Raw genomic sequence first — 144,179 nt, 5'->3', positions numbered from 1 at the left:
AATTACCCTGGGCATTAGAAAGAGTACCAGAAGGAGGCGTGGCAATATCAGCATGGACCAGCCTATCTCTAAGGTTTGAGCTTCTAGAAAAGACACAAAGAGGCAAATTTTGAAAAAGTCCATTCAGTTGATAATCACTTTTAATTATATGCCAATGAGAATTAACAATGTTTCTAATTTCTCTGCTCAAAGGACTATGGGTCAGTTTTAGAATGCAGTGGTTCTCATTTTGTTTGGAGACCAAATTAGACGAATGTGTACCAGAGGCACGTACTTTGTTTAGTGCTGTATCAAGCCAACTGTTGGGATATCCCCTAGAGTTAAAATCTCTGTATAGAAGTCTGAATTAAAGATTTAAATGCAAAAGGCATGAGAGTCGACTGTTTCTGTTACTGGTGAGTTTTAATTTTGAATGTTTGTGATAGCCTAACAAGAAAAGTAGGCTAAATGCTGTGTTTAAATGTGTTGCAGCTTGTTTCAGCAACTTTAAAAACCTAAAATTTAAATTAAAAAAAAATTTAAAAACCTAGCAGTCAAATGCATGAGTAATACGTTGTATTGAATTTAAATATGTCTATGAAAGATTGTTACTGTACTGTGATGAAAGAGTATCACAATGCTGAAAATAGTTTTTTTATACATGATTTGATATCAAAATAATGGACAAATGTTGTGTTTTGTGGCTTAAACAGCCGCGGATCAGTAGCGGACTGCAAACGCGTCCTGTGTGAAAGCACAATGAGTCTGTGCTGCTTCAGCACCACATACGTAACGTGCACGGAGTGTATACGCACTGCAGATGGATTATATGTGAAACAGGCGTTAGTGCTGCATTCGACACTATAGATCATGACATGCTCATAGATCGGTTACAAACCTATACAGGTATTCAAGGGCAGGCTCTAAGATGGTTTAGATACCTTTCCGATCGCTACCATTTTGTTTATTTAAATGGGGAGTCATCTCATTTATCACCAGTAAAATATGGAGTGACACAAGGATCTGTCCTAGGTCCTCTTCTGTTTTCAATATACATGTTGCCCCTTGGTAATATTATTAGAACTGTTATGTACTGTTACTTCCTTTACAGTCAAAAATCTAGGTGTTATATTAGACAGTAACTTGTCTTTTGAAAACCATATTTCCCATGTTACAAAAAACAGATTTTTTCTATCTTAGAAACATTGCCAAGCTATGAAATATGTTACCTGTTTCTGATGCAGAAAAGCTAGTTCATGCATTTATGACCTCTAGACTAGACTATTGTAACGCACTTCCAGGCGGTTTTCCAGCATCTTCAATAAACAAGCTACAGGTACTCCAAAATGCAGCAGCTAGAGTCCTTACCAGGTCAAGAAAATTGTATCATATAACCCCAATTTTACAGTCTCTGCACTGGCTACCTATTAAGTTCCGTATTAGTTACAAATTATTATTACTTACCTATAAGGTCCTTAAAGTGTAACTAAACCCCTGGTCAGAGCCTGACTCCACCCACTGACAATATTTGAAAAATGCTGAAAAGTGGGCAGATCACAGCGGAGATAGAGGGGACGAACCGAGGGCGGGGATGAGCGAGAGCGGCGTGAACATGAGACCCGCAGTGGCGGATTGATTGACAGCTGCTGTCAGAGAGGCTAAAATGGAGAGTGACTGTAATGACGCAAGTAGCTTTGCAACAGAGCGATCATTTGAAGTAGAGGACTTTTCTCACCTACCTTCACCTGAAGTGGAGGATGTCGAGGTGTCTGTTCATATCAATTCGAGCAACTGATTAAAACTGCGGTCTTAACTCCCGCACCGCGTCGCTTTTCAGCGCGAGCTGTGTGGAGAAGCCCATCTCCACCTCCATTGCGTTTGAGAAGCAATCCTGAGTAAAATGCAGTTTGCACACTCCAGCTCTAGGCGGGAACTCACTGTCTTCCAGGCCAAGTGCATGCAACCACTGGCGCCTAATTTTAAAGTCTGCTGGAAAACTATGCAGTCCAGCAGTGCTGTCACAACCAGCAACACACCTACGTACCATCCTGACCACTGTACTAAATACAGATAAATCTACGCTAACTTGAAGATCTAAATAACTATATAATTGATATGCTAAATAGATGCTATAATAGTCTATCCTGATCGTTTCAATACTCGCAATTCCAACTCCTGACTCACTACAGTGATTTTGACGGAACAAGATGGTTTTATACTGCCAAGGGCGTGGTAGCTCGTACCAAGGGGCGTGGTGAGCTGGAAACTGCTTACGTCACCTGCCACCGCTTACGTCACTTGCCACCGCAACATCCAATAGGAAAAATCAACTGCAGTAGCCACCGTTCAACCTGAAGAGGGCAGCACTCAGACATTTTACACCATATATTATAGAATTAAAACACTTTATACTCAAATGTCAAAAAAGTTACCTGAAACAATGAACAGCACTAATAAAGCCCCATTCTTATAGATCATTAACTAAAAAAAGTTGGTTTAGGGTTTAGTTACTCTTTAATGGTTTAGCTCCTGTGTACCTAAGTAGCCTTATACCACACTACAATCCATCACGCTCCCTAAGGTCACAAAACGCTGGACTTTTGGTTGTTCCTAGGATAGCAAAGTCCACTAAAGGAGGTAGAGCTTTTTCACATTTGGCTCCTAAACTCTGGAGTAGCCTTCCTGATAATGTTCGGGGTTCAGACACACTCTCACTGTTTAAATCTAGATTAAAAACACATCTCTTTCGCCAAGCATTCGAATAATGCATCTCATAATTTTTGACTGCAGTTGTATCTGATCAAATGCGCATTCTTATTCTTAAGCTTGGGTTAAACTAATTCATTTTACTTTGTTGGAACAGCAGCTACGCTAGTGATGTCTCAATTTGTTTCTCTGTTTTGTTTGATTTACACAAACTCCAGTCTGGATCCAGAACACCTGAGAAGAGATGATGCCAACCCCTCAGAGGACCTCAGATGATGCTAAACCTGAAACAACATACAGAACTAACAAATATTGCTACTTACTATGCAATCACATTATAATTGCTGTTAATAGTGTTCATCATCTGGTTGACTATGTCTTGTATTAATTTTTCATAAACTAATCACCACTTATAAGCTACTACTAAATATTGTAGAAACTTAATTTTCTGTGAAGTTGCTTTGCAATGATTTGTATCGTAAAAAGCGAATCGAATCTTTAAGATGAATCCAGTCAGAGTTATATAAAAAATTGTCTTTGATTTTTCAAGCTCTATCATTGCAGTTAGTGGGTTGCATTGCTTCAGTCCAAAAGAAATGAAATAAAGAGTGCCCATCCATAAAAAAAAGTATTTTATGGATGGATGCTTTTTATTTTACTTCTTTTTATAAACCTAGGATGCCTCGGGGGTGAGTAAAACAGCATAATTAAAATTATTGAGTGAACTAACCCTTTAAGCAGCAAAACTATTTTCAACATTAATTATATTATATATATAATATTATAATAATATATATAATAATAATTATATATATATTACATCAAATCAGCATATTAGAAAGATTTATGAAGGATCCGTGAAGACTGGAGTAATGCCTGCTGAAAATTTTGCTTTGACATCACAGGAATGAATTAAATTTTAAAATATATTTAAATATAATTATAATAATATGATTATTTTAAATGGTAATATCATTGTATTTTTGATTTTGAAAAACATTTAATAAATCTTACAGACCTCAAACTGTTGAATGGAAGTGTGTTTGTGTGTGTGTGTTTATAAATATATCTATCCAATTTCCAGTGTGTTTGAAATTTTATTTTGTGTTTTGGCAGGCCTGAGCACAGTGCAGATGTTGAGATCTCCTCTGGTACTCTAAAAGAGACGTATATGAGATAACTGTATATTATCAGAAGAAGAATCTAAGCAAGATATTTAAACAAAAGTCTCCATTTGGTCTTTGTTTAATCTCATTGATATCTGGGAGAAACAAACTGACCCATTCCAGACATCTAACTTGTGCTGCTTCTATCCCATGAGAAGATATCAGTCAGTCTAAATGCATACTGACTAAATCAAGCTGACTAGAAGAGGAGTGACTTGCTGCACTTGATTGGCTGAGCGACTCTGACAGACACTACAGAACCCAGGAAAGGCCCCACCCCCTTCAAACACTTTGTCCTATGTCTGATCTCTCCACTGCCCTCTTGTTTTGTCTGTTTGAAGTCACAGAAGGGAGAGAGACTCTTAACGCTGCGAAACTATAAGTGAGTCTTTCATTGTTGTGGGAGTCAAACAGCTGATTTATCATGTGGGAATCATGTCTACTGAGGCAGGTCAGTAAAACTTTTTACAGTTTGTTGTTTCTTGCTCTTCTCCAAACTTTTCCCATCTTGCAGAGTTAAAAGGAGTGAAGACATGGAAATTTCTAGCAACAGGTCTGGATGTGTGTGTGTGTGTGTGTGTGTGTCTGTGTTAATTGTGAAATGTGAAAGTCTTTCTGGTGCCAATATGTCTTGGCTCCTGTCTTATCCCAGTGTGAGAGGCTTTTGTATCCGTGGTGGAATGTGTGACCAGTGCACAAGAGAGGAAAGTCAACTTGGTGTTGCTGCTCCAAAATACCTCTTTTTTTCTTTTCTTTTTTATTTCAGCTGTACTCAATGGCAGGAATACAGTACACTACAATTGAATAAATAATATTTTAGTTTAATTTACTATAAACAAAAATGTAGTACACCCTTTATTCTGGCAATCTCTCAGTTTTCGTGTTTTAAATGGCCCTCTGTGTTGAATGTTTATCCCTTATACTGTAATTGTGTTATTCATTAATCACAACGCAAGAGACTTCTGACCCTGAGCTATTGAAAAATTCATGCTATCACTAACACGCCTCACAGACAGACAGACGTGTAAAAAGGTACATGATAGAACAACTGTATTGCCGTTTTGTTTGGTGAACAACATCCTGTCATAAATTCCCTTCAGGTACAAAGTGCAGTCGCTCTGAAAACGGATCATAATGATAATCAGGCTTTTTCAACAGAAATAACTCTTTCTAAACTTCACAACAGCTTGGCAAAGACTTTTTAAACTTACATGGAGACTTTTTCTTTCTTTTCTAGAAAGACCTACAACACCCGTCTTAATATTAAAGATGAATGAATTAATTTTGTTTGTAGCTGCCTCACTAAGTCATCTGTTTATAATGTTAACATGAACCTATGATGATATCTGCTTTTAGAGTGAGCTCCATGTCTTACAATGACAATGTAAAAAATTCCCACAGTTCTTTAGTTGCATGCGTGCCCCAGCACACACAAGTGCCTATAGCATAGTGTTTTGTAAAGCTGTAACCTACATGGTGGCATAATTTTTTGTGTCTCATCCCAAAAGCACTGAGCCTTGTCTCAATGACGAATTACAATGGGCAGGAACTTGTTGGCAGGAAGCAGCAACTGATATCCCATCCACAGCGTGCAAAAGAAAAGAACATTCACCCCCCCCCCCCCCCTTATTTTCTGTGTATTTCTGTAGTTTAGTACGCAAAATAGAACTGCTGTTGAACAGGTCATTTCAGAAGTAAGGAAACTAGTACATTGCAAATAGGTTGATAAATTACCAAAATCTTATATCACAATTTGAGTAATTTTACTTCACTGTAATGATATATATCACAATATAGTTATTTTTGCTTTAAATAAGGTCTTTATTTATTTTCACGAGTGTCAATAAAACAAAAAACTAATAGCTTAAATTAAAAAAGAATAAAAGTCAAAGAAACTACAGCTCACTGAAGGGCAAGTCACCAGTCAATGATTAAATAAGAATATGAAACCAATGACAAGCTATAGGACAACAACAAAAACTACAGTAGAACTAATAAAAAAAGAATGCTACATATTGTATAAAGTAATGAAATGTATGAAACACTGCAAATTCTTCACTGTGTAAATTAAATATATTTAGTTTACATTTATTCAAGACCAGTGAGAGTTTGTTGTTTGATTAACATGAACAACAGACAGTGGGATTAGACTGCTGTCACTTTCAGAGCTGCCTGGATCCAATGTACTGTTACTGTGCATGTGTTTTCTTTCTCAGCTGTCTGCTTTCATTTAACACCTTAAATTAATGTGTGTTTACAAGGATACTTGCAAAGAAGGACATTTTGACTCATACAAGTGTTTATTCAATCGTTCAAGGCTTATAAAGCAGCAGAAAAAATAAATCTATACACTAATAGTTCAATATGAACACCGTCTTCATGTCATCATATAGCCAAAAAGTTCTCTTTCACTGCTGAATGTGTTTCAATGGCTTATGTCTACTGGTATATCGCCCACCCCTAAATGCAAATCGTTATTTTTGTCTTGTTTTCAAATTAAAAAAGTCTTATCGTAAATGGACAATGTTACCTCTCAAGTACATTTTGTATTTATTTTTTGTCTTATTTAAAATAAAAAAATCCTGGCAATCAGCACAAAAATACTGAAAATGACAAAAGTGTTTATTAGTTAATTGGCTTGTCTAACCGACAGAGCTCTTAAAGGTCTCACTGTACTGCAGTTATTTTCTACAGTGCACACTGACTGTCCTGCTTTGGATCATTTACATCAAGATTTGTTTATTAAGAGGCGCAGAGAGCCAATAAGCCTAAAAATTAAGACCTCAGTTCAAACAAATCTCTGAGACTGTTTTTTTTATTTTTATTTTTATTTTATTTTTTTTTTTTATTGGGTTCATCTTGGGTCTGACAGAGAGTAACAGTAACATGTTATATAGCATAAATAACAGGTACATGTACACTCGTAATGTAACATACATCAAGTAAGATTATAAAATTACAAAGATAAATATAATTGTATGCATACAAATACACACACACACACACACACACACAAAAAAAAATAAAAAAAAATAATAATAATAAATAAAAAAAAATAAAAAAATAAAAAAAATAAAAAATTAAGTTGTTGTTGACTCCTTAAAATACTCTAGGAAAGGGCCCCAGACTTTCAGAAAGAATTATGGTTTTTTTTTCAATGTGAACCGAATCTTTTCCATCCTGAGAGCATACAGAAGATCAACTGAGACTATGGTTTTACAAACATATTGCATATCGATGGACAAACTGAAATCAAGTCACTTTTATTTCTATAGTGCTTTATACAATACAGTATACTATAGTGACTTTTAGAGCTTTTATCCTGTTTTTCTGCAAAGGCAGATACACCTGTGTCATCTTCATAACAATGAAAATATACTTCATGCTTATGAAATATAGAACCTAAGGGTAACATATAAAATGAAAACAAGACTGGGTCGGGTCATTTTAGAGTAATGTTGACCAAAATGGACAGAAAACACCCAATTAAAAAGAAAAGATTTGAACCACTCAAGTGCGATACCCCAGATTCCCACTATCTTTTCTAGATGAGAGACAAATATTGTGATCAATGGTATCAATTCTGCAGTGACATCTAGTTAAACTAAAACCACTGAGCTGCCTGAATCAATCTGTACAATGGCATGCTTAAAATTCATTGGAACTACTGCTGTTTTGAAGCCGCTATTAGTATACTGGGACCAATAATATCAAAAATGTTCTTAACTGATCTTGATGGAATAATATCACAACCACAACCATATGTGTAATTAGACTAATCTTTGACAACAGAGCTTTGTCTGTAAACTCACACGTATGTATCAGTAAACATGCACCCTTACACAGGAATGCTCCATTCTGAGATTGTATTGGTTGGGCATGATGATATCTAAAAATCATAAACATTCAATATTGTGCCAATGGTGTGATAACTGACTTGTTTGATTCCCTGTCTCTCTTTGATGTGTGGACCTTTTTAAAAGCTGGGTTTAAAGGTCATTGCACATGTGGGAGACAGTCATAAATGTTCAGTCACCCACACGGACAGAATGAATGAGTCCCTCCATTAGGAACCTCTCCCTGTTGTTTAAACTTACTAGCTAGACTGTCCTGTATATTTATTGTAAATATGGCCACCATAAACATTGAATTAAAGTCAAACCATTTCATTACCATTTGGTGATGTATTTTTGAGTGAAATGCAGGGCTGCATTCGATTAAATTGAAGAAAATTAGAGCTCAATGCAAGAATGGAGAGAGATTGTAATAGTTTTTGTAAATTTGCTAGAAAAAGATTATTTTAAAATAATGCTTATGGGTCAAAGATTACATTTTGGTGTCTGCATCAAATAAAATTTACAAAAGATTTCACATAAGAAATGTTCATTTTTTGGGGGAAAATAAAATGTGAAAATATGGGTGAAATAATGTTCCACCGTCATGTAGTGTAACATATATATTTATGTAAAAATGGATCTACATACTTTTCTGACCTGTAAATTTTTAAATTAGAGATTAGTTTTTGACGGCTGTACTTTGATTCTTATATAGTAATCTAATGTCATCTAATTATTCTTGCTGTAATTATGCCTGACAAGATTCGTTTTTTTGGTATATGAACTATTGTTACACTAGATCAAAAAAAAAATAATTAAACTGGATACATCCTAATGTATGGTGTGGGGGACTTTTGGGGGGCTTTTTTTAATTTGACAACTAAGTTTAATGCCGTTTTAAACTTTTATTGTTTTCATGCTCAAAAACACCTTTTTTCTCTTTTATTTAAACTGAGTGGCCAAGTGATATCACTGGAAAAGGGAGGTCATTCCAGAGCATTAGTTATTATATTTAGATTTGATATTACAAACTTTTCTCTTTAGAACACTATGCAGCGATCAGTCATTCACAGAAAGATCAGGAACATTGAGCAAAGTAAACAGAATTCCAATGTCATGTTGGCTTTGAGAAAAAAAAGAGAGATCGATATCACTGGTAAACAATGAAAAGAATTTACAATATAAATATTGTGAGATTATTTGAAACATGCCAGTCTCTTTGTACAGTATGTGAAAAGATTTAAGATTTTCAGTCTCCTATGATTAAGGATTGAATGACTAAGTTTGTTTCTCTGAAGCTTCCAAATGTAGCTGGACTGGAAAAGTTGATGTCATTTCGAGTTTAGATTATAGAGTTGCCAAAGAGCCACACCTCACCGTTAGACTTGTCTTACGTAATATGGGGAATTCAAATGTTTTAGCTTCTCTCTAGCACACATTATTCCTCTTTCACAGATTTTAAATGGTCATTAAGCGATCAAACTGAATAGAGCAGCTAGTATCTACATGCTGCTGCCCACCGCAACCAGCTAATGGGAGCAGAAAATGTTCCATTATGTTTAATAGAAGGTTTTGTGGGGTAGATACAGAGCGAACATGCACTTGGCAGCAAAATTACTACAGTCTAAAGGAAAGCAACTTGAGTCTTTGTGAGCAGCCAAGTGTTTCCTCTTATTTGCTCTAATAGCATCGACAAATATTGACTTTATGTTGCGTGAAAGGCTTGAAAATAGAGTTAATGATTATATTTAGATTTACTGAACTTACGTCAATGTGAGTTGTGTTGTTGTAGTAACAATTGGTGACTGAACATTTTTCTATAATTTCTTCCATTGTCATTCTTTCTTTTTCCTTTGTACTTTATGCTCTATATTGTTTCCTCCCCATACTGTGCAAAACATTCTACTTTATACCTAAAGCCCACATCTGTGATTATCAAACTATTAAAGCACTCCTCTATTCTGCTGCACATCCATTATTAACTGTGTAGCTGATGATTTTGCAATATGTTTAATGGCCTCAGTGGCTTATGATCACTTTGTTGTTGCATCATCTCCCATCCCACTTTATGTTTTACCTGTATTTATAGCTTCAGATGGGTCACCGTTCCTGTCATTTACCCTTCACAGATCTGAACCTTTATTCAACATTTCAATCATGTCACCAACTGACAAATTAATATTAGAGGAATATGAAGGCATGAACAGTGAACAGCTTCTTGGATTTTGTATTTCTATGAAAATAAAGAGATCAGTCTGATTCCTGTACTATTTTGGGGTTTGGGGAATTTTCTTGGATTTGCTCCCAGAGATTGAAGAAAACTGGATGGATGTCCTTTTTTGGGGGGGAGAGAATGACAAAGATGTGATCTTATGTGTAGTATTAGATTAATGTTCACAGATGGATTCCATGCTCCCCTGGAGAAGACATTTGACCTCTGACTTTTGGCCTGACAAAAAGAGGAAATGTTTTAAATAGAAATGAGCAAACTAAGGGGTCAAGGTTTGGTCTAATAAGTCCCTGTTGAAAAATGCCATGACTACACTGCAAAATGCATTACCCGTTTAACTTTTTTTTTTTTTTTTTCATATTCTGACTAAATCTTTTTAAGACATGACATGATATTAAATATACGTGTTTACTTTTTTGTCTGGACTCCTTGATAAATAGAAGGAGCAGCATTTTTTGTAACCAACTGGTACTTGTCGATCATTATAATATATTCGCTGAATAAAATAATAATAAAAAAAAAAAATATATATATATATATATATATATATATATATATTAGTATTGTAATATAATTACAAAGCTTTTTAAGATGAAAATATTTGATTTATGATGCTACACAAATGTAGCACAATGCAAACAAGGAACATATGTTAATTTCTGGATGAAAAAGAACACCGAAAAGACATATTTGTGGCTTAACCAGCTAATCAAGGTTAATTATATAAGAGCTGGTTTTGCTTTAGGACTCAGAATTTAAATTGGACATCAAGTGGTGACACAACACAGTACTAAAGTTGTTTATCATAAAACATTGGATTTCAATATTTTATGATCTTGGCTGCCAATTGTACTTGGCACTATCAATATATAATATTCACGATTTTCAAGGATGAGTGCATATCACACAACCTGTCTTTATTTATATAGCACTTTTAACATAGATATTGTGTCAAAGCAACTAAACAGCACTAAATAGGAAAATAGTGTGTCAATAATGAAAAAGGCAGATCATCATTGAATTCAGTGATGTCATCATCCAGCTCAGTTCAGTTTAAATTGTATCTGTGCAATCAAGTTGATGATTTCGCTGTAAATTAAGTGTCCCCAACTAAGCAATCCAGAGGCGACAGCGACAAGGATCCAAAGCTCCATCGGTGACAGAATGGAGAAAATCTTTTGGGAGAAACCAGGCCCAGTCGGGGGGCCAGTTCCCCTCTGGTCAGACGAAACCAGCAGTTCAATTCCAGGCTGCAGCAAAGTCAGATTGTGCAGTAGAATCCTCTGTTTCCTGTGGTCTTGTCCCGAAGGCGGTCTAGGAAACAAGGCCTTGACTGTGGATCTGTATCTGGGACTCATCTAGTTGTCCTGGTCTCTGCTGTCTTTCAGGGCTTTAATCTAGATTTAATTTGAGAGAGTGTGTCTGCCTCCCCAAAATTTTTTAGGTAGGTTATTCCAGCATTTGGGCGCTAAATAGGAAAAGGATCTGCCACCCGCAGTTGATTTTGATATTCTAGATATTATCAAATTGCCAGAGTTTTGAGAACACAGCTGACGTGGAGGACTATAGTGCAATAAGAGCTCATTCAAATACTGAGGTGCTAAACATTTAGGGCTTTATAAATAATAAGCAAGATTTTGAAAATCTATACATTGTTTAATAGTGAGCCAATACAGTGTTGAGAGAAACAAGCTTATATGCTCATACTTCCTGGTTCTAGTAAGAACTCTAGCTGCTGCATTTTGGACTAGATAGAGGTTGTTTATTAAGCGTGCAATAGAACCACCCAATAAAGCATTACAATAATCTAACCTTGCTGTCATTTCTCCATTTGGCATTGAGAGCATAGTTAATTAATTAATGCAATTAAGAAATATAATTTAGATATATTTTAAATGGAAAAATTTAGTTTTACAAATGCTAGAAATGTTGCTTTCAAAGGATAGATTGCTATCAAGTAACACACCTAGGTTCCTAACTGATGACGAAGAATTTACAAAGCAGCTATCTAGTCTTCTAGCGTTCTAGGTTATTACATGCAGAGTTTTTAGGTCCTATAATTAACACCTGTGTTTTTTTTTTCAAAATTTAGCAGAAAGAAATTACTCCTCATCCAGGATTTTATATTGACTAAGCATTCTGTAAATTTTTCAAATTGGTATGTTTCTTCTGAATAACTATAGAGTTGAGTTTCATCAGCATAATAGTAAAATCTAACACTGTGTTTCCTGATGATATCTCTGAAGGGTAACATGTAAAGCATGAAAAGTAACGGCCCTAGTACTGAGCCTTGAGGTACTCCATACTGCACTTGTGATCGATATGATACCTCTTCATTCACTGCAGCGAATTGATGGTGGTCAGATAAGTACGATTTGAACCATGCTAATGCACTCCATTAATGCCAGCAAAGTTTTCTAGTCTATAAAAAAGAAAATTTTGTGGTCAGTAGTGTCGAACGCAGCACTAAGATCCAAGAGCGTTAATAGAGATATACAACCACGATCAGATGATAAGATCAGGTCATATGTAACTCTAAGATTCAAGATCGGTCTGTTATTAACTAGTTCTTTGTGGTCTAGTTGTGGTTTTTTACTCTAGTTGTGGCTTTAGGATTTTGACTCGATGTGTGTTTGTGTGTTCAAATAGGCAATGCTGCAAACTTCAGACTGAATTGTGTGGGGGAGCTTCAATGAGAAGTAATAAGAAGTAATTCAATCTGATAAAAGCAGACATGAGTGACACAGTGGAGAACCTGGACACCAGGGATCTGGGGTTCTCAGATGCTGAGGATGAACCTGAAGAGGTGGACTGCGAGTTAAACCCCTCAGGTAAGTGATCATTAATAATACCAGATGCAAATCATCCATTTGTTTTAGTAGTATTCAGTATTCAGATTTTACTTGATCAGATAATAATTTTTTTTTTATATTAATAATAATTACATTTTGCCAAATCTACGCAGTTATTGAAATGATCTGACTCGAGCTGAATAACAAGACTGTTGTCTTCTGTAGAGCTGCTTGTAGTTGAAATTAACCAGTTTCATAATTGATGAACCGAGTGGAACCAACACTGAAATGACTTAAGATGAATAATGACAATGATGTCTTTTTAGAGCTCCTTTAAAGTAAAATACAAATTTGTCTTATTTTTGATGGTTTGCGTCATTCTGTTATTTTCTGTTTTGAAACAGTCTTTATCGTATAAAGCACTATTTAAATGAAGGCGACTTGACTAGTTTCAGAATGACTGATACAAGTTAGTCTTGAGGAACAGGATTTATTTTGCCAGTAATTTTTTAGAGAGGAGGCGATAAGAGCATGATGCAGCATGTCACAAACTAGAACACACATTCCCCGAAGACATTCCTCAGTCCTCCCTGTCTTTTCTTACAGGGGTATCCCGTATCCCATTCTCTGCTGTGTATAGGACAGTTGGCTATAAAGAGACAGCGGCACAGGTCTATCTGGACTCTGCCCCCATAATTGCCAAGATGCTAGAGGTGGAACGCTTCACCAGGGCCCCGGACCGCTTCAACATGTCCAAACACAGGAGCGTGTCCAAGGTGTGTAGAGCACATGTTATTTCAAAGCAAAGACTGAAAGATATCACAGATCTCACATCACGTCTGTGTCCACAGGCAATGCCAGCCGTGTTTAAGATAGAGCTCAAACATGGGAACTTCACCTGGATAGTCAAGAGAAAAGAGAAGCACTTCATGGAGCTACACAGAGAGCTTCTGCGATACAAGACCCTCATTAGGATCCCGCTGCCCACCCGAAGGTCAGACCTCTGCCCTACAGATAAACTTACTCATTTTCACAGAACATTATTAGTGTACAGAAACGCTTTATCCTTCAGATCAAAGTGCCTTGATGAGTTAAATTAAATGAATGTTAGAATAAAACGAATGTATTTGCTTTTTTTATTGTTTTTGTTTCATCATCATACAGTTACACAATGTAAAATGATAAATTATATTTATATATTTTTTAAAGGAACAAAAACTTTTTACTGCAAGGGCGTATTAAATTGATCAAATATGGGAGTAAAGACTTATTACAAAAAAAGTTATTTTTCAAATAAATGCTGCTATTCTGAACTTTATATTCATCAAAGATTCCTGAAAAAATGTATCAGGTTTTCCAAAAATATTAAGCACCACAACTGTATTCCTCATTGACAATAATAAGAAATGTTTCCTGAACAGCAAATCAATATATCAGAATGATTTCTGAAGGGTCATTTGACACTGAAGACTGGAGCAGTGGCTGCTGGAAATTCAGCTTTTCATGTATTCAGTATTACAATAAATTAATGATTTAAAATAAATTAAAATAGAAAAGTATGAATGTTTAATTGTTTTATTTGATTTTGCATCAAATATAGTCTATTTGTGTACAGATTGTTAAAGATAATTTTTGACTGTACCAAAGCATGAAATACCATAATGTTGTCCCGACCGGGATACAGGAAGACACGGAGAGAGATCCAAGTGCGGGTATGTCATTTATTGGGGTAATCCAGAGAGTAAACAGTCCATGCAGGGGTCATAACCAAAGATCAATCCAGACATAAACAGACAAGGACACAAGGCAAAAACAAGACTTGAACGGACGTGAAATATCAAACAAGGACTCCGTGCCACATACTAAGACAGACCAGAAGTAAATACACAGGGAGAGACAAACGCTAATGGGGAAATGACTGAGTGCAATGATTAATGACCAGTGACAGCTGAGTGCAATGATTAGACAGAGAACATGGGGAATGTGGTTCATTAAGTGACAGACACCGTGGGGAAGGACGACATCTAGTGGATACCCAGGGAACACAAACCAGACACTGTGACAATACCCCCTCACTACGGAGCGGCTACCAGACATGACTAACAAAACAAGACCAGGAGGGAGGTGGACAGGTGGAGGTTCAGGGGGAGGGAGGGCCAGGTAAAAAAAGAATGGGGAAACCAGAGACAAGAGGAACATGTAAAGCGGGGAACAGAGAACAGAAGTGTAACACAAAACAGGGAGACCAGGAGGGAGGTGGATCGGCGGAGGATCAGGGGGAGGGACGGAGGGCCAGGCTCACAGAGGGGAACAGGGACAGGAAGTGAACACAAAAAAAAACAAAAAACAAAAAACAACCACAACAACAACAACAACACAGGAGATCAGGGTCCCCCAGGGCGGAGCAGAAGACCACCACGTCCGTGTGGTCGAGACCGGAGCCCCCCAGGGCGGAGCCGAAGACCACCACAGTGGGATCGGAGTGGCAGGAAAGCAAGTCTGGTTGGGCAAGTCTGAAACAAAGAACATGAACAAGTTAAGGGTAGCCTCCGTGGCCACGACGGAAATAGTCGGGCGCTCAGAGAGTTCGACTGAGACGTGATGAGGCTCTGGAAGTTCCGCAGAGGCGAGGAAAGACCCTGGTAGATCAGCCGAGACGTGACGAGGCTCTGGAAGTTCCTCAGAGGCGTGGAGAGACTCTGGTAATCCAGCCAAGACGAGGAGAGGCTCCAGTCGTTCAGCAGAGACATGGAGAGGCCCTGGTAATCCCATGGTGTTTAGACTGGATTCCAGAAGATCAATGCTGACTTGACTCTGCTCCTGAAGATCATTGGTGGCCTGACTCTGCTCATTAAGGTCATTTGGGACTTGCATTTGTTCATGAAGATCAATGGTGACTTGAATTCTCCCATGAAGAACCCCGGTGACTTGACTCTGTCCTTGAAGATCACCAGTGACTTGACTCTGTCCTTGAAGATCACCAGTGACTTGACTCTGTCCTTGAAGATCACCAGTGACTTGACTCTGTCCTTGAAGATCACCAGTGACTTGACTCTGTCCTTGAAGATCACCAGTGACTTGACTCTGTCCTTGAAGATCACCAGTGACTTGACTCTGTCCTTGAAGATCACCAGTGACTTGACTTGACTTCGGAGGTCTAACTGTGGTAGTGCTTAACTCATGAGTATCAACGGTGACTTGACCTGACTCTGGAGTGTCAACGGTGACTTGACCTGACTCTGGCGTGTGAAACGGTGACTCGACCTGACTCTGGCGTGTCAACGGTGACCTGACCTGACTCCGGCGTGTCAACGGTGACTTGACCTGACTCTGGCGTGTCAACGGTGACTCGACCTGACTCTGGCGTGTCAACGGTGACCTGACCTGACTCCGGCGTGTCAACGGTGATCTGACCTGACTCCGGTGTGTCAACGGTGACCTGACCTGACTCTGGAGGGTCAACGGTGACCTGACCTGACTCTGGAGGGTCAACGGTGACCTGACCTGACTCTGGCGTGTCAACGGTGACTTGACCTGACTCTGGAGGGTCAACGGTGACTTGACCTGACTCTGGAGGGTCAACGGGAACCTGACTCGACTCTGGAGGGTCAACGGGAACCTGACTCGACTCTGGAGGGTCAACGGGAACCTGACTCGACTCTGGAGGGTCAACCGGGAACCTGACTCAACTCTGGAGGGTCAACCGGGAACCTGACTCAACTCTGGAGGGTCAATGGGAACCTGACTCAACTCTGGAGGGTCAATGGGAACCTGACTCAACTCTGGAGGGTCAATGGGAACCTGACTCAACTCTGGAGGGTCAATGGGAACCTGACTCAACTCTGGAGGGTTCCCGGGAACCTGACTCAACTCTGGAAGGTCAGCTGTGGCTGTCATCCTGTGCAGAGGCGCTGGGCAAGCAGCCATCTTGGGCCATGACTCTGGACGGGCGGCCATCTTGGGCCGTGGCTCTGGACCGGTGGCCATCTTGTGCTGTTGCGCTGGGCTATCGGCCATCCTATGCTGCGGTGCTGGGCTGGCGTCCATCTTGCGTCGTGACGCTGAGCTGGCGGCCATCTTGTGCTGTGGTGCTGAGCTGGCGACCACCTTGTGCTGTGGCGCTGGGCTGGCGGCCATCTTGGGCCATGACTATGGACGGGCGGCCATCTTGGGCCGTGGCTCTGGACCGGGGGCCATCTTGGGCATTGGCGCTGGGTTAGCGGCCATCTTGTGCTGTGATGCTGGGCTGGCGACCACCTTGTGCTGTGGCGCTGGGCTGGCGGCCATCTTGGGCTGTGGCGCTGGCTCAGCAGCCATGACGTGAACACTCCTGGGAATCTCTAGGATCTTGTTCAGCATGGAGAAGTAATCCAAAAATGTCTCAGTGGCCATCTTGGGCAGTGGCGCTGGGCTGGCGGCCGTCTTGCCTCGTGGCGTAGGGCTGGCGACCACCTTGTGCTGTGGTGCTGGGCTGGCGTCCATCTTGCCTCGTGGCGCTGGCTCTGCGGCCATCATGGGCAGTGGCGCCGGGCTGGCGGCCGTCTTGCCTCGTGGCGTGGGGCTGGCGACCACCTTGTGCTGTGGCGCTGGGTTGGCGTCCATCTTGCCTCGTGGCGCTGGCCTTGCGGCCATCATGGGCAGTGGCGCTACCATGGCGGACGTGCGCTTCTTCTCCCCTCTCCGTCCGCCATGGTGAGACGGTGGCTCTGATCCGTCCCACACGAGCCCCGGGTCGAAGGGGGGCCATGGTTGAGAGCGATGTTGAGCCTCCTCTCGACCACTTCCTCCTCGGCGACCTCCCCTGGTCCCCGGGAAAACCACCAGGCGGGTTCCCTCAAAACTATTCCTATCCCGCTCGGTGGCTGGGGAGGAAACATGAACAGACATACCGCTGGGTCTCAGAGATGACGGAGTCCTTCTGTCACGGCCGGGATACAGGAAGACACGGAGAGAGATCCAAGTGCGGGTATGTCATTTATTGGGGGTAATCCAGAGAGTAAACAGTCCATGCAGGGGTCATAACCAAAGATCAATCCAGACATAAACAGACAAGGACACAAGGCAAAAACAAGACTTGAACGGACGTGAAATATTAAACAAGGACTCCGTACCACATACTAAGAAAGACCGGGTATAAATACACAGGGAGAGACAAACGCTAATGGGTAATTGAATGAGTGCAATGATTAATGACCAGTGACAGCTGAGTGCAATGATTAGACAGAGAACATTGGGAATGTGGTTCATGAAGTGACAGACACCGTGGGGAAGGAGGACATCTAGTGGATACCCAGGGAACACAAACCAGACACTGTGACAAATGTTTATTCTACTTTGAAATTTGCTGTCAATTTGATTTAGTCTTTGTGATTCTGCCCACTGCCAATTTAATCAAATGTATTTAAAAAACCTGTGTGTTGCTTGCAGAACTTTCATTTGGAACATCCCTTTGAGTAGCATTCTCTTCTCACTGTGCCTTTCAAGTGGTGTTTGAAATCCACTCCTGTTCACAAGTGGTCACAGGAGATCCGTTAGAGATGATGTCACTGCTTAGTGTAAGCGGTAATGTGTCTCAACTGACCACTTGTGATTCAGTGGCCCTAAACGGATCTAAATACCAGATGTAAAGGAACACTTACTACTCTTTTCATTCTTAAAGAAGCTATAATAATTCTAACTTCCTCTACACGGCTTTTCCTTGTTTTTGTCCTCCAAATTTTTATATATTTAAATTTTTCTCTATTCTATCTCTTCTTTTCCCCTTTCTTTTTTGTTCCCTTTTCCCTCCATGAACTGTTTGCCTTTTTTATTTCTCTCTTTTTCTGTCACAGACTCTGATATCTTTGTGTTTCTTTCAGCCATACAGAGAGAAGAAAGAGCATAAAGAGGAGCGAGGTGAGGCAGATGCCTGCACTGCCTCGGGGAGGTAGAGATGAGATGGCACGAGAGGAGCAAGTGTCTAGTCGGAAAGTGAGTCACTCGAACATGCTTACTAGAGTACTAGCCCTCGATCACATGACAGGAAGTGATCACAAACACTTTTGAGCATGACCTGATCTTGATTGTCCTAAGGCGTGTGAATCTGTGGGATGGTCTTTCCTATACAACATCACTGACATGCTTTAGTGATCTCTGAGTGTGTAGTAATAGGCACTCTGCTTCTCATATCATTATGAGAACATGACATCATCACTAGGTTCTCATAATTTCGAAGATTCGAGCTGATGAATAGAGCTTAATATTGATTGATGACTTTTTCAATGGTTTGACATTTTGAGAGTATATTTCCTGGTCATTTTCTATGTGGATAATTAAGGAAACTCTTTAGAAAAAATAATGGATAAATGACTTATCAAGGGATTAGCATACAGCTCTTCCTAATCAATACATTAGGACCAATAGGCAAACATCACTTTTCATAATTAATGCTTTAGAGTTTATAAATATTTTGAAAAATTATGCACTGCTATATTTCTGTTTTGCTATATTGATCAGATATTTAAAGTACATTTACATAGGTAACATAATATAAATTTATATTGATATTTTTTATGGAATGAAGTATATATCCATTATATGATAAATATAATCAAACATTACAACATAACTAACATTGGTAGCTAGATAGCAAATAAACTTGAATGACATTTTCACTTTTTTTTTTTTTTGCTGTTTTAATCAAAAACTGTCTTCATTTTGGTGCATTTCACAGAAAACAAGACTTAATATATTATGTAATTTTGCAAGTCTGGTAAATGTATATTTATTTAAGAATATTTCGATATTTTTACTTGAAAACAACACAAAAGTACTGAAGAACATATTTTTGTTACCAAAGACAACTTTGCATTGTTACTGCAACTTTTCAGCAATTTAAACAATTTAAAACAATTGTTAAAAAATGAAGTTGAAATGGTGATATATTGAAAGGTTTAAATATCATCAGCGAAAATATATTTTGGAATATTTTGAGTGACATTTTTACTTTCTGAGCTTTACTGGTATCTGTCATGGAACAGAACCAGTGCCACCAGATGAAACTTTTGAAATCAATTAACAGGCATATTTTCCTTTTGCAGAAACAACTGGAAGACTACCTAAACAAGCTGCTGAGGATGGCAATGTACCGAAACTACTATGCAACCGTAAGCACACTCTAGATTTTGGATGTTTAGGCCCTGATAGAGCTCACATTGAGTTATCTTTAATGAAGCTGCAGCCTGAGGATCGATATTGCAGCTGAAGACTGTGTGTCTTGAGTGTGTTAATGTGCAGCTCTCTCTCTCATCTCAGTGCTATCCAAGCAGCTTTAATCAAGGACATCTGTAATTCTCTCTCTTTCTCCTTCACATTCCTTTTTTCCTTCTCTCTCTTCAGCTTTAATACCCTGCAGGGGTCAATATAGCAGAGGATTTAGTGTAACTTCTTTTAATTGAAGCTGTGTTTCTGTCTTGCTGGTTTTAAGCAGAATTGTTTCTCTTTTATAGATGGAGTTTATTGATGTGAGCCAGTTGTCCTTCATTCAGGACTTGGGCCCCAAAGGCTTGTAAGAATACACTCTATTTGCTTTACTTATCTATCAATCTATCGATCGTATCTTCAAACAAGCAACACATTTTTCGTGCATAAATTCTCATTATTTCAATAATGTGTCCGGATGTTTTCATAATTCTGAAATATTTGTGCAGTTTTGTTTAAAATCTAAATTATAGCAGTTTTCTTTGGACTAGTTATATATATATATCATTAAACTGTGATGCAATTTTTTTTCAGTTCAGTGTAATGGCAGTATGACAAATATTTCCAGAATGTGTAAATACCTTAAAGGTCATTGGAATTTTGGAGGGGATGTGTTTGTCTTGAAACTGTCATGATGGAAAAAAATGTCATGATCCTAAAATATACTTAATTTTCAGCAACATATTGTATAATCTATGATCTCATTTCTTATCAGACATATAACACAGAAATGATTTTAATGGGTTTCATGAGATTCACCCTTTTGCTCATACAAACCTGTATCTTTCAGAGAAGGCATTGTTTATAAAAGGTCAGGAGGTCAACGTATCCCAGGCATGAACTGCTGTGGCCACAATGAAGTCTGCTACCGCTGGTCCAAGAGGTAATTTGCCATAAAACACAAAATGTATTGCCGAAATTCTCTAGTAAACCATAAGATCTGATTAAATGCATTCATGCAGTGAGGCTGTGCTCTTCATTTTGAGCTTTAACATATGTGAGACACTCTTGAAAGCAGTATTATCTGAGAAAATACACAGTTCAGATAGAGCAGGCCCTCGCACACATACCGTACAGTCTCTTTGAGTCTAGTGAGCTGTTTATCTCTGCTCCACTGATACCATGCTACTTTCATTCTCTGATTAAACCGAGACTGTATTACTGCCTTTCACTACTCTCTGTATAATAAAGCACATGTTGACCTCATGGTTGTGATGGAGTCTAATGATGAAGTCTTTTGTGCTCTTTGTTTAGGTGGCTTGTTGTGAAGGACTCTTTTCTGCTGTACATGAAGCCAGACACGGGTGCCATTTCATGTGTTCTGCTGGTGGACAATGAGTTCACTATCAATATGGACTCCAAATACACAGAGACCAAGCATGGAGTGAGCATAGAGAACTTGTCTAGGTGTGTTATCCACAAAATGAAAGTTTCTGAAAATGTACTCACCCTCAGGTCATCCTAGAGAAATAACATCACTTGCTCAATGCACACCGATGGATCCTCTGCAGTGAATGGGTGCCATCAGAATGAGACTCCAAACAGCTGATAAAAACATCACAGTTATCCACAAGTAATCCACATGACTCCAGTCCATTAATTAACGTCTTGTGAAGTGAAAAGCTTGTTTGTAAGAAACATATTCATCATAAGGCATTTCAAACCTTATGTCTTCCTAATATATGAGTCCTCTCTCCATTATATTGCTTTCTACAGTGAAACAGTTTTCTTGTCTAAATCAGGGGAGAAAGTGAAAACAGTCCAGAACAGCTTTAAACATGTTGGTGGATTTTTAAGAACAGGGATGGACTTTTTCACTGGAGGAAGACATATTATGGATTATGGACTCTTATTTTGGCCAGAAGGAACAGTCTAAAGTTAAAAAACCTTAATGATGATTGGTTTCTTACAAGCTTTGTGCTTCACAAGACTTTAATGGATGGACTGGAGTAATGTGGATTACTTGTTGGTTATATACAGTAGATGCTTTTATTAGATATTTGAACTCTCTTTCTGATGGCACCCATTCACAGCAGAAGATGCATTGGTGACCAAATGATGTAATGCTAAATTTCTCAAAATCTCTTTTCATTTTGGGTAAACTATACCTTTAATCTCAACCGCAATGTCACTAATGAATGTCTCCCTCAGTTTGTAGACAATTTGTGTTTATTTGTGTTTATGTCTTTTGAAGGAAACTAGTGCTGAAATTCATTAGTTATAGACATGCACGGTGGTGGGGTCAGTCCATTGAAAACTTTGTCCGGAAACATGGCAAGGCCTTTTTAAGGGCCCACCGCTTTGGATCTTTCGCCAGGGAGGAGGAGAACATACCCTCTAAATGGTATATTTAATCTAAGAGGTCTCCTTATTTAATCTTCGATCTAAGTAATCTTCTACTCTGTGATTTCTGACAATTAAAAGAAATGAATGTTCAGGTATGTTAATGGAAAAACCTACATGGAGGATGTTGCAAATGTACTGGAGGAGGCCAAAGAGGAGATCTTCATCACAGACTGGTGGTATGTACTGTTTCCCCTCCAACAAGAAAACATGTTCAGACAGAGAGAGAGTCTCGGCCCAGCTCACACTATTCCACACTGTTCCAGTGTTGCTATCACAGGGCAGATTGCTTATAGCAATGTTTTGATAGCTCCACAGTGTAAAATTTTTATGTGAAATCAACCTATAAATACAATTTATATAGTGGGCATTATAGCTGTGTAAAGAAAAGTAAAAAAATTTAAAGTCTTGTTTAATTAAAGACAAAACATGGCAAGAGAAAAAAAATAATTTTAACCATAATTTTTACTAGTTTTAAGTACTTTGAACTAATTCTTTGTTGAATGTGGACAGTGTAGTGAACCAATGTAGTGGTTCCCTTTTTGTTTAGGGGATGCACAACAAAACCTACTGGTAGTACAACAAAGAGCTAATAATCTGTCAAACATCGACGGAAAGACTTTTGGATTGATTCAGGTCTTCCTTAAATAGAAAATGTAATCTTTAGCCTGATAGCAGAATGTTTGGCAGTGGATCATCGGCTCTGAGTCAGAGGTGTTTACAGCAAGAGCAGTATCTCTCACTTCACAGGTGTAGAGTTTCAGCCCTCCCTATTTCAGAAATATCTCTCCTGTAATAGAATCAATGGTCTGATCCTCTGTGTTTAAGGGAAGTGATTATACGAGAAATCACTGCGTATCTTAATGTGTATATTGGACTTAGTTGTACATGTAGAATATGAAATATCTTCTTTTTTTTATGTAAACCCACGTGAAATCCTTTTTATTTGCGTTTAGTATCAAAATAGAGCCAGATCTGAATTTATGTTTGCAATTAGTTATGGGGAAATATTCCTTTCCTACACTTAATAACCTCTGGGTAAAATGTATAATTATATTATATTATATTATAATGTGTTTTATTAAAATGTGATTAATTATATTAAATATATATATATATATATATTTATATATCATGTCCATTTTAATCTAATTTCGACTGTACTGGTGGTGTGCTTGTGGCATGCTGTATCTGCTGCATGATTGTGTTTGTAATGTGCAGGCTGAGCCCTGAGATCTTTCTGAAGAGGCCTGTAGTGGAAGGCAATCACTGGAGGCTCGACTGCACTTTGAAACGCAAGGCTGTAAGTCCCCTTAAGTGCCTTTGTTCCTGGTGCCATGCTTATCGTTTCAAAGGAATGTTAAGTTGAAAACCCAGACACATATTCAGTTTCAAAGTAAAATTATGTATTTATTTAATTGACTTTTTTATTTAATTGACAACCTTTTTATTTATATATTTGTTTTTAAATTATTTACTATTTATTTATTTATATTTTAGCAACAAGGAGTGCGAATCTTTGTTATGCTGTATAAGGAAGTGGAGTTGGCGCTCGGCATCAACAGTGAATACAGCAAAAGAACACTAATGCGCCTTCACCCAAATATTAAGGTAAGCTGTGATGTGATATTCTTTTGCATATGTGAAGTGACATCAAATGCGATTGTACCTGTTCCTCTCTCTTAACAGGTGATGAGGCACCCTGATCATGTGTCCTCCTCTGTCTACTTATGGGCTCACCACGAGAAGATTGTAGTCATCGACCAATCAGTTGCTTTCGTTGGGGGAATTGACCTTGCGTATGGCCGCTGGGATGACCATGAGCACCGACTGACAGACGTGGGAAGTGTAACACGCTCTGTTGCTCAGGCCATGGAGCAGGTTCGAGACATCATCATGTCCATAAAAACATTCTACATTTGGCTACATTAATTGTACCACACCCATGGGATGATTTTCTGCCAGTTAGAATGAAGTGGAATTATGTCTGTTTTTGGACTCAGGGACTGGATTCATCCAAGCCCAGGAAAAAAGCGTCTACCAGTGGAAACAGCAGCCGGTCGATGGTCGGTGACTCAGTGGACCTGCCCAAACTAAAAGGCATTGGTCGCACTCGCAAAACACATTTCAGTCTGTACCATCACATCCAACGTGGCCTTCACCATGCTGACAGCGTCAGTAGCATCGACAGCACAAACAGTAAGTGACTCTTTCGTGACCAAAGTTAAATTTATTCCACAATACAATCTGTGTTTTTCTCTGCTGATGACTAATTCCTCTGTGACCTTAACTAAAAAAATGATTCTTAAAGGGATAGTTCACTGCTAAAGGAAAAGTGCCATAGCTTACACTACCTCATGTCGACTAATGTTCTGCTTGTACTAGTCACATTTTTTTCCATTTACAGTAGTTGTAATACATAGGAATAGACTGGACTCTCATTTTGCTTATACAGTCGGTGTTAAGATCCACACCACATTTTTTTGGCAGCCACCTTATTTAACCTGTAAATTACATGAATGTTTTTGGAACCAAAGGAAGATGATAGCATAGCAGCATATATTTGCTGGCCTCATAAGAATGCATATGTATATATGTAACATGAATATGAATACAAAATATATACTGTATACTGTATATGTTTACATGTATGTATATATTTACATACAAATATATATTATTGTAATTATATTTTTCACTATTCTTATGTTTTTTTTTTCAGTGGAGCTTACATGGAGGATGCAATTTTTTTTTGCAAATAATGTAATCCAGTTATCACAAAATACTGAAACCCTGTTATAACTATGACTATCTGGAACAGTTAATGGGGCAAAAGGTCAAAAAAATTCTGTTACTTGTCAGTGTCAGTCTCTGTATTTTTCTTCTCTGTTGGATGTGCAGTGATGCTTATCCTTTCAGGCTGATATTAGGTGTAGCTTTAGACACCCTTCCTTGCCCCGAGTGATTGCCCCATCCTTTTCTTTCTTTAGCTCTTTATGTTTGTTTTCCCTGCCATATAAGGCAGACATATAGATCGGTTTGCAGTCTGTCTGAGAGAGGACTAAGTGTATTTAAGACTCGCTTAAAGACTAATAAGGAGATATATGCTTTAATGAAATTACTTTGACCTTAGAGTAGACTTCATTTGTCGCTGATTCTTACACTAAAGTCACATTAATTTACTATTAAGATAACCAATCCTTTGTTTCCAACTAATTCTTCAGTTTTATATTCTGGTATGATGCTGTGGATAAATCTAAAATATTACTAAACATGCAGTAGCTATCAATGTCATGGAAAATGATGGTCCAAATGTATCAGTAATGTGATATTTGTTTGTTTGGTCTGATATCAATAAATGTGTAATAAATAAAATAAATAAATTAATTTATGCATTTAGCAGACGCTTTTACCCAAAGCGACTTAAAGTGCATTCAGGCTAACATTTTTTACCTAACAGTTAAATTAATAGATCTGAAAGTAACTCATTAGTTGTTTTCTTTGAAAGGATCCTTTAAGTTTTATAGCTGTTTTGTATGTGTTGTGTGTTCAGAGAGTACAGAAGTGGGAGAGCTGAGTGGAAACACTCGCTTTTGGCACGGCAAAGACTACTGCAACTTTGTGTACAAAGACTGGGTTCAGCTGGACAAGCCTTTTGATGGTGAGCTACACATTTTACTGCCTGGCCGCCTTTTGCTTTCTTCATTTCAATGATCATTAATCTGGGTAGTCCAAGGCTAACTGTGTTATTAAACGCACTCTTTTCAGTGCATTTCAGATGTTTACAATCCTGCTTTTTAACACTATGCTCGACTATAGATTTTATTGACAGGTACACAACCCCCAGAATGCCCTGGCATGATATCTCCTCAGTGGTGCATGGGAAAGCGGCCAGAGATGTGGCCAGGCACTTTATACAACGTTGGAACTTCACCAAAGTGAGATATTTACCACCACTTTGCCTGGGCCATGACCCGCACACTTTAAATTTATTTATGTTTAGACAAGCTTCTGAATTTTCTTCTGTTTTTTTTTGTTTATTTTACTTTAAGCTGTAACATTTTGAGGAAGCATTATTTGGTTCTGTTATAGTAAACTGACTTTTCTCTCCTTTAGATAATGAAGCCCAAGTACAGGTCGCTCTCCTACCCATTTCTCCTTCCCAAATCTCACAGCACAGCCAATGATCTAAAGTACCAAGTGCCAGACTGTGTCCAGACCAAAGTCCAGGTGAGATCGCATTAATGGTTGTAGCTGTAACTGTTAGAGTGTGATACTAGGAACATCATATTTCTACTGATAAAAAAAATTATACCTTGCATTCACAATAAGTAACTTTGCCATAAATTCCCATAAAAATGGCCATAAATGTAAATGGTCTCTCAGGTTCTGCGGTCAGCTGCAGACTGGTCGGTGGGAATCAAGCACCATGAGGAGTCCATTCATAATGCCTATATTCAGGTCATTGCCAAGAGCAAACACTTCATCTACATTGAGGTACACAATCCCTCACTTTCACTTTGTCTGTCAGCATTCAGTGATATGATATAAATGTGTTCACACTTCAGTAGTTTAGATGCAAAATGTGTAATAAGCTGTAAAACAACGTTGACATTTCATTTGCTTCATATTTTTAACAAATGCCATGCAACAGTAGTTATCAGAGCATATCGGGGGGAGATGGCAAGAATTATTCAGTTGAAATTCTACAAGAAACATGACTTGGATATTCACCAAGTTAAAACAAACTAATAAAATCTATATAATTGGAAATCTACGAGAACTTATACCAGATAATAAGAGAACTTAATCATATTTTACTGTGGCCCAGTAACTTGCCTGATGAGTTGAAATTGATTGTTCCTGTTTGATTGTTTTGTTTCAGAACCAGTTCTTCATCAGCTGTGCCGATAACAAACATGTTTACAACAAGATTGGTGACGCCATTATTGAGCGAATCATCAGAGCTCACAAGTAAGTGTGAGAGTCCTGATGCATTAACACTGATTGTCGATCATTACCATTAATTGGACCAGAGGAGCTTAGTAGGGACGTAATTGTAATTTGCCCCCAACATGTTTAACAGAAAAATGTACAACCAGATTATCATGTTGGGTTGTATAAAATGTAAAAAAATGTATGAAACCCCGTGCATGTATCATATCAACAAACCCATCCTAAAGTACCACCTTCTCCAATACTAATGGAGTCCTTCCAAGTGCAGATCCCTGTGAAGTATGTGATTTGCAGGAGACAGGAGTCTCTCTGCTGCTGTCATACACATAGGCTCAGCTGGAGAGACACACACTGACGACTAATGAGAAGCCAGCTTCTGCCACAGCACTGATGTGAGCCAGACACGGGCTGTGGATGTGCCACTCTTCATTTAGTCATTCTAGGCATCACCCTCAACACTGAAATACTGCACTGTTGTTTGTGCTTTAACAATGCTGACATGTGCTCAAAGAGCTCCCTGGGGAGAAAAGCCATTCGTAATGACGTAATGATCATGGAGGCTGCACGCAGATAAAACAAGAAATGCTGCTAAAGTGAAATGGGTTGGAAAGGATGTTTTACCATTTAATGGCAAAGGACATGAGGGTATTTGGTTTAAGAATAAGCATAAGTATATATTTACATGGATGTATATCGGATTGATGTTTGCTATAATGTTTCACAGGGAGAAGAAGTTGTTCCGTGTGTATGTGGTGACTCCCCTGGTGCCTGGATTCGAGGGAGACATTTCCACAGGAGGAGGAAGTGCACTCCAGGCTGTTATGCATTTTAACTACAGGTAAGAATGAAATAATTGCTATGCACATGTCTTTGAGCAAAAAAAGGGGCAGCTCAGGTCAGATAGTAAAAATCAGACCACCTGAGTCTCAATCAGAGTTTGGCACCTCACAAAAGAGAAATGGGATTGCGATCCCAGATGAATGTTTTTATTATTATTTTGCTGATAGAGAGTATAAAAACAGTTAATTTTAGGCAAGATGATGCATGAGGGAAATTAATACTTTTATTCAGTGATATCAACAGTTACAGTAAAGACTATAGTGTCACAAATATCTGTTTGAAATAAATGCTGTACTTTGTAGCTTTCTATTCATTAAAGAATCCTGAAAAAAATGATATCAGGTTTAACACTGATAATAATAAGCACTGTTGCTTGAGTATCAACTCATCATATTAGAATGATTTCTGAAGGATTATGTGACACTGAAGACTGGAGTAATGATGCAGAAAATTCAGCTTTGCAATCACAGGAATTTATTACATTTTAAAATATATTAAAATTGAAAACAGCTATCTGAAATATAATGCAAATATATTTCATGTTTAAATGTTACAGTATGTATCTTTATTATAACTTGTAATGTAACTTATGACTTTTTCCCCCACTTCAGTTTATCGTTTAAGAGAAAATGAAACAGAATTTGTATTTGTATTTTTCATACTGTTGCATTTCATAGTTAGAAAGGTAATCTTTGGAAAATTATTGTTTTCATCATTATTTCATTGGAGCATAAACTGTAGAACTGAAATGTTATACTATAATTCTTTTGCCTAACATTATTTTCCCATTAGCATAAAAATAGTTTCAGAGACTGTAAATGATACATTACATTGACATTTTACCTTTTCAGTGTCATTTATTGACAAATTATTCCCATTTATTATTTATTAGAGCAGTGAATGTGGTTGGTGTTATTTTCAAGTTGTCTTGAAACCCAAAACGTGTCATGTGCACTGAGCAAACTTGACTGCCTGTTTCTACATGGTCATTCATGAGTTAACAGTAGTAGCTGGTTTCCCAGTGCGCAGTTAGTGCTTCCTCCTTCCCTGATTAAGCTTTAATGAGTCCAGCAACACGCTAAACAGCTTCTTTCAACTCTATCAGAGAGGAAGCGCTAGCAGCCGTGATCTACCAGACAAGCCTGATTTCATCCTGCAGTCAGGCATATACGTACATCCTCATCTTCACAATAACCTTCCGAGCGTACTCTCTGTATATCATTTGGATGAAAGCAGGAATTTGTCTAAGAAAATTGTAAATGCCGCTCATGTGAGGATAATGACCCATGTTAGACAGAGTGCCTTTGTTTTCCAATGCCAGCTTACCAATTCATTCCATTACACATGTAAGAGGCACAGCCAAGTGTTAAATGCTTGTTCCACTCGTCTGGAAAACGAATGGAAATCGGCAGTGCTTTAGTGTCACATTAAACATGGAAAACTGCCGCAAAGCTTACTTATTTATTTATTTATTGAGGGATTTATTTTTGGGGGGGGGGGGGGGGGGTTATTGAGGGAACACTGTGATAACTTTGTGATAACATTTAAAAAAAAAACATGTAGTCATGGCCTGAATGTCTATTTCTGTAGGACCATGAATAGAGGAGAGTACTCCATAATTGCTCAACTTAAGAAAGAAAGTAAGTCTGATTATTCCCATCCCTCTTCTCTCTCTTTCTCTGAGCATGTTGTTTATTGTGGAAGGAACGATAAGCTGACATGATTGTGACATAATTTAATGTGAACCTGACTCTGTGGTGAGTGAATTCTCTTCTGTGGTCTACCACAGCAGTGCAACATATATGACTAATAAGCATCATTTGCAAAATGTAAATACGTTTCAAAATGTGCTAAACATTACATACAGTGGATGGTTGTCTGCTTGCAGCATTAATGAGTTGAGGTGAAATTTATGAAGCTGTCGCACTAAACTCTATCCTCTGAACAGCTTGAGGATTCATAATGGAAAAACAACCAGCCTGTTTTGTGTTGGCCTTCATCTTTCTTTCTTTCTTTCTTTCTTAACCCGTCGGTTCTGATTTTCCATGCACTTCTGCAAGTTCAGCATTTCAGTGATCAAGTCTCTCAACCTTCTCCACACACAAGTTTTCTTAAATCAAAAGTTTGGGCAAGCGTGTGGGATTCTTTTGGTTCTGAACCAGATGTTGCTCCAAATAGAGTCTGCTGTGTTATTCTCCCCACCTAAACATTCTTTTCCACATCGCCTGCTAAGATTAAGAGAAGGCCAACAGCTGCTGCCAGCCACAGTTCGCCTGCAATAACACCGCTATGAAGGTTAATTGTGGTCAGTTTAAAGTTCAAACACTGCTTTAAACGCTTGGCTGGGAATATCGTCCCATACTCTGCTTTCATTGTTCATCGGTGATCCGTATGATACCGGAAGTCAACTATAATTTAAGATAGAAATTATAAATTAAGTCATTTCAACTTCAATTATACAACTTGGTTGAAATTACTTATACAGCCAATTTGATTATACTTAATTTTAAGGCCGCAAGTTTTAAGTTGTAGTACGTGCAAGTAAAAATGTTTTTACAGTGCATGTTATTTGACCGTTTATTGACATCGGAGAACAGTGAACATGCAAATGTGTTGTTAAATTATTGAACTATTTACTTAAATACTCAGAGTTAAATATTGTTAAATGGGTTCGATTAAGAAAAAGGGTTTGCCGATCCCTGACCCAGGTGATATTGTCTTTCTAGGAAGTGCTAAATGGTGAGAGACATCTTTTTTTTCTTCTTTTTTTTTTATTGGCAGTGGTATTTTGTCTGTGTTTCACCCGATTCTCGCTTTACACCCCCACAGTGGATGACCAATGGATGAACTACATCTCTATTTGTGGACTGAGGACTCATGCGGATCTGGAAGGCAGACTTGTGACTGAACTCATCTATGTTCATAGCAAGTTGCTCATTGCTGATGACAACACTGTCATTATTGGTGAGTTAACAATGTTACGATTGGCCAAAACAAATAATTAAGGTGTTACTGAGACATTTTCATGCCTGCGTTCCTCTGTAATTATTGAGCAACTCACTGAGCAAGTGCATCATTTCTTTATGGTTGGAGTTTTACACTCCCCCTTGTGGAAGACTGTGGTACACCATTTGATTTTTGAAGGATAGACAGTGAGACAACACATAATCATTGACCTGGCATATCAATAGATAGTTTCACATTTGTCAACTCATTTTCCTAAAATCGTGTATTTTTTTTGCCCAAAATGTGTGATTTTTAATGAAGAAAATATTAGTCTGTGTAGTTTACACATGACTGCTGTGCCAGATGTGCAGTAGAGGCATTTGTTCTGCAATTTGTTCTACAAGCCTTGTCACCATGCCTCTGTTTTCTTATCATGACTGAAAAGACATCTGAGAAAAATCACATCTGTAAAAAAAAAAAAAGACAAGTTCACAATACTTTGTACAAAGATCAGAAGAAACTCATAAAAAATAAGCAAGTGTCATTTCAGATAAAGCTTTAGGTTTCTGCAGAAGATACAAGATACAGACGGAGGCAGAGGGGAACATTTAGCCGCATACTGAAATTGAGTTTTCTCTGATTCTGTAGGTGGAAGATTCGTGTGCTATTGAATTAAATGCCTCAAGATCCAATCACTTCTAAAACAATGAATAAAACTGAATCATAGATTATTAAAAAAATCTTGTTTTGTTGTCTGTGATTATTATTTGCCTTGAAATTTTTGATTAAGCGATTGTAATTTATGAAACAGCTCAGACTTGTTTTGCTTTAAATGCCACTAGACATTTTTAATATTTTATATATATATATATATATATATGCATGTGAATAAACTTAACTCTTTTTAATTGATTTGTTTATTGTACAGGATCTGCCAACATCAACGACCGCAGCATGTTGGGGAAGAGGGACAGCGAAGTAGCTGTGATTTTTGAAGATTCAGAAACAACGCCATCGGTGATGGATGGTCAAGAGTACCAGGCTGGCAAATTTGCTCTGCAGCTCAGACTGGAGTGCTTCAAGTAAGATCTGGTGGAAAGCCAACCATCCTAGTGTTAGCAAAACACTGAATCACAGCTGAAACTCTTTATTTTTTCATAAACCAGAACCATTCTTGGTGCCTTTGACGATCCAAGCATTGATGTTAGTGACCCCATCAGCAACGGATTCTACAAAGACATCTGGATGAGTATTTCGGGTAGGAACGCCACCATCTATGAGAAGGTGAGTGTGATTCCTTGTGTGTTTCCCCACTCGCTCCTGGGTAAGTGGTGGAATTTATGATGGCTACTTTCCATCTTCCTATTACGTGGAGCATTTGAATGATGATTTAAAGGTGTTGCTTGGTCGTTTGTCAGATAGGTATTGCTCTCAATCACCACTGAAGCTCTCAGACTCGGTTGGCAGCCTCATGACAGGCCAATAATAATGAGGATTAATAGAATGACAGATTCTTATTCTGAGCCACCATTGTAGGCTGGCAATTTCAGTAAAAACCTCACACACATCGGCCACACAACCAAATGTTTCACACATACACAGATACAATTAGGAAGCATTAGTTCCCACCTAAAAGGTGCAATGCTTCTATCATATACCATTAGATAAAATAAAATAATTAAAGAAAAATGTTTTATTATTTAGAAAATTATTTTATTAAATGTAAAAAAAAAACAAAAAAAAAAACAATGTTTTTTTTATTTTAAGTAAAAAAAAAACACATTTGTGCACATATTTGCAGATTTTTTAAAGTCATGGTGATAAATACACCTGCATTTTTCCTGTTTAGCTTTAATTAAACTTTTATTTTAGTTCATAAGAGCCTAAAAAATGAATTTCTCCTCTGTTCTGAGTGGCAGAAAACTGAGGACTGTTGATGCGGTTGCATTTCAGGTTTTCCGCTGTCTGCCCTCAAGTCTGGTGAGGAACAAACAGGAGCTCATGAACTTCCAGTCCAAACCAGGTCTTGATAAAGAGAACCCTGGTAAAGCTCAGGAGCTTCTGAAGAAGATTAGGGGCTTCCTGGTCCAGTTCCCACTGGAGTTCCTCTGTGAGGAGAACCTCATGCCCTCGGTAGGCACCAAAGAAGCCATGGTGCCCACTGAGATCTGGACCTGATGGCACCAAATGAGAAGCACAGAAAAGACAATCCACTTCCAATATGAGGAGAGACACAAAGACTCCACTGTGGTGGACAAAACTTTAGTTGTGAAAGATAGGAAGGAGCAAAGGATATTTAAACAAGCTTCCTATTATTCTGTATCTTTTATCAATGTTAAATGTACATAATCATATTTTATAAGTGATTATCAGCACATATTGTGCTTTTACTATAATACATGAAATGAAAGTCAAAGAAGCCAAGCAGAAGCGCTTTTTAAATAAATAATATAATTCTAATGTACATATAAAGAGGATTTAATTATTATTGCTATAGCTGGTTTATTTGTAGAGGCAGCACTCAAAGTGAAGGGCAAGATGGAGGGTGGAAGGCCTGTCAGATATTATTTGTCACTAAGGCCCATTCTTTAGCACGGCGTCCTCAGTGGAAGTACATCAGTGACTGGCCTAGTACAGTGAGATGTGTTTTCTATCTGGTTAACCTGCTCTCAGACTGAGTCTGCAGAGGCTTTTACTGTCCAGCCTTAATGTGTGTCTAAGTGTCAGTGCTCTGGAGAGACCTGACAGTCTGTCTGTGAATTAAAGTGCTGAGTAACTGAAGGAAATTGATGCCTGTCAACACCAAACAGTGACGTGTGACGTCCAACCTTGTATTTTCCTCTTCACAAATGTGGCACAGGTCGGTTTTCACAATGTCCCTTGGTTTATGAATATCAGCATGTCAACCATTTTCTCCAGTTTCCCACGTTGCTTATTTTTGCGGGTATTTTTTAAGTTTTTAGTTCTTGTGATTTTATCTGTTCTTTTTCACCCCAAATAAAAAGTACTGTATGGGAATGCACTACTATTTAAAGTTTGGGGTCAGTAAGTTTTTTTTTTTTTTTTAAGAAGTCTCTTATGTTCACCAAGGCTTCATTCATTTAATTATAATTTCAGTAAAACATTAATATTGTGAAATCTTTCTTGTGATGGCAAAGCTGAAATTTCACGCAGTTATTACTCCATTCTCCAGTGTTTTTACTTTTGTAATACAGTAAATGTCTTATAAATGTCACTTTTGATAAATGTAATGCATCCCTGCTGTATAAATGTATACATTTTCAAAATATTTATTATTGACCCCAAACTTTTCAACATTACTGTTTGAATATTTACAACTGATTTTTGTGCCATAATGCAACTCATTTATTACAGGATATTCAATGAGAATTTTATCCATCTATAATTGATTTGTTAGTGAAAATGTGCCTTATAAAACAAAATGGAGCCAAATGAAATGGCACATAAAAAAAAGTCTAAATAGTTTTTTGGATGCACAAATCAAATATTCACAATAAGCATTGAGAAAGAAAATTATTTTATTTTTACAAAATTAACTAAATTATCCATCATAGCATCTGAATTTGTTTTAAATGAAAGAGATAAAAATTCTTTAAATGTCTTTCTTTTTTTTCAACATGTATGACTGTCTTTGAAGATTCAAACTTGCTGCATCTTCCCTCAATTAGCGACAGCAAAGCCAAACCCAACTGAGTAACATGGAGCTCACAGGGAGATACAACTCCTGTGCCACCTTTTCTAGCACATTTCATAAGCAGCATGTTGTCTGTAGTTACATTACCTGTGAATTTGAAAGTCAAAGTCTATTTTAGCCCTGACTCGATTTTTTTATCTGTGTTAATGCATTTGTCCTGAAATTTGCACTAAATAGGTTTCAAATAAATCAATTTTTTTGGGGGAATGGTATCCTTGGGGTGTTTTACAGCAATAGCTGATCTTAAATCATATTCTAATGTTGTCTTACTTTCCATTTACCACCAAAATCCAATCAAAACATGGCTTTTAGGCACTAGCGGCTTGGACAGAGATTTTAAAAATATGAGTTGTATCCTCGTGAACATTAGTTTTAACACTGTCGTTTCACAGGGGAACCGGCTCTGATTGGTGCTCAAACCTGGGAGTCTTGAAACAGTCATTATGAAGCAATTTAAATGCAAATCTGGCCAATGGCTCGTCCCCAGACGTGCCTCATTGGACGAGATACCTGATAGAGAGTGGCCAACGTTAATGACATCCTCTGAGTGGAATTATGTTCGGAGATATTGAAATCAAGATTGAAAAGAGTTGATAGATTATCGCTGTGACCTTAATGGCTCCTTATCGTTGATGGACTAAAAGCCTCTAACCTACTCGAAACCATCCAAACCTTGAGCATTTGGTTTCTTCAAGAGCTATCTGATCAACTGCTGAGTTGTCATGACTCACTACATGTGTCATTTGAAAACAGGATCACTGTCTCAATTCCTGTGTTCTGTAGTTCTCGGGTATTGTACAATGGGTCATTAAACAGGTTGTCCTCTTCTGAAATGAGAAAAGCAGTCTCTGGGAAATTTGCATTGATGTTCACAAGTATGCAGTATAATAATAATAATTATGCATTTTTGCACTGCTCATTATTCCCGTAATATAAACAGATACAGTATTGCTGCTGAAACATGCAATGCGATACAGTGCTTTGTCTAGTTTAGAAGCTTGCTAATTAAGCAAAATCATACAAGCAAGAGTACTGATATTCAGACCAACAGCATGACTGTGAATATGATGTTGCTTTTATAAAAAAACAACAAAAAAAACAACAACTCTGAAATATTTTATATGAAGCAACTTGATGTTCTCTTTCAAACATTTGTTTTGGTGTCTCAGTATACAACCCGAATTCCGGAAAAGTTGGGACGTTTTTTAAATTTTAATAAAATGAAAACTAAAAGACTTTCAAATCACATGAGCCAATATTTTATTCACAATAGAACATAGATAACATAGCAAATGTTTAAACTGAGAAAGTTTACAATTTTATGCACAAAATGAGCTCATTTCAATTTTGATTTCTGCTACAGGTCTCAAAATAGTTGGGACGGGGCATGTTTACCATGGTGTAGCATCTCCTTTTCTTTTCAAAACAGTTTGAAGACGTCTGGGCATTGAGGCTATGAGTTGCTGGAGTTTTGCTGTTGGAATTTGGTCCCATTCTTGCCTTATATAGATTTCCAGCTGCTGAAGAGTTCGTGGTCGTCTTTGACGTATTTTTCGTTTAATGATGCGCCAAATGTTCTCTATAGGTGAAAGATCTGGACTGCAGGCAGGCCAGGTTAGCACCCGGACTCTTCTACGACGAAGCCATGCTGTTGTTATAGCTGCAGTATGTGGTTTTGCATTGTCCTGCTGAAATAAACAAGGCCTTCCCTGAAATAGACGTTGTTTGGAGGGAAGCATATGTTGCTCTAAAACCTTTATATACCTTTCAGCATTCACAGAGCCTTCCAAAACATGCAAGCTGCCCATACCGTATGCACTTATGCACCCCCATACCATCAGAGATGCTGGCTTTTGAACTGAACGCTGATAACATGCTGGAAGGTCTCCCTCCTGTTTAGCCCGGAGGACACGGCGTCCGTGATTTCCAACAAGAATGTCAAATTTGGACTCGTCTGACCATAAAACACTATTCCACTTTGAAATAGTCCATTTTAAATGAGCCTTGGCCCACAGGACACGACGGCGCTTCTGGACCATGTTCACATATGGCTTCCTTTTTGCATGATAGAGCTTTAGTTGGCATCTGCTGATGGCACGGCGGATTGTGTTTACCGACAGTGGTTTCTGAAAGTATTCCTGGGCCCATTTAGTAATGTCATTGACACAATCATGCCGATGAGTGATGCAGTGTCGTCTGAGAGCCCGAAGACCACGGGCATCCAATAAAGGTCTCCGGCCTTGTCCCTTACGCACAGAGATTTCTCCAGTTTCTCTGAATCTTTTGATGATGTTATGCACTGTAGATGATGAGATTTGCAAAGCCTTTGCAATTTGACGTTGAGGAACATTGTTTTTGAAGTTTTCCACAATTTTTTTACGCAGTCTTTCACAGATTGGAGAGCCTCTGCCCATCTTTACTTCTGAGAGACTCTGCTTCTCTAAGACAAAGCTTTTATAGCTAATCATGTTACAGACCTGATATCAATTAACTTAATTAATCACTAGATGTTCTCCCAGCTGAATCTTTACAAAACTGCTTGCTTTTTTAGCCATTTGTTGCCCCCGTGCCAACTTTTTTGAGACCTGTAGCAGGCATTAAATTTTAAATGAGCTAATTAAGTGGATAAAAGTGTAAAATTTCTCAGTTTAAACATTTGCTATGTTATCTATGTTCTATTGTGAATAAAATATTGGCTCATGTGATTTGAAATTCCTTTAGTTTTCATTTTATTAAAATTTAAAAAACGTCCCAACTTTTCCGGAATTCGGGTTGTACACCCCTTCCACGTATTCCCCAGAAGCCTAGTTACACTACGCAGACATGACGTTGTGTCTGGGAGTGGCTTCTTCCTCTTGGTATAAAATGAGCAACGAAATATCATTACAACATTCAAAAACCTCTTCTCACTTCACACCAGAATTCTATTAGTTGAATTGTTGGCAACCACACCGCTTTTGCCTGACTCCTACAATCAGCTCCCCAGCTTATTGTAGGATTACTCAGAATGGCTGTAACAATGCAGACTACCTTGGCGAGTGAGGGTGACTCCTAACAGCGCTGCTTTTTTTTTTTTTTTTGTGAGATACCTAACAGCGCTGCTCCTGCAGGAATAAGATCCAGCCTGATCTCACAGCAATTCATACATATTTTACGAGGTGGCTAATTCGTGGGAATTTGTACCACCTCATTCGTACAAATTCATATGATTTGTGCTAAATCTTACGTATTATGCGAGTTGCATAATATGTAATAATATGAAGACCTACACATAACCTCACCCCTAAACCTGTGTTAAAGTGTTCCTGTAGCTCAAGTGCTAGAGCATTGCGTTAGCAGCATAAGGTTGTGGGTTTAATTCCCAGGGAGGACATGTTAGGTAAAAACTGTTAGCCTGAATGCACTGTGAGTTGCTTTGGATAAAAGTGTCTGCTAAATGCATACATTTATTTAAATTTAAATTTAATTTAAACCTACCTGTCACTGGGGTTTAGACAAATCGTACGAGTGAGGTCATACGAATTTGTACGAATTAGCTACCTCGTAAAATACGTACAAATACGACATGAGATAGCATTGTAAGATCTCATGCAAAGACACACACCAGGTCTACTCTGTATGTCTTGGGTTAAAACATGTCCATCTGGCAATTGAAAGTCTCAGCAAATCGAACACAGTGTTAGTTCAGTCAGGCCATGGAGGCAAGGCAAGACTGTGAACAGCTGATGCGGTCATTGTTATGTATTTCTAAATTCATGGTTCCAGGGGGTTAATGTTAAAGCTCTTGTATGTTCAATTATTCTGGGAGCAAGAACCCCCATAAGGAACCATACCGCCAAAGATAAATTGTGTTCAATAAACTCAAGTAAACTTGCCAAAGTGGTTCCTGTCTGAACTGTGAGCATTGCAAATGTTTCACCATAAAGAGACTTTGTCTAAGCCAAACATGTCAAGCTAGTCTATCGGGCCAGGATCCCCTCATATCTGTTAACCCCGCTCCTCCTCCTGGCCCCACTGCCCAAAGTGCTCAGCAGGGATGAGGAAGAGGAGGATATGTTGATTTTGAGGAAGAGGGACAATTGAACTTCCTTCTCTCTGAGTAAGAGGAAGATTTTGAGGATTCCCCTTTCCTCCCCCCTGCTCAATCGGCTCAACTCCTCACTGTGGAAGGTTCCACGGAAGAAGAGAGAAGGTTCTCACTGCCTCTTTGGACACTTACTTTTGCAGGCAGCGTTTGAGGAAGGCACGTCACGAAACTGATTTACACTCGGGAAAAGGTCCACAAAATGTATATATATATATATATATATATATATATATATATATATATATATATATATAATTTATGTTTTCTGTTACACTAGACCTGGTCTTTTCATTTATTATAGTTAGTTTTTTTTATTATTGTTCATTATTATTTCTGTAAAGCATCTTTATTATAAAAACATTTTAAAAGGTGCCAATTTTATTTAAACTGAGTGAAACAGGCCAAGGATGCTTTTAGTTAATCTTCCCTATCAGCTAAATAAGTAATCATCCACGGTTTTCTCTCATATTTTCTGAAATTAAAAGCTCCTTATCTTCAGCTGAGATAAATGAAAAAATTTTAAGTCCCATAAACTCAAGCCAGAGTTACAACTTGAATCTGCAAATCAAAAACTAGAAATCATTCTTTATTTGTTGGTTTCTCAATTTAACTTTACACAGTTTGCAATGTTTCTCTTCTGTGATGTGTGGTAATTCACTGTAACATTACTATGCTGTATCTCAGTTCATGGTAATGGCCAGGGGACAGAATTTGTTCTTTTCGCAACTTGTTTTTACAAGGAAGTAACATACTACCAGCTAATCCTCAGGTAGATTACCACCTGACTTGATGAAAAATATTAAAAGCCATTAAACAGGAAGTATTTCTGAATTTGATGATACATGTCATTCGTGATTATCTGCATGTACGTGGATGTACTGTACCATGGAATGTGTCACTCTGACCTAAATCAGTTGAAACGCAATTATGGGTGTTAAACAAAAAGCAACCATATAACCTATAATTACAGTGACATTAGTTAAAATTGCTTAAAATAGTCAAGCTTATTTGAATGACTGTCTTATGTTGGTTTATTATGAAACTGTCCCAGACACTTCTTCTATTCCTATAGATTTATTTTTTTTATTTTTTAGCATGACTTTTTACTTAGATTTTGAATTATTATTAAAATATGCCTATTTTAAAAATAAAAAAACCCTCTTCTATTTAATCTTGGCTTGGTTTGTTAAAGGAATAGTTCACTCAAAATGTACATTTTGTCATGATATACTCACCTTAATGTTGCTCTAAAGCCTTTGGTTTCTTTTCAACCTAGAACATAAAAATTTACATTTTCAGAATAAAAAGAAAAGAGGCAATCGAGCTAAAAAGACAAAATGAATGTATGAATGTTTAATGGAAATAATTTCAAAAGCAACAATTCATGAATTCTTGGGAAAAAGAAAAAGTCCAGAGTCACTTAGTGTATAATAAGTGGGCTTGGCAACACTGCACTGAATACAGCTTTGAATTGAATGTTCATGAAGCATGCAAATATGTCATGCCACACTTACATGGAAACTCTTTCTTCACAGACCAGCACAAATCCTTCTTTTGTCTCTTCAGAGCACTCATTGTATGTTGGTTATATTATTGGAGGCTGAGGGATTATGCACATTTGGTTGTAAAAAGCTCTTTCAGCCCATCCCGTTGAGCTGAAATTGTTGTCCGCAGACTGACCAAATACTCTTTCTTTTCACACTCATTTCCTCTATATCAGACTCCTGATTTCTTTTTGTTCAATGACAGCCTTTGAATGATAGCAGTCTGCTGATTCAGCTATAAAGGAAGGAAAGTTTTTACTGAAGAGGTACTTATGGGGCACCACATTTTGTGACATGCTTTAATGTTGACACAAACTATGCCAATAAAATAAATTAAACTGAATAGAAAATCTGACTTAAAACCCACACATCATGCAACTGTGCATTAAAAATTGCATTGGTTTTTCTATTTATTTTTTATAAAGAACAAATCAACGAATAAAGAGTGAGTGTCTATAAGAGAAACGTAACAGATAGACACATGTAACTTAATCATAAGAATTTATTACAGATGTGTCAAAGAGCAGTTCCACAGTAATCCAAATGACGATGCATTGCAGTTGCAGTCCTCTCTGGCCGAATATAATAGTTTAGTGTGAATAGCAGTGCATAATTTAAGTTGTTAAATGCTGAAAATACAATCCCGATCCACTCCGTCAAGGCACGCGTTTCTCATTCAAAACACCATAGACAGTAAAAGAAATGGACACAGCGACCCCATTGGATTCAACAGAGAAAAATGAAGTCAATTAGAAGCACGCACTTCCTGGGGGTCGGGCGTACTGCGCAGACTCAAACTGAGCTTGATGAGGTAGATGTCACGTGATCAACCTGTAAGTCTTCTAATCGCTGTGCCAAGAGTAATCTGAATCACCCACCGAATCTTGCAGAGAAGGCGAGCGTGAACGAGCAGATTTTGGTAAGTATTCTGATTAATTATCTCCCTTGACTTTATGCGTCCGCGTCCACCCGATTGTCTCATAGACAGTAAAAGATTGCCTGCGAGCTTCTCCTTCTGTTTATACGGTAATTTCTCTACTGTGCAACAGAGAGTCGCTGGTTATGACGCAATAGTTAGCCTATTTTTTTCCAAAAAAAGCTTCTACGGGGCAATAACGTAAGATACAAGGTAATGGAGCTTTTATAAATTTTTGTGTTTCTTTAGAAATAATTAATGGACAAACGAAGTCTTTAAACGCCTCAGATGTAAAGTTATTCGCTGTCAAAGTGACGCCAAAATGAATGGGAGTCAATGGAATGCTAACAGCAGGTGGAGGTCCGCTAGCCAATGGCGGCGCCCAGGGGTGCTTCAAAAAAATATGAAACCCTGCCCCCCTGCAAAACACACATCACCGCAAACACGGCATGTCGCAATCTCTGACGAAACTGGTGAGAGCCAATGAGCGTTTGATATCGCTGCCGTGTGGCACATTTTTCAATATTTACTATAGTTACAGAGGAAGGAGATACATATCACTGATGAATGTGGTTTGAATTTGGATCTGTTCCTCACACCAAGCATCACATGGATACAGGATTTAAATAAAAATAAAATACTTTCATTTTATTTGATGCTTTTGCATGACAGCATACTAATATAAATGATGTGCCCCCACTATCTATTATAGATCAGTGTGTGTCCCATAGTAAACCAAATAAATATTACATGATAACGGTTAAATACTTTCTCTCTTTCTCTTTCTTTTCATGTAAGGATTCTAAGTTTTTTTGTACCAGTCAAGTGCAGTTTAATGCACTTGACTGATTTTGTTTCATTCGCGTACAAAAAATTATTCTCATCGCTTCATAACTATGGACTATTCTGACGATGCTTTTCATACTTTTCTGGACCTTGACAGTGTAACTTACTTGGCAGTATATGGGCCAGTCACAAACCTCCCGGTTTTCATCCAAATTATCTTAAATTGTGTTCTGAAGACGAACAAAGCTTTTACAGGTTTGGAACGACATGGGTAAGTGAATAATGACAAACTTTTCATTTTGGGGTGGAGTATCCCTTTAATGAACGCGAATGCCTTTTTACAATATATCAGTGGTGTTTAGGCACTCTTACAATCAACATGCAAGTTTAAACACATTTTGTTCTTCACCATTTGAGAAATATGTTTTGACATGATTTATGTTTTGACAGACCCTCTCCTCTAACATCAGCCGGGAATGAATGTGACTTGTCCCTTGATAGGTGTGTTACCCTACTGCAACACGAAAAGGAAAGCAAATGCAAAAAAGAAAATGTATAAAGTTGAAGTGGAAGTTGAAGAAAGTGGGAAATGAAAGGAAACTGAGTTCCTAAGAAGTGGATAAAACAAATATTTAAGTAATGTTTCCAAGGAAGCGTAAATGTTAACCTGAATTACAAGGTAGACTGCAGTAGCTTGGATGAAGATGAATAGGATGAGCTTATAGCGCATTCCTTTAAATAGAAACAAAAACAGATTAAAATGAGAAAGATCGACCTGTATTAGGAGTGTAATTTCTAATATTACTTGCACACACACACACACACACACACACACACACACACACACACACACACACACACACATATATATATATATATATATATATATATATATATATATATATATATATATATATATATACAGTACAGACCAAAAGTTTGGAAACATTACTATTTTTTATGTTTTTGAAAGAAGTTCCTTCTGTTCATCAAGCCTGCATTTATTTGATCAAAAATACAGAAAAACAGTAATATTGTGAAATATTATTACAACTTAAAATAATAGTTTTCTATTTGAATATACTTTAAAAAAAACTATTTATTCCTGTGATCCAAAGCTCAATTTTCAGCATCATTACTCCAGCCTTCAGTGTCACATGTAACATCCAGTCTATCACATGATCATTTAGAAATCATTCTAATATTCTGGTTTATTATGAGTGTTGAAAACAGTTCTGCTGTCTAATACATTTGATGAATAAAAGGTTAAAAAGAACTGCATTTATTCAAAAAAAAATTCTAATAATATATATTCTAATAATATATTTTCTTTACTATAACTTTTTATCAATTTAACACATCCTTGATGAATAAAAGTATTGATTTTATTTTAAAAAAAGAAAGAAAAAAAATTACTGACCCCAAATTACTGACCAGTAGTGTATATTGTTATTACAAAATATTTCTATTTTAAAAACATAGCTTCTTTTTTTTTTTTTACTTTTTATTCATCAAAGTATCCTAAAAAAGTGAAGTCACATGTTCTGAAAAAATATTAAGCAGCAGAACTGTTTCCAACTTTGATAATGAATCATCATATTAGAATGATTTCTAAAGGATCATGTGATAATGAACCTAAAAATTCAGCTTTGCATCACAGAAATGAATTACAATTTACAGTATAATACATTTAAAAACAATTATTTTAAATTGTAATAATATATCACAACATTAATTTTTTATTTTTGATCAAACAAATGCAGGCTTGATAAGCAGAAGAAACTTCTTTCAAAAACATTAAAATAGTAATGTTTCCAAACTTTTGGTCTGTACTGTATATATATATATATATATATATATATATATATATATATATATATATATATATATTATATGTTTATTGTTACACTTCTAAAACATCAAAAATAACTAAATCTGCTTTTTTTTGCTGGAAAACACAGAGTTGTATCACAGTTCTTTGGAAGCATCAAATGCAGAGGTGTTTTTTCTTTTTTCCTCTTTATTGTTAAGACTGCTGATTATATCTCATACATTCCATATATGCACGTCACGGAAACTGTAATCTGCCATTGTGTACCTAAAGGAATGTCAATTTGATTTGGCGCACAGCCAAGCAGATGTGCAAGGTAAACATGTTTTTAAATCCTTTTATGGGTACCTAAGAACCACGTCAGATTGCTCCCTACAGTTGGGAAGTCTAAAACAGAATACATAGCTATAAAAATGTATTCCCTGGGAATCATAAAAGCGAACCATAAAGTTAAGAATGAGGAAAGGCAAAAGAAGTGAAGGTGTAGCTTGTAAAATAATTTGCCGTTTTTTTCTAACACCAATGAACTACAGTGGAACCAAATAAGTGGGCGGTACTATTGGCGATGGCCCCGCCCCGTCATGTAGCCACTCCCACAGATCTTATTGATGCTACTCTCAAGAAAAGCAGCATTGAGATTTCAGCGAACAGTGTTAAGAGACCAAAAGATGTGTAGCTCCTATTGGAAAACATGCTGTCCCCGCACGATGTTTCTGGTTGCTGGGGTGAAATCTGAGTTCTAGCAAAAGCATCGGTGGAATCCACAGCTAAAATACGGATAGTAGCCTACAATAAGCACGAGCGTTCAGCGAGACGAGATTTGAACGCGCTGCTGCAGAAGATCAGCGGACGGCCGTCTGAGATCTATTTAACAACATTTCTTTGTTTCTCCGGGTAATTCCGGTTTGCTTTCGTCTTAAATATGGCGAGCGATTCTCCGGCTCGGAGTCTGCACGAAATAGACCTCTCCGCGTTAAGGGTAAGTTATTTGTCCTTTATTGGATGCTCAATGATGTTGCGGTTGCGCCGTAATGGCAGGTGCAACAATCACTACAATAGTAGAAATGGCGTGAAATGTAAAATAACAGCTGAACGAACAGAGATGAGCCGATTGTTTCTTGTTTATCTTTCTTGTTCGGTCGAGATGGAGCTGGACGTTTGTATTTATCACATCAAATAACTGGTTTTTGAAACACATTACAGGTTATTGCAGAAAATGTCAATGAACCGACCCAGCGGATAAAATAACATTGCGATTAACCTGATAGTTTATTAAGTATATATTTGGCATTGTTGTAGGCTAGTGGTCTATCCTGTTAAAGTAGCCATACGCTGCCTGCTTCTCTCTTAACCATTCGTTTTATCAATACTTTTATGAATCACTGACAAATAAGGAAAACAGAAGGAGAAGGAGAAATCTTTGCTAGAAGTCTAGTTTAAAACGCCAGGTTTTTAAATGAAATGTTTGGGCTCATACTGACATTCTTGAAACACATTGGCAAAAATTGATCAATAAAAAGGGCTGTAATATTTTATATGCCCGCAAATACATACAGCATGAAGACACACACACACACACACACACACACACACACACACAACACACACATTTTAATAATTATTTTCCAAAAAGTTTGGAACAGTAACAGATTTTAATTAGTTTTTTGCTTTATGAATAATTTAGTTAGTTACACTATCTAGAACAGGTGTCAAACTCGATTCCTGGAGGGCCAGAGCCCTGTGAACTTTAGATTGAACCCTAATTAAACAAACCCAATCCAACTAATCAAGTCTTTCAGGGTTATTTGAAAACTACATGGTATGTGTATTGGAGCAGGGTTGGAATAAAACTTTGTAGGTCTCCGGCCCTCCAGGAATTGAGTTTGACACCCCTGCGTCTAGAATGTTTTGAACAAATATACACCAAAAAAAAAAAGATAAAAAATTTGAAAACATTCATCACAGCAGGCGAATTGCATGTGGAATTGAATTGTGTTTTTATTGAATTAATAAAGGAACTAATAGATCTGGACCCATATAAAAATGAGCGTTGCATAATTTACTCCTATCAATTCTTTTATTCCACTGTTCGTTTAATAGAAACAAATTTGAACTAGCTGTGTGCTGCTGCTGGATCTATCCGTGTCCAACCGGGAAACAGTGTGCCATATGCATGGCTTGATAAATCCTTCTAAAGCCACCGAATCACTGGTAGCATGTTTTCAAGTGACTTCTGAGTGGATAAACTGGGTTACTTCCTAACAAGGCTCTGTTTTTCTCCTCGGATTATAAAAACTGTGTCAGTCTGTCTAATTAGTGCGAGCGCATATGTGCATTGTCCTGTAGCTCAACTGGCAGCGCAAGACACTGGCACGGCTTAGGTTATTGGTTTGGTTCCCAGGGAACATAAACTGGATAAATGCATACATTTAAGTGTGAAAATATCTATACGTTTCATGATGAATGTGTGTTATAAGTAAATTAGACACAATATAACTGGATGGGCAGTTTAAGGATGCCCATATGGTGAGTCACAGTTTCACAGCAGCCGTAAACCAATTACCCTGTGTGCTGTAGGATCTAATGGGCTAAAGGGATGCATGTGAAGTGCTCTCCTTTCTCTGCTCGCGAGGCTAAATAGCGCGTGGGATGGAAAGATTACTGCAAATATCCCTTTGAGTGCTTTTGATTTGGCCATCCATTGTGTCTGGTGCATTCGCTTCACCTTCTCTCACATGGATCTGTTTGCACATACATGCTTTAACACTACAGATCACATGGCGCCCCAGATGTCGCTCATATTTTGAATGGGATTGGTTAAGTGTTAATCTCTGTTTCATAGAAGCCATGCTCTCTGCCCTTCACTGAAGCAAGGTGATGTGTAGCTACTGGCTGTTCTCTGAGTGGCCTTTAAAAAGTGAGTTTTAAAGGCCACTCAAATTACTTCCTGAATGTTGCTTATAGTCGGCTGGGAAAATGCAGATTGTATGAAAAAAACAAAGCTGATGCTTTGTCTGAATAAGTGTGTCGGTTTGTACTTGAGTCAAAACAGTCATTTAGGTGTTGCTGACATTACCTTATTTTTGCTGTTTGTCCAGAACCCTGGACAATGTGCACCTGGGAATAAATCCTTTGCTTTTATCTTACCGTTCATTTAAATGTAGTCTGCTGATTAGTCTGCACCTTGCTCATGTTGTGTTTGAGCGAGAACGGAAATAGGTTACCCAGACGCAGAGCGCTGACATGTGCAGCAGTGGGGAAACATTTCAGTGCAGCACATGCTCAGATGGGCCATTCATAAACTCCCTCTCTGTCACAGAAGCCGGGGTCTGTGTCCCACATACATGGAGCCATATTTTGGCATCACATGGTCAGTCTCACCTAGTTCTGAGGGACGACATCTGAAAATGAGTTTCTGTGCTCTGACCACAAAACTTAAAATGAGATCCATGCCATGGGCCAATGATGTAATGTTATTTTAAAATTTATTTAAAAAAAACATTTTAAATACCATTCATACTGTACATGCAATGACTTTGTTTTGGGCTGAGGAAGTAAAAAGTGAAAAAATAAGGGTGATACAACTGTGATGTCATAATTAAGAAGAAATTCAGCATTTTAAAGAATGAAAATAAATATATGCTGTATGTAAAGAGCTCCGATTCAAAAGCGTCTGTGAAGTCATACATTGTAATAAAAAATAAGCATCTTTATCAGGCTCTTATATTTATATTCAGTTTTTTCACTATAGTGGCATAGAAAAGGACCTGTACATTGTCGTTAAAGTAAAATCACTGAATCTAAACATAGGAGCCTGATAAAAAGATTAATTTTATAAGAAAATTTCAGATGGCACTTTTTTTCAAAAAAATTTTTTTAAACCTTATTAACACTTTCAACTTGTTGATTACACCACAACACATTTTAAAAGTAATTAAATTGAAATTCAAAACCATTAAACCAACGTAACACACAAAATACATTTTTAGAAACTTGCCATCTGTGTTGAGCTAGATTGTTTTCATTTTCCTTATATTGTGGACACTCTTCAGACCCTTTCATGATGAAACCGCATGAATGGAGCTGTGACGCTGAGTTTTTCCTTTTTTTTTTTTTTGAGTAAGTCCTTAAGATCCTGCTTTCATTCACACATCCTCTCAGTTTGAGTGTCTATGTGCTTTCTTTTCATTCAGCAGCTTGGTGGGTTAAAGGAATAGTGCTGGGCCAGGCGCTGTGAGGGCCAGGTGGTGCACCGTCTGCTTCTCTCTTACCTGACTTCAGTTTGCTCTGCTCTGCATGTGCAAAAGTGTAGGAGAGATGACAAGATCTTGACTGCGCTCTTTAAAGAGCAGCAGTGTCAAGACTCTGCGGGTGACAGCGTGGGGTCTGGTGTCCACCCTGGGTGTGTGCATGTGTGCTGTTTTGTGCGCCTCTTGTTTTGTGGGGGAATTATATTATTAGTCACTTGCTGTCACACCCAGAAGATCCAGATGCATTCCATTCAATGTCATTCTGCCAGAGGATGTCTTGTATAACATTATTTTTATATACACACTTCACCAAGAAAAAAAAAAGCATAGTTGCTGATTATGAGCTGAACTGCCAGTTCTAGCAAAGGCACATCGAGATGCTTAACTTGAAGGGTGCAGAGAGTCATCTCAACCCTTTGCCTGTGATGCTTGTCTTGGTGTGGTTTATAGTGCTCGTGGATTTTTGTGTTTTCAGTTAGCCCGTGCCCTGTAGCATTAGCTGTCCTGAATCTCCCCTCCCAGCCTCCGTCTCTCCATCATTCTTCCCTCCAGCAGACCCATTTCCTGTCTGTATGCTGAAGCACAAAGGTGGATTTTCATTTAGCTAGATGTATATTCTCTTTAACAATGTTTAATAAACTGCCACCTCTGTTTAAAATGGCCTGTTTAGACCTGGAATTGGGATCCATCTCAGTTGACCTGATCGCAAGAGACCGTTTACATCTCAAATGCATCTCCTGTGACTGATTGTATTCTTGTTTCTTTCTATAACATTCTTTAAAACTTTTGAATTCTAATTTCAGCACAAATTTGATGTGTCCTTTTAACTCAATTTGACAAGTTTTACATGATCTGTGTGCCACTGCGTGTTGATACTGTATCAGAAATATTGAGGAAGTACACTTTACTAGTTGACTTTTAAGGGGTCTTTATCTGTTATTACACACTTCCTTACATGGTTTAATATTTTAAGTAAATGGCAGCTGAAACTGTCACTGGAAAAAATCACTAGTAATTAGCAGGTGTTTGTATATTTGTAACATTCACAGATTATTAATGAGTCATAAATTTGAATACAAAATTATGAAAATCAGACAAATTTGTGTTATGCACAGTGTCAAAACAAAATCCACTGAAACAAAACGTTACATTGAAAGTTGAATAATTCATTTAACACTCAGTTGTTTAAAATTTATTTCATAAAATGTATTTTCCACTATATTCTTGCTTTCCACTCCCTGAACTTATATTATAGGTATAAAATTAGATACTAAAATAATAAAATAGATTTACCAAATAGATCTCTGTTTATTTTATGGATCAGTGAACTCACTCTTAAATACGACTTGGCTCTGTAATTTATGTGCTTTTAACTTGTTCAATTATGACTCCAATTTCAGACTCTACTTGACGGGCACAAGATTAGCAAGGTCATGTAGTTGGGAAAAACAACATTATCCAAATATATAATAATTTCTGTTAGACAGAACACTTTGCCCTACACTTATTTCCCACTGAATATGCTGTCCTCACTAAATGTAAATGTTTTAAGTACACTTCACTAGTTGTGATCTCTGTGATCTTACATGGATTTTATGTGAATAGTAACTGACACTGTCACTGTGAAGTGTGACCTCTTGTGAGTAGGGTTGCAAAAGGTGGAAAATTTCCAGTAAATTTCAGCAATATTCTAGAAATATTGGAAACTTTCCAGGATTCTTTGGAATATTGCAGGGATTTTTGGAAATGTTCCACCCCTTTGCAACCCTACTTATGAGTCACTTTTGAATGAGAGTGTGACTGTCTCTTGAGTCTCTTAATGTGTTGTCATTAGCAAATTAGCAAACTTTTGTGAAGTGTTTGCATTGATAATTTCATTGTTGCCTACGTTAGAAAGAAATCCTTAATTCACAAGAGAGTGTAAGAGTGTTGATCTAGTCTGTTGGCTTGAGGCAGCACTCCAGACTTCCTCTGCTTGTGTTCATTTTGATCGGCAGGGCAGTATAGGATGTTAGCACAAATAGATGCCTGCCTCCTTTTGACTGGGAACGAGCTTAGGTGACCGAGATTGGATGTCAGGGCCAAAGGCTTTTGTTATCACTATGTTATTGATCAGCGGTTAAGTGGACTTTGTTCTATCTGGGTGCCGTGTATTGATGTCAGAATCATCTTCTTCATTTGCCTTTTACATGACTCATTGTCTTGTGAGATGACTGAAAGGTGGCTTAAACCTCCTACCCCTCCAAAGAAACAAAATAGGTTGAGAAAGCCCTAAGGGCAAGTGATGCATTCATCAGGTGCTCTGCACAGGAATCGTTAGTTACTTGCATATTTGTGTGCAAACACGGATGTTTTCATGATGACTTGCATCTTTCTCGGGTATCACAATCATGTGTGTGTGTTGACAGTTTGGGATTTATTACCTAGCTGCAGTAGAAAATATTTTGAGTGTTCATCGTAATTAAGTATGACCAAAATGTTATACAACAGCATGCATAAGCTTGCATTAGCTTGCGTAATAAGTTTATTATTAAAATGTTAATAAAAAAAGTAAAAAGTTTATTCATCCAAAACAAAAATTGCCATAATTTACTCACCCTAATGGGATCTCCAAATAGATAAATGTTAATATTTGAAACAAAACCTATTATTATTATTTTTTTTTACATAGATTGTGCACCAAAACTTCAGAAGTTCATGAATGGATTGTAAAATGAATGCATATGATTTGAGTGGTTTAATCCAAGTCTTTAGAAGAGACACAATCACTTTAAATTACAAACAGATTTAGTTTAGCCTTTTATTCACAAATAAACAACTTTCTGGAGGAATAGAAAGCTCTCAATTTTCATTTTTTGAAGATGAACAGAAGTCTTATGGATTTGGAACAACCTGAGGGTGAGGAAATTATGACAATTTTAAGTTTTGGGTGGACTTACCCTTTAATTGGTTTGCTCCACAAAATTTCAAACAAAAGAAATCTGCTGTGGTATCCAATACCATAACATGGTAATTATTGCAGTCCTTTACCATTGCCAAATCAATAAAAGAATATGGTTTCTGTTTTGTCATGACTAGGTTTGAAAATGGACAGAAATGTCATGTTGTGAGAGTCTTTTGAGCACTCCTGTGTATTTTTATGAAAACAAGAATTTAAGAAAACCAGTGTGACCTTCCAATATAGCCTGATCCTGTGTCATTATATTTAGCACATGAATGTAAGTGTTTTGCTCTCACATTGTGCCAAAGCCTCAGTTTTTTCCTGTGGCATATCAAATATGGATGTATGCAGATAGATTTGTGTGTGTGTGGCAGAGGAAGTCAGCCATTATGAAATGTTTGGCGCCAACAGCATATATTGTAATCTGGAGCCAGAGTCAAGCAGACTGATCATCCAGAAAATGAAGGGAAAAAGAGAGAGACTGTGGACACCCCAACACCTGCTCTGAATGTTTCAAATCAGCTACCCCTTCCCTACAAGCTCGACTTATGTATGATGGTTCAAAGTAATAATTCACAAAATAATGAATGATTTACTCATCCTCATGTTGTTCCAAGTAGGGATGTCCCAATCAGGTTTTTTTGTCCTCGAGTCCGAGTTCGAGTCATTTGATTTTGAGTATCTGCCGATACCGAGTCCCGATCCGATACTTCTATAATACATAAAAAAGAATAAAGAAGAGCGAAAAAACAGATCCAGGATGTTCAATAAATTACATTTTGAAATATATTCAAATATAAAACAGCTATTTTAAATAGGCTAGTAAAAATATTTTAAAATCTTACTGTTTTGCTGTACTTTGGATCAAATAAATGTAGGCTTGGTGAAAAGAAGGGACTTCTTTAAAAAAAAAAAAAAACCTTAACAAGCTTACTGTTCAAAAACTAAGGCAACTTAAATTTTTCTCTAATTTCTAGCTTTTAATTGGCTTAGAAATCTATAAATGCTGGACAATAACAAATAATAATGATTTGATAATATACTACAAATACTGTTTATCACATAATAATGCAGAATAGTTTCTATACTGTAATAAATACTGTCAATCAGCACTGCATTGTTCATACTTTATTTATCACCTGCTGGAGATGACTTGAAGAACAATTTATTGTCGTGATCGTATATTAATGTCTTCGTGTTTGCATAAGTTTCTGTTTTCCTGTGCGCACCACAGCATAGCTGGAAGCTTTTGTCCATATTAGGAATTTCCTGATATCAGCGGGAGAGCGCGCTCCGGCTTCGAGTATGAATGAAACACACACTGCATGAGAGTTTAGTGCTCTGTGATGTTCATCTCGCTGTATTCTGGGTCCGAATGAAATATCAGGTCATGCGCAAACTATCATGTCTCTTTGAGTTTGAATCTATATTTATTCACACCAGCTCTTGAAAACAAAGTGATGTCATGCCGCACGCGTTGCTGTTTCTGTGTGGAGTCAAAAGGGTCTAACTCTGTGCCACCGCATAACAATGATGTGTTAAAAATGAATGAGAATATATATATATATATCCGAGTCCTGATCGGGAGGTAACGTCCGATTCCGATCGAGTCTGAAACCACGCGATCGGGCCCGATTTCCGATCACGTGATCGGATCTGGACATCCCTAGTTCCAAGCATTTATGACTTACTTTCTTTTGTGGAATTGAAAATCTTAAGAAGCCATACAACTGACCATTTTCACAGACTGCGAAGCATTTCCAGTTATTTACATCATAAATCAATAATTTTAAAAAACAATTTATAAAGTACACTGTAATTTATGCAAAGGTATTATAAAACAGTTTAACGCTCCTGTGTGAGTTTACATAACTGTGATGACTTCCATTTCCGAGAACCCCAGAAATGTGAAAAGGGTCCATAGTTTTGACTGAGAAACAGACTGACATTATTCATTGGAAACCTGTGAACAAATCATTGAATCAGAATGATTCATTCATTACTATTTGCTTATAAGAACTAGGATATATTTTAAATTATTAACAGGGTTTGGAACAAAATGTGCATGAGCAAATGATGACCGCTTTCATTTTTGAGGCAAATTTTCCTTTAATTATGTTGTGGCAGCTGTTCACCTTTTAAAAGTTGCAGAAGTGGCAGTTATGAAGGGGGAAAACTATGTAAATTTGCTTAGGGTAATATTTAACTGTAGCAGTTGCTGCTGGTTTTCCTTGAGTTGCATCAACTGTGTATGTTAGCTTCTGTTATGCCTCTGCCTCTATAAATAAACACCTCTCAGGCTGACTTTCCCTTCCACTCATGTTAGTTTTCTGTCAGGCAGGACAGCTTGAAGGTGGGAACCATAACATGGTATTTTTCTCATGTTGGCTTGAACAACAGAAAACTGAATGATGTGCAAAGTTGTTAACTACTCTCTGTCCATCACTTGCCCACTGACAGTTTTCACACTGACTTTCATTTTCAGATGAACCAAGACAGGAAGTTATGCAGAGAGAATGTGCATCCTCCTTCTCTGAGAAGCGAGAAGGAGAAATAAAAAGTGAAACGCACTTCCATAGACACCGTGACTGACATGTCTGCTGATGCAGCCGGAGAAAAAGGCCACCCTGCCTGTCATGTCAGACAAAGCACAGACCCAGCATGACTGGGGTGAAGGAGAGGGAGAAAACAGCCATGAGACCTTTGTGAAGTGAAGGGCTGAATAAGGAAAACATTCTAGACGCCAGCTGTGGAATGAAATGATAAAAGACAATAGATTCATGAAATATTTTCTTAAGCATTCGTCTGGATCCATTTTTAAATGTATATCATATGCCCCATTCAAAAGTAGTAAGATTATATATTACATATATGTGACCCTGGGCCACAAAACCAGTATTAAGTGTCAATTTTTCGAAACCCGAAACCTAATAAATAAGCTTTCCATTGATGTATGGTTTATTAGGATCTGACAATATTTGGCCGAGATACAACTATTTGAATATCTGGAATCTAAGGGTGAAAAAAAAAAATCTAAATACTGAGAAAATCGCCTTTGAAGTTGTCCAAATGAATTCTTAGCAATGCATATTACTAAACAAAAATTACGTTTTGATATATCTACAGTAGGAAATTTATAAAATATCTTCATGGAACATGATCTTCACTTAATATCCTAATGATTTTTGGCATAAAAGAAAAATCAATAATTTTGACCCATACAATTGCTAAAAATATACCCCAGTGGCTTAATATATTTGATCAAATATATTAAATCCTGTATAATTGTGAAATGTTATTACAATTAAATTTTTGTAAATTTAGGGTTAGGGTTAGGGTTAGGGTTAGGGTTTGTAAATTTAGGGTTAGGGTTTAAAAACTGAATTTAGCGAACTACCCCTGTCTTCGTTGTCACATGGTCCTTCATTCTGCTGATTTGATCCTCCAAAAACATTTCTTATAGTTATCAATATTTAACCATTTAAACATTAAAAATATTCATGAGCAGTTGCAGTGTGCAGTTGATTTCTTAGTTTCGTCTTTAAAGGTGAAATCTTGTCAGTAATGGCGGTTTACCATCTAGATTAAGAAAAATTAATGTGGGGGTTTGAGAGCTTGAAGCGGGTTAGGGCTCACCCCTGCTTGGTTCTACTCATCTTTAGCGGTCAGTGTCATCATGTGATCACAGCTGACTTCCCCCATGCCTTTGATGTGGTTCGATTTGGGATTAAGATCTGCTTTAAAGCTTCTTCTACAAATGGCTCCATGAACCCATTGGACAGACAGACATCTTTCAACAATGAAGGTTGTTGAAGGAATTTCAACTAAGCTCTTTTGACAACACTAGTTGTTCAGTAGAATTGCTTTCTTAGTGTAGCATTCCTAATAATTAGAAGGTACATGTCTATTGATGTGGTTTAAAGTGTTGCCAAAACAGAAAATGCAGACTAGTAACCTGCTGCTTGTTGGAGATTTGAGGGTTCTGTGGATTGAGTAATATCTGAGCCCTATTTTTCTCACATCTTGTACTGATGTGTCATGCAACTGGTTTCCCAGCAGCCTTCCAGCTTTGGCAAACAGACAAGCCATATTTCCAATGAATTCAACATTTAGTTTCACAAGTAGTTTTGTGTGGACTATCTATGGTTTGCAGCTTGTGTGAACAACACTGCAGCTTGCATTTTTGTTTTTTGCCAGTCAGCATGACGACAAGATATTACTCATCCCTAGAGCCTAACCATGTATTTGTCCTTGGCTCTTTTGGTGACACATTGTGTGAAATATAAGATACATTGCAATTCACAAGGTTTCTGTATGCATTGTGGAGTGCTTCCTTCATTAAGTGGGGGATATCTGTATAAACTCACTTAACAAAATTTGTTAATTTGGAAAGAGCTGCAAGTATATAACCTATTATAGTTTTTCATAGACCATCATACTTGAATTCCCAAATGCTTGCAATATTTAAGATTATAAATTTAGCAAAAAAAAAAATCCCCCCCATTTATTTGTCTTCTGAGCTGTTATATAGCCAAAAACATTTTAGTATGACATAACTTGGTATAGTACTTTTTTGATGTTTATTCAGAAAATATACAGCCCTATGACTTCAAATCTTACGTAAGATGGCTGAATAATAATATCCTGTGAAGTCAATTTATGTGAATGTTGCGTTTATTCTTTGCAGCCTAACTATTAAGAGCAGTGCAGGTGCAATCATGGAAATGAGTCCCATTTGTGTGGACCTCTACTCATGTATCCCAATGTGATGGTTGATTCTTGTCTGAGTTTGGAATCTCACTGTCTGTCAGTAGTTCTCAGTGGAGCGCAAACAACAGAAAACACACATACGCACAATGCTGGTTTTGTCCTTGGAGCAATGTTATCTTTAAAGATATCACTCCCTTTTCGCCATTTTATCACAACAGCTTTCTGTTGGACAAAGATGGGGATTGTGAGCATGCGTTTGATGTTTAAGGTCACAAACTCAACCAGTTGGTGTTTAGGTGAAGCCAGATTAAATGGCACATGTAATGGCCTGTCCTTTCTCCCTGCATCGACTCTTTTATTTGGAGTTTCTTTGTTTAGGTGTTAGATGGGGTGTTGGATGTAAATCTCACACTTGGTTGGGTGCTGGCCATGAGAGATGGTACACAGCAACAGTTGTGTGAAGGGGGACACCAGGGGTTTTTGTGTTTGTGTGAGCTGAGAAGCAATTAGCTTGCTGCTGGAAACACTGTGCTGTTTATTAAAGCCACCATAGAATTACAGTTTCTTTCCTCTATACATGTTCCTGGACATCAGCAACATGTCATCCAGCCCTCATTCTTAACTCCCCCTCCAAAACCACTTTTTATATGAAGCCCATGGTCCCCTATATACAAATAAATCCCGATGGATAAAATCAAGTGCCTCCCTCTTTTTCAATGTAGATACAGCACAATATGCAAGTAAAGTGAGTTTAAGAAAATCAGAGAAACTGAAAAAAATCACAAATACTTCAATTATGCTACCAGAGTGTTATTGTTTTTCTCTACGTGTTTGTAATTTTGCTGACCATAAACTTTGCTCTCTTTAGGACCCTGCAGGAATATTTGAGCTGGTGGAGCTGGTGGGCAATGGCACGTATGGTCAAGTGTACAAGGTAAGAAACTTTCATTGTATTCTTTTTGAAATGATTGCTTTTCCATGACATTTTTCTGCACAGCTACTTTTTGAGCTATGGAAACCGAAAGCAAAAGGACTTGTTTGTCTGAAACCCCCGGACAGTTGGGGTTCAACCAAAACATTTGTTTTTCCATCTAATATTCCACATTTCTTTCCAAAGCAGTGTGACTGGCTGCAGGACACAACAATGACATTAAGAAGACTAAGAATATAGTGCATGAGTCATACTACAGTTATAATACTTGTATTGCGCTTTTTTATACTGTGGAGCTCAACAGCAGGGCCGTCCCAAGCATTGAGATGGTTCTAGAATACAGGTCCCCAATTGGTCCTCAAATCAGCCCCCATGGGCAACCCTGCTTGACAGACATGGCCACCATTGACTTTCATTAAATGGTAGAGAGCAGCATCAACATTATAATTAACATCTCCTTTTTTTTTGCTCTAAGTCAGTTCTACAGGGTGAGGTAAATTTGTGTGTGAACTCAACTCCCTGTATACCTGAACTGAGCTGGGCATCTTCTGATTAGAGTATTGAGCTGTGTTTCCACCGAAATTACCCAGAGCAGTTGTACCAGGAATTTTTTTTTAAAAGGAACTCTTCCCCCCAGACCTGTTGCTTTCTGTGCTTCTACCACGTCTTAAAGTACTGAGAAGATTAGGCAAATATTCTAGTGACGTAGGTCTGTGTATGTTTCTCAGTACGCAAATTTCAGACTTGCATCCTCAGTAGTACGGACTTTGTGAGTTTGACCCCGGAGTGTGATCTCCCTTGGATGGGACGACGCAAGTCTGGTAATCCTGCAAATGGCAGCGTACTTGATAACATCAGTCAACTCGCTTTGGCTACTACAATTTTCCTCACTGTATATTTACAATAAGACAAATCTGGAGTGTGACCTCCTGTGGATGGGATGACGCAAGCCTGGTAATTCTGCAAACGGCAGCGTACTTGATAACATCAGTCAACTCGCTTTAGCTACTGCAATTTTCTTCACTGTATATTTACTTTACAATAAGACAAAATATATCAAATATATACAAAGCTGTGCCCTGCTGTGTAACCAGGACATATGTTTGGGAGGAGTAGATGAGAACGATGAGAGAGGTGGCCATGAGAGAGAGAGGGAAGCAGTGGAGGGAGATATATGAGAGCTGGCGCTGTGCTGGAGTTAGCAAATAGAGCCTAAAATAAGTTCTTTAGTGGGTGGAAGGTGATAAGAAAGTGTCTGATGTACATGCGTCTCTTTTTGCCTTGAAGCTGTAGACAGAGACACACAAGTTCCAAATTTATGGAGCAAGACGATCTGTGCTCAGACAAAGGGGTTATTCTCTTCCGCTCAGCTTCTTTCTGTTTTCTACGTGGGGTTCTGCTCTGTCATTCCAGTTTGCCCTTCATGTCTAGGACATACAGAGCAGGTTTGAGTGCACAGGTGTATATGGAGGAACTTGCGTTGGTCTACCTTGAGCACAGCTCATCCACTTCAGCTGCACCTGACTGCCCCATCATTCCCTATGGTTCCAATCCCTGTATGATTTACACAAAGTTACGTTTATTGCAGAGGAGAAGGAATCGAACTCTGTGGTTGATGACATTAATATCCTTTACTTTTGGATCGGTATGGCATCTGGGATCATTTCACCTCGGCTGTTAAAATGTGACAGACAAGGCCTAGCAGAAGTGAAGGTCATTCATTTATGTTTGTGGAGATAACTGCAAAATGTCGTTAGCCCATGTAGTCAGGGTTTGAAAGTAAGAATGGCATGATGGTTTGGGGCCAGTGTGAGAAGGATTCGGGCCTGTTTATGAAACCATCACTTACCCAATTAGGCCAATGCTGCATTTATGCTGTTGATTCAGCTTGCATCGTGTAGAGTTGCTCATGAGCAGGGGTGTCCAGTTTTGCTTCTGGATGTCCATATTCTGCAGAGTTTAGCATCAGCAATCCTGCACGTAATAATCCAAAAAAACTTTCATTAGCATTTTCATTTGAGTTATATTACAGCTAGAGCTACACTCTGTGTTATTTGTTGGAAATGTGACTTTGGGAAGAAGGGATAACCAACCCAGATCCCAGATTACAACCAACCTCTAGAGTTTAAGCAAACTAAACTGAACCAAGTTTGTTTGAGCAGGGTTGGAACTGATTTCTGCAGGAGGGTGGTCCATCAAGACCTGGGTTGGCTAACACTGCCCCCAAGAAGTCTTAAAGTTCAGGGGTATGGCCAACCCTTTTCCTGGATGGCTAACATCTTTAAGCAACTGTAAGCAAACACACCTGAACCTGTTAATCAAGGTATTCAGGATTACTTGAATCACAGATTGGTGTGCTGGAATTGAAGGAGCAAGGAGCAAGAGCAGGGTTGTATACCCCTGGTTCTGAAACTTTATTTTAGCTGCTGAAAACTCGGTTCAATTTAAATTGTCTGTGGGCTCCAAAAACTTGTTTCTAACTTGTCGTCCCATTGTTTTGAGATTGTTTGCTTTGATAGAAAGTGAAGAATGGTTGTTTCAGCTGTCCTGGCAGCCGGTCGATGTTGGATCTGCTTGGTGAGACATTTCAAACCACCAGTGAGCACCTTTTTCCTCATCCCATTCATAATGTAGCAGTAGCCCCTCCAGTTCCTGGAAAGACAGGTCTTTCACATTTCCTGAGCTTGCAGGTGTGGGTCACTTATTCCATTGTCAAAATCAGTTCATAATGAAACCATCTCTCTTTTCCCCTTCAGGTATCTCTGTCAGTTCTTTATCTGAGACTAACAAATATGCTGGTTGCTCATATGTTTGGTCACACAGGAAGTGATATGACTAGATTGCATGCTTCTTAGCATGGGATAGGTTTACTAGTTACTGTATTTATTTATTTTTTACATGTTGATCTTCCAGACCCTTCTGTTCATATCTGATGCTATGCCTCCTTCTCTTAAGGATCCATTTGCCACAGGATCCTTGAAGGAGAATTTGAGAAGGTTTAGTTGTTATGGTGGTGTTTCTTTTTCATCAAGAATATTTTCAGCTCTGCTTGGGACAGCACATTTTTTGTTGCAGGAGAAGTATCATGTTTTCTTCATTAAGCCCTGTTGGATAAAAAGAGGCAGGATGTGGGCATTCCTGAATGTACATCAGTAACTGCAGGGGCTCATCTGAGAGTAGAGTCCTGGTGATCTCAAGTTATTTTGTATTGCATTGACCTATTTTTGGCTCTGCAGCTGGATAAAAATATATCCGTCTAAATGTCTCCTTGTACATTAGGGACACCTTGTCTGAGCAGAGACACCTGTTCTAAAGACCTGTGTGGGAAAGCTCTCAACTCAACCCTCTCAGGCTCTTCCTGTTTCTTTTCTGTATTTCTGTCTTTTTTTTGTCACAATATGTGAAAGTCAGCTTAACGCCTGTGTTAAGTGTGTTTGTTGATTTTGTCTGATATCTGTTAATCTTATGCAGAGGAAAATCATGATAGTGCAATCTATGTATTCCAGCCTGTACTGTTCCAGTGATGAATTTGCTGAGCTTCCAGTATGATTCGGATCTTGTTAACTGTTTTATGTCATTCTCCCATAACATGTTTGCGAGCAGTGTAGATAAAATTCCAGTATTATTTTGTTGGTCAATAATTACATTTTAAAATGCCCCTTATCCCACACATTTACAGTGAGAGCCTTTGAAATGGATCAGAATAATGACTGTTGAAGTTGAAATAAGCCACATCATGTCAAATTGACTCATAGGATGAAAATTTCAGAGCGCAATGGCACCGCTCATGCAGGCATGAGCCTGGGTGGAGCGACATTACCAGAACTGAACACTTTTGCTCTGTTGCTGTCTTATGCTCTGTTATGGCTGGTTTAAAGTCGAGAGAGCAGTTGAACTGTGTTGTCGTTACTGACGGTGACTCAGATAATGACTGTTGAAGTTGAAATAAGCCACATCATGTCAAATTGACTCATAGGATGAAAATTTCAGCTTACTGAGCTTGTATGCCTTGGTTGGTGTCAGGTTTATAGGGTGACTCCTGCTGTAAATGTGACTGGGAGACATTGGTCTTGACGACATGCTAAATTATGTTGTACAACTTGCTGAATAATTGGATCTGTTTATCCAGAAACAGAAACCAACCTATTATCTTTGAGCAGTCTATTTTAGCTAGAGAGATTTTCAATAGCTATTTGCATACTAAAACAATATTCATTTAAACAATTTAATATTAGCATTAATAAGTTAAATATATGTAGCAAGTAAAATTATATTTCCTAAGTAATCAGTGCTTTAAAAATTCATGGAATTATTATTAATAAGGTAATGGAGAAAAAGTACAGCAAGTAAAAAAAAAAAACCTTGTTATATCTAACAGCAGTATCAAGTACTCAAGTGTAAATTGAATACTTGCACAATTGTCATATTGCACATGTATGATTTTGTAAGACTAGGAGTGATATTTTCACTAGACGCTGTTAATTTATCTAAAAGCAGCACTGCTTTTGTACGATTCATGATGAATCATTGATGAAGCAAACATTCACATGGTGTATTTTGAAATAAGATATCTCAGAGTGTGTCTGTTTGTTTTTACATGTTTTTAAACTTTCCACGCTTTGCTGGTTATAATGATGCTCCCACTACATCAGTTTCTAGTCATAATCTCCTATGTTGCTTTCTTATTTTGAGACGTAATGTCATGTCAAACATACACAGATATTTAGATTGCCATATGAGAGATGCAAGCCACGGTAATTAATCTTCATAAATCAATCATGACAAGATTAAAATATATCGTAATTTGCTTCCTTTTCTTCATCATACAGTATTTTAAGTGTTTAACATGCATCAATGATGGGTTGTGGTTTGTCATGCGGCATGCCTATACTTGTCACTGGAGAAACCATCTCTTGAAACAAAACAAGTTGAGCTAAGAGGTGTATTAAGGAAAAGCAAGAAGGTGTTTTTCCCATCACGTTTTTGACCGGGACCGTGCCCATAAAGGAAAATATGTTCTGCAGTCCCGTAATAACGGTTGCACATACTTGTATGATTAAGCATGAAGCACAGGTACGGGAAATGGCACCAACACCCCTTCCTTCATTTGATTTTCCTTTGAAAACGTTTGAGTAGTTGGCCTTGAACAATTAAGTGAGGTTCACGTGTCCTGTGGTGTGTGTCTATTTAACCACTTCAGCTGTTATTTTTATTTTTTTGAGAATTAGGCATATGCAATATTGGACCCACTGGTGGGTCCCCAGAGTTGATGTGGTTAAAAGACAATTTGTTAATTGTTTTAGAATTGAAAGGCATGGAGCTTTTATGAGTTTTTATCAGTTGTTTATGTTGAAAAAAAAAAATTTTTTGAAAAGAAATTTGTTGTTTTGAAAAGAAATTTGTTGTTTATATGCATTTTAAATAACTTAATAGTTTTTGTAAAAAGTGGAAATTTTTATAATATATAGATATGAGCTTTTGACTGGTGGTGTATGTAAAAGATTTGGTCTGACCTTTTATTTTTCTAAAGTTAGTCTGAAAGCGCTTCCAGTTGTATTCATTTTTTCCTCTCTTTCACTTTGTCTAGAAAGATGTACAGGCTCACACAGGCATTGTATTTATATCTTCATGGGGGATACAATTTGCAGTTAGATTTATTAGCTCTGGCCTACAACCATCAGTCTTGCACTAAGAAAAAAAAAAGATTTAATCTCGTTCTCATTCTGTCCTCCTCCCTGTAAGTTAATTCCCTTTATTCCACAACTCTCAGAAGCAGAACATCTGTCGTTGTAACACATATTCCTCTTTTTCTCTGACTTTGTTCATGCTACTACTTTTATATGTCGTGATGTAGAATCGCTAAAAGTTCCAAAGATAGAAAAGATTGTTAAATCTGAATAATTTAAGCTCTATCTCAGAGCCTGTTGAATATTTCACGGGGCTTTTCAGTGCTGAGGTTCTTCTCTAAGGCACATATTTGCGTGTGTATGTTACCTGTTGCTGAAATTCAGCTAGTGGGAATGGTGAGCTCATGTGGAGATGCCTTGTTAATTACAATTCTTACTCTTTACATAATTCATGACACGATAACATGGAAAATTGATGGCGAATGTCAAAGACATGGAGGTGGAGACATGTTTGCTTGAGTCTAACCAAAATTTGTTGGAGGCAGCTCTCTGGGGGGCCCAAGGCAAATGAGGCATCCGTGGTGTTCGAGGCAGGCCTGTGACAAGAGGTGATTAAGCTGCAGACAGTAAGCCCCACTGCTACAGTAATTAAAGCAGTTCACCATCTCTGTTGTGCTTTGCTATTTGCCCATTCATGGAAAGGCATGACTGGAAGTGGAAGAAGTCGTTTTAAACTGCCTGAGCTCCTCTACCCCTCACCAACAGGTCCCTAAATGACCGATGGCATGCATCCTGGCATTTGCCCGCAATGCTCTAAGCACTCGGGCATGAGGCAGGGCTTCTTGTTAATTGGCTTGTGAATTCCCTTCACAAACATTTCCTATTTAAGATGAAAATAGCTTGTATTTCCTTTTTGGGGCCTATAAGTCATGAGTGGTATTTTAAATTGACAGTAATGGCGAACTACTATGGCGATGCATTGTTGTCCAGGAATTAGGCAGTGGCCTTATGGAATAAAGAATGGATGTATTCATCTTCCTTATGGCAGTATGTACCACCTGCTCCCTCAGCATGCTCTATTATATTTTGAAAAGCAAGATCGCATATTACCCTGATGATTAGGGGCAGATTAAAATATGTAATAATTTTATCCATATCTGTCATGATTGGCCGCCTTCAGCTGATGATTTGAAAGAGTGGATTGAGGAGAAAACATAAGCGTGAATAATTATTTTTATTAATGTTAGAACATTTACAAGTTTTCAAAGCTTTTGACAGTGTTCAGCAATATGGAATTATGCAATTATATATTTTATTATTTAATTTGGGCATGACTTCCCCAGTCAGTGGGGGCGAAGCATTTCCCTTCTTGGGACTGCAATGAGTCTGCATCACGTGGGTTTGTTGTGTTTTAAATGTGTCACATGAAGTTTGCTGTTGCTCAAGCAGTTAGTATGGCACCAGTCCAGCACAGTGCTTCCCCTGCATACACCATATTAAAAGCAGTTTATGAAGAGTTGTCTGTCAGCGATTCTTCATGCTGTTTGTCTCAGCCTCTCCAGAAGACAGAGAAACATGCTTTGCTAACTTTTGAATAAAAGATTTGAACATTTTACATTTTTAGTAAAATTTATAAAAAATCTTTGCTTTGTTTCGTCTTTCCTTTTTCATTCCTTTCCATACATTTTGAACATTCTCCAGTTCTCTTTATCTTATGCAGTGTAATAGTTAATTTACAAAGCAAAGCCACAGGCCAGACCAGAAGTAGCTGACACTTACCACTTCCACCTTCCAACAGTCTGGCGAAAGTCTCAAAGTCTCAGAGTTTCTCAATGAGTGTCTCAGCTCTGTTTTGTCTTTATGGATGCAGTGGATCACTTTATGTGCTGACTTTGCTATTTCCTTTTAAAGACTTTTAAAAAATTACTCATAAAATATGGCAGAAGGCCGTTTGCTGACTTTGATTTTTGTTTTAGCAGCTCAAAGGAAGAACCTTGATACTTCATGTGATTTACTATACCGTATGCTTTGTACCCATGACCGTGCACTTAAAAGCCCGGTATGCATCACAAAGACATGGGGACTTCCTGTCTATTTAGTGCAGTGCTGGATCTGAACTGGAGGTCTGTGCTCGTATTAAGAGTTGCTACATTGTGTGACTGGAGTCTGGACTGTCATTCTCCAAGCCGTCATTCTCCAGTCTTTCAACCTGAAAGACACAGTCTTGTCTGTTAGACTTGTTTTTTCCAGTAATGATGATTTCATTATTGTCAAATGCTCATGAACCAGAGGCTCAGGTTATCATTTGCAGGAACTACAAATCATATGCTGCTGACTGATCTTTAAACGGAAAACCCAACAAATTTACACGTCAGCGGAAAAGTCATCCACGTCAGCACTGTTCTCCCTCATTACAGAAGTGCTAAAAATGTCATTAGATATAACAAAATGATAGTTATAGTATGTACTCAGCCAGTTATGAAGTAAAAAACCCTAACTATTCTCTGATGTAGTTTCTGTGGCTGGACGATTTTGTTTTTGATGTTTCTATTGAGATTGTAAGAACAACCCTGATAAAGATATGTAATGGAAGCACACACTTCTTAGCAATCAATATGCTTTTCTGGTGTAATCTCATTACGCATTAGTGTGTTTGTTTGAGTGCATGTGTTTGCATGTACCTTTCTGTTGAAAACAAGTGAAGCATTATGAAGTGAGGCGAGTTGTGACCAGGGAAGAACACTGAACGTTATTGGCCATCAGAGCGTCTGAATTCATTCTGCGTAGAAGGGTTCAAGACTTCAAAGTGAAGTTTCCTTCTCTTTTTTCCCCCTCAAGGCCAGATGGGAAGTGTGTGATACTGGATTGCAGGAAATGTCACGCTGTTTTCTCGCATAGCAATTCAGAGTTACATCCTGGCATTACTGTCTTTCACTGACACTATGGTGACTTTAATAAATTGCCATTTTAAGCATCAGACCATGTGCTCTTCATCATAATGCTAATCCAGGTGAAATGGATTTACATTAAAAATGCATCAGGACTGACTCTCGCCTTTGTTACATTCATTAAGATCATAAATTATCATCACTTCGTCCTTGTAGGTCAAACAACCAGAATGCTGTTGTGAATATCATGCCTTCAGCCAGAGTATAAAAGGTTTTTGGTACTGACCTTGATTAGATTATATTTTTCTGTCTAGATTCTACACTTAACCAGGCCAAGGTCGGGTCAGGCTAGCGACTGTAAGTCACGGCTCGGCTAATTGGAGAATGAGTTAAACACAGGCAGGCTTCTGTAGCGCTGTATGCAGGGCTTTGTAAAGAGTGATTAATGATGTCTCATGACTGAGATGTACAGTAAATCCTACAGTAAAAAGCTTTTTAATGGACAATGTATCATTGTCCACAGATATTTGTGAGAGAGATGTCAGCAAATTTGATGGAATAGAGCTTTCTGCTTCACACTAGAATACGCTGTTTTTGAATCACAGCATTCATGGCCGGGCACAAGGATCTGAGAGTGTGGGAATGGTGGGAGGAAACGGTTTAAGTTGTGAATTTTGATGTGTGTTAGCTGCCGTGTGGTATTTTTTCAATAGTTTGATGGTAGAGAGTGAAGGGAAGCTATGGGAATGGAATCAGGACATGTTGCAGGCTGGACTCGAACCTGCATTGTTTGCTTGAACACCAATAAATAAATAAGAACTGAATTTGCAACCTCTCCACTTAAAGCAAGCGATTTTCCTCCTCTCAAATTTAGACAAGACTGAAACCTCTCTCTTAAGTCAATCCCAGGATTCCCACAGTCGCAGAAAACCTGGAAATATCAGGGTGTTTATTTTTTTTGTTTATTTATTTGATTTAATGATTTTATATATTTATTTATTTGATTTGTTGATTGATTCGATGTTTTGTTTTTTATTTATATTTTACATATTTATTTTAATTTATTTTGTATTTATTTTTATTTTTCATTTGTCTGTTTGTTTTTATTTATCTTTATCTGTTTATCATCTGATCATAAAATATTTAAATAGTGGATGAAATGTGTGGCTAGAAATGTGTGAGCGCAATCTCTGTAAACAGAGTTCTTATCCTGCAATCCAAAACTGCTAGAAAAGTTACGTAAATTCTCATGTGAAAGGTGTGGGAACTCTGTAATCTGTGAATTGTAGCATAGAATCTGAAAAATGATTTGAATATGGCAGGTGTGTGTGGTGCACTAACCATCCTGGCATTGAAGGTCACCTCAGATTTGATGCCCATTAACTAGGTTTGATTACAATTATGGATGCCACTATTACATTACGTTCAAAGCAGCAATTAATCGTTCAAAGTCCACTTATGTTATTCTGCATGCTTAAGATGTTTTTTTTTCTTTCTAAATGCTATCTTAAGGGTTTTTCCCATAATTTTAATTTTAGTATAACATTATAATACCATTCATATTTTTACTTTTTTATAATTAAAAGAAGAAACCAAAAAGTTTTTCAGTTAGAGTATTTTCAGCTTGTTTATTTTCACATAAAAATACGGCATGCATCAAACAATGGTATAAACATCATTCAATGTAAATTGTGATAATTGTAATTTATAATCACAATTACAATTTTTAGGGAATAATCGAACATTATGATTTTTGTCATAATCGTGCAGCCCTACCATTATCCCAGTTATGTCCTGCCTCCCCCGAGGCCTTTTTAACGGTCTTGCCATACCAGCTCTCTTATCGCCATCCAAGGTTCAATTAGCAGAACTTGATGTCAGTAACATTCATGCCCCCTCTCCCTCCTCCTCTTCTACTACACTTTTGCCATCAGTATTCACCAAGCCGTCAGATAACCACCATGCCTGCAGATGTGACCCCTGATCAACTGATGACACTTGTTTTTTTACTTCTGTTTCTGTTAATCTTTCATCTTTGGAACGACATTAGGGAAATGAGAAATTCATTTTTGTTTTGACTTCTTTTGAATTTCAGTCTGTTCCTCACATGAAGCTGTATTATTTGAACCACTTATGGTGATTATTCTCGTCTTTTTGAGCTTTAGCCCGTGGCATTAAAAAAATGACAGCATAAGAGGCCATTCACACAGAACGCATTTTTGCTTTTAAAAACATGACGCTGTCAGTAGAATGGGAAAAACATGCAAGGCCTCTGTGTTTTCATATTCTTTCACTGTAATCAGTCTTTTTATCTCATTGCATTCAATTCAGCGTTGAAGCTCACAAATTGAATTTCTTCAGTAGTGGAAGAGGAACCCCTTCTTCTCCACTTCTTCCTATCCCTTCTCTCATCTTCTCTCTCATTCAGTTTTTCTCTCTTTCCTAGGGCAGGGTGTATGTGCTATGTAAATGTATTTCATCATTCCGGTGTCCTCCTTGGACTGCCAGAGCATGTCATTGCTTTTCTCAGCCTGCCTCTCGCTCTCTCCCTCATCTGTCTGATCAGGCCACCTCTTCCCACCTCTCTCTCCTCTCACCTGCAGACATCATGTTGGTTGTTTGACAGGCCTCCTGGCAGGGAATTGCACAGGAACCTCAGCTGCAGCCTGTCTTCCTCAGAGGCCTCTGACATGTGGTCCATATACGCACATAACTAAACAGTCACGCAGAGAGACAACCAAAGCTTTCCCTGTGTAAGTGGAATTCATTACCTGTTTTTGGTAGTGCGCTCATGTCTAGTGGCTGTAAGGTTGGGAATAATGGAGAATTCTAATGTCAGTGCTGAGAATGTGTATAAAGTGAGCAGATTATGTCTGGTACTGACCCTGCTGATATAGAGTACTGAAGGCGTTCAGCTCCCAGCAGACCTCGAGTTTCTTCGGGATTAGCCAGGCCCTATGCTGCTCTCTGACCAGAAAAGAGGATTGAATTATGCTGTAAATAGAAGTTAACCACAATATGGTAGTGTGTGTTTCACATTTGCCATGTTGCTCTGTGCCATAGAAAGACAGTAAAGTATTTTTTTTATTTGAATATTATTTAAAAAACCTAAATAACCCTTTTCCATTTAAGAACCTTTGTCCACTGGAAAGGTTCCATGAATGTTAAAGGTTCTTCGTGGAATCTTTTTAGAGTGTAGATTTCATAGCGTTATGTGGAGCGGAGGGCATAGAGGTGTGTGGGTGATATTGCTATCCTCTTAACACTGAGCCATCCATCACATAGGCATGATGTATAAATCCCATTTCTATTGATCCGGTCTCAGGGGAAAGAGAGGGAGAAAGGTGTGGAGAATGGAAAGACTTGGATGACTGAAAGCAGAGGAAAGATCCAAACAGCTGATGAGTCAACAGAGAGAGAAGAGGAGACTGACAGAAAGTGACCCCGACTAAGCAGCCGTAAGCTGTTTGCGCTGCAGTTTTAATTGCCTTTTTTCTCTTTTTAATTAAAGCTGCTCTGCAGAGAAAGTCGAGCTGGGAAATGATTTATATTTCGTTTGTGTCCGGCAGTTTTTCATAATTGATTTGTTTATCCAGAGCATTGTGTCTCGTTTGGTTTGCTTATTGTTTTTCAGATATATGTAAATATATCTGTCCCCACAAATGCCTGTTTTGTCTGTGGTTCTCTTTTTCTGTTGGCTTCTTTTTTATTTATTTTTTTTTTTTTTTATCTTGATGTCTCGGGATTGTGGTATGTGCAAGAAAATAACAGCCTGCATGTTTTATATATTTTGGCAGCACAGTGCAGAGCCCAGCTTTGGTCGGCTGCATATTTGTTGATATGGAAACAGTCCACGAAATACCTGCCACCACCCCGAGCTGGAATTCCAAATGTTCTGCACTGCAGTCTGACCTCAGGGCACTTTTTGAGCCCTTCAGATGTTTTTTCGTTGCAACTGTTTTGGTGTAGGAGAGAGTACCCCTGTGAGCCCCTTTTGATTTTCTAAATGACCCCTATATTTGGGGAGACCCCATCTCTGCTGGACCTGTTTGTTGTTGAATTTTTTTTTTTTATTATTATTATTTTTTTTATACAAGTTGTAGACACTACCATTCAAAAGTTTGGATTCAGTAAGCTATATATACATAGCGTTGTGTGACAGTTTCACAATATTATTGTTGTTGTTGCATTTTTGAAGTAAATGCAACCTTGGGTAGCATAAGAGACTACTTTGAAAATCTTAATGACACAAGACTTTTTTAATGGTAGTATATATTTTTACATTTTTATTCATTTTAATATATTTATTATTTGTAATATTTTTTAAGATTTAATTTGTAATGATAAAAATTATTTATTTGTATTTATTAAATAGTAATGTTTTTTTGTTGTTGCCATAAACCTGTTTTAATATTGGCAAATAATGGTAAAAATGCAAATACATCCATGATGTGTCCTTAGGAAGAACAATCCCTAACCAAGTTTGTGTGTGTCAAGGACTGGCCTTTTGAATGATGCCAAATGCCATCACTGTTTCCTTAGTGCGATCTGATTGGCCGTTCCTGACTGACAAGCTGTTTGTCAGTGGCTTCCTGTGCAGCAGCTTAATGTGCAGTGTCACCAGACAGATGCTCCTGCTCTGCCGGTCTCACTGTAATTACTTTGCATGCTTGACTGACTCGCTCCATTAACGGCAGAACAGTCTCAGCGCCCACTGAATTATTCCATCGATCCTCTTTTTGTTTTTGACTTCTCTTTTTTTAATTTCAAGCTGAACTGTCAGAAGCAAAGCGGAATAAAGGCATTATCTTCAATGAGATTATTTGCAAACCCATTATTTACAGGGTGTGAGGGAATCATTTTTCATAACTGTGTTTACAGCTTTGTGACAAATGATATGGTTATTTATCAAAGATCAGTGCTGTTTGTGTGTTTTCTTTTCAATACTGTATTGTCAACTACCTCCCGACTAGAGTACATCTATCACAGTTCTGTACATTGCGTTAATCATGATACAACTGGATCCGAAATGAAACCAGAGAGGGAATACGTTTCAGTCTCTCTCGCTCAATTCATTAATAATAATAATAATAATAATAATAATAATAATACTGTATTTAGTAGTAGTATTATTTCTGTTATTATTGTTGTTATTATTTAAACTTATTATACAGTACCTCATGAAATTGTCTGTCTAGAATGAAAGCTTTGGAGTTCACACTTCTTTACACAATATGTTTCGTCTTTTTAAAATTGTACTTGCATTTGTAATTAAATCATAGAAAAGTCATGAATTAATAAGTCAAGATAGTAGAAGTAAATAAAAATGAGTAAAATAAATTTATAAAAATACATTCAATGTAGTAAATAAATTTTAGTTTACTTGAATTTAATTGATATTATTAAATAAATAGTCAAAATTAAATAACTCTAATAGTATTTATTCATGCCTCATTTAATGAATGAGTATATAAAATTTTATTTATTTACTATTAAAATTTAATAAGAAAATTAAGTAAAAAGTATATGGAGTCGATTGAGTAAACAAATTAATGAATAAGTGAATATTTGAGCTAAGTGAGCTGTTTTTTTATTTATTACTAAATATTTTAAAATGAATGAATAAATATGTAAATAAATATTTACTTGGCTGTATTTGTTTACTTGTTTACTAAAAGTCAAAAGTAAATCAATCAATAAATAAGTTAATATAGTTGAAGCTAAAAAAGTTTTAAAAAGTAATTAAAGTGACTGAATGAATGAATGAATGAATAATACAACTATCTAAAGTGGTAGTAGTGACAGGACACGTGGTTTGGGAAATTGATGGATGGTGAATTGTGTATTACCCCACTCTGCTATTCAGTGTGTTTGGGAATTCTGACCATTTTGTTTTTCACTTCATTGTCCTTTCAAAAATTTCCTAATGTCAGTGCTTGCCTGATATATTATCCCCACAAGACACAGATTTGAGCTTTGAAGTGAATTTCAAGGCTGCCTTAAAAATTTCTAAAACATTTTTTATTTGAGAGTTGAAGGGGAGTAATAAGCTGTCCAGTATGAGCTCTTTCAAACTGAATTTAAGATGCGCTTTGAAGCGAGAGAGAATATTTGACTTTCTCTCTGTTTGTCTTTTTCATCTGAGTGCTTTCGATTGTTTGCAGCTCAGGAATCAAACAGTAGAGTAGCACAGAACTTTAATTTGATAAAGCGTACATTTGTCCTTCTCTTATCTAAGTGGAGAGACATGGATTGAACAGAGCAGCTCAAACACACTCCCTTCAATTGCCTAGTAGATTTAACAGAAATCTGGTACTGCAAAAATGGGCACTTCTCTTATTGGATATGTACTGAGAAAACTTAATTTAATCCAGCATAGAAAAAGCATGTGGACTATCAATGATATCAGTACAACACTAGCTCAGCATTCTTATTCTTATTTATATTAACTTATTGAAATGATTATTTTTAATAAATGTATGCATAAACTGTATTTGCTACTAATTTGATGTATGTATTTAATAAAAATACATGCATGTTTATTATAATGACATTAAATTAATTTAAATAAATAAATACATACATGAGTGTGCCTTAAAATTCTGCCACTGTAGGCCACTCACTGGTTTTGGAACAGACCTCATATCAGCCATTCCTAATTGGCTGGAAGATAAACAATACATTATCGTTCATTTACATTTTCTCCAGCACTGACTTGGATGTCAGTGTTTAAACTAACCAACAGCCGGTCTATCAAAGTGTCTGCAAACCGTCTGAACTTAATTTAGCTCAGAGCAAGCTGTGCCAACTGGCCAGCAGGGCAACGTTCCATGAACTGTGTTTATCAGCCTAGATGAGCGAAAGAGGAGCAATCAGCAGTTCGTATCCTCCGGTGGACTTGAACTGCTTACTGTAATTGTTGCTAGGCTACTGTATGGGGAGCCGCTTGCATTTTAATGGCCCTCACTGGGCTTTGTAATTGAATTGGTATGCAAAAGTGAGACAGACCCAACAGGCCCACTGTCTGATTAGAGGCTGATTGCACACTTGGAGAAAAAACAAACAACCAAAAAAAAAAAAAAAAAAATGTTGAATTATTTGCCATGGCTCTTTTTCTTGGCCTTCTTGGATGATGCTTGAATCCCAGAAGGGATTGTTAGTGGCTGACTGAAAAGAGTGATTGCATTCATTAAAACTTGTTTGGTAAACGCCAATGGAATTTTCAGATAGTTTAATATTATTGATTATACTTAGAGACTGAAAATGGAATGTTTTTGTGTCAAATAAATATAGATTGAATTATGATCAGCAGCTGAAGTGTTAGACTGACGGCTGAAGGTCTGAAATCTATGGCAGCTTTCATTGGCCAAGGCCCACCCATGAGGCCATTTGATCGAAATGTCAAACAACCAATCATAGTTTGTTTCATTTCAGCATCACATTTCGGGGCGTGGAAATGTCGTCACAATAACAGACCGGTGAGTAAAACTCTCTGATGTATTTCTGAAGATTCTATGCCACGAACTTTAAATATTTGACACACTTTTGAATATCCAGTGTTTAGTTTATCCTGATAAGCACTCGTCGTCAAAGTTGCTTTCTTCTTTCGTGAGGGTGTTTGGCGCCACAGCATTTTTGTTTCCAGGCAGAACGTTAAAGAATGCGACACACACGTCTCCCGGGAATCCTGTATAATTCAACCAATCCAATGATGATTTCGACACTCCTGAAGTGTTTCCACTTTTGTGTCCCATATGCATCTGACGTTTAGCCAATGGTCCATGGGCATTACGTCTAAAGCTGAGACTACTGAAGTGTTTACAGCTTTTGTGTTTATTGAACTGTTTATTGCATGATTTTCTGTGTCATTTCTAAAAAAGTATTTTTGGCTCAGACTCATGGAGACTTTATTATTATTATTTTTTTTTTACTCTCTTACTCCACATGAAACTAAATATATTTAAGGCAAATTTAGAAACACAGGCCACACAGTGGTCTTTCATAATCACGATCCAGTGTTTTCAGTGTTTTAGAACATCTGGGTTTTGCAGTAAACAGTGCTCCACATGAACTCCATCTGTACAAGCTTATTTTAGTGTTTCCAGCTAAACTGAAACATTGAACATTGAAAACGAAGAAACGAAGACACCAATATACAGTAAGAATTATATTTCTACCGAAAACTTTAAATTGTTTAATTGTTTTAAATTTTTTTATTTTACAGTGGCGTGTTATTACAGTAATTATTTTTACATTTAATAATAAATATTATTATTATTTGTGCAGACCTACAATGTCAGTTTAATATATTTTGTTTACCCATCCAGCCACATTCAAAGTGTCCAAACTAATTTAAAATCAGAATTTTAAAACTAGTAAAAGTGCAGCAATGTGATTTAAGCTCTGAAGTCACATAAGCTCTGTAATTTTCCACCTTTTATTTGCATGACATTGAACAATTCTCCAATGTTTGATGCTCTCACTGTTTGCTCCACTCCACCGTCAATCCCACAATCCCCCAAGGTTGCCGCTCATCTCCCATAGAGAATAAATAAGAATATCCCACTCAGCTCTGCACCAGTGGACTTGCACAGTTAGCCAAAAGTCTTTGGATATGGTGTAACCTTCCTCTCATTTACCTCAGAATGTTTTGACTGGCTTTCTGCCCCCCTTATGTGGCACTTCAGTTCCTCGTGGAGTGTGTTGCTGATCAGCTGCTATGAAACGACAGATTGGAGCTGGCCGGTGTGCACATTTTTACTCAGTCAGCACTGCTGCAAACACTGAATAAGCTTGGGTAAATAGACATGGGTAAGCAGCTCTATTTTCCAATTTTTGCTCTAGACTTAGTATCTATGAACTGTAAGTTGGTGCTTGCGGTTTTTAGCCACCTGAGAGGTCAAAGGTTTGCACTGGTGTTTTGGCTTTGGCGCCAATTCAAGGCCAGTCAAAAGATTTCTCAAAGGGTCAATTTTGTCTTATCAGGAATGCTCACCTTGCACTGTGCCTCTGCAGTCATGTGGAAAAGTCACTAGTGAATTGGTTTCGGTTGGATTTGAGTAAAGAGAGACTCACGATTCTCTCCTGTATCTCAAACACTTGGGCTATCTCATTAAACCCAGTTTTTTCTCTGAAACTGTGTGCGATTCCTGTCATCTCACCTCTGGAGCCCTTTTCTGTTGTCCTCTCTCTAACCCAAACATAAAATGTTGCAGAATAAGGCTGTGAGACTCTGTCACTGTCAAACAGTGACATTTAACTGCAGAAGTGTTCACTTGTACTATAGGCAAATGAAATTTAACTGTCACTGGAACTGCAGAAATGAACTAGAAATCTCTGGCATTTTATGGCAGACTCCTAATGACACATTCAATATTGGATCTGTTACTAACTAGGAAAAACCGGGAGACTGAATGTTCATCTAACAACTCAGTAGTCAATTAGTGACTTAATCAATTTTTTCTCTAAATGCATGTTTTTTTTTTTATTATTTACGTGTTGTGCTTTAGCTGTTATTAAAAATGCAGCAAGGTTCAACTTTTCCTCTTGAAATAATTGTACATTTTAGAATTTTAAGTTTCTTATAAATAACAAGTTTTAAGTATAAAAGTTATATTTACAGTTTAGTTTAAATTTTTTTAATGATGAACCCACATTTATATATTCCATCCATCCATCTTCTTCCGCTTATCCGGGGCCGGGTCGCGGGGGCAGCAGTCTAAGCAGAGAACCCCAGACTTCCCTCTCCCTAGACACTTCCTCCAGCTCTTCTGGGGGGACACCGAGGCGTTCCCAGGCCAGCCGGGAGACATAGTCTCTCCAGCGTGTCCTAGGTCTTCCCCGGGGTCTCCTCCCAGTGGGACGCGCCCGGAACACCTTCCCGGGAAGGCGTCCAGGAGGCATCCAGAACAGATGCCCGAGCCACCTCAGCTGACCCCTCTCGATGTGGAGTAGCAGCGGCTCTACTCTGAGCTCCTCCCGGGTGACTGAGCTTCTCACCCTATCTCTAAGGGATCGCCCAGCCACCCTGCGGAGAAAGCTCATTTCGGCCACCTCTATCCGTGATCTTGTCCTTTCAGTCATGACCCAAAGCTCATGACCATAGGTGAGAGTAGGAACGTAGATTGACCGGTAAATCGAGAGCTTCGCCTTGCGGCTCAGCTCTTTCTTCACCACGACAGACCGGTACATCGACCGCATTACTGCAGAAGCTGCACCGATCCATCTGTCAATCTCCCGTTCCATCCTTCCCTCACTCGTGAACAAGACCCCAAGATACTTAAACTCCTCCACTTGAGGCAGGAACTCTCCACCAACCTGAAGTGGGCAAGCCACCCTTTTCCGACTGAGGACCATGACCTCGGATTTGGAGGTGCTGATTCTCATCCCAGCCGCTTCACACTCGGCTGCAAACCGTCCCAGTGCATGCTGAAGGTCCTGGCTTGATGAGGCCAACACGACAACATCATCCGCAAAGAGCAGAGACGAAATCGTGTTGTCACCAAACCTGACCCCCTCCGGCCCCTGGCTGCGCCTAGAAATTCTGTCCATAAAAATCATGAACAGAACCGGCGACAAAGGGCAGCCCTGCCGGAGTCCAACACACACTGGGAACAAGTCTGACTTACTGCTGGCAATACGAACCAAGCTCCTGCTCCGGTAGTACAGGGACCGGATAGCCCTTAGCAAAGGGCCCCGGACCCCATACTCCCGGAGCACCCTCCACAGGCCGCCGCGAGTGACACAGTCGAATGCCTTCTCCAAATCCACAAAGCACATGTGGACTGGTTGGGCAAACTCCCATGAACCCTCCAGCACCCTGTAGAGGGTATAGAGCTGGTCCAGTGTTCCACGGCCTGGACGAAAACCACACTGTTCCTCCTGAATCCGAGGTTCTACTATCGGCCGGATTCTCCTCTCCAGTACCCTGGCATAGACTTTCCCAGGGAGGCTGAGAAGTGTGATCCCCCTGTAGTTGGAACACACCCTCCGGTCCCCCTTCATAAAAACAGGGACCACCACCCCGGTCTGCCATCCCAGAGGCACCGTCCCCGACTGCCACGCGATGCTGCAGAGGCGTGTCAGCCAAGACAGGCCCACAACATCCAGAGACTTGAGGTACTCAGGGCGGATCTCATCCACCCCCGGTGCCTTGCCACCGAGGAGTTTCTTGACTACCTCGGTGACTTCAGCTTGGGTGATGGACGAGTCCACATCTGTATGTATTCCATGTTATTCTTATTGGCTTTTTAAATGTTTGGTCTGTGGCCTTTACATTCATATGTAGGATCGGAGGAAGCAGACCCATGTTACAGAGCATCACGGAATGAAAACTATTCATCTTCATTGCCCTTTTTCATTCCTGCTCTGTTTACTCTGGCAGGGAGCGAGCGATTCTATTATTATTCCTGTTTGTAACCTAGTGTTGAGCGACGGCATTAGGAGCCAGAGCGCTAGAAATATCTTTAAGTATACAGCGTTCATAAGATATGTTTTTAAATCCAATAATCGTCATTCACACAGGCTGTTACCACAGATCTAGGTCACAAAGAGCAATGGCTGAATGGAATTGCGATTCTAAAAGCACACACTCTGTGTTGACTTCAGGAAGCTAACATAAAATGCAATGCAGTTCAATACAGAGTCAATGTATCTTATGAGGTGAGAATATTATGTATTAGGCAGATGAAACCAGTTCTGTTAAGGTCAAGAGTTTGCAATGTTTTTGTTTAGTCAAAGATGGCGTGTTCTTGAGGTTCTTGATTGAAATCAATGGGTGAACACCTGCTGATGGTAAAATAACTCCACATTCCATTTGGAAGAAAAGAAGATTGGATTTTTCTTTTGAATCAACGCCGAATCTAATCATAGAGGCATTGAAAAGCAGCACCGTCTGGCCCATCTGCTGTGTGTGTGTGTGAAGCTGCAGTTATTTCGCTATGGTAAAGGACTGTACATGTTTGCATGAGTCAGATTTTTTCCATTAATAATGCATCTGAGGTGTTGTTGTCATTTGTCTGAGAATCTCTCTTTTGGCCTTCCAACAAATAGTCAAGGACATTCGCCTTATGTTGAATCCTGCATCTCAGGCTGTGCTTTTCTACAGAGTCTGTTCTGAATTCCTTTCCCTCTGACATTTAACTATCAAGATATCTTCATTTTTAGTATCTCTGTTTACTTCCTCTAGTGCTTTGCTGTCTTGTAACAATCCAAATGAAAAAAAAAAAATTGAAATCACAGTGCCAGCTGCCGATTGGCTGATACCGTAGGAAAGATTGCCACCACACTTGTGACCTACATCAGAAGAAGGATCTTGCAGATAGCTGAGGCCAGACACTCTGAATTAGTAGGAAGTTGCTACTTTTGTAACTAAATCAGTACTGCTCAGCGATGCCCCTATGGTTTCACGTAGTTGTGAATGCTGATTTGTAAGACGGATTCATTTGTTAATGAGCAAAGGGGGGATGGGAATATTGTGAGGATGAAGATATGTCACTTGTTCACAGTGAAATCTGGGTTTAACTGCTCTGACACAACTTGGACTCCAGTGAACAAAACCTTCTCGTAACTCAGAAATGGGGACAGACCACCTTGTCTGTAAACCTCCATGTGATTGTGATTTGGGAATTGTACGTGCCTGTTTCACTGTAGGCCTGTGCTTATACAAATAAGCTTCTGTGGATGATTTAGTGATACTGAGAATAAGAACATACAGTACATATCAAGTCAGTGCATTCATTCTTACGGAGTTCACATATCTTTAAAAACGAAAGTATTTATCAGTGCCTTTTAATAGACAGATTTCATTTGAGCTGTACATTCCAGTCCAGCTATTTTAAGAAAGTTCTTTTCAGTGCAGGTAAGCATGCTTTAGCATGCTTTATTGTTTGTTTACTCTGCCTAGAATAGGAATATTAAATGCGATAATTATATACATAGAAGATTTAGGTTTAAATTGTTTGTTTCCCAGGCATGATGAAGCCACAATAATATTGCAAGTTTTAAGCTTTTTTCTAAGCACGACCTGTGTTTGTTTCTCTGCAGGGCCGACATGTCAAAACAGGTCAACTGGCTGCCATCAAGTGCATGGATGTCACAGGGGTGAGTTTATTTTCATCTGTACTTCAGTATTGATCTCTTATAATGCTCTGAAACTGTTGAGGTCTTTTACAGACAAGATTTCAAAGCCTCTTGAATGAGAGTCCTTTGCTCTGATGTGCAGGTTTATTTTAGACTTAGTTGATCTTATTTTTGAAGTTTTAGTATTTCCATATATCTCCAATGCTTAGTTTTCCCTTTATAAGTTCTCTTCATGATAAAATATGATATCATCTTAATAACCTTTTAGCATCCCTCTTTATAACAGAGCAGAAAATATAAGGCTGCAATGTTTTCTGTGTTTTTAATTGGGCTGCAATGCTAGCATACTGTATTTATTGGGAATGAATTTCTTTTAATAAGTTGCAGTATTTCAGTCACGTCTGCTCATTTTAACGGCAGATTTTTCCAGTTTTTATTTTTATTTTTAATTCATATGTAAATTAAGCATTTAATAAGCTGTTGTAGATTTTGAAATGGCATAGTGAATCAAATTCATAAGCTGTTATGATTCCACTGGCCACTGCTGGCTGTGTTTGTAATTGTACTATGGACTATAAAGGTTTCAAAACCATATCTTAATGACGGATAACTGATAAGACAAAATTCTATTTTTCTTTTTTGGCAAAATAAAAAATAATACAGGAAGTATTAAAATCAGTTGTTTTAAATGATACAAGTGAATTTAGGCTCCACTACTTTATAATTTACTGAATAAAAATAGATATTTTGAGATATGCTTAAGATTCAATTGAGCATGATTATAATTACTAGTAGTAGTAGTAGTAGTTGCTGCAGTAGATTAGTGTTAGGTAGATTACTGGTAGTTTTTTTATAAATGAACTTTAAGTAAGCATTAGATAATGACAAAGGTCATCTAAATGTAAAAAAAATGGAAATGAGCATGAACACTTAAATATGTCATATTGACCAATAACAATACATTAAATCTCTGAATCTAATAGACAATAACAAACATATAAAAAAGAAACCGATTAATTGGTCGAGTGATGAGGGAAACCCAGTTATCAGGATGGGTGTTCCTGGAAATTATGTGTTTGACCTGAAGTGAATGAGAGAGCAGATAAAGAGAGTTGTCATTAGCTCAAATAGCTGTATCCAGAATGCTCTTAAAAAGAGTTCATTGAGTTGGGTGGCTTGAGGGGCTCCCAGAGGGATACTCCAGTCAGGATTTAATTCTTGGGACCAAGAGCTAATAGTGTGCTCTCTGCCCTCCTTCTCTCATTTACTTCACATAAAAGTACCTGCATCTGTAAGTGGGCCACTAGCCCTTATTATAGGTCACTAGAGTGGTCCCACATGCCTCAAGATTTACTTCAGAGTTTAGTGAGATATCCCATGATTCCTTGCTCTTGACAGGAGGAAGATGAGGAGATCAAAGCTGAGATCAACATGCTGAAGAAATACTCTCACCACAGGAACATTGCCACCTACTATGGTGCCTTCATTAAAAAGAACCGTCTCGGTGTGGACGACCAGCTGTGGGTGAGTACCGTGTCCCACAGTGCCAGAGGAGATAGAGAGAGTGTATCCATCTGTGCTTCAAACTCACTGCACTGTGTATATGTGGTCTTTTGTGGGCCCATGGGGAAGTGTATGATAAATGGGCCTTCAATGAACATTGATGAACAGAATTCAAAGAACTGTTGTCTCGCCTACAGACTTGTTGTCATGGAGAGTTAATGGAGCTCTGTGCGCTGAAAAGTTAAGGACTTTGTAAAGGCTGTGAAGCCTTTTTATAAAAGTTGGAATAACAGAATGGGTCTATTTTATGTACTCTTCACAGTATTTCTGCTGAGTTGTGTTAATGGGAACTGGAATGTAGTGGCTGACCAATATAGTTTTTCCAAAACCCAAACCCAGTATTTAGAGATAAGGGTGGCCTATAAAGATATAATGATGATATAGTACTATAAATCGGTGGTTCTCAACCAGGGAACTGGGTATAACTACATATGTTTTTTTTTTATTCATTTATTTTATTTTATTTTTTATGATGTAATTTACAATGTAAAAAATTTTAATGTAAAAAAAACATACAGGTCTTCAAACTTTTGGTGTCACAAAATTAATTATAATAAGCTCTCAGCTTTTGTTAATAAAGCGGTATAATAATTAGCAGCTTTGTCATAATTACAGCAGAAATACAGAAATAATATAACAGCCTATATGGACCTTTCAAATATTGTGTTCGACAATTGATGGGCCTTCGATTTAAAGAGATTAGATTGAGAGCCACTGTTATAAATAATAATTAATTTAATTATACCAATTTTTTTTTTATAAATGAAACAAACACTTATTTGACACAAAATTCACTCAAGGCTCACTAGAAAATATTTAATAATACTTACTGTATACAATAGTAATAATCCAGTAAAACTATGTTTGATTTTCCTGTGTTTTAATGCATAGGTCAATTACCATTTAAACCACTATTTGTCAAAATTCTAACCGAAATTGAGTCTCTAGAATGTGATCTTTCTTACGAAAGACTGATTTGTCTGCGCTTTGCTCAGATTTGGGGAAAACTTTGGTGAGAAAATGTATACCAGATCAATTCATTTTAACACTTGGAAGTCATTTTCACAGTTCCGGTGATTACTGTATTTGCCTTGATAGTGTTAGCCTACACTCTCAGACTCTCAGAACTCACTGGGGCGGTATATGTAGTTTTAAAGTACTAATGTACCTGTAATGTACTAATATGCACCAACGTAGAGCCATTTAGCTTTTGTAACTTAGAGTACCACCCCAGTGACAGATGTTTATCTTTTTATCTTTCTGTATAAAAAGTAAGTACGGATCTCACTAATAAGTCAAAAGAGGGCATTCTTTATGTGTGCTGTCTAGACATATTCTTTCACTCCATCTTTACTTTACTTTTCTTGTCCATATTTTCCTCAACCTACCTACTCTTTCCCTCTTCCACTCCCCTTCTATTCCTCAGCTGAAAGACAGGACAAGTCTGATAGTGGCAGGGTAATTTGTGTTGTTTATCAGCGGCTGCAGGAACACACAGGGGCACCTACTGTAGATTAAGCACTCCACCAGTAAAGATAGACATCGGATGAAATTAAGTGCGTTTGTGACCCATCTCAGCGCTGAGTGACAGCTCTTGAATGGGCAGACCTTCCAGATGTAGGGTGACATTCCCTCTGCTGTAAGACTCAAGGGCCACAAACCTCTTCAGCATTCCCTCTGACCTGCCAATCAAAAGCACAAAGACATAGAGATTGGGAAAGAAGCTTTTTGCATGATCAAGTGATCATGATCAAACCACATCAGCACCCCCAGCATCAAAAAGCGTATGCTGATCTTTTCAAAGCAGTGAACTGAGGTCATTGAGTTTTGATACTGTTGAGATCTATGTTGCTGTGAAAATGCCTAAACATCACGCAGTCCTACTGTATGATGCACTTCTCTGTCTAGGACACACATTGGTGCTGAATCACAGCCTACGATTAAGTGTGTGTGAAAATGAGTCAGCGTCTTAAAATAGAGAAGCAAAACACAGCCTCATCGGCAGTGCTCAATGATCTCATTCTTCCTCCTTTATGGCATCCCAGACAGAAAGTTTCAAATGATTCATAAAGTATTAAAGAGGTCAAGCAGCACATGATGTTTTGACGTGCGTTGTTGTGGTTTTGTATCTCGTAAGTGGATCATAATTTGCTTAGACCTCAAGATTTCTAAGCTTAACTACAGATGTCCTTACATAGTGCATTTATATCTGATGCATTTGTCCATATAAGGGATTTCCTGGGTCTCGCTTGTGAAACAGACCTTAAACATGCGTGTTAGGGTTAGGGCTAACCCTGCTCCATAATGCTCACGTCGTCTAATTTTGGGTAAAATAGAAAAATAATACTAAGTACTTTGTAACGTGAGTAGTTTGTAACTTGAGTAGTTGTTCATTTACTTGTACTTGTTAATGATTCCTTACTTAAGTGAAATTCTAGTACTCTTTCCACCACTAGTGTTTAAAAAACGTAGGTGTTTCTCAGAACAACTTTTCATTTAGTTATTTGTCAGTTGCCCTTTTCATGAGAACAAATCCTTTTTTCTGTATCTGTAAGAGTTCATTGCCTCCACCCAGGAACACAAATGGGTAAAGATTAATGGACTGATTAACTAACATGATCCTTTTGTATTATCAGCATACCTTTATTACAGCAATATCACCTTATACTTCTGAAGAATTACCCTTCCCCTTAGTACAAAAAATCTTAACAGCTAAAGGAAGGAAATGAACTTGGACTTCAATTCATCTTACCAAGGATGTGTGACAGACACTTGAGTTTAAGTTTTCACTCCTTTTTATTTCTGCTTGGGTATGTTTTGTAGGTTTTTTCATTTTGTGTTTTTATTTTGTTTTGTTGAACACTTCTAGATTTATATAAGACATCCATTTCTAGATTCATAATCAGTTGAATCTTAAATGGCATTCACATCAGATGTTAAAGTGTAAATCCCACGTGATCTCTTGTGCTTGCCAGCCAGTTTCATTCTTGCAGCCAAATCAGGTCCAATTAAAGCCTGAGTGATGTGGTCTTTTAAACACTGCACGTCTTTGGTCTGATAGACATGGACCGGTGGGAGAAGAGGGGATCAGATCTTCAGTGCATGACGATGGTCACAGGCCTTCCCTCTTGTCTGCTTCATTTATCCCAGCATCCACTTGCATATTAATGGACAGCTGCCACTCTCTCTCTCTCTCTCTCTCTCTTTTTATGTCCTCCATTTGGATGTCCCTACTTGGGTGTTTGTGTTGAATGCTGCAATATTTATCATGTTTTTAATGATCTGTGGGACTTTCTTCTCTGTCTTAATATATAATAAAATCAACCCAGACATAATCCCACGAATCCCATGAAATAGTAACAGGCTGATTAAAGCAGACGGGCCCTATTGTGATGTTTGTTTGTTTGTTTGGGTTTTGTTTGTGAGTGTTTGCGGTTTGAGTTGTTGCAAATGGGAGGTGGGTGTAAAATCGGGATAAATTGGCCAGCTGCACAGATATGAGATTCAGGGGGTTAAGAGTTGTTGACCGGACAATTGAGATTTGCAGGAGTTGACTTGCATTGTCTCCTCTACAGCTGGTGATGGAGTTCTGTGGGGCAGGCTCAGTGACAGACCTGATCAAGAACACCAAGGGCAACTCGCTGAGGGAAGACTGGACTGCCTACATTAGCAGAGAGATCCTCAAGGTAACGGTTACAACCTAGTAACAACCTAGTTTGTGAATTAAGGATTCTGCCATTCATTTGTCCTTTTTTCTCTGCTAATTCATGTTTGTCGCTCTTTCAGGGGCTCAGTCATCTCCACCAACACAAAGTCATCCACAGAGACATCAAAGGACAGAATGTGCTGCTAACAGAGAACGCAGATGTCAAACTAGGTAAGAGTACAGGATTGGATAACTTTGCATAGCATTTACGGGCCTCGCTGTGACTGTGCAGAGAAGGTTTCAAAGCAAAGGAATGTGAAAGAAGCACGGCCCAGCAATGCTAATGTTCTGTTGCCCTTTAGCAGTGCACCTTAAAGGCTCAGTGAGGAAATTAGCATAGACTGGGAGACAGAGTAGACTGGATCAGAGGTAAATCAATTAGCCTGTGTGGGGTAAATAATTGATTATCCTTTAGTTGACAGTGCTGCTCATGAACTTCATAAGTGCTGTATGCTGAAGGCTGGATGCTAAAGTTTTGTGATTGTGAAAGGAGCTTTCAAAACAAATCGTTTCTTTTCTCTGTCTCTCTCTGCCTTGAGAACATTTGTTTTTATCTGATCTCATTACATCTCTGTGTTTAGTGTGAGGAGAGGCCAATTACCTGAAAGCACAGGAACTCTCATATCAGCACACCTGTTTGATTTATCACGCCTAAATGTTTTACATTTTCAATTTAGAGTGTCTAGTTAAACTAGCTTCTTATGTTATTCAGATTCTTTACAGAAGAAGCTTGACAGCTTGCAAGGCACTAACCAAAAACTGCAGCAGCTGTTGATTTTTTTTTCAATGTGGTGCTGTAACATTGTGTAAACGTATTAAACTTCAAGTGAGAAGCTCTTGGTCTACACTAAATGCTAAATTATACATTAAACGTCAAATACTTTTGATTGGCTGTGATAGGGTGATGGACCATTTTGGACCGGTGAAATTCCACTGTGGGCGGGCCCACTCACACAGCATAAAGTTGTGGTAACCTTAGTGAAATTTTACAGACAAAAAAGCAGTGATGCTTGGGCTACTTTAACACTGTTGCTGCGGGTTGTTTTTCATGTCTGCGGATTGAAGCGACTCCTTTAACATGATATCTATCCCCTGGAATGATCAAAAAAAGGGTATTTTACCCCCCGGCATGAATTTTTTTTTTTTTTTTTTTTTTTTACCGGGGACCCCTCGAAATGCAATTGGGCTAATTTTGAATAGCAATTGGGTGGGTTTTCTTGTGCAAACCATGAAACCCTGCAAAAAAGGTCCTTTGTCAATTGTATAGTGTAAAAGCACTGCTCACACAGAATTCACTTCGCAGCAATTTTTGTTTTTGTTTTGGGTAATACATTTAGTTAGCTGAACAATCAGTTTGTTTTTAAATAACAGTACAGTCCATTAAATGCACTGTACTTCTATCCCTCACAGCCTTGTTTTCATTCCTATTAAATATGGTGTTACTCTGACTATTCCTTACAGTTAGTCCCACCTGTCTTACCTCTGTAGCTCTCAACATTTGCTTAACACTGATCAGACTGCTTTCCTCTTCATCTATTTCATCTCAACCCCAGTGGACTTCGGTGTGAGTGCACAGCTGGACCGCACCGTGAGCCGCAGGAACACTTTCATCGGCACTCCTTATTGGATGGCACCAGAGGTCATCGCGTGTGATGAGAATCCTGATGCTACATATGACTTTAAGGTGAGCTCTCCATACTCGGAAATGCATAATCTGTAACATATGATACGCTGTCCTTGAAGTGAAAATCAAGTGTCTCACATCGTGAGAAAACATACATATACAGTACAGACCAAAAGTTTGGAAACATTACTATTTTTTATGTTTTTCAAAGAAGTTTCTTCTGCTCATCAAGCCTGGATTTATTTGATCAAAAATACAGAAAAAATTTAATTTTGTGATATATTATTACAATTTAAAATAATTGTTTTTACATTTATTATACTTTAAATTATCATTTATTTCTGTGATGCAAAGCTGAATTTTTAGGATCATTATCACATGATCCTTAAGAAATCATTCTAATATGATGATTCATTATCAAAGTTGGAAACAGTTCTGCTGCTTAATATTTTTTCAGAACATGTGATACTTTTTTAGGATAATTTGATGAAAAAAAAAGCTATGTTTTTAAAATATAAATATTTTGTAATAACAATATACACTACTGGTCAGTAATTTGGGGTCAGTAATTTTTTTTTTCTTTTTTTTTTTTAAATAAAATCAATACTTTTATTCAGCAAGGATGTGTTAAATTGATAAAAAGTGGTAGTAAAGAAAAATATTATTAGAAATTTCTTTTTTATTTTGAATAAATGCAGTTCTTTTTAACCTTTTATTCATCAAATATATTAGACAGCAGAACTGTTTCAAACACTCATAATAAATCAGAATATTAGAATGATTTCTAAATGATCATGTGATAGACTGGATGTTACATGTGACACTGAAGGCTGGAGTAATGATGCTGAAAATTCAGCTTTGCCTCACAGGAATAAATTATTTTTTTAAAGTATATTCAAATAGAAAACTATTATTTTAAGTTGTAATAATATTTCACAATATTACTGTTTTTTCTGTATTTTTGATCAAATAAATGCAGGCTTGATGAGCAGAAGAAACTTCTTTCAAAAACATTAAAAATAGTAATGTTTCCAAACTTTTGGTCTGTACTGTACATAAATAAATTTTGAATGTTGCTGTGCTGCTGCAGCCAATGAAAATGCTGCTCTAAAACAGCAAACAACAGAGCGCTTTCAATTCAAATTGGTCTGCAGTGATTTAGCCGAGAGGAGAATATTGATCATGACTCCTCAGTTTACTCAATACACATGTGAGCATATGCAATCAAAATCTAATAAACTCGCCTCTGTAACAATTTAGTCACCATTATCCACAAATCACACACGCAAATACAGTGATCCGTGCTGTGGCTGGCAGCGTTGATAATGTCACTAAAACAGGAAGAAATATTGGCCTGTTTCTTTTTAGCATTAAGCTGTAGTCCATTTCAATGCATGTTAAATATTAGAAAATAATTTAGTAAATATTGAATTAACTTACTTTATCTAATGCTAAAAAAGTCATGTGACACCAGTTTCATTACTGCCTTGGAATAAAAGAGAGCATTAGCAGTGCGAGCCTATCTTTTCTCTGACAGATTACATAGGGGTGAAGTCTTAAGGAAGCGATCACTCATCTTTGTTTTGAAATGTAATGCAGATAAATGATAAACAGATTTCGTTAGAATCCATCAGACCGTTTTGTTTTTTTTAGTGACAGCAGTTCCAGAGAAACTGTCAGGCAGCCAGACTTCCATGGAAGAGAAGCAAAAGGTTATCACACTGGTTTTTTGTTATGTACCTGTGGTTATGTTTGTCTGTAGAGAGAAACAACAAAGAAGTGAAACTGGTTTGATGAGTTATGTGAACTATGACTGTTTTAGATAAACGGATATCCCAGCATCTGAATAAATGAATTAGCTCTTGCAAATAGTTAATATACCCACACCTGTGAACAGAATCGGGAATTAATCAGTGCACTGGGCAAAAAATGTCTTTTACAATGTTACATTGAAAAAAAAAAAAAAAAAATATATATATATATATATATATATATATATTCAGTAATTTTCTATTGAGGATATATTGCAAGTTTGGTAGAGCCTCCTCCAACATGATAACGGTCAGATTTGTTCTGTATTCAGAGACGAGTGTTAAATGTGGAGTTAATAAAAAGTGGATTTTGATGGAAAAAAATTAAAATCAGTTAAATTACATCAACATCTACTGTAAAGTTATAGATCTGAATAATCTAACATAAGGACCAGAACATTTTTGCAGAGGGTTTTATTGACATGCTGTGTGTGGTATTAGTGAATCTGTAACACTTTAGAATAGAGAACACATATTAACTATTTACTAAGAGTTTTCCCTGAACATACTCCAAAATTGCTGCTTATTAATATTTAATAAGGTAGTTGTTAAGTTCAGGTATGGAGTAGGATTAAAGAATCTAGATTGTGGTCATGCAGAATAGGGCATTAATATGTGCTTTATAAGTACTAATAAACGGTCAGTATGCTAATAATAAGCATGCTAAAAAGCAACTAGTTAATAGCAAGAATTGGACCTTAAAATAAAGTACATCAAGAAGATCAAGACCAGATGGGAAAGACCAATTTTATACCATTTTAAGGGGCATACAGACATTTGATGTGTTCAGAGCAAGTTACTTTTTTTTTTTTTTTTTTTTTTACTAGGTTAGTTTTATGTTCGGTAATAGTTTATCTAATATTTCTAAACTTCATTTCTGTGACGTCTTAAGTTTTAGTGTCTCATCTCATGTGAAGTGTCCTCTCTCTCTCTCTTGTGTTTCAGAGTGACCTGTGGTCATTGGGAATCACAGCCATTGAGATGGGCGAAGGAGCCCCACGTGAGTAAATTTGATTCATTACTTTGTGTATATTGGGGTTTATGTTATAATAGAAGAGGTATACTCCATCCAAAGTTACATCAGGACAGGACTATTTCATTTTTCAAGGTCATCAAAGCAGAATCCTCGCTTAGAAGTTTTGTTGAAAGTGTTTTGTTAATTTTTAATAACCCTGAAGCAGTGCCTACACAGAATTAAATACTTTACAAATAATTTTTTTTTTTTTTAAATTTGTGGGACGCAAGCCAACACAGAAAAAGAGGCCGTATGTTGAGTCACTGAAGTATATGTGAATGTCACAGACATCTTCCTTGCATCATTTAGATATATAAGATTGTCCTCAGCCTGCGTGAGCCGCTCTTTGTGGAAGGTTGTCTCAAAAATGGCTGAGCATTGACGGATAGGCAAAAGGGTAGGCAGACTCTAGTGATCTTGTCCTGGCTGGAGATGGGAATAATCCTGTAGGAAGGTGCCCTGGCAGGGTGGTACTGCTTTGGCCAGGGGACAGAAAGCTGCTGGGTAGTGCACTTGAGGACAAATCTGCCTTTTTTTTTTAATTTAAATGAATTTTTTTATTTAATGTAGTCCATTGGAGAGATGACTCACCGTTGTGATTGATGAAAACAAATGTAAATGTGTGTGTGTTTGTGCATGTATTTTTGTTGGCACTGGCATATTGGCCCTCGGTATGTAGCAACAGCTCTATGTCCAAAAGTGGCATTGCTTGTCTAACTCACTAAGCCTGAACGTCCTCTAGTTTGGAATGAACTTGCCATCCCTGCTGCCAGGCTGAAAGACAGTGTACCCTCAAACCGTGACCGTTCTGTGCTGGGAACTCATTGCACCTGCCCATGTAGTCTGATACTTGGCATCTGCGTCTATTCAAGCCGCACAATCCTATTCCAGAGTTGGTATTCGCTTAATATTTGTTGGATTTGTTGAAAGCAAGCTTGAAAATTGAGTTTTTAACCTCTTGTTAATGCTTGATATTGGTCATGAGTGGTTTTATATTGAGGCATGCTGAAAACGAATGCAGTGCATATGAGAAATAGATGTATTTTTTGTGTCAGTTCAAGATTATAGGATGTATTACCAGAACTACATGCTTTGACAATGTTCACCTGACCTTTTAAATGTGGGTCATATCATGCACATGTCTTAGAAGGCATTGCTAAGAAACCTAAATGTGTAAAACACCCGACCCTGGCATATTCATCCTAACATTAACTTTTGTTGACATTAACATTTAACTTGAATTCATGCACTCACTTCAATCATTATAAATTGAATTTTGGTTTCTGTTGTCACCGTTCAAAACAAGTGTCACAACATTTGAGAGCTAATGTATTACATTTTGTATTTTATATGTTATTGCAAATGTTTTTTTTTATTGTATTTTATATTTTGTGTTGTGTTATCAAGCAGGGGAAAAATCCAATTTGAGCCATGTATGAATACAGCCTTTATTGAAAAACTTTTAGTAGCCAGCTTGTTATGCACATTTTGAATGGGTGTCATTGTGAGTGCAAAGTCCTTTCTTTATTGTATGCAAGGGATATTAATTATCTAAACCAAAAATGAATTGCTTTTTGTCAAGGTCCTGATCACGGTACAATCAGTATGAAGCGTCCAAGAGATAATCAACAGAGATATGCATTCATGCTTTCATGTTTCAGCACATAAATAAAACTGTCTTTTTCTAAATGTTAGGCTGAGATGTGCCAGATGGTGTTAGATAGCACAAGACATCCCATGTTAACATTCTCTTCTCTTTCCCAACAGCCCTTTGTGATATGCACCCAATGAGAGCCCTGTTTCTGATCCCTAGAAATCCTGCTCCTCGGCTCAAGTCCAAGAAGTGGTGAGTGCCCCTCTCTTTTTTTCAGCTAGGTCACAAGGACAGACCCCCAGTCTAACTTCTGCAAGACCAAACAAGATCTCACAAGTACTCTGTCCAGTTTACTTTCAATCATAAGGTCCTGAACACTTTCACTGTTCACTTCATCTGTCACGTGATTTTCATTTGGTATGTTGGCCCAGTCAAGTGCAAACGCCTTGCTTGTCATGCTAGACATACAGGTTTTTATTGTTTAACAGCAACTGTTATATACATGATTCCTTTGCAAACAAACTCGCTCTTGCCAGACCGCTTGATAGACAGAACGAGGATATAAAAAATAAAGAGATAAGAAAGCCGCAGCGTTCCTCTCAAGCTCTTCCTCCTATCTGCAGGTCTATAAAATTCCATAAATTCATTGAGTGCTGTCTTGTGAAAAACCACAACAAGAGGCCCAGCACAGAGCAGCTGCTCAAACATCCCTTTGTCCAAGAACTGACCAGTGAGAGACAGATTCGCAACCAACTCAAGGACCACATCGACCGCACCAAGAAGAAGAGAGGCGAGAGAGGTGAGCCTTATTGGCAACCTTATCTGCTTTATATATTAGCAAGTCAAATCAAATATGCCCCATTTTCTCTGCTACTAGTGCTTCCCTTACACACTTTGTTGAACACACTAAAACAAATGAGCTACCATGAAGATAGAACAGCCATGTTCAGCACACAGCTGAGAAAATCCCTTCAGGAGATGCTCTATCTCTGCTGACATTTAGCATTTATTACATAACACATGACCCCCGTTCCCCTTGTTCCATTTGGCTCGTCTCCCCCACCCCATATAGCCCCTTAAATTGCTGCTTGAAGTTATATTAGATAAGAGTTTAGCAGTATTGCCCTACTCCAAATAGCCATTTTTTTTATGTATTCGCAAAATAAAGATTGAAATTGAAGGATGTTGCTGTGTGGTTATAAATAATATTAAGAAGAGAGCTATATGAGAAATTTAGACCTAAACCAAAGCATTTTAGTAAATCAGTGAATGTCTGTATTTTAAAATATTAATAAAACATACACACTTTTTTTTTTAAAGAAACTAATTAAATTGATCAAAAGTGACAGTAAAACATTTATATGATTTGTATTTCCCAAAAATATTCAACATAATCCTGAAAAAAAAAATCACATTTCATTGTTTTCGACTTTGATCAAAATAAGAAATGTTTCTTGAGCAACAAAACATATTAGAATGATTTATGAAGGATCGTATGACACAGAAGACTGGAGCAATGATGATGAACATTCAGCTTTGTCATTATACCATTTTGCAAAATATAAAAGGTATTTTAAACTTTTATAATATTTCATTGAATTACTGTTATGTTGTATTTTTGATCAAATAAATGCATTAAAAAGAACATTAAAAAGCTTACCGATTCCAAACTTTTGAAAATATACAGTGGCCCCAAAATCATATTTGGGAAATTCTGCAAACTTAAGTCACAAATTAAAATCTATAAATTTTGTTGTATTGAAAACATTTGTTGATCCTTGAACGTCATAAGTGCACTTCAGAGAAAAGCTACAAAATCCTGGAGCATTGGCACTTTAAAAGCAGATGCTTTAAGGACACCAATGTCAAGGTTCCTTACAGTGATTGTTCAGGGATGGTTTTGCATGTCTGAAATGTCACTGCTGGAAATTTTCACACCTGCAGATGAGACCGAGTACGAGTACAGTGGGAGTGAAGAGGAGGAAGAGAAGCATGACATGGGAGAACCCAGGTACAGCCCGCATGAGGTGTTTGGGGTTGAGTACTGGATGTGTGGATGGGGGATATTTGAGACAAACTGATTCATTCATCAATCCCTATACAGCTCCATCATTAACATGCCCGGAGAGTCCACTCTGAGGCGGGATTTCCTACGGCTGCAGCTGGTCAATAAAGAACAATCAGAGGGCCTGCTCAGACAACAGCAGCTGGAACAACAGCAGAATGAGGAACACAAGCGCCAACTACTGGCAGAGAGACAGAAACACATCGAGGAAGAAAAAGAACAGCGGCGGCGATTAGAAGAGGTACATCATAGTGTATGTGTGTGTGTGTGTGTGCTCGTGTGTGTTTACGATAACCACCATGGATTTCACCAGCTGTAGTCTCATGGAGCAAGACTCATTATAGTTTCCATAACTTCAGCTGCTCTGAGCTCATATGAAGGGAACTTTTCTTAATATAAATCCATGAATGAGCCTTTTTGCATTTACATAACATAAAGCATTATGCAGCACAACAAAACTTAACATTACATGACAACACACAACAACAACATTTTACATAACAACACTAACACAGACCAGTGTTTCTCTCCTACAGTGAATAATGTCTTTAACACCAGGCTCAGCATAGCTTGAGGCCAAGGGTTATTTTAAGGAACATTGCATTGTGGGAAGCAGGAAATGCAGCATGCTAATGATAAGCTAGTTTTTTGTGAAGCCTGTTCTTGTAATACTACTACTAGGGCTGGTAATATATTATTTATATAATAACAGAATATTCACAGTGGTTTTGCTGATTTTATATTTTTTATATTTTTATATTATATTTATATTTTGATATTATATTTATATATTTTTATTTTTAGAATGTTGTGACAATTATAATGATTTTAATGCACTTTTTTTGTTTGGCCATTAAGAATCTTAAATACTTATTTATATAAATTATATAATTATATAAATAATTCTTAATAAATAATGGTTATAAAATAGCTTATTGCGTAGCGAAAATCGTGTTTGACTTGGTAAGCTTGATTTGTTTACAGAAATCAATTCAAACTGACTGTTTCAGTAAATCAAACTCTGCACTACATTGTTGCTTATTTTCTTTTATGGTATACCTTGTTGGTAAAACATTTTTGTTAATTGAAATAAAGCTGAAATTTAAATATTAGAAGAAAATCTTAAACTAAATGAAAATTAGAAATGTTGACTTGACGACTAACTGAAATAAGTTTAAGATTAAGCATCATTAATATATATGTATATTTTTTCTTCTCCATATCACCCAGCTGAATGGCCATTTTATATCCCAAAAATATCACACATTAACATATGACCCACTCCAGTTGAGTTTTTTTTTTCGAGCCTCTCTGCACATGAATCCAGCGGACATGAAAGGAAATGCTGTTTTCCAGCTTCTTCACTCTTGCTGTGTAAAGACTCAACAGGTTATTCAGCTGCATGATTGTGTGTGTGTAGGTCCCACAGCACCAGTGGCATGAGCTTGAGCATGAGCTCAGGAAGCATCAGGAGAGGGAGCAGCTCAGAAATGACAGGAGACAGACAGAAATGGAGCAGGTACACACATAGTTCACACATAGTTCCTCTCAGCACTGCTTCCATGACCCAACTGGAAACCAACTATACACTCAATTAATGAAAGTTAATTGTTGTTAAAGTAACACTGCATATGGCTCCAAAATGAAAAGGTTCTGTGGAGAGCTAGATAAGACACTGCAAATGAGTGTACAGCACTCCTGCTTTTCTCTTTATCTGCTCGGGAATATTCACCATCTAACATCCCTAACTGGAATGTGTGTGCAGCCACATTACCTTGAACCGTTCTCCCACACACCTCTTGATGTATGAAGGGACGGCTTAGTTACTGACTTGATAAATAGATGAGAATATCTTAGTCTTTCTCTCATTCATTCATGTGGGTGAGGTTAATTACCTTGCCAAGCTGTCGGTTCATTTCTAAACGGCTCAGTTAGTGGCCGCTGTTTTCCAGAGCTCTGACCCATGCTTGCTCACACACCACTCGTGCTGAAAAGGTTTTTCCATCATCATCATCATCATCATCATCATCATCATCATCTCACCGTTTCTCTTGAGAACACAGCGATTACACTCCCCTCTCTCTGCTCTAACTATCAATGTCCTCTCCCACCTCTTTTGTTCTCTCAGGCACGCTGTTTCAGGTGTGCTGATATACAGACTCCCAGTATGCTCTTTCTTTCTCTCCACACATTCACACCCTCCCTTTGTTCATCACACTATCAGCTCTCTTCTTTCTCTTCTCTCCCACGCGTTAAACAGGTCTACACCACTTCATTAAATTGCTACATGGTCTTTACCTTCTTTTTTTTCTGTGGCTAAGAGCCCTTTCTTTCTTTCTTTCTTTCTTTCTTTCTTTCTTTCTTTTATAATCTTTCTAATGATCAATATAGTATTATTCTATCTAGGGAGCTATAATTTTTCTATGTATTATTCAGTCTAACTAGCTGGCTATCATTCTTCTTAACTAGCTATCGTCCTATCTTGCTATCATTCTGTGATATTATTTAGCTAGCTGTTTTTTCATATTTCCTTCTATGTTTTTTGCTGGCTAAATATTGTTCTTCCTAGATATATGGTATCTAGCATTTTATCTAGCTAGGTATCTTTTTTTTCTTCTCCAATCTATGGTTCTAGCTGTTATTCTATTTATCATTTTATCTCGCTAGCTCGCTGGCGTTCTATCTAACTTGCCGTTGTTCTATCCAGAGTTTTATCTATGACTCTATATGGTTAGTTAGCAATCTATGGTTCTATCTAACTAGCTGTTGTTCTGCCTCTGTTGGTCTAGTGAAGACTTTATCTTTCTAGGTAGCTAGCTATTATTCTAACAGCTGTCATTCTAGCTAACTAACTACAGTATAATTCTATCATTCTGTCATTCTGTTGTTCTATCCATCTCACTTATTCATCTTCTATGATCTTCTCCTGTCACACTTTCACTCTGAATCCTGTTGAAACTGTGGTAATCTCGCTCTTGTGTTTTCCTTTCTTTCTGTCTCTTGCGTCGCGACTGGTAGGAGTATATCCGTCGTCAGTTGGAGGAGGAACAGAGACAGCTCGAGATCCTGCAGCATCAGCTCTTGCAAGAGCAGGCACTCCTACTGGTAACAGAGAGAAGACACTCTCGTTCCCCTTGCTGTTCCCCTGAGCCCTGTCCCTCCACTCCTTGACCTGCTAATGTGCTGACCCATATAATATCTCTGTTAAACTTTAGGCACCCTTTTGTGCATGTAGAAATAGAATTCTCTTTGATTTTACATTGAAGTACTGAAAGTGCAGCTTTGCTTTATTTTTGCTTGTGCCTGTAACATATGAGAAATAATGTTTGATTTAGTGACAGTGGGGACATATTGAGGAGTGAGATATAAGATATGGCTGGACTTGAACCTGAATTGCCCATCTGAGCAGCATGGCTCCAACTTTTTAAGAACACAACTGTGCTAACTACAGTGCTACTGTTTGTACAGTATGGCAGTTCTATATGACTTGTGATTCAGCTGTATAGAGATACATTTTGATGATTTTAACATTTATGTACAATACATCATGTATTATATTCATGATGAAATATTCATCTACACTGCACATTATTTCAATGCTGTAATGTAGACTGTCTAAACAATACAGACAACAAAACAAACTGTTATTTGTGTATTGTGTTCAGTTCATTTAAAGTTGACAGGCAAATGACAGCAAATTAAAACATTTGTTCCTGTGAAATCCTGCATGAAATTTTAAGTGAAACTGGGAGAGATGCAGACCTCAGCAAGATCTTAGTTGCTTCTCTGCAAAAAGATGCAATAAAATTTGCTTTTCATTGAAGCCACTGGGGGGTCAAAGGAGAAAAGGAAAAACTGTGCTTCAGAATTATCCAGGTAGTTTTGTTCTTGAGCTTAAAATGAAGCTTTTTAGCAACATCCCAGATCTCTGTCATCGAGGCAGAATATATCCCATAGATTATGTGTATGTTTACCTTTCAATAGATCCAGCATGTGCATGTTTTGTTTTTGTATGGTCATTGTGCTTTTGTGGTTCTTGTGTTTCGATCCTTGCAATTGCATGACCCTTGTTGATTTTTCGGAATAGTATTTTTCTTTTTTTTTTAACTGTCATAATCTCATTGTTTTCTTTAGGAGTATAAACGTAAACAGCTGGAGGAACAGAGACAGGCCGAGAGATTGCAGAGACAACTCAAGCAAGAGAGGGCTTACCTTGTCTCTCTCCAACACCAGCAAGACTCCAGACCTCCAGAGAAGAAGCAACTCTACCACTACAAAGATGCCGACAAGCTCAGCGACAAACCTGCCTGGGCCAAAGAGGTAGGCAAAACTGAAATTAGACTGAAGTTTTTTTTCCATCATTGCGGTGATAGGTTTTTTTTTTTTTTTTTTTTTTTTAAAGTACCAGGGCATACTTTCTAGCTCCACCCACAGTGAAGTCTGATTTGTCTAAATCCTTATAACTATACATTTAACATCAAATATATTCTGATTGGCTTCACATCATACTCTGTTACACATTCTGTGCAGACAGATGAATTGCTTGTCACTGGAAACAGTTAGGACACTGTGTTACACAGAAATGTTTTCAAGCACATTTTTCAGGGTCATCAGCCTGGAAACTTTTACTGAAAGTCAAACAATGCTTGATGATGAGTCAGCAAAATGAAAACGGACAGATTAACTCTCTTGTTTTATCCTAGGATGTCAACAAAATGACCACCACAGTCCATTTAGAATGCCATATACAGTATAACTGAAGGAAACTGTATTTAATGTTTTTATGTGATGCAGCCCAGACTCTTTTGAACTATATTCATGATAGCGTTCTGCTTTTGTCTTTGCTTTACTAGGCCAAGTGCACACTATAAAACAGAAGGTTGTTAGTAATTAATTATCACAGATCTCAAAATTTTTTTCATACAAAAGCACACATATTAAAGGTGCATTCAGTAGTTTGGTGCTAATTAAAAAAAACACATTTAAGAAATAAATTGTGTTTTATATAGACTGACGAGTTGAATACTGTACTCCTAATAGTTCTTTCAAAAGAGTTTAATAATGTATGGTGCCATTCACCCTCCTTGTGATCCACTGTGTTTTACTAAATGCTGGACAGAATCCTCATGCCCATTGGCTAAAATCTCTTCAGATGTGCTCATACTGTAGCATTGTTTGTGATGGGAAGAACAAAACTTAGAAAATGGAACACACTTATTGGCGTGCTTTACCAGCGAAGAAATGGAAGAATCAGTACTTGTTTGGCCAAGAAGTGAAGGTCTGAATATCAGAAAGACTGACATGGACAAAAAAAGCTAGCATAAATATTGGCAAGACATGCACAATATGGAAAGATCTGATGACAGAGAAAGTCCTGATTAGTAGTTCTTTTTGTGTTGGACAGGTAAGTGATACTAGTATGTTTTATAAAGCAGTTCACACAATAATTAATTCAGTGTAATTTACATAAAACTCAGAGACAATCATACTGATCAATGGTGATAGATGACAGGGCAGTGTCTAACTCTATTGTGGTATTAGTACTTAAAGTACACAAAGGCTACATCTATATTCATCTGGATACAAAACAGCGTTTTCCTTTTAAAACGCTTTCCGTCCACACTAGCGTTTTCAAGCGTTTTCCAAAAGGGTCTGATCCACACTGAAAAATCAGAAAACGTTAAATTCACTTTCTGCGCATGCGTAAAGCCTTAAAAAAGCTCACTGCAGATGATTCACACGTAACAGACACAAAACATTTTCATGCAGTTTTTTGGAAAGGATTATTTTATTTACGAAAATAACTCCCCATTCACTGACGCCTCCAGGTCACACACAGTCACGATTGTATGTCTGATCTAAAACGTCACTGCCCTCATGTTTTGCCGCAAATAGTGATCGCGAGTAAATTTGTTTTCTTGTTTGCAGGACTGTGTTATGAAGAGTGTACAACGTAACACATCTATAGAAATAGTGTGAAAGTGAGTATAATATGCGTCACATGACTAAACTTGTGTCATCATTTTCAAAAGCCTCTGTTTTCACAGTCCACACTGAGACGCGAAAACAGCGTTTTCAAAAAGAAATTTTCTTGATTTAAAAACGTTATCTCAGTGTGGACGGAAGGCCAAAACGGAGAGAAATAGATGGGTTTTCAAATTAAAATATTAGTGTGGACAAGGCCAAAGAATATAAACACTAACCCTAGATAAAGAACTACTGAATGCATCTTTAACACGACAGTTACATCTTGTCAGCAAACATGGAACTAGAAGATCTTCAGCATGTTGCAAGTTTTGCATTTGCATTCTTATAGTATGCGCTTGGCCCAGGTGTTTTTTGACCAACTCAACTGTTTAACCAAAAAAACTCTTGACTCAATGTTTCAGGTCCATCTTCAGCACTTGAAAACTAGCCAACCCATCTACATCAAGCATTCCTCACCCCCATCCCGTCAGCGTCACCCCCCCCACCGGACCCCCTCAGACCCCAATAAACTGGTTCTCCCTTTAAGTGAAAGGATCAAAAAACATTTACAGCAGAGGAAGCAGCAGCAGCCTCAGCCTGACTTCCATGTCTCAGGCCAGCAAGGAAGTCGATTGAACATTAGCCAGCAGGAGCAACAGCTTAGGGTCTGCCATAAGGCTGGGCATCATGCCCGCAGACGCAAGCCAAACCCAGTGATCACCAAACCGGTTAGTTCAGAGAACCTGGCCGCGACCTTAGATTCGCCTTGCCATAGACTAGATGTAGATGAGTTCCTTCCACACATCGCCATTAACCAGGAGTGTCTAAACTCCGATGATGACAGCGTGCTGTCCCAGTCAGCCCCGGAGCACTCGCTCCGAGAGATGTTGGCCAAAGATCATCGTTCAAACTCTGTGCCATCCAAGAACCTCCTGATGGTGCCGCAATGGGAGTGGTCCGTGCCTCTTGCAACATTCAGTTCAGACAATTCATTTCATGTAAATCGCTGCTCCTCTGCTCTTGACCTGTCTTCATCCCCTTCGGTGAAGCTGCCCAGGCAGATTATTAACCGGCCTATCTGGCGCTCCAGTTCTTTTGAATGCGAGAGGTTTTTTAAAGGTCACCACAAATCCCCTAAACATTCCGATATGGCCGCACCGCTCCGCTCTGTATTGCGCTGGATAGGGGTTTCTCCTCGAAGCACACCCAGAGGAACCCCAGTTTCCTCAAGGTCACCATCCCCAGGTAGCCATCGCAGCCCCGTGGTCAGCCCCAATTTGTCCCCGGTAGGCTCCCCGTTCTCCTACAGCAACATGATGACAATCAGGCCCCTCGTCAATTGAGGTGGTCTTTGATCATTGTAAATAGGTGTAATTAGATGTAAATAGCCGTTCCTAGATTGTCAGATGGCACTTTTTTATCTACTGAATGCTATTCCTAAAATCTATGTATGTACATTATGCAACTGGCCATTAAGTAGACTTGTTGACCACTCCACGTGTCTCCATTCCTCCTATTCCCATGGCTCTTACTCATCAGTGACATCATGAAAGCTCCTCTGTCATTTGTTTGCCCCTGTTCCTCCTGATTATGAGCCCCATCAGATGGCCCACCACCCCGCTTGGATGCCTTCTGTTTTTATGTAAGCCTTAGCAATCAGTGCAGCCCATTGCTGGCTGCTTCTGGGTGCATCGCCTATTGGTGTTGGAGCTCCTCTTTTTCTTTCGCAAGGTGGCATGTGGTGAACTCCTCAAATCATTCTAATCAAACCTCTTTGGAGAAAGATTGAATACTAAAGGTTTAATGTTTAGTCTGAAAAGCATTCATCGAGTTTTATATCTATTGGGAAGTGTTCAGAATTCTGGAAGTACTCCAGGATAGCGGAATCAGTTCCATGATTTTGTTTCTCTACACCGTGTCCTGACCAGACACACTAAGCACAAAGCTGAAATCGATTGTCTAGTCAGCAAAATCTAATTTGTCTATCTTCCCAATCCACACAATGAGTGCTGTATGAAAGATGTAATTTTGTAGGCCAACCCTGAAGTTAACCTTGTTCCCTTAACAGTAAAAGCCTAAAGGATTTAATGAGAAGAATAATTTAATAGAAAACAAGCTCTGTGACTAATAATTATTGCAAGTTTTGTTCATCAAGATAATCTTCACAAATGATTTTTTTTATGAATAGAAAAGGGACATTCAAAAAACAAATGACTTTTATGAATAGAATCAAAATATGTTGACCTTGTGTTGACCACACACATTATTTAAAAAAAAAAACATTGACTTCTGGAACATGGAACATGTCATTTCCAGGTTTTAAGACTCATTCCTACAGTGCTCAACTGTAAATTAAAAATAAAATTTCCGCTTATTGGCAACAAATTTCTTGTTGCATTGTGCTTGGATTGGACATAAAACGCTTCTTAACCAATGAAACAGACTTTTAAACACCAATGATGGATCATGTAGTTTCCATTTAGAATGCCCTTTAAATAACCCAAATTATGAACCTAGACATATCTGAGCAAGCTGCCATCCATCTCCACACTAGCCACCCATTTGTTTTTGAATTTGACAAGCTCAAATAAGGTTCTGTATAAATGTGAATGGTTACCTTGATGACTTAGAAATTACACAGGAACTGAAATCCTTTCATCTAGTTGCCAAGCAGTGTCTCATATCTTGGCTTTTTCTTTACCCACTGACATACTTTCCATCCTTTCAACTCTCAAAGGTCATCAGTCTCTTTGCTTGTGGAAGGTGCTGGTCTGCTCTAACTGTTGTATGAATGACTTGATCAACATGCAATGGATAATTCCGCTTCTTGCTGAATAGATTGCTTTTCTCTTTCAGCTGGTGTAATAGTATCAACTGATTAACTTTAGTGTTTGCTGGTGCATTTTTCAATGTCTTGCTAGTTTTCACTTATTTGGTTGTGGTGGCTGAGTTAAATCTGTTGTGGCCTGTTCTAATGTGGCTTTTTATTAATCATGAAGGTTGAAGAACGCTCTAAACTGAACCGCCAGAGCTCTCCTGCCCTGCAGCATAAAGTGGCTAACCGTATCTCCGACCCTTCCCTTCCGCCGCGCTCGGAGTCCTTTAGCAGTGGGGGTATGCAGCCGGCACGGACCCCTCCTATCCACGGCCCTGTGGAGCCTCAGGTACAACATTTAGTTTGGTTTTTGTGAAAGGAATCACTCTTAATGTGCAGTATATCTGTACTGTATCAGTTGTTTTATAAAAGTTATATCTTTTTTCTGTTTTTGTTTTCTGTTCATAAATTCACTTTCAGCATTTAAAACGATTTAATTTTGTAGCATTTATTTTTAGGATTGAATTTTAATATCGGACTTTTGTTGACCATAATTTGAAATTAATTATTGGCTTATTGGACAGAATTTTAATATTTTGCATCCCTGCTTTATTTATTATAAAACATGCTCATGAGCCAGTGTGAAACATCATTTTGTTCTTTAGGGGTGTTATTGGAGACATGTAACAAGTATAAATAAATGTTCTCATTCGAAAAGACAAGTACAGATGGAACACATATGGAAATCCAACCAGCAATTAATAATTCCTTCGAAAATTATCAAGTAGTCACAGATGACTGGAAAGGTCATGAAAATTTGTTGGTGAAAGTGTGTCTGAATCATGATCTAAGCACTTTATGATTGCTTCCTCTTCTTAGATGACTCATTTGGTTCCAGTGAGGTCCCATAGCTCCTCTCTGTCGGTCTCCCAGTCCTTGCATGATCCGTCAGCCAAGGGCGTTTCAGCCTTCCAGGAGATCCTGGAGTCCCATCGGCCAGAGATGCCACGGCAGAACTCCGACCTGACTTCAGAGATACCCCCTCCGGCCCCTCGCATGGCCAGCCGCGAAGAAAAGCCTGACCGCAGTTCCCCCTGGCTTATGGAAGATGACATTCCTCCCAAGGTCAGAATTATTACAGTAATGAACTTTTGAAGATGAACTTTACTTTTTTCCTATTTTAAAAGTTTCACACCTAAAGGGATATCCTTTGATAATAATTTTGACAAACAGACTACGGTTCAAATGTTTGGTGTCGTTAAGATTTTTAAAAATATTTTCGAAAGACTTATGCTCACCAAGTTGATTTAAAAATTACAATCATAATTATTTGTATTTATTATTTTGCAATTTCTAATGACTTTCTTTTTAAAATCTGTTTTAAAATTCCAAATTAAAAAGTTTAATTTTCAGGATCATTGCTCTAGTCTTAACTGTCACATGATCCTTCAGAATTCATTCTAATATGCTGATTTGTTGCATAAAAAAAAAATAATAATAATCTTACCGACCACAAGATTTTGTATGGTAGACAGTGAATGTTTAAAGCACATTAACATGAGACTTTGGTGTGTTCCAAATGAATGATTCAAAGACTATTCATAAATTATGATGTCTCTCTTTGCTGTTCAAGATAAATTATTGTTGTGATCACGCTATGATCCCTTGTCACTGATGTTTGGTCATTTGTGTGTTTGATTAAAGTTGTGCGGTACTACCCAGGTGCCCCAACGGACCACTTCTATCTCCCCTGCTCTGGTGAGGAAGAACTCTCCTGGAAACGGAGAGTCTGGTGGAGGGGGGCGAGCGGCCTCTCAGCTCATCCGCACCAGGTCAGCTAAGCTCAGCTCGCAGTCAGAACTCATGCTGGAGGTGTTGCTCTGTTGGTGTATTGAAGCACTGACTGTATCATAAACTCTCCAGTAATCCAGACCTGAGGAGGGCAGAGCTGTCCCTGGATGTGGCTCTGCAGAGAACAAGCAGTAACAGCTCATCCAGCTCCAGCACACCCAGCTCTCAGGGCTGCTCCATACCTGGATCCAGTGAGAGGAACCAGCAGAAAGGTCAGAATGCTGTGTATGCTGTGTATTTCTTTCTTCATTTATTTAATCTTGAGTTTCTATCATGTGGACAGAACAGTTGTAGAATTCTTACATTATCATCTCACACAACTTTGACGCCATACCGTTTTTTTCTGGGACTATTCCGACTGGTTACAGTACATGGTGATTAAGTAATGATTTTGAGGGATCAAACCAGAAACCTTCTGGAAAGCAGCCTTGAGCTTTAACCACTGCACACCACCATCCAAAAGAAAGTTTTTTTTAGCTTTTATTTACAGGTCAAAAGAGGCAGACAGGCAAATGAAGGATAGAGAGGAGCAGGACTTGATCCAGGCCAGATTTAAACCTGGGTCCCTGTGAGCAATCCTTTTGTTATAAGCCAGTGTATGTGGTCATATTGTGTTATGAGTGACTGGTGCAGACATGAACCTCCCAGAATGCCTCAGTCTGACATCCTCCAAGGGACTGAAGGAGCTGGCACTCGTTTAGACTTCATTCTAGTTGTTTTTGCTGGGCGGTTCCACTCTGTTCACCTTGTCAGATGTGCAGTACTGCGCTCGTCCTCCAGAGAGTGAAGTGGATGTAAAGTATGACATGCTGCATACATTGTTTGCCTTTTTTGAGCACTTGAATTGTTTAGTTCTAGTAGGTGTATTTATAGGCACTTCAAAGATGGGCAGAGTCGTGCTCTTACCAATAGCGGCAATAATCTCAGTGTTATCATTCTGTTTGAGAACAAGTTGTCTTTCCTCCCTAATAATCAGAATACAGGTCCATCAATTTGGGTTTTTCTTAAACTTTTAAATTTGATGTCCTCGAATCTTGAACATCTGTTTAAATCCTGTTATGTTGTTTTCCAGGCTCTGGTAAATCAGAAGGATCTCCAGTGGCATTACAGGAGACTTCCAAACACACTCAGGTGGAAAGCAGAGATTTGAACAAACCTGGTCGACCTGCGGTAAGTTGCATCCTATTGGCACTCATATATTATCTAGCCATATATCATCTAGCCATATCATCTTCATTTCCTGTTTCAATATGCACACTACTATTTGCACTTCCTGTTTTGTCAAATTTTTAATCTAGCATTTGTTTGAAGGTGCTTGTAGTTCTCTTTGGATGTAGAAGTGACCTCTAAACACAGTTCTAGACTAAACAACGTTCAGTCGCAGATGCTGTTTTACTGTTGGAGGCCAAATGTCCAACTGGTTATATTGTTCAGTCTGTCCTCTCTGCCAATTTTCCATGTGTGAACACTAAAAGCTGTTAAAGAAGTGATACACCAAAATTAAAATTCTTGGATGTCACACCTGTCCAAAACTGGTATTTAAAATTAGACTTTGTTTGGAATAACTATCAGTTGTATTAATATTATATTATTGTAATTTTTAAATTAATGATTTACACTTTTTTCCCATTAGTTGGTGTCAATAAAATTAAGTCTACAGCTACTTAAATATTACATAATATATATCTTTAAAAAATGCTGTGATAGTCAATTTATATAAAAGCGGCTGCCAAATGCATGAAAGATACACATTTTATTAGCTTATGCATTGCCAGGCAGGGAATCATGCCCATGACATTGGCGATACCAGCACCATGCTCTCCTATATATATATATATATATTATTATTATTATTATTATTATTATTATTATTATTATTATTTTATTTTATTTTTTGTTATTTTACATTTACTTTTTTGTGGCGGCATTTTGGCTTGGACAACCCAAGTACTTACTTAAGGAAACATATGTTTAGTAATTGAAAACGTCTCTCTGAGGTGTGATTAATGTTTGAACAAAGGCCTTGGGCTGTCTACATAATTAGCTGACCTACAATCTGTATTAACCAGCTCCAGCACTCTTAATGCACGTCTCTGATGTGTTTTCTCTCTCTCCGCTGTTCTTTATCTGTCTTCTCACCTGGACCTCAATTAGGGCTGGAAAGCCAGAGTAAGGGTTGGTAACATTCCCATCCGTCTCTCAATCTAAAGGTTGCTTGGCAGAGGACTTTGGGAATTCTTGCCAGCTAATCCCAATAGCAATGCTGACTTGAGAAAAGCTTGTCCTCTTTTACCCTCTCAACTTTCTCACTAGGCTGGATTGCCAGTGGCTTTGTCAATGGAGTCTTTGTGTGGGTGTGTGTCATTCTCCCCACTACCCGCTCAGATTCTTTCGCCCCAGCGCAAATAACCCAAGCTATTTGTTGGGAGCCTTGCTGTTTCCATAGCAACTAAAGTTCAGGTTCAAGTTTAGTTTTTATGTTGGGTTTAGAGCTGGGATTACAGGTCAAATGCAAACTGATTACAGGTGACCTTTGCTTGAGACCTCCAAAGTACTCAGCAAATCATTTGCAGAGATTAATAGCAATTTCTTGAACCATTAAATGTACTGAATCATTTTAGTGAATCAATTCATTCTAATGGTTCAAGAAAATAAACTGGTCCATTCTAGTGTTACATTCTAATACACCAATTCATTTTAATGAATCCTGATGGTTAATTCTGATGGCTCGAGAAAAAAAAAACAGTAATGTAACATTGAAAAGAAAATCAAGCAACTGAGCTCTTGTCAGCTACTGAAGTTAGTAATGTTACTATATTAGTTATATGATTATCTCTATCTTTCTTTCAGGATCTGACTGCCATGGCTAAAGAACTGAGGGAGCTGCGAATAGATGACATCAACCGGCCGCCCCTTAAATTGACCGACTACTCCTCCTCTAGTGAGGACACTGAGAGCAGTGAGGATGAGGATGGTATTGTGGGGCATGACGGCACAGTGCCAGTCAGTGACATCCCCAGGATCATGTAAGTGCAAACCATTAGTTCTCTCTAAATTTTATGTCAGAGCTGTGGCTTAGCGATCAGGGCATGTTGTGTCAGGGTGCTTATGGGGGCATTTCATGTTCAAGTCTGGCTTGCAACTTTTTTGATCCTCTTCCCCATTCCACATTTATCCTCTCTCGTCTTATTCTTTTTCTATGTCTGTCCATAAAATGAGCACAAAATTAAATTCTGTATTAATCTGATTCTGTAAAATGCAAGTCTAAGTTTCTTGTATTTGTCTTCCTCAGGCCGTCTGTTCGGAGAAATAATGGGTCTTTCACAAGCAGCCACGATGAGTCCTTTGGCGACTCCTACAATGCTGAGTCTAAAGATGGCACCCTAAGAATGAGAGAGGTAAGACCCCAATTCCAGTAACATTAAATGTTATTTAACTCCAAAAAAAAAACTTATTCTCTCTCACTTCTCAAATGTGTAACACACTTTTGACTTGATGTTCTCTATAGAACAATGAAAAGCAACGCTTGGGCCACAGCGGGAGCAATGGTTTCGCAGGCCACGGGAACCTACCAGACCTGGTGCAGCAAAGCCACTCCCCATCAGGAACTCCAACAGGCCTTAATTCCCAGCACCTAAACTCTATGGATAAGGTAGATAACATTTAAGAGGGATACATATCCAATATATTTACCCAGGCAAAGCTATTTCGAATCCGGCTTGAGTTATTTCCCAATCCTATGCTACCCTCCTCTCCCTTTAATTTGCTCTCTTCTCTTCACTATAACTAGAATTAAAATGATGCTAAAGGGACTAAAAATGTGAGGAAAACACTTTGCTGTCCTAATGACTCCCATTTTCATATCTCTGTTGCAGACATTATTTACTGACTCATAGGCACAAGTGAAAGTCTAAAATGTCCTGCTGTGTTACAGAACTCTTTTTTTTTCCTTAACCATCTATTATCTAAACAGCAGGAATTGTGCTTCTGTTATATTTTAAGCCCCAACCCCAGACTGTTTTTCTCTGAATGCCTGCTATTAAATCATTTTACTGGAGCTGACATGGTTCAATTGTTGTTTTTTATCAGTTTTGTCATGGAGGTGGTTCGAAAGCTTCTTTCACTCCGTTTATGGACCCATGTGTATATCAGAGCTCCCCCACAGGCGACAACGATGAGAGCTCAGCGGCCGGTAAATATACAGATCACAAACAAACACATCCTGTTTTCACTGCCTGCAACACTGAAAGGAAGAACATTATGCAAAGTAATTTGGATGGCACAACATTTTGGACAAAATGGGTTTTAAAATAGATTTATTCTGGGCACTGAATGAGATAAGAGCGGTTCATAATTTAGCTTTCTCCTGCCGGGTTTGGTTCTTGTCCAAACATCCATTTATGAATTAAATAGTTCCTCTTTCATTTAATGGGTTTTCTTGTCTTCACACCTCTGCAGCTTTGTTTGCTAATGAGCTGTTGCGTCAGGAACAGGCCAAACTGAACGAGGCTCGCAAGATCTCTGTGGTCAATGTCAACCCCACCAACATCAGACCTCACAGCGACACCCCAGAGATCCGCAAGTACAAGAAACGCTTCAACTCGGAGATCCTGTGTGCTGCTCTATGGGGTACATCACCGCCTTTTTTTGTTTCAGTTACTCCTCAAATATACATTCTTGAGTCAGAATCCAACTCTGACAAGTATTGTGTTTTGTGTTTGTGGATGCTCAGGTGTGAATCTCTTGGTGGGCACTGAGAACGGTTTAATGCTGCTGGACCGCAGCGGTCAGGGCAAGGTGTATAACCTCATCACTCGCCGACGCTTCCAACAGATGGAAGTTCTAGAAGGTCTAAATGTATTGGTCACCATATCAGGTTGGTCTCACTACAAAATAAGTAGTTGAAGTTGACATTTCAGTGTCGTGTACTGCAGTCAGATGACAATTAAGTCCACATTTTTAGGCATAGTGCTTTTTTCTGCTAAAAAAAAGCCTGGGGCCAGCTCTTTGTGTCATTTGGGGATACATTTAATGTTTTATTAAGATGTCAGCTTTGTCATTGATGTTTGCAGGGAAGAAAAACAAGCTACGTGTCTACTACTTGTCATGGCTGAGAAACAGGATACTGCACAATGATCCGGAGGTAGAGAAGAAACAGGGTTGGATCACTGTTGGGGATCTGGAAGGCTGTATTCACTATAAAGTTGGTAAGTCTCTGCTAAAGTTATCACAAAAATACAAAAGTATTTTATATCAATATAAATTTCACAATACTCAATACCAATACCATCATATTACACAGTATCAACTACTATCCATATAAAACTTAATAAAGAATAAAAGTTAAAAGAGTTTGATGAGTCAGTGAGTTTTCTATTTTAATTGTCAGTATTGTTTCATAAATATCAGCGACTTCATATTATCATCAAAAAAATTATAATTATAATAATTTTTTTTAGATATTTTATTTGCAACATTATTATAAACATTGACCACATATTGGTGAGCCTGTATTAATTTTTTTATTTTATTATATTTTTTATATTTTATTTACAATATTATATATAAATAGTAGCATCTTCATGGAATACAATGTGAGCCTGTATTTAAGTTTTTTTATTATTATTTATATTCCATTTGATTTGCAACATTACATATTAATAGAAATAGTAGCAGCACATTAGACAATGTGAGGCTGCATTTTCTGAGCATGCAGAATGAAGCAACGTCCAAGATATTGGGGTTGAAAGATGAAGGCTTCCCTGTTAGAGCAGAGGCTGTTAAGACGTAGGCAGTTGAGTAGACTTATCAAGATTTCTGATGCTAATCGAAAGGATTGACATTCAGCTCATCTCTAACAGCATGGAGAGTATCAGCGGGGGACGGTCTGTTTCATTGTATGAATATGACAGACTGCCACTGTGAGCTGCAGGTAAATGAAAGCATGATTTATTTTGTTTTCAGTGAAATACGAGAGAATTAAATTCCTGGTGATCGCACTGAAGAACTCTGTAGAGATTTATGCATGGGCCCCCAAGCCGTACCATAAATTCATGGCATTCAAGGTATGATGGTGTTTTCTTATCTTTCAAATGCTCTCTGCATTTCTTACTTGCTATTTAACTAGCATATAATAATATAATTTTTCAATGAAAGAAAATGCCTTAAAGGTTTGCATGCATTAACTGCCTGTTTAACCAGCCCTCTAGACTCAGCATCCATTTCTGTATCTGTATCTCTTTTTTTCTGGCAGTCGTTCACAGAGCTGCAACACAGGCCTCAGCTGGTGGACCTGACAGTAGAAGAGGGTCAAAGGTTAAAGGTCATCTATGGCTCTAGTGTGGGCTTTCATGTCATAGATGTGGAATCTGGAAACCCTTATGACATCTACATACCATCACATGTAAGTGATGTGTTTTTAAATTAACCTCATAGAAATGCTGGATCCGTTTCTGTTGCCATCAATAATACATTTACGATACCGAACCCTCTTTAACTACAAATTAAGTAGCTGTGCAGACCTTTGGTTATAGTTTCTGATACTAGGCTGTGGTTTGGTGTCTGTAAAAACACAATTTAGTTGTGCTTCTGGGTAAGGGAGCCGGTCATGGGTGACATCCTCTTGATTGGTTGAGAGGTTCCCTTGGCAGTGTTTCTCTTGGGGGTTGTATTCTAATCTTAGTGAAATAACATATGCCTCCACACGTTATGTTCCCTTCACAGCACTTGAAAGTGTGAAAAGTGTAAGGATGATTTCAGGAGCTTTGAGGAAGTCAGAAGCTTGATTTCTGTATTTGTTCATATACTACATACTGTATACTATGTTCAGATAACGAATGTTTATTTCAGATAGATAGATAGATAAATAAATGTCAGTTGAAATGTAATGCATAACAACCAGTTGAAATACTCACTGCTTAAATATACAACATGGTAAATCACAGCTACCAAAATGCAATTATTAGTGTAATTTAATAAGCTTTTTGTATGAAATGCTATTCTTCCATAGATTCCCTTTGGTAAACAATGATTCCTTGAATTAATAAATGTAAATGGATTACATGGCCATCTAACGGTCTCCTTAAGATCTGCATCATGAACTGCCAGTAACCCGTTCTTCTTCTCTGTCTTAGATCCAGAGCAGCGTGACCCCTCATGCCATCGTGGTGCTTCCTAAGACTGATGGCATGGAGATGCTGCTGTGTTATGAAGATGAGGGCGTTTATGTCAACACCTACGGCAGAATTACCAAGGACGTGGTCTTGCAGTGGGGAGAGATGCCCACCTCTGTTGGTGAGTCTGTTTCAATACCCTTCCCAACTGTGCAAGAGGAAACAGGGCCATACTGAATAGAGAATGACTTTTATTTATCTTCAGAGAATAATTACAAAAACAGCATATTTTGCTGTATTGGCTAATATTAGCATGAGTCCATAGTGACAGTGGCACTGATATCCGATTGGCCTCTAGTGCAGTGTCTGTTTCTGTTAGCTGCCAGCACATGGGTAGAGCTTGAGGGATGCAATGCCGACAGAATTGTGTGAAAACAACAGAGGGCTGCCACACATCCTCTGCCTTGTGCGAAGAGATAAAAGTAGTTCACCCAGAGTTCAAAAACATTCAAACTTGGCTTCAACTTCTTTGTTTTGAGAAGTGTGTGTGTGTGTGTGTGTGTGTATGAGCTGGTTTGAGTAACACATCAGCTGGAGGATTAAGGGCTTTTGGCATGCTTTATCATATATAATAATCACAATGAGGGAGAGTTTGGCAGGGTGTTATGATTATTAGTAGTTCTTCCGAATTCTTCCGAAGCAGTATGAGGAACATATTGAAATAAGGAGGTTTAAGTCATTATTTAAGTAATTAAACCACTGTCATTATATGGAAAACAGAGACTTTGACATTCTGCAATCTGCATTCTGCATTCTGAAAATCTTTTTGTCCCCAAGAACCAAGAAATGAACAAAATAGCACAGACATTAACCAGTTTTTTGTTTTGTTTTTTTTTTCAAAAAGTAAAACTACGTTGTTCACACTTTTGAGATAACTATGGTACCCTACTTTGTTTTTTGTATAAAGATTGTCTATGCATGAGAACTCAACAAGATGTTTTTCTGTTTTGCAGCTTATATCCACTCCAACCAGATCATGGGCTGGGGAGAGAAAGCCATTGAGATCCGCTCTGTTGAAACGGGCCACCTGGATGGTGTTTTCATGCACAAGAGAGCTCAGAGACTTAAGTTCCTCTGTGAGAGGAATGACAAGGTTAGACTTATTGTTGTAGATCACTAGTGTTATTGCTCATCTAAAACAGCTTTGACCATTTTGGACAAGCTTAGATTTTTATTTTATTTTTATTTTTTTCTGCAGGTGTTCTTTGCCTCAGTCCGATCAGGCGGTAGCAGTCAAGTGTTCTTCATGACGCTGAACAGGAACTCTTTGATGAACTGGTGAAGCTCCTGCAGACCCAACACCGTGGAGCCTTTTTCCTGTCAGCATTGCATTGCAGCCGACAGTACATTGACCGTACAGTTTGGTCTGAAAAAGATTTAAAAAATATGAGAGACTCTTGAGGAGTGAGCTTGGAGACATGGGTCTGTCCCGTAGGAAGAGCACTGGCTCTCTGCACACTGACGTCACCTGCAGTGGCACGCAGTTCTCAGAAGAGGGGGCTCATTAACTTGAACTAGGTTTTAGACCTTATTTGTGGCCTCTGGTAAAGCCTGTTCTTTTAGGGTCCTCCCCTTTATGCTCCTGTTTTGATTGACTTTTCCCAATGAATTTTAGTCAGTTGCATGATTGTAAAAACTTGGATAATATTTAAAAGATAACAAATGTGGGGATAACATTAGCAAGCACTCAGGCTAAGACCAAGCTTTAGTCTCTTGATTTTTCACTTTCTCTTGATATTGGCCAACACTTCCGTCGGTTTGACAAATATCTGTGACGGCCATTTTTGTCCCAATTTCTTAAAAGTGAACAACATGCTTGAAAGAAATTGAATAACGCTGGTGCTCATTTGTATATTGTCAACAAAATCCATAAACTGTACATTTATCCAAAGTACTGTATCTCAAAATATTTTGAGTATGTTTGATAGCTTTTGAGGTTGGAAATACAGAGCTGAATGGATCATGAATGCATCTTTAAGTTGCATACAAAGTTTTGAATTCTTTACTCAATTTTTTTTTCTGGAATGTTTGAAACATGAAGAAATGGAAGCACAAAAGTTAACAGTGAAATCTAGCCATATGCGGAAGAAAACATTCCTCCTCACTGGTTGCATGTTTGTGTCGACACTGGATCAGATGTTGTGCGATGTGTATGTCAGAGCAACATATCTGAGATGAAAAAAATAAAAATAAAAAACAGAAAGATAAAAGCACCTGTATTTCGGTGACTATTGAGAATTGATGATGGCTTTATTTAGATTTAATTATAGTGCCTACTAGCACAAATAAGCCTGTGTGAAATCGATTTTTAGAGGCACTTTGATTTTCTATTTTTGCATAATATTTTTACGGCATAACTCTTATGTTTCGGCCATCATTTGTAGGCCGTAAGTCTCTCTTCTCAACATTTCAGAAGTCTCAGCATTGTTCAATTAAGCTGTAGCTTCTTAACACTTTTAATTTGCACCAGTGTTTAATGGGTTAAACAAACCTGGGGCTCAGAAACATTCCAAAAAAAGTAAAAGGTTCTTCATCTGATTAGTATGTGGTACTCATTTATCTCTTGGACTACAATATCACAAATGTTGATCTTAACTTCTTGGTACAAATGTTGGTACAGAGCCGCTACAGAAGATCAACAGATATTAACCATAATGTATTGTTTTTGTATTGTTCATTAGCTTTTTTTTTTCAGTTTATGACTTCTTTTTTCTTGTTTTGGTTTTTATGTTTGGCTGGGTCTTCAGTTCAACGCTTTAGATATTCTCGAAGTTGCTTGATTTTTGCACACTATATATATATATTTATATTTCTTTCACATCTCTTACATAGCAAAAGAAGATATTTTAATGGTAAGGGAATGAGAGGTTTTTAGCAATAATGTCCTGCTGATGTATGTATGTATGTATGTATGCTGTGTGAAACACTGTGTTCGGCCAGTGCTGGGGAAGAACCTCACCTGAGCTCTTTTAATTAACTACTTTATTTGACACTCAAGAATGGTTACTTAATGTTTCTGTCTTAATATGTTTTTAATGATCATAGAAAGCTGTAAACAAGATTTTAATTTATTTTACGGTGATAGAAGCACTATATCCTCTTTGGTTTTTTTTTTTTTTATTTTATAATGAGAAAAAAATAAATGAACATATAAGTAACTTTTGTGGCTCGTGTTAGTGTCCTTCACTCTGTTGACTCTTTGGTTGTTTTCCAGACCTCATGAAAGCACCAGTATCTCTGAGCACTGAGAACTTTGCTCTGATAGGTGTAATACATTAACTCTTCTTGCTCAAACATGTAACGTCTTATCCAGCCGCTTTATGCAAATTAAAAAAAAGCACCATTCTAGCAATACTGACACCTGGTATTCTTTAATATTTGCATCATAAACGTAATTATATGCCTTAAAATGATACAAAAAGTAAAATAATGTCAATCATTTTGAGCATACAAAAAAAAAGTGAAACAATAGTCCGGTGTTCAGTGGGAAAATGATTGTCCTGAAGCAGCACATAAACAGCGGTGATCCATGGACCTCATTAGTGGATCAGGGCAGAAGGTCTCCAGCTCAGCACACATGTGCAGCATGATCCTGCAGTAACAGGATTGATCATTTACTGAGCATTGGGAAAGCAACCGAGAACCTTGGAGCCACTATTAATGACCAAGAACGGCTTTTCCTGACACTTCATGGAAAATGGAAAAGGTAAATTGATTGAATCCTTTTGTAGGAATTCATATGAATAATGAAAATGCCTTTTAATTGTATCTGAATGATAAGTAACAGTTTGGCAATGGTGAATGGTGTGAAATAGTGTCTTGATGTGACTTGTATGTTGAATTTAAATGTATTTTTGTTGGGGGGGTGGGGGGGGGGTAAGATTATAGTCATAACATGCGGAATTGTGAATGCAGGTGTTATTCATGCTTTGATTATGAGGTTTCTGGGTTTATCATTAATGTTACTTTGATTTGACAAAATAAACCGCCATTTAATTGTAAGCTGTCAAAAGAATAACCGAAAATGACCAGAATACAGATACTTTTATTATGTGAATGAAAACTATTTTAATAGATGTAAGAAATGCAACCATTCAAAGTGTCTAATAGGACATTCAGTTTGTATGACTGGTTATTTACATAACTTAGTTATGTTAATAAACTATAGTATGCGTACATGTATGTTTGTAATTGTGCATTGTTATTGTTTTTACTATAGAAGATAATTGTAATGTAGTACGTGTTATGCACATACTAGAGATTTTCAGACCATCAAGAGCTTTAGTTCTGTTTACTCAGGTATTACTCATTTACAAAATATGTTTAATTACATTTCTGATGTTATAACATTCATTTTTTAGTTACATCACATCAGTTATACTAGCAAAGAGCATTACCCAAACTACATCTTATTGTGTTCATTGTTATTAAATCAAATGTTTGTTCAAACAAAGAATACATTTTATTAATTTAAAAAAAAAATTTAAGTGCACAATTTAATTAAAATGTTTATTTTTTAGTTCACCAACATTTCTATTTCAGTGCAAGACCTTTATATTAAAAAGTTCTGCTCTTAATTATAAATTAAAGAGGGAAACATAATTGAGTGTTAGAATAAAATGTTTTGTTTGTATTGCTAATTTCACATTCTGAATTGATCAAGAGTACACAATACTGATACTGTAAATGAATATTGATATTGTCAATAATAATGTAAGGAATAAACTGAATGGAACAAAATATGTCAGTGTGCTATTTAAATGAAAATGACTTGTATTAGCAATGACAAAGTTAAAAAATACTACATATTTATTCTTTTACTTAAAATGTCTAAATATTCTTAAATCAAGGTACATTTTCTTGAGAAGCAAAATGACAAAAGTCTTGTTTTATGTGGCATTGATCAAAATTAAGTGAGTATATTTAACCTGTGCTCAGTACACAGGTTTTTATATCCCGTTAACAGATGTTTGTTCTTGTTTTAAACATAAACTCGCTTAATTTTGTTCAATTTCAAGAACAAGACTTAATACGTTCAATTTGCATCTGAAGTAAAGGTATCCTGATTTAAGGATGCTTAGATATTCTAATTGGTGATTTTATGAATGAAAGACTTTCTGCTCAGACTTTTTTAGGCCTTCATTTGTGGAAGGTCAAAATTAGGACCTGTTGTGCTTTCCTGTCTCACAGCAGTTAACTGGCACACTCGCTCTGGCAGTGTTCACAGCTGCGCTTGGCTCTCTACAGATGGGATACAGCATGGGCGTCATCAACGCCCCACAGAAGGTCAGTCATCACACCATCATTAAAACCTTCACACTCCTAGCTGCATTCAGAGCCAGCGGGACATGCATTTATCTATTTGAGATTATATCATCAAGAGAAAGCACTATTGTTCTCTATTATTATTGGGAAGTGATTAGTCATGGCATTATGCAATTTGTGTTATAGGTCATTGAAAGGCACTATGCAAGATCTCTGGGTGTCTATAATGAAGAGCTAGCTCGTAGGGAAGGAGGAAACACAACAGAGCATGAAGAACCGACTGATGCATCTGTGGTCATGTACTGGTCCTTGTCTGTGGCCTCCTTCTCCATAGGAGGCATTGTGTCCTCCTTTCTAGTGAGCTTTGTTAGCGACATCCGTGGAAGGTGGAGTATTCGTGAATTATTAACGTTGATTGCAAGAAAAAATGTAATCTTCCCTTATCTTGAAAGTATAATGTTTTATGTGTTCAGATTCAGTGGAATGTGACTCATAACTGTGGTCTTTTTTGTATAATATATTGATTTACAGGATCAAAGGTATGCTGTTTATAAATGTCCTGGCCATAACAGCTGGTCTGCTAATGGGCCTGGCTAAGATAGGTACACCTTACCTCATGGTGATAGCAGGACGTGCTATCATGGGACTGTACTGTGGTAAGAGACACAAGCTTGCCTCTGTTTTCATGGAATCTTTAGAGAAAAGCAAGGCTATGCTTTTTTATAATTGATCAAATGATTAAAAATGATCATAAAATAATAAGCAAAAAAAAAAAAAATTACAATAAATAGTAAAATTTTTGAAAATAAATGTTATTTCAAATTTATTAAAAACAAGAAAAAAAACAAGAGTACATAAGATAAAAAGAAAACATTTTTTGATAATAAAAAAAAAGTAAAAAAAAAAAAAAAAAAGAGTAATGTAAAAATTAGTAATTTAGTCATGTAAAAAAATCAAATGCAACATCACACCAGAAAGAACTGTACAGAATATTAGACAGCTGGATATTGCTTTTATACCGCAGTTCAATAATCAAATAAATAAATAACTCACATTTTAGATATTTTGTATATTTTTGCTCCACCAATGAAATAGTGATGTTAATGAACAATTCATTTTGTGTCATGTAATGAATGAATAAAATATTTGAACTGGAAGGCACATTTGGAACTCACAATTTCTGATTATTATTTTTTTTTAATCACAATATGATCATTGATTGCATATGTGGGTGTGTTTGGGGAATTTGGCTATTGAAAATATAAATTTAATCTTAATTGAACTCATTTAAGATCAAATTAAATCAATTAGCAAAAATGAAATAATTCGTTTTGCTTAACGGGATTCAAATATCACATATTAAATGATCCAATCCTCTCATGACTGCGACAAAAATCATTTTAAACAAAGCACAGCAGAAACTGTTGGGTCTCTGAGCAGCACTCGGTAGCTATGTTTCCTGATCAGATCAGTTGAGTGAATTATTCAGTGACTCACACATAGAGGTAGCCATTTGCTTATTACCTAAATTAATCTTTTTTTTTTTTTATGAATCGTTCGAGTGAATGATTCATGGTTCACTTACAAAGACGATCACTTCTCATCTGCTTCAGATGTAATGAATGTTTGTTTTTTACTTAAATTTTGTTTTATTATATTGCACTGTCACCTGTTTTATGTATGAATATGCAATATGTTTTGAGTGCACACTTATTCATATACAGTATGACACATTTGTTATAGGTCTGTCATCTGGCCTGGTGCCTCTGTACATTGGAGAGATTTCTCCAATGAAGTACAGAGGTGCTATGGGAGCACTTCACCAGCTGGCTATTGTAATTGGCATCCTCATTAGTCAAGTGAGTGGCACTTTTATAATACGTCTAATACACAATAAAAGTTAACAGGTTCATATTGGGAACTGAATATTAACTGAACATGTAGTTTTATTAAGTAACCATACATGATCTTCCATGGAAATTTTTTTATTACAATTCTTATTAGAATCTGTAAGATGTGTGCAGTTGTCCTTGTCATCTACAGGTCATTGGTCTGGATTTCTTGCTGGGAAATGATGACATGTGGCACGTGTTGCTGGGTCTTTCTGGAGCTCCTGCTATCCTGCAGAGTCTGCTGCTGCTTGTGTGTCCAGAGAGTCCTCGATATCTCTACATCAAACTAGGCAAAGTGGAAGAAGCATGCAAGAGTATGTGCCAAAGCCTTTCTTAGTCATTACTCTTAGACTTCTGCTGACACCAAAGTACTATCATTTTAAGAATAAAGCCAAAACTACAAGAATAAAATTTTTTGAGATTCAAGTCAGAAATATGAGAATAAGCAAAGTAGCATCAAAGTGAAGTGGAGCTGACCACAGGCTGACATTACAGATGCACAAAGCAGGCAATTTCCTGAATATCCTTCTGGTTCTTTCTCCTTAATAAATTCAATTTCCTACATTTCACTGCCGAAATCTAATGATAACTCTGTGCTGATTTGCCAAAATAATTTCTTTTTTCTCTCTCTCTTTTTATTTTTTAAGTAAATACTGACGCATGCTAGCCAATCTAAATTCTCCACATACATTCTGTGCATTGATGAAGCTATGTATGTATATATATATATATATATATATATATATATATATATATATATATTAACCGTCAAAACCCTTTCTTTTTAACCCTTTTTAAAGGCCATATTATGTTTTTAATCTCTCAAATTGAAAGAAACTCCATTAAAACTATGACTTTATTCTCATAATATTGACTATATTTCAAAAACAAAAAAAGAAAAAATTACAAAAAATGGTAAGTTACAAAAAACGGTTGTAATGTTAAAAAATAAAAACATAAGGTCATGAGAATAATTCTTGTAACCTTATGACTTAATTTTTTTTAACATTACAAGCATATTTTTGTAACTTACCATTTTATTCTTGTAACACTGACTGTTTTTGAAACAACAAAAATTTATTTAGCTAACATTATACATTTATTCTTGTAACATTACAACTTTATTTCTGTAAAATTACGACATTAAATAATAATAATAATAATAATGAATTAAATAAAAAACATTTTAATGTGCTACTTAAATTTTGTCTTAGTGTAATGTTTTACAGTTTAATGTTTTACAATTTAACTGTCTTCTCTATAAAAGCTTCTTCACACCAAGAACGAAAACAAAAAATATATCAGCGTCCACACCAATGGACGATTAACCAGTTGTTTATAAATATATATATATATATATATATATATATATACAGTACAGACCAAAAGTTTGGTGACACCTTCTCATTCAAAGAGTTTTCTTTATTTTCATGACTACGAAAATTGTAGATTCACACTGAAGGCATCAAAACTATGAATTAACAAATGTGGAAATATATATGGAATTATATACATAACAAAAAAGTGTGAAACAACTGAAAATATGTCATATTCTAGGTTCTTCGAAGTAGCCACCTTTTGCTTTGATTACTGCTTTGCACACTCTTGGCATTCTCTTGATGAGCTTCAGGAGGTAGTCACCTGAAATGGTCTTCCAACAGTCTTGAAGGAGTTCCCCGAGAGATGCTTAGCACTTGTTGGCCCTTTTGCCTTCTGTCTGCGGTCCAGCTCACCCCTAAACCATCTCGATTGGGTTCAGGTCCGGTGACTGTGGAGGCTAGGTCACTCTCCTTCTTGGTCAAATAGCCCTTGATGCCTTCAGTGTGACTCTACAATTTTCATAGTCATGAAAATAAAGAAAACTCTTTGAATGAGAAGGTGTGTCCAAAACTTTTGGTCTTTACTGTACATTTATATGTAATGAAAGTGATTCCAAATGTACCGTATTTTACCTTTTTGTCATTATTGTTATAGTTGTGGTTTGGAATTAGCTCTTTTCATAGATTTTTTTTTCTACTTAAATAATGATAAATAAATAAAAATGAAAACATTCTGAACTTCTTGTCTGAAGATCAGAAAAAAGAATGAGTCTCAGTTCTTCCCTCTGGTAGGTCTGAAAAGGCTGAAGGGAGATTACGACACCTCAAAGGACATAGGAGAGATGCAGGCAGAGAAAGAGGAGGCCATGAATGAGGCACAAATGTCCATCCTGCGGCTGCTCCGTTCCTCGGTGTACCGTCAGCAGCTCTTTGTGGCCCTGATGATGCATTTATCCCAGCAGTTCTCTGGGATCAACGCTGTACACTCAATCTACCTTTATACTCCCATTTTATTGAAAAAAAATTTCAATTGACATTTTATGGACCCCATTACTATTAGACAACTGTAACATTTGATCTTCTCTTTGTTGTTTTTTCTAGATCTTTTATTACTCTACCTCGATCTTCCGGACTGCGGGGGTTGCTCAACCTGAGTATGCCACTATTGGAGTGGGAGTTATAAACATCATATTCACCCTTCTGTCGGTAAACAGACACTAATTTAAAGGCAAACACTGACTGCTGAGGAACAGGCTCTCGTCTCTTAGAAACAGCAGAGTGCTGTTGCCTCTCAGGTCTTACTTTCCCTTAATGCTTTTTTTTTTAAAAATAACTCAAGACTAATATTGCAGATTTTCCAACTTGAGGGCATGTTTCTTTAGACAACAGATTGCAACTGACGGCAGAGCAGCTCTCATTAGCACTGTGATCAAAATGTGTCATTTTGTTAGGTTAGATTTGTACAAATTTGTGCTGACATTATCAATCGTGCTCATATTTAATATACCATGACCCAGTGAGACATCTCACCTTGAATCTTGTGAATGGATTAAGTTATAATAACTGCTGGATCTGGAGAGTTGGCAGAAGCCTGCTTCTCTCGGCTCATAGAGCTGGAGAGCAGCCATATGTTATCGGGGACTTTGCAGTGTTTATCTCTGCTAGTTCAAGGGCAGCCTGCAAGTGAAAACAGTTTTGAGTAAAGAGTCAAGAGCTACTTTAAATCAACCAATCCATTCAGAACAGGTTTGGATGAATCTGGTGCATGAAAGTGCGGAGCTTTAGTCTAGAAATTGATTGATTTTCACTCAAGAAAGTTTTAGCTCTAGAGAGATGAATAATTAAAATTAAGTAATTTAAAAAATATATGGTTTAAATGTGAACTCGCATGAGATGAAGACTACAGATTGATGAAAACAGCTTAATAAAAACCCAAAAGGCTGGTGGTGATGTAAACATGACCATCAAATCCCTAGAAAAAAATAAAATAAATAAAATAAAAAATAAAATAACATAACATAATAAAATTAAATATTTAACAATATATAAAATAATTATAAATTAACAATATATAAATAAAATAGTTCATTAATACTTTTCATAAAAGAGGGAATACAAAACATATATGGATAAATATACAAATGTCCACCAAACTGTTAGAAAAAGCATAAATAATAATAATAATAATAATAAACTAAATATTTAAATATTAACAGTGAATTTGGGTTAATTGAGACATTTTCCCCCCAGTATTTACCTAGTATTTATTCTCCCCTATGAAGCATGTTTAGAAGTTTAAAGCCACTAGATGTCAGTATATGACTAAAACAAATTACAAAAACTTTTGAAAATCTTTCTTGAAGCATAAAGGCAATTGCAGATAATTCGGGTGATTCTTGAACAGTCCTGCTGATTCATGTGTGTTTTTTACAGGTGATGATAGTGGACAGAGCAGGCAGAAGGACACTGACTATAGTTGGGTTGGGAGGAATGTGCTGCTGTGCTGTGGCCATGACAGTGGGCTTGGCTTTTCAGGTATGATCTGAATTTTATTTTATTTTTGTAATAGACAACCAAAACTGAACAGAAATGAAGATAACTATAGGACTGAATTACTTGATCGTGTTTGTTTTATGTCTCACTCTTAATTCTGCTTCTCAGGACGTTTACTCGTGGATGAGCTACCTCAGCATGGCAGCCATATTCCTGTTCGTGTCGTTCTTTGAGATCGGTCCTGGACCAATCCCATGGTTCATTGTGGCGGAGATCTTCAGTCAGGGGCCGCGTCCAGCAGCCATTGCATTAGCTGGGTGCTGCAACTGGACATGTAATTTCATTGTTGGCATGTGTTTCCCTTATTTAGAGGTATATTGAGTTCCCTGAACCGTTAATATTGTGCAATATATTTACATGCCATCATTACATAGGGTCTTCAAAATAAGAATAACTCTACTTTGGTCTTTAGGGTCTTTGTGGGAAATATGTCTTCGTCATTTTTGCAGTACTCCTATTCGGCTTCACTGTTTTTACCTACTTGCGTGTACCTGAAACAAAAGGGAAGACTTTTGAGGAGATAGCGGCTGTCTTTCATCACAAACGTGGAGCCCCCCCTTCCAAACCTCAAGAAGAGGCTGAGATGGTGCAGCTCAAAAGCTCTACAGAGGCCTGAAAGGGACCGTTATCTTTTTAAAACTGTGGAATGAACGATGTTACTGCTGTCACAGAACTCACCTGTGACAGAAATGATCCGCCGTATTATATTACACAGAGCCTTGCACCAGCTCATCATTTGACAGGAAATAATTGGTCTAGAAGCAGGTAAAGAGATTAACTAAATACAACTGTTTAATTGTGAAAGATGGTGCACAATATAGACATGCACTGGCCTTGGTACAACTGATGCTGAGACTTAAATGATTGTATATTATCTTTATATTCCCAAAGTTATATATGTTAAAGCCTTTTTTAAGGCATTATAAAATAATTTTTTTGTGTATTTTATTAATATGACTTGACCTTTTAGTGATATATAGAGAGATTCAGTTGTGTCATAAAGCTCAACCAGTAACCTGAAAGAAGATTATAAACTATGATGCATATAGGTGATAAATATTTTAAAATGAACCTGTGAAAGAACATCACATACAGTTGGTCAGTGCATAGAGAAAATTCTTACATTTTGTTCAAGAGTTACAGTGGTGGTATTAAAAGTTACAGTGGTGGTATTACATTTGTGTATTTTTGCCATTAGAAAATTATTAATGTTTTAAAGTAAATCATTCCAATAACAAACATGTCATAGCAATGATTTGCTTTACTTGATATAAGACTGTTAGGAAATAACTGCTACTTTATTTACATTTGAACCTATAGTATAGGAATAGCAGCAGAGTCTATTCATTGTTCATACAGTACTAGGAAAGGCTTTAAAAAAACAATAGTGCTGAAACCCTTTTTTGCTGTCTGTTGCTTTTGTCATTCTTCCATTAAAATTATACTCCATTGCAGTTTGATGAGTGAAAAAAAGCCTGGAAAGTTATTGCAAAGATGCTGTGTGTACATTACTGTACTTAATCTACCATTCACAATTATGGATTTGGTAAATGTTTAATGTTTCTGAAAGAAGTCTGTGCTTACTAAGGCTACATTTATTTGTAAAAACATTAATATTGTGCAATATTATTATTTAAAATAACTTTTGGTCCTCAAGAAACGTATTATCATCAATGTTGATAAAGGTGGAATGTAGAGGCTTGTTGAAGCTGAATGGGAGCCTCAAAGTAGTCATTTATTCTTTCTCCAATAATCTGTACTTTTTGGTAGTTGATAATACTACAGATCAAATATAATGACCTATGGAACTCCCAATATCATCATGTTTTCAATTTTCTGATGGAAGGAGTAAATAGGCTACAAGACTTGCATACATTCAATTAAGGAAGACTGACTTTGAACAAAAAGCTCTATAATTTGCTCTTTGGTCAAAAGTACACTATGTTTGAGATAAACTGTAGCAGGGCGAGGCAATTGCCATGTGTTTTCAATGAGAGGTTAGGCCTACTTTTTTTTATCAATTATAGTATTTGGTGATTGAAGACAGTCGATTGTGTGTGAAGCCGTTTTATTTTGCATGTGTGTCAAGCGGATGCAAACCTAAGACAGCCCAGCATAATTGCCTGCCAAAAGTTCTTGATTTAGATGCGACCTCTCTGTTTACTCAGTTACAAACAATGTGGCTTAGTTTGTTAGCAAAATCTAACTTATACAGTTAATGAGATCAAAAACAGTCTTTAAATTAGTTCCGGTTAACTTTGTGTGCAACGATGAGTCATTTATCCAGCCAAGCACTCACAGTTGCTCTGAGTCCAACTGCATTAGATTCGGTAAAGGTAGTGAAGTTTAACTTTACACGCTTGTTTTTTTGTTAGCCAGATCATGGTAGTTAGTAGTTAATGATTTGTAGATTTGTTCAAATTATAATAAATCACGCTACCAATGGCGATTTAATCTAAAGATCAGTCAGCTGTTTGTCATTTGTTAGCATGAATGTCTATTTGACATACACATTCATGTTGATTTCTTTAACTTCTGCTGCTAATAGTCAGGTAACATGAAAAATAGGGAATTACGATCAAAGCTTAAAACATTTCATGTAGTACAGATTAGCAGTGTTTTTCCAACATGTGGGTGGCCACAATGTGCAGTTGACTCATAATAAATCCCACAGTTAAACACAATTATTCACAAAACAGCAACATCCCACAGGAATTTTTAATCCACAGAAATTACAATTGCTTAGTTGTGCTGTATAGAAGCTGTGACAATACATTCTGCACAAATGTAGTGGTATTTTGAAATGTGCCGGCTTTGAAGGCTGGAACAAAAATGCCGCTTTTAATGTCAGTTGGCAAGCTTTTTAGCTTTCAACAATGTGCTTCTGATTATGTTTTTTTCCACAGCTGCCCTTCATGTCTCCAGCCTTGAAGATAACTAAGCTGCTTTGGCAGGAGCTTCGGTCAACAATGGTACAATTTTTTTAAACTTCGGCGTCAAGTTTTTGATACAGTACCTTTACAGTATATGATGTATTTTCTGTTAATTTTAGCATATTTAGCACATAAAGTGTCTTGTATGGCATAATATAATTGCATTTCCCCCTTTAATTTCCCAGCCACTATCTTGTATTTACAGATTTATAATAAACTGTGGACACTAGATGTCAGTAAAGCACAGTAAAACTACCGCGCCAGATCTGGCCAACCTGCTTTTGATTAAGATGTGAAACTTTTCTTTTAGCTTTCCCACTGTTTACATACGAGTCTGCTGTCAGGAGCCTTAAGGTATTGCCAAATGGTTCCTATATATTGAAAATGTTCTGCTATAGGCTACATTTCAGAGACGGATTGAGAATCATAGTGCTCAGTTTATATTTCTAAACTCTGAAATAAGAACATACATTCTAGAGGCCAGAAAAAGACGTAGATTCAATGCAGATGTAGATGCCTTTGTTTCCATATGGTCTTATATGTTCATGTGTGTGGAAAAAAAATTCCACCACATCCATTACCTCTAATGGTGCACAAATCCAGGGGTGATTCTTGTTGGTTTTTGTATGTATGCACATTGCTTCCAGATGGTGAAGAATCAGTCATTTATTTCTTGGTCCTTGTTTAATTGTTGAAACATGAGGATTGACAGCTGTTCTCACCAGTGAAGAAGATCAAATTTAATATAGGGGTGTATATGTGGTTTCTTCCTTTGAAAACAAATATGTATTCGCTTGAGATGTGGCTATTTGTATTCATTTTACCAGGGACCTCAGATCTAAGGCATATGCACTGTATTACATGTAAACTGTCTGGTGTTCTGGATAGACTGAAATGATTTAGATTTCTGGTTATAAAGTCCCACATCTTCTCCATTTTCACTTTTTGCAACTCAAGTCAAAACTATAAAATCATGATGTAATAAATCTGTAATAAATCTCTTTTTTTAGTTCTATGTTTTTGAAAAGAGAATTATCTCATTTAAGAAATGTATGAATTTAACCAGCATAAGGAGGTTTGCAGTAAGCTTACTGATTTCACATGCAAACTCGATGTTCGTTTGGTTTAGCAGTTGGTCTACTAGTCTGACAAGCATCCAGAACCCCTTTAAACTGAGCAAACCTTCTTTGTTCAGTTCAGTGTATTTGTCTTTAGTGTAGATATAGTTAATTATGACTTTCACTGTATAAAGCCTATTGTATCATATTTCTTCAAATTTCGAAAACCTCTAAATTATCAACGTGATAAAAAATAGCTTTAAAACTATTCCACACAATCTATTACATGCCTTCTGTCCTATGATTGACAGTGTAAACTTTTTTTATTAAGTGAAATGTCTTTTTAATATAATTCTACGACAGCATCCCTATTCAGGTTTTTGTATGCGTGTCTTTTTGCTTATGTTTGAGCCTTTGAATAAAATTGAGGATTAGTTTGTGCTCCAAGCCCAGTACATCAAATATAATAATCCAAAGAAAGAATACAAAATAAAACCTAAGAAAATATATGCAACCCTCTTTTTTTATATATATTTTTCTAAAGGTTTTATAAACTTTTTCAGTTATTTAACAGCAGAATTGACATAATTAAACCCTAATGGCACCTTTACAGGGTGTCATTAAAAGCAGATATAAAAACACCCTGATGAATTCTGGTAGAGAATAATGCTGACCTTGACTCTGCTCTCAAAGCCACCTGCCATCTGAGGTCTATTTACTTATGACCCATGATTTAAACTCAAGTCATCCTGAAGAGTGGAGGAGGTATTTTGTTTTACAAGAAACAAGGACATCTGAATAAAGCAGCAAACTAAAGCCTTCCAGCAAAAAAAAAAAAAAAAAAAAACGAACCCTGTTTGCCCTGTTATTCGCCTCTCCAAGGGTCTCTGAATTATGAGTCACTGTGCTCCCGTGTAGTCAGAGCTAATGCATACCAGGCCCTCGTCACCTCACCCTGATCCCAGATCAGTGCAAGCCACACAGCAATCAAACTTTTTGAAGAAAAGTAAAAAGAGAGTATTCTGTCAGTAAATCTTTGCTTTACCTGTGGCCTCATATACAGTTGAGGGAGCTTTTCTCTAAGCCTCTGCTTCGTTTGAAGTCTTTACTCTTGATTTGAGCAGGGCCAAAGGAATCACAGTGCACTGCTTTATGAAAATGCCCTCTTTATTAAAACATAACTTACTGGAGGATTAAACTCATATCCTGTACATTCTTGTGGTACGCACACATTTAGTCATGTTCCTTTCACTTGTCAGTGTCTCCTCATAACTACTCATGGTTTCTTTGGAAAGGGTGCTGCTAATGCTCTGGTGCTTGAGTAAGCCAATTTCTTGGCTTTTTGCCACAGAACTACTATACAGTATAATGTAAGACTTGGCATGTGTCTTCATATTTCACTATGAGTGTTGAAGAGTGTTGGGACATTGGATTTCAGATCTAGTTGAGTCTAAGTGGATTTGTGTATGAGAAAAAAGATTAGAAAGGAAAAAACAATTTAGATCTGTTCATCTAGACAAACTTGTCTGATTAGAAATATAAGCAACATACAAATTACATCATTTCCTTTTATATTTGATTATGGTCTTTCCATGAGTTCAAATTGTATCTTATCTTGACGTTCTAGTTTTATTTCAGGGAGTGATTTTTGTAATTTCCCCCTGCTGATCAACTACTTTTCATGGTTCAACCAGTAACTCATGTAAAGCATATTACTTCACCATTTAGTTTTTTAGGGTTAAGGGTAAGAGCAGTGGGTGTATGGTGAACCAAGGAGTATCACGTTTTTGAAAGAGAATATATGTTGGAAATGGGAGGATGCTTGGATAGATCTGTTATAGATCTGAAAGTGCTGTTTAAAAGCAGGGACCACATGGTTTGCTTGGGGCATTGTCCTTTTATCTGGACAGCACGTGTCCCCTGGGCTCATGTCAGACTTGACACTTCCCTCACCCCCTCTTTAGGCTCACTTTGAAGTGTGCTACCAGGAAGCATGAAAGGTGAATCACCAGATGATGAACATGACAGCTAAAAACTAGTTTGTTTTTCATAAATACAGAAGGGGCCAAAAGTCTGAGGTCAGAAGTTTGAACATATGGGATTTATATTTCATTTAAATGTAGAAAAACATTTTATGACATTTTAAAACAAAGCATCTTATGACATGAAATGAAAAAAATAAAGATTATGTACATCTACATGTAGGTCAGACAGTAATCAAATATGTACATTTTGGATTGATCATGTAAACTACTTTGTATAGACAGTCAGAATGTACTTTTTTGGATCATCTCAAATCATATTGGAAAACATGATATTGAGGTTTCGTGTATCTCTGACTGATGTTGTCATTAAGGCAAAACAGAGACAACACGAAATTAATGTTATTTTTTTTAAATGTATCTTTCACTCAAATTGTTATGCTGACAATACATTGGGTAATGAAACTTTTTGTATTAAATTAGAAAAAATGGATAAATTGTTAATTATCTCAGACTTATCTCAGTGTATATGAATATATTTTTACCTTCTCTTATTTCTGTATAATCTTATTTATATATATATATATATATATATATATATATATATATATATATATATATATATATATATACATTGAGGGAAAGAAGAATGCAAAATGGAGGAAGTTGAAACAGACCACTGTAAGGCTCTGACAAGATATTTAGTTTTTAAACGGTTTTCTGTAGTAAATGTGAATTTTTTAAATAAATGTGCTCTTTTGTTCTATGTTAAAATACAGTTTAGGCCTTGTTTGATATGCTGCCCATTCAACCAAGCATATGTGTAATTCTTAACACTGAGAACTGGTTTTCTTTTAACCATACATTAACACTGTGGGGTTTAATCAAATCAGCATTACTTTTGATTGTATTGTCAAGACATTCTCAGTCAGTGTTTTTTTTTTCTTCTTCTGTCTGCTGTCTGTGCAGGTGTATAAACAACTCAGATGGTGAGAGGTTTTATTTGTCAGGATGTTCTGGAGAGAATGATTTAATGGGTTGAGAGGGGCTCAGACTGGATCTTCAGCTCTACATAATAACACTGGTATAATGTGATCCTTTTTTCTTTTGTGTCTGGCACATGTTTGAACGACATGATTCATCCGTGTTATTTTAGTATTATTTATATAATATTATAGTATTTATTAATATTAATATTTATTAATATTATATATGTATATATATATATATATATATATATATATATATATATATATATATATATAAAATGTGCTTTTGTACTTTTTATTCGTTTTTATTTAACTTTATTTTATGTTAAGGTTTATTATTATTTTTAAGTTAATTGTAGAGCTTTAACTTAAATTTTTCTTTCTGTTGTGTTTTATTTTATTTTACTTTATTTTATTTCAGCTTTATTTCAGTTAACAAAACAGTGTTTTAATAATTTAAAGTGAGTGAAGTGACATTCAGCCAAGTATAGTGACCCATACTCAGAATTTGTGCTCTGCATTTAACCCATCCGAAATGCACACACACAGAGCAGTGAACACTGTGAGCACACACCCGGAGCAGTGGGCAGCCATTTATGCTGCGGCGCCCGGGGAGCAGCTGGGGGTTCGATGCCTTGCTCAAGGGCACCTAAGTCGTGGTATTGAGGGTGGAGAGAGAACTGTACATGCACTCCCCCCACCCACAATTCCTGCCGGCCCGGGACTCGAACTCACAACCTTTCGATTGGGAGGCCGACTCTCTAACCCTTAGGCCACGACTTCCCTACCTTGAAATTCCCTAATTTCAGCTTTAGTTAAAAATAACAAAACTTATGGCTATAAGAATATATATATATATATTACAGTTTCTTAAATTAAACATCTGCTGATATTGGATATTTAATTGTGCATGCTTATTTCATCTACAGTACGTCTACCATAAGAAATCCTTTGCTGTCATAATACACTCACTTATAAATGAATCTTTAATAACAGTAGCGAATCTCAAAATGAATCTAATTTTCATACTGTACATTATAATGTTCTGATGCCAACCTTCACTTGTAGCATTCAAAATGATTGATTTTATTTATTTATTTAATTTAGCAATGTATAGTTAATGTATAGTTAGTAATGTATAGTTAGTAATTAAATACTAGTCTTTTTTTCAGTTATCAGACATAACATGATGTTTGCCTGAATTACTGTCAGCCAGTATTGTAATATCAGTGTATTCATAAATATGGTCCTTTCATTCTCTGTGACTGTAACGTAAGCACTATAGACCAGTTTGGAGTAGACATCACAGTTACGTCACTTGCAGCTTTGTGCGCATTGTGGGGCAGAAAAACACTGGTAACAAGTGGAGGGAAATGGGTTAAATTCATGGAATTGTGATGAAATAACTGGAGGATGCAAGTAAGCAAAGACACAGGTCGGGGACAAACACTGAAGCAGGGACGAGATGGCGATCCGGTGGTGGTGTGGTGAAGAGCGTGTAGAGAAAACCCAGGAACCGTGGAACATCCAGACAACACGAAGAACTGACGAAATCCAGACGGAGAGCTGAGCTGACGAGGCACGAGAACAGGACACACACCGGGGAACAACCACAACGATCTGACAACATGAGAGGGAAATTACTGGCATATAAAGGAGGTGGAATCAATGACAGCTGGTGACACTAATCAACACAACGAGTAACCACACCCACACAATTACACTCACGCAGACACCTCAGTGTGAGACAACCGATTCATGAACCCTGACAGGAATAAGAGAAAAAATGCATTGTTATGCCTTTGGATGTCAGATGTTTAATTGGACAGACTATGGAGGAACTTCTACTTTTAAAGCATAAATCTGATTTAAACAATAGGTCTACATGCTGTAATTTTAACATATGCAGTTCATAGGGAACATATTGTATTAGCCCTACAGTTAAAGCATGAAATAGCCTTCTGTTTAAACCTATATCATTTTACATAACATTTACCTATTTTATCTCACAATTCTGACTATATTTCCTAGCTCGGACTTTATAACTCGATTTAAATCAACAATTGTGAGTTTGTCAGTTCTGAGGAAAAAAGCCAGAAGTATGGGATTATACTTTACACTCATGATTCTGAGCCGAGGGGGAAAGAGAGAATGACGAGTTGATAAAAGTCAGAATTTTGAATGACCCTTTTTCATTATTTTATTCCATGGCTTCCATAGACTGCTACTTTAAAACTGTAATTTTCTTCCACCAGATAGGCTCCAGCAACAAAAAACAACAACAATCATCATCACTGTTTGCAAGCACCAAAAATTTCAGAAGCACTTGTAAGCTTTCATAAGATGCCCTTCAAGCATGTTCTTCAGCCAATCAATAAGCTTGGCTTCAGGAGGGAAAGAGAGACAGAGATAGAAGGGGGTGATGGAAGCTTGTCTGTATTGGAAACAGATGAGACAGAATTTCTCTAACAGCTTAAAGGAGGCTTTGAGTGCTGGTTCAGGCAGCATCACTTCAGCTCACAACCCCAAAACACAGTTTGACTTCTATTTAGTTTTGACCAACAGGTGTTTATTTTCTTCTGCCATCATATTATAGCTGTGTATCATAAACTGACACCTTTTCTGTTCATTTATAATAGAGCTACCTAAAACCATTCTAGACAAACTGCGCTAAAATAATTGGTGTTTTTGTCTGTTCATCCTGATAAATCTGCCATAAAACAAATGCTCCTACAGAGCAATAATAAGCCATGATTTCCTCAATTTTAGGTTATTTTGTGCCTGATAGATGATAGGCTGAAAACCATCAGCTGCCAAGAAGCACTTGCTCAAATATCACACATTGATTTTAATCATCATTAAAATCAATATCATTCATCTTTTATTAATCCTGGATTTAGAAAACTGATTTCAACTGTTGCTATCACAGGCTACTGTTTGGAATGAACTCTATAGACTGATACAGTTTAAACTGCGGTTTACTCACAAGAGGTTTGGGCTGCTGCTTGCAAAAAAGGTCAATAACAACACTGAGTCGAAGTGAAAACTCTACAGCAACACGACTCCTACATTTGGAAGCCACTTTGACGTGGGGAGGAAAGTTTTATGTGTAGAAAGAGATAAAAGCTTGTAGTTCAACGAGGCCACTTTCATCAAATGCCCATGTGAGACTTTATATTGGCTAGGTCGAGTAGTTCTCCGTGATATGTTTGTCTTTAATCATTTTACGTTTTTCATGTTTGCAGAATGTAGAAAGTGCTGACGGCATTCAACATCTCCTTTGAATAGTTTGGAGTAAATCTTCATCTGAACAAAGAGAAAACCTGTGAGAGTGATTAAACATGGAATATTTCAATGTTTTCTCACGTAAAACCTCTAGTCTCTTTGAAGAGTGTCCAAGTTTTAACGATATCAGTAATTCTCACTTTTGGCAGTGCTGTGAAATGCAGGTGAGAAATAGCCTGTTACCTGCTAAGGGCATCTTATGTAAGACTTCTTAAGTGTGGTATGTAAGACTGTTTTCGTTACTTAAACTAGTTAGTGCTGCCTTGCGGACTCTGTTTGGACTCGGACTGAATGAAATGTTCCTCATGGAGGGGAAATCAACCGCACATGTTAAGCTCTGTGCTTGTTTGAAGAGCGGAGTCATGCAGAGTTAAGAAAATAACTGCTCTGGAATACAGTACATCCAGGTTGAAGGCCTCTGGTGGGAGTGGTTGATATTTTTGCTTAGCCTTGACAGAACGTCATCACTTTATCTGCGGAAGGTAATCGCCCAGGAGGAGTCATGTTAACGGATCATCAGATACATTGTTTATGTTTACAGAAACAGAATGTTCCACAGTTTTCCCATAATAGTTAAGCTTCACAGTGTGACACTTAGAGACTTTCCCCTCGTTGATGATCATAAGATCACTGATGGCGTTGTTGCAAAGTGAATGAAAAGTCCGTCATTATTTACTCACCCACCAGTTTCTTTCTTATGCATGCACACAAAAGAAGATATTCTAAAGAATGTAGGTGTCCAGACAGTTGATGGTAACCATAGATTTCCATAGTCTTTTTTTCCTTCATATTAGGGAAGACAATGGCTACAGTCAGCAGTCAACTATTTTAAATGAATTTTATTGAAATTATTGTGAAAGATTCATTTTTGTTTCATTGTAATTTTTTTAATCAACATATCAAAACTCTGATCTTTTAGATATGCATGCTGGACTTTCCCAATAATTTCTTCCTCTTAAACCTTTTTTTTTCAAACACTTTTTTCATTCAAATACTTCCATTTTATTGCTTTAAACAAACTATACCAGACTCTGTAGGTATGTCTTACAGCTTTGTAGAAATTTGCCAGAAAAGCAGTGTTTGACTGATATTTCGGACATACCTTCAGATGTTAACAAGTGTGTTTTAGGTTCCCTTTATTTGGTTATTTCGCAGAAATCCATTGTAATTACACGGAAAGGAGCAACTAGCACATTCATCCAATGTTCTCTGTTTTAAAGAAAGAAAATGATATTCAAGGTTAGCAACAATTTGAGGTTTGGAACTCATTGTACATGACAGAAGAGTTTTATGGAGCCAGGATAAGACATTTTAATCAATGTAATTAATGTCTTCATAAAAAGAATCTTTTGGGCATATCAAAGCAACTCAAAGGGATAAAATAACTTTTTCCACATGAGCACATGAGCTACTTCTCCTTCTAAGAAAGGTGCTTTGGAACAGAGGGAAAAATAATGCTGTCTGTAGTTTGACTCTGGAGGTGTTTTCAGGTGATATATTTGCGATGATGATTGCTAATTTCTGTACATTGCAGTCTCATATTAATGAGCATATTTTGCAAATGCAAAAAGGGAACTCTTGTTTCTACACTGTTATCGCAGCTGTGGTGATTGAAAGTTTCCAGGCACATCAAAAATGTTTTGAAATGATAAAGGATATCCTTCTTACTGCAGCAGCCTATGCACACAAAAAAAGTGCTAAAGGTTGAGAATCGAGAGCGTGTTGAGCAACTACATTTCTTTTAGGCTTGAGCCAAGACATTGTTCCTGAAGCATGAAAACAAAATAAAAAGGTCTAGGACAAGCAAAACAGTTCCCAGTAAGTGTTGTGGCTCACAGTTCAGTGTGCTTCATATTACTGGTGGAGATAATATTTAGTTATGGAAAAAGAGACCAGCTGGAATATTCCAGACAGCTGCAGAATCAACTGACTAAACATCTCTCACTATTCCTGTCGTTGTTGGAAACCTCATCATTTTCGACACTGAATAATAAACATCAGTCAAGAGTGAAAATAATTAAACTGCTCACATCAATATATTTGTAAAACATCTTCAAGCATGGGAGTGTGGGACTATAAATCTACACTGCTAAGTGCATTAATATAATTGGTCTATTGTGTCATTTTATGTTTTTTATTTCTGATCTTTCATGATGGTTTCATGTCTGACTCATGCAGTGGACAGAGTACAGCAGAAAGAAACATGAGTGAGTGAGGGAGACTGAGGTCCGAAATCCCATAATTGAATTAGAAACGTTGGGAATTCTTTGATTGGGGTGAAATGCCTCCTGATCCTGGGGTACTTCACTGTGCAGATGTGTATGAATGAGGCTTTTGAACAGGATGTCCCAATGGGATCTGCTTTTATTCTCTCCATTGTGTCGATCTCTTACTGTACTTCAGTTTGTAGGTATAGATTTACATTAGGGAGAACGGCCTCTAGTCACATACCATAGCGGTGCTTGAAAATATTTGGATTTTGTTAAAGATCAGTATTCTGACCTAAAAAAATCTAATGTGAATAATAACAATAATTTAATCATATTTTAATAATGTCTCTTTTAATAATATTAGTCAAAATATTAAAATGTATATTTCAATATATATTTTGAAAAATTGACACTGACTGACAATTGACTGGTTTTGTTGTCCAGGGAGTTACAAAAGTGTGTGTAAGATAATAGAGAGAGACATCAAAAACTTGCAGTGTTTTCCAGGACCCGGATTCGGAACCACTGCATTCAGTTCCTATTTGGGGATAGAAAACCACACAAGTGCATTAGGAAGTATTTGAGGGTGGCATGAAAACTTGATTGCTATCAAAATTGCCATAAGAAACAACCCTATGAGGTTTAATGTAAGTATAGTTGTCAAATATTCACACCTTTAGAGGTTTCTTACTGGGGCAGTACCCCTAAGGAACATCTTTTTACCTTATATACCTTTAAAAGGTTCACGGCAGTCCCTTAAGTGTACATATTACTTCTCTTAACTGCTAATATGCACCTTTTAGGGGCAATTTTAAGGGAATTTGTATAACAATTTTTTATACCGCTTAAGGTCCTTTTTTTGTTTTTGCACATTTTCACAGTGGTTGCCACTTAAATCGTTCTAGAATATGGAACAACATTGTGATTTGTTGAGGCAGCAGCAGCTTACTAAGCATCAAGTCTGAGTTGTACTCTGTCTCCAGACTGTATCCTCTGTGCATATGCTTCACTGAACCATCAGTGGAAAGTCTCATCGTCTAAATCAAGGGTGGGCAACTCTGGCCCTCAGGATCCACTTTGCTGCAGAGATTATCTCCATCCCTGATCAAACTCACATGCATGTAGCTTTCTTGTAACCCTTGATTAGACTCTTCAGGTGTGTTTGATTAAGGTTGAAGCTAAACTCTGCAGAAAAGTGGATCTTGAATACCACAGTCACCCTCCCTGGTCTAAGGTCAATAAATTCCCAAAGAGTGGATACATACACTGGAAAACTAGGAGCTCTGAAACATGGCTTACTCTTCTAAGATAGTTTGTGTGTCTTATGGGATATTTGTCACTTGTTGATATATATTGTCACTCGGCAGGAAGTGTGCTTGCTACTCTAAAACATACTTTTCTTACTTGTGAGACAAGCAAGGAGGTGCTGAGATACCCTACAGTATAATGCTGAAGTGCAATAAATATGTAAGATCTTGACCAAGCTCCCCAGCAGACCTGTTTATTCTGGCCCCATGTCCCGATTCCACTGTTTTCCCTCTCCACTGGTCATCTTTACTGAAACATGCAGTGCAGGTAGATCAAAGCAGCTCCTCCTGAAGGCCTGAAGATGTAGATAGATCAAGTTTGCTCTCGCAAAACACAAACCCTTTCAACTGCTGTTGTGCTCCAGTGGCGTTATGATCTTTGTAACTGGATAATCAAAGTAGCAAATCTTTTAGGACGTTGTTTCCAGCGGTAGCTCAGCTTTACGTCTGATTGCTCAATTGTCACTGTGTGCAGCGCTTAGCTTCTCCATCACTGCGGTGTGTATTTTTAGAAGGAATGTTAGTTTGGGAACATTCTGTTGGCATAGGCGTTTATCCATCTGTACGATGGTCCAGTGCCCATCCTCTAATTTTTCCTCCCTTTGATTCACCACGTCCCACTCACTAATGTGCACCAGCTGTGAAACCTGTATTTGTTTTGTACTTGAAATGAACAGCATGCTTTTGTTCTTACCCTTAGATTTCTAACTACTCAGGAGGTTGCATTCTGTGTGTCTGGGCTGGAGAAATGGCACTTTGTGTAATTGAGATTTTCCTTTCTAAGAAAACATACATGGCTTTGCACATTATGTAACACTGTTGTAGTGCTGGGCGATATGTTCCATAGTCAAATCGTCTTATCATCGGCCTGTGAGATCACGGATACACAATATTATCATGCTAATTTATTTAATTATTTACTTAGATTCATAGCACAAGCAGCTAAACTGTTTTAAACATTGATAATAATGACAAATGTTTCTTACGCACCAAATGAGGTATTGTGAAAAGCATCATTAAGCAAGTCACTGTAGTTAACAACATTTTTATCACATCTTTATTTACTGTTATAACCTGAATAAAGTTGTACTACATAAGCTCATAAACCATAATAATATGAAAAGACAATAGACTCTACTAATTTAATAAAATGCTTGTGATTTTTTTTTAATGGTCAAAATACATGGGGAAAGCTTTTTGGCATCATAATAGTGAAGTTACAACATCTACCACCGGGGGCCAAGCAGCCAAACCCTGACCTCCTATGCAGATGAAACATTTTACTCTTCTATGACCATTTACAAATGCCTTTAATCAGTGTTAATCCAAAATATGGTAGAGATGATTCTAACAGAGATCAAATCAAGCCAGTATTTGTCTCTCTCTCTACACCCTAGCATGATGGCTTTAATGTGGATTAAAATAATCAGATATTTAGAAATCTTTAAATCTGTCCAGTTCAATTCCTCATCCTTGCCATCTTCTGGGCAGAAAGTGCCCTGGAAGGTTGTGACCTGGATATAGAGTGCTGATTGCACATGGACAGCCTTCAGCAATTTCTGCAGACCACAAGCTGTTCTCAATCTGTATCCGGACTGGCAGGCTGGCATTAGCACAGTGCCTAAATAGACATAAATTGTAGGTTTCAGTTGTGTTTATAGACTTCAGCATTACGGTGCCGTTCAACATCCTGAATCAATTAATGCTAAAACACTCTTTATTGTACTCCCTCATTTTGTGTGGGTGATTGTCACAAAGCATTAGATGAGCGGAAAATGGCTAAATGTATACACAGGTGCATTAACATTTGCATGCCTTCATATTTTCTTATGGAGATTTTTTTAATATGCAGTATGGAATTTATTAACTGTTAATTGAAAATATTTTAATCTGATATGTATTATTGCTATTATTATTTTTGTTGTTAAATGTTTTGTATGTATATATATATATATATATATATATATATAGAATGCTTTATTTATTTATTTATTTTTAAACACGTTCTCACTCTGTTCAGCCTGAGGTTGTAATGTACATAGACACTCAATTGTTTTGCATTTGTAGGCTGTTATCATGTTGAGTAGTTGGGGAGTGTTTTTCCTGGTGTCTAGCCACATTTCTCCCACTAATTTTCCTAGCACTTCAAGCAAAGCTGTTGTTCCCACCAAATGGTCTGCATGGACATCCAGCACTGTCTAAGTGACTTAATGTCAGATCAAGCGCAGTACATAACGTCCCCTTGGAATTATAAGGTTCTATCTGACATTTTTGTCAAAATTTAGTTATTCCCAAATTGTTATACTGTGACAACTTATTTAAATTATGTGATAGATTTTTTTTCATGTTGTATACATTATGGGATTTTTATTTTAAAAACAATACGTTTTTTTTCTACACAGTCAAATGGAATGCAAAAACTTTGAAGCTCAATATCTCAAAACTCCTTGGAATGCAGATAGAACCTTATAATTCCAAGGGGACGATACGTTATTTATTCCTTCAACATAAGGGTATGGGGCTCTGGTGAAACTCACTCATGTAACCTCATGTAACTCAGCCTTTGATCATGTCATTTTCATCCAAGCTCTGTATATAAGACTTAATCACAGAGAATTACACATAATTAGGAATGTGTCGATCTCAATTCACAAAGTATTGAGACTGTAAATAAACAGTTCTCCAGTGTTGGGGAATAACTAACTAGTCAGGTAGTAACACATTAATTCTCTCTTTTTTTTTAAGTATGTCAATACAGAGGGCACTATTTTAACGATCTAAACGCAAAGTGTAAGGCGCAGGTGCACTCAGGGCCTGTCCAAATCCACTTTTGCTATTTTAATGACGGAAAAATGGTCCGTGCGCCAGGGTGCATTTTTGGAATGGGTTGTCCCTATTCTCTTAATGAGTAATGGGCGTAACGTTCAATACACCAATCAGAGTGTCATGTCCCATTACCTTTAAGGTGAGATGCGCTCGCGCCAGGGTGGATTGCTATTTACATGGCGGAAAGGCTGATCGTTTCTCAAGCGAAGAAACCGATCTGCTCGTGTGTGAAGTTAAAGCACGCGAGCAGATCATCTTTGGGACAAGCAGGAATCCACCAAAGCTCCGTGCGATGAGTCAGTTAATATATATTTGTGTGTATTGGCACGATTGTTCAATTAATTAGCCAATTTAATTCATCATTTTAAGTAGTTTTATATCAGCCTTCATAATAGGCTGAATTGCAAATAGGTAGCGCAATGACTATCCATCATTACATTTTTATATTTATGTAGCCTACACAATAATATTCTTTTATACTGTAATCCTTTTGTTCTCTTTCATCATCTCGTGTTCGAGATCCACCTATGGGAAGGGCATCCATACCTGACCTATGCAGAAGCATCCAATTGCACCAAGTCTGGCTAGAGGCCCGCCCCCTTACCTAGGGGTATATAATGGCTGCACCACTGCTATTCTCTGCCAGACGTGACTGTCATCTTCTCAGCCTTTTGCTGTGTTCTGCATTCAGAGGCGCCCGCGCTCTCGTCATTTTCACCTGCTCCCACGGCTGCCTGCCACGGATTTTTTTCAATTTCTTCTCCGGTATGTCGCTTTCTAAACCTACTGCTTCTCCAGGGAATAGCCTATCACGGGCCTGCCCGGCCGCGTGTGGAGCTCTCATCTCTGCTAAGGACCTTCACCCATTCTGCGTGGTTTGCTTGGGCCTTAAACACGCTCAAGAAGCCTTGGAGAACCCGGAAAATTGCAGTCATTGCCTTATGCTGCCCAAAAAGCTTTTACGACGCCGTCTTAAAGTTGCAGCGACCCAGTGCGCCGAGCTCAGCCTTTCTGACTCAGATGGGGGACACGGTGATGACGACGCGCTACCTGGGGACTCCCGGGGCTCCTCCTCACTTGTTTTTAGCTGACCAGCCAAATCCCGCATTGCCCGAAGAGGACATCTTCGCTGGCAACCTCATGCTCGCCGACAAACCTGTTGGTTCCGGCGATGAGGATGATGCGGCCCTTCACGGGGTCTCAGAGGACGAGGAGGCCATCCCGCCCTCTGGCATTCCCCAGGCTAGCGGCCACACAGCCCTGCCACACTCCATCCTCCCGGAAGTGTGTGAGTGAGCGGCCGCTCGCCTCAACATTGAGTGGCCGGCTCCACAGAGCGCCACCGACCAGGAGAGGGATATTTACGACGGAAAAGTGTTGGGACCTCCTCTCGGTCCAAGGAAACAACTCTTCCCCGTCCTTCCAACTAAGCACATGAGGCATAATTGGAGCGACCCACTCGACTTTCCAAACACGGCCTTACGGGCCTTGAAGTAAAGGATATGGCAGCTCATGGTATGGGTGAACCCCCCGGCATCGAGCCTTCCATTGCCAGGCACCTTAACCCCGCTCAGGGCGGGCTGCTCACTCCCCCTAAGCCGGTCTTGCCCAACAAGATGGACCGTTTTTCTGCCTCAGTTCACCAGGCAGCATACAAGTCCTCGGCCTTGGCTGTCAGGGCCCTGAACGTCTCGTCTCTCCTCTCCGCTTACCAGGCGGAGATTTTGGATGAATTAGGGCAACAGCTGGAAAAAGGAACTCCTTCTCTACACTTGTGGAAGGAGATCCTCACGGTGAACGACCTCGTCCTTCGTAATGCTCGGCAGGCCTTCCAAGCCTGCGGGTGCTCTATGCCGATTTCTGTGGTGGGAGAGCGTGTGCTCTGGTTAACCTGTCAGGCCTTCCTGATAGTGAGAAGCGGCGCATTGCAGGCGCGTCGGTGGAGCCTGGCCGGGCTCTCTTCGGCCCCGTCGTCGCCTTAATGCAACAACGTTGTGACGACAAAAAGAAGGAGGACGAGGCTTTCAAGTTATGCCTTCCTAGGAAGGCGGCCCCTCGCCAGGCACCCCCTGTGCGTTTGCCTAACACTCCTGCCATTGGACGACACTTCCACCAGGGCAAGGAAAGGCCCCGCAACAAACCCCCTCCACGGCAGAATTACCCACTGCCTGCTAAGCACTGGGGAAAATCGACTCCCGCCGCAGCTGGAACCCCATCTAACATCTCCGTGTTCACGGGCCACGAGCCCTTCGGACTCTCTTCCTGTCCCAGGACCCCCGTTCAAAAGACGCAGGGTCTCCTGCGGATGGATCGGCTCCTCTTCGTTCGAGGCTGCCCAGCCCATGTGTTTAATGAACGTTGTGTGTTCCCCCCTCACGTTCAGGGGGTCTGTTAGAGTGCTTTTTCAGAGTGCTTTTTCACTTTCACTTTCACTTGTTGTGAGGAAAAGTGCAAAAGCAGTGTCATTCTGACTCTCGGCAGACTTGCGCCACTGGAAGAGCGCAGACTTTTATGCACAGGGAACCCGTCTGGGGACGGTTATGATGCGGAAAGTTGTGACAACAGAAACGTCCTTAACAGGCTGGGGTGCCACCCAGGAGGGCAGAACGGTGAACGGTCTGTGGCCGAGCAGACTACGTTCAGCGCATAAAAAATATTTAGAGCTTATGGCCATATGGAAAGCTCTGAATCATTTTCTGCCTCGCCTGCAAGGACATCATGTGCTCATATGCTGCGACAATACCACGGCAGTTGCTTATATCAACCATCAGGGCGGCGTGCGCTCGTCGAAACTTCATGCTCTAGCTTAAAGCTTTTAGTGTGGAGCAGATGGGTTTTCCTGTCGTTACGCGCGGCTCATGTTCCGGGCCTTCTAAACAGAGGTGCGGATGTTCTATCAAGGGGAAACCCAATCTACGGAGATTGGCGCCTTCACCCGCAGATAGTGGATATGTTATGGATGAGATTCGGACAGGCAACCGTAGATCCTAGAGCCGTGGCCCAGAGTGCTGCTGTATGCTTTTCCTCCCCTGTGCCTGATAATTCCTACACTGGCCAGGGTGAGAGAGCAGGGCCTGTCTCTCATTCTGACAGCACCCAGGTGGCCCAAAGCACCATGGCTGGCAGAGATAATCCCTCTGTTATATGCTGAGCCGTGGCGCCTTCCCCCCTGCATGGACATATTGTCCCAAGCGAACGGGGAGATTTATCACCCGCAGTCGGACAGGATGGCTCTTTGGGCTTGGCCCATGAGAGGACGAACCTAAGCGCACTGGGGCTTTCGTAGCGTGTGATTACTACTATACAGAATGCCAGGGCCGTTTCTACGCGATTCTTGTATGGCAGTAAGTGGCAAGTGTTCGAAGGGTGGTGTGATGGGCGTGGTCTCACATCTTATCAATGAGCAAAGTAAACGTGCACTGTGGACCCGCCCAGAGATGCCTTTTCTACCAACGCGCTCTTTAAATAAATAAAAAATAAAGAAAATAAAGAAATATTCCGCCATTGACTTTAGACTTAAGACCATGTTTGAGGTGGTCTATGGTGCAGTCTATTTTCAGCTTCTTAAAATAGCGATGCGTCAGCAATGCGCCTGAACGCACCTCTTTTTTAGACCAGCACGCCCATGGGTGCACAAATGGGCGCAAAAGCATTTGCTAATTAAACGGCGTGGCGCTGGACAGTAAAATGCGAACGGCACCGGCTTGAAAAAAGCAAACACACTTGCGCTGCGCCTTGCGTCGCATTACGCCGGGTGTATGATAGGGCCCAGAGTGTCAATAATTATTTTCAAAACAGATGAGCTTTTTTCAGCAACTCTGGTTTAGCATGACAAAATATTTGATCGCAGAATTGCCAAGCGAACCAGGGTAATATTCAGCAAGCTGAGTTTGCCCATTAAAAACCTTTTATTTTGTGCAAATATTGCTCTAAATAAATGCATTCCAAAACCATTCAAAAGTTTGGGGTTATAATTTTAGTAGAGATTAGTACCTTTATTCAAGAATGCATGCACCAGATTGATTAAAAGCAACAGAAAGTGTCCGAGATACAATATATATATATATATATATATATATATAACTTCATAATAATAAATAATAAAAATATAATAAAATAAACGCTGTTCTTTTTACTAAACTTTCTATTCATCAGGGAATCCTGAAAAATGTTTTCATGTGTTTCTACAAAAATATTAAGCAGCACAACTGTTTTCAACACTGATAAGAAATGTTTATTGAGCAAAAAATTAGTATATTAGAATGATTTTTGTAGGATCATATGACACTAAAGACGGAAGTAATAGCTGCTGAAAATTCAGCTATGACAACACAAGAATAAATCACATTAATTGTAATAATTTTTCTGCTTTTACTGCATTTTTGATCAAATAAATGCAGCCTTGGTGAACTTATAGGAGACATTAAAAATCTTATTGGCTCTATAAACTTTTGAATGGTAGTGTATAGGGATATTTATATATTTAAAAACAATATTGGGCCTTTAAACAGTTTCAGTGTAGTAAGGTGTTTTATACTGTTTGTAGAAGCAACTTTTTAGCCATTTATGACCCACATTAGATTTAACATTAAATATAGAATCTCCTTTATGAATTCAGTTTTTGCATGTTAAACCGACTTCCTTTTGCTTCACTTTATTGGTGTTGAAATAGGAGTTTGGGTCTCTCTCTCTTAGCACTTGTAGCAAATGGGGAAAAAGATGAAGTGCATCATACATGAGAGAACTTATAAAACAAAAGAGCATTTGGGTAAATGGAGGTATAGTAGAGGCCTCATTTATCTTTCTTATGGCACAATCATTCAGACTATGAGTCCAACACTGTCAGCACTAGTTCACATGCTCAGAAATTGGTACATGATGCTCCATGAGTAGATGAAAGAAGTTAGAAAGCATTGCATGTTATTTTAGACCTGTGGCCTCATTTAAATTGGATTGTGGCTTCAGGACAGTGTTTTGACATGATCCTCCAAGATGCAGAAATGTGATGTTTGAAATATGATCTCTCATAAAGCATGACAGAAGAATGGATTTGTTTACCTTGTTAAATGTGACTCTTATAAGTCCTAAACAAGGCACGCTAACATGTTGTTTTATAGATGATTGTTATGTTTCAACTTTTATTTGAGTCTTTCGTGGATCTCTGAAGAATGCAGTTGAATGTCTGTTTCAGTTGCTCAAGCCACAGGAGCTGTTGTCTTTGTCTCCAGTCAGTGTTCTGAATTCCTGGAAGAAAATACAGAAAAATGATCTGTTTCCACACAAGTGGATTTGACCACCTGGAGAGTAAGAGGTGACTAATATTTGCAATATGTTTAACAGTGGACTCTCTGTTCTATTAAAGAATTTGCTATCAGTTGTTTGACTCTGTGTGTGTGTGTGTGTGTGTGTGTGTGTGTGTGTGTGTGTGTGTGTGTGCGTGTCAGGGCTCAACAATAAGGATGACAATCATTGTGAGAGTGCATATTCATGAGTCAGTTTCCATCCCAATATCTCACTCATAATCACAAAATCACATCACCTCTACACTGAAAGAACATATAGCTTCCCTGTAAAACGGTACGCAGTGGCGCTCTTTCATCTGCAACATTATTCCATGAAACGTGTACCCGCTTTGTCGGTTCACCATGATCAAAGTTTTGCCCCTTCAGCTCTTTCAAATGAATAAAACAATTGCATAGACTCAATTTCAAGGCCTCATTAACAAGCAGATTTTTTTTTTTTTTAATGTGGTCTCTTCATAACACCATAACACTCTCTGGCAGCTTGCAGTGTTATTATCCCTAGCTCCAGCCTCCACATTTTTGTTCCCATCCTCCCCTCCTCTCACACTTTGTGCTGACCTTGGTCTGGATCTACTTCCTTCATTCAGGACTATGACAAGAGATGTTTCATTGAAACAAACAATGAGCAATTCATGATAGAGGATAAAGAGGTCCACATGTCTCCAACAAGGCTTCCAAAAATCAGGAAGTTAGACATTATATAATGTCACTCACGTATGTCTGAAGATGCAATCGTCATTTTTTTTTAAGAATTCTTATCTTCACCTGTGTTTGATTGGCTTGGTCTCTCTATTTAAGCTGTTTTCCTCTGTTAATTTTCTGTGTTCATCATGATATGGTGGTTTGCATTGTGTTCAATTGTATTCCTGTGTGTTTGAGTTTGTTTAACAAGCAAGAGACTATGAGTGCTGAGTTTAGGTCCTAGTTAATTTAACCATTAAATAAGCATGACAAACTTTGACACTACATAAAATAATATATATTTTTAAATGTAGGTTTGTGTAGTTTGTTATATATTTCTCTTATTTAATGCTGTGTGGGACATTTTGACCATGGTCTTTGAGGATGAAGATACTGGACACCCTGCTTTTGACATCAACAACAAAATAAGAAGGAATCAGTTTCTCCTTTCTGTAAATGCCCTTTATTTTGGTATCATAACAAAATACATTTGGCATTGTTTCTCCCTGCTCTATGTGACCATTCCTGCGACCCAGCTGTGTTCAGCTTAGCAGATTCCTCTAGTTAAAAACAATTCATAAAGGCACAAGAGACAAAATGAGGATTTTTTTTCCTAATGATGTAATACTTGTTCTCTTCTGATGGCCATTTCTCACTCCCACTATCTCTTTTTTTCAAGACCTCTTTCTTTTGCTCTCTTTATTTCTGTCATCACTTCACCAACCTGTCATTTATTGTGGTGATGGAAGTCTCTCACAACTCTGGAGACATGATCTTCCATTCTCACAGTCCTGTCTGCACAATTATTTTTCCTTACGTAAATCGTAAAAAAAATATATATATATATATTTAGTTGCTTTTCCTGTGATTATCAGTACTGCTACACATTATTAACCTCCTAGTGCTGTGTTTATTTTCATTGCATTTCCTGCACGAGGCAAGGAAATACCACGTCTCCTTCCAGCTAGTGTTAAGACATCAATCTTCGATCATGAGTTATCTCTCACTGTCTGGCAGCAGGCTTCACTATGAACAGCTAAGTATAACAAGCTGT

At 37.8% G+C, this 144,179-nt stretch overlaps 3 protein-coding genes across 7 annotated transcripts; all 3 read left to right on the top strand.

Moving 5' to 3' along the window:
- Window positions 1-4,139: 4,139 nt before the first annotated feature.
- On the top strand, window positions 4,140-33,335 carry LOC132154941 (phospholipase D1-like). Its single transcript, XM_059563678.1, has 26 exons — window positions 4,140-4,302; window positions 12,567-12,748; window positions 13,316-13,485; window positions 13,561-13,703; window positions 18,568-18,679; window positions 19,789-19,854; window positions 20,197-20,255; window positions 20,739-20,831; window positions 21,203-21,355; window positions 22,143-22,292; window positions 22,387-22,470; window positions 23,513-23,594; window positions 23,792-23,902; window positions 23,981-24,172; window positions 24,295-24,494; window positions 25,819-25,952; window positions 26,111-26,229; window positions 26,408-26,521; window positions 26,678-26,788; window positions 27,177-27,265; window positions 27,972-28,085; window positions 29,678-29,727; window positions 30,917-31,051; window positions 31,962-32,115; window positions 32,200-32,317; window positions 32,987-33,335. The coding sequence occupies exons 2-26, from the start codon at window positions 12,652-12,654 to the stop codon at window positions 33,209-33,211; spliced, it is 3,075 nt and encodes a 1,024-aa protein (XP_059419661.1). The 5' UTR covers window positions 4,140-4,302; window positions 12,567-12,651; the 3' UTR covers window positions 33,212-33,335.
- Window positions 33,336-44,650: 11,315 nt separating this feature from the next.
- Window positions 44,651-112,938, top strand: LOC132154938 (TRAF2 and NCK-interacting protein kinase-like). 5 transcript variants are annotated; one of them, XM_059563672.1, is made up of 33 exons: window positions 44,651-44,891; window positions 56,682-56,747; window positions 78,304-78,360; window positions 79,738-79,863; window positions 83,478-83,588; window positions 83,689-83,779; window positions 85,162-85,292; window positions 87,989-88,043; window positions 89,826-89,904; window positions 90,276-90,451; window positions 91,597-91,663; window positions 91,757-91,958; window positions 93,138-93,236; window positions 94,736-94,822; window positions 95,852-96,037; window positions 98,107-98,412; window positions 100,684-100,848; window positions 101,379-101,624; window positions 102,204-102,331; window positions 102,423-102,562; window positions 103,423-103,520; window positions 105,201-105,376; window positions 105,643-105,748; window positions 105,859-106,002; window positions 106,440-106,531; window positions 106,801-106,979; window positions 107,083-107,226; window positions 107,423-107,557; window positions 108,315-108,415; window positions 108,604-108,753; window positions 109,484-109,643; window positions 110,476-110,615; window positions 110,721-112,938. In XM_059563672.1, exons 1-33 carry the CDS (start codon window positions 44,835-44,837, stop codon window positions 110,802-110,804), a joined length of 4,284 nt encoding a protein of 1,427 aa, XP_059419655.1. In that variant the 5' UTR covers window positions 44,651-44,834; the 3' UTR covers window positions 110,805-112,938. The 5 variants fall into 5 exon arrangements, with proteins under 5 accessions (XP_059419655.1, XP_059419656.1, XP_059419659.1 ...); XM_059563673.1 differs by lacking the exon at window positions 94,736-94,822 and having other exon boundaries at window positions 110,721-112,937; XM_059563676.1 differs by lacking the exon at window positions 98,107-98,412 and having other exon boundaries at window positions 102,222-102,331; window positions 110,721-112,936.
- A 130-nt stretch (window positions 112,939-113,068) lies between these two features.
- On the top strand, window positions 113,069-121,511 carry LOC132154940 (solute carrier family 2, facilitated glucose transporter member 2-like). The gene is made up of 11 exons (XM_059563677.1): window positions 113,069-113,228; window positions 114,713-114,808; window positions 114,974-115,173; window positions 115,319-115,443; window positions 116,531-116,646; window positions 116,831-116,993; window positions 118,791-118,978; window positions 119,100-119,204; window positions 120,432-120,533; window positions 120,660-120,863; window positions 120,964-121,511. Exons 1-11 carry the CDS (start codon window positions 113,220-113,222, stop codon window positions 121,165-121,167), a joined length of 1,512 nt encoding a protein of 503 aa, XP_059419660.1. The 5' UTR covers window positions 113,069-113,219; the 3' UTR covers window positions 121,168-121,511.
- Window positions 121,512-144,179: the final 22,668 nt, after the last annotated feature.

The sequence above is a fragment of the Carassius carassius genome, chromosome 12, assembly GCF_963082965.1.
Source record: "Carassius carassius chromosome 12, fCarCar2.1, whole genome shotgun sequence".
Lineage (NCBI taxonomy): Eukaryota > Metazoa > Chordata > Actinopteri > Cypriniformes > Cyprinidae > Carassius > Carassius carassius.
This window is presented reverse-complemented; position numbering and strand designations above follow the sequence as displayed.

Bases quoted from the DNA above. Each gene is read 5' to 3' on its own strand.
- LOC132154941 (XM_059563678.1), top strand. From the start codon at position 12,652: ATGAGTGACACAGTGGAGAACCTGGACACCAGGGATCTGGGGTTCTCA. The intron at 26,230-26,407 runs GTGAGATATTTA...TCTCTCCTTTAG, and splicing joins AACGTTGGAACTTCACCAAA to ATAATGAAGCCCAAGTACAG. The intron at 29,728-30,916 runs GTAAGTCTGATT...ACACCCCCACAG, and splicing joins TGCTCAACTTAAGAAAGAAA to TGGATGACCAATGGATGAAC.
- LOC132154938 (XM_059563672.1), top strand. From the start codon at position 44,835: ATGGCGAGCGATTCTCCGGCTCGGAGTCTGCACGAAATAGACCTCTCC. The intron at 90,452-91,596 runs GTGAGCCTTATT...TCACACCTGCAG, and splicing joins GAAGAAGAGAGGCGAGAGAG to ATGAGACCGAGTACGAGTAC. The intron at 101,625-102,203 runs GTCAGAATTATT...GTTTGATTAAAG, and splicing joins AAGATGACATTCCTCCCAAG to TTGTGCGGTACTACCCAGGT.
- LOC132154940 (XM_059563677.1), top strand. The intron at 120,534-120,659 runs GTATGATCTGAA...TCTGCTTCTCAG, and splicing joins CAGTGGGCTTGGCTTTTCAG to GACGTTTACTCGTGGATGAG. The intron at 120,864-120,963 runs GTATATTGAGTT...TTTGGTCTTTAG, and splicing joins TGTGTTTCCCTTATTTAGAG to GGTCTTTGTGGGAAATATGT.